At 37.3% G+C, this 115,339-nt stretch overlaps 3 protein-coding genes and 1 pseudogene across 10 annotated transcripts; 1 reads left to right on the forward strand and 3 right to left on the reverse strand.

Annotated features, from left to right (window-relative positions):
- Nucleotides 1–1,300: 1,300 nt before the first annotated feature.
- On the reverse strand, nucleotides 1,301–30,569 carry INTS13 (integrator complex subunit 13). 4 transcript variants are annotated; one of them, XM_055318892.1, is made up of 17 exons: nucleotides 30,067–30,569; nucleotides 28,854–29,089; nucleotides 26,824–26,898; nucleotides 22,127–22,329; nucleotides 21,679–21,759; nucleotides 19,937–20,027; nucleotides 18,465–18,593; nucleotides 16,866–16,950; nucleotides 13,916–14,005; nucleotides 13,614–13,703; nucleotides 11,641–11,819; nucleotides 10,416–10,586; nucleotides 10,013–10,167; nucleotides 9,413–9,643; nucleotides 7,401–7,540; nucleotides 2,408–2,543; nucleotides 1,301–1,649 (listed from the first exon to the last, which is right to left on the reverse strand). In XM_055318892.1, exons 2-17 carry the CDS (start codon nucleotides 29,076–29,078, stop codon nucleotides 1,610–1,612), a joined length of 2,121 nt encoding a protein of 706 aa, XP_055174867.1. In that variant the 5' UTR covers nucleotides 29,079–29,089; nucleotides 30,067–30,569; the 3' UTR covers nucleotides 1,301–1,609. The 4 variants fall into 4 exon arrangements, with proteins under 4 accessions (XP_055174867.1, XP_055174869.1, XP_055174870.1 ...); XM_055318894.1 differs by having other exon boundaries at nucleotides 30,478–30,563; XM_055318895.1 differs by lacking the exon at nucleotides 13,614–13,703.
- A 168-nt stretch (nucleotides 30,570–30,737) lies between these two features.
- FGFR1OP2 (FGFR1 oncogene partner 2) lies at nucleotides 30,738–65,200 on the forward strand. 4 transcript variants are annotated; one of them, XM_055318844.1, is made up of 8 exons: nucleotides 30,738–31,025; nucleotides 49,227–49,375; nucleotides 51,169–51,286; nucleotides 53,420–53,562; nucleotides 55,868–55,981; nucleotides 58,983–59,096; nucleotides 61,124–61,268; nucleotides 63,274–65,200. In XM_055318844.1, exons 2-7 carry the CDS (start codon nucleotides 49,241–49,243, stop codon nucleotides 61,259–61,261), a joined length of 762 nt encoding a protein of 253 aa, XP_055174819.1. In that variant the 5' UTR covers nucleotides 30,738–31,025; nucleotides 49,227–49,240; the 3' UTR covers nucleotides 61,262–61,268; nucleotides 63,274–65,200. The 4 variants fall into 4 exon arrangements, with proteins under 4 accessions (XP_055174819.1, XP_055174817.1, XP_055174820.1 ...); XM_055318842.1 differs by lacking the exon at nucleotides 63,274–65,200 and having other exon boundaries at nucleotides 61,124–63,152; XM_055318845.1 differs by lacking the exon at nucleotides 63,274–65,200 and having other exon boundaries at nucleotides 30,738–30,951; nucleotides 61,124–63,152.
- Nucleotides 65,201–66,473: 1,273 nt separating this feature from the next.
- On the reverse strand, nucleotides 66,474–70,906 carry LOC129505494 (ribonuclease P protein subunit p38-like; annotated as a pseudogene).
- Nucleotides 70,907–72,263: 1,357 nt separating this feature from the next.
- TM7SF3 (transmembrane 7 superfamily member 3) lies at nucleotides 72,264–108,410 on the reverse strand. 2 transcript variants are annotated; one of them, XM_055318723.1, is made up of 12 exons: nucleotides 108,214–108,410; nucleotides 97,383–97,531; nucleotides 93,496–93,646; nucleotides 90,840–90,960; nucleotides 89,919–90,090; nucleotides 85,579–85,756; nucleotides 81,669–81,755; nucleotides 79,503–79,583; nucleotides 78,733–78,885; nucleotides 75,343–75,440; nucleotides 74,590–74,752; nucleotides 72,264–72,894 (listed from the first exon to the last, which is right to left on the reverse strand). In XM_055318723.1, the coding sequence occupies exons 1-12, from the start codon at nucleotides 108,311–108,313 to the stop codon at nucleotides 72,632–72,634; spliced, it is 1,716 nt and encodes a 571-aa protein (XP_055174698.1). In that variant the 5' UTR covers nucleotides 108,314–108,410; the 3' UTR covers nucleotides 72,264–72,631. The 2 variants fall into 2 exon arrangements, with proteins under 2 accessions (XP_055174698.1, XP_055174699.1); XM_055318724.1 differs by lacking the exon at nucleotides 108,214–108,410 and adding an exon at nucleotides 105,193–105,314.
- Nucleotides 108,411–115,339: the final 6,929 nt, after the last annotated feature.

Genomic DNA, 115,339 nt, shown 5'->3' on the forward strand with positions numbered 1-115,339 from the left:
AGAACCAGCAACTAAATCATCCTTCTATGTAGACAAGGCCAACTACAGCCTGACCCTCTGTAGGGGTAGGAGATGCTCAAAGGACATTTAGTTAAGTAGGTTAAAGGAGTCAGCTAGATAATGCTGACAACCAAGAACATGGAATAATACAGAAGGCTCCTGGCACAGTAGTTCTAAATGCAACCATATATGTATCACCCCTCCCCCTTGGTAGAGCACATTAACAACAGTACCTAAAAATGGAGATTGCGAGGTAGATAAGACAAGACTGTCAACAAGTAGCATGGCCTTAGCACACTGGAAAGGGAGAAGCACACTGGAAAGGGAGAAGCATAAGAGTACAAAAGGATCCCAATCTTTGAAGATGCATTGTGAAGGAAACATTTTTGGATGAAGAAATAAACTAGGGATTCCAAGTGGGCATGAGTTGAAAACTGGGTATCAAGAATAAGACACAAAAGATCAGAACCCAAACAGAATTAAATATAATGCAATAATTCAGGATTGGATTATAGCTCCTTAAATTTTCAGGCCTGCCCATTCTTGCGTAGGATTTACACATGGTGGTAAGGATAAAAATGGCTCTATCTTAGTGGAGAGGACAGGGCTGAGACCAACACAGGAGTTGATAAGAGAGAGCAATGTAAATTTCACTGGCTTGACAAGGGAGCCTGCCGAACCCTTGTTCAAACACCAGTGGTTTTAATAGAAAATACTGAATCTCTATGTTTAAACAAAGCTTTTGTCCTCCTCTACTAAACTCTCAAAGAAAAATGACAAGCCTAGAATTAGCATTCAACACTGAAACATGTTTCTTGTAGCATGTTATGAGCCTCTAGCTGAAGAAGCACAAGAAGTCTCATCAAACGTACACCATACAACCATGACATTTCTGAGAGGTAAGGAGATCAAGATTCTATTCTGGGCTACAAAACAACCTACTATCTTTCTTTTCTTCTAAGTCTATGAAGTAATCTTTATGTTTTCAATATGAAAAGTCAATGGACAGTACATTTTTAGCAGGAAAAAAACCTGCAACATTATTCAAATGGGTAAACATAAATTCTGCTTTTAAAAGGCCAATACATACACAAAATAATTTAAAGTAAAATATAAAATAAACAAAAACAACATTCTTATTTGGAAAAGCACTGTATATGTTGCAGACTAACAGGAAAGATTTTATACCAAATATTGCAAATATCACCTAAATCCTGATAGTTTTAATTTTTAAAAGTTGTTAGTCATTAAATGAACTATCTTTCTTCTAAAAGAATACTCCCAATATTTTGCATTTCAGAAATTTTAATAGTTTTATTTGGCAAAGAGAAGCCTAAGAATTTTTTAAAAAACATTTCGAGAGGGAACATCCTTTTACCATAAAATAAATTTGTGTGATTTGGGAGGACAAATTTCAAATGTATATTTTTTGATATATGTGCCAATTTTACAATTAATACAAAAAAGATAAAGTTAGTTGAAATATTTTAAAAATGTAAAAACCAGTCCAGGCAACGTAACTATACAATCTTGCTGTAAAAGTACTTATATCAAATTCTGCCCAAAATATGTATGCAATATAGTAAATTTTAGTTCTTCAAGTCATTCTTCACTGCCGGCTGGCTTTGCCATTTTCTGCTGTCTCCATTCTGAAAAACAGAAGGAAAAAATGAGCTGGTAAAATAAAATGTTCAGTAACTACTCATATTTTTTCTCCAACTTTCACACGAAATTAAACTTTATATATTCATAGGACAAAAGAACATCAGTCCTCTAGAAAAGGACTACAATTAGGGTCCCTCTGGTTACTCTGCCTCCCTTGTTTCGCAGATGAATGAAAACTGAAGCTCAGAGAAATAAACTAATTTTGCCAAGGTTTCATTTCAAAGGCCACTTTTTCTATGATAACTCGTCAAGCCTAAAGCAAAGGGAAAAAAACCCCTACCATTTTGCCAAAAATTTATTTCCTTTTCTGCTAAATAAACTCATTTACCAATACATTTTCAAGAGGTCTTCCAAAAAGGATATTAAAATAATCAGAACTGACACTTATTCAATTAAAATCAACACTCCTAATACTGTATTACTTGATAGAAAGGTATTTCTCCCCTATTTTTTTTTGTAAGATTCAGTATTGTACATTAAGTGTTCCCCGATTTTTCCGTCTATGATGTCTACTGAGCAATGAAATGCTCTAAGGAGTAAATACTTTCAGGGTTCCAATCAATATAATCAAGTCTTTTATAAGTACCAAGAATCAAAGAAGTTAATTTTTTCTCTTTATAGGTAACATGTATCAACTTATTATATTAGTAATAAAAATTGCTGAACACAACAGCAGTGTTTACTACTTTAATTTTTAATAAAGCAATTAGCAAAACCAGCTTCTACAATATGTAATACAGACCCATTTTCCTCTTTAAGATGTTGATATAATTCAGCTCTGTTATTAACAGAGTTCAAACGTCCAGCAAACTCCTGATGTTTTCTGGAATTGGCAGTATTGATTCTATTACTCCATAGGGATAATAAAGACACTGGCCCTGTTACATGTAAAAAGAAGAGGAAAAAGGCAGAATAATTCATTACTTCAACATTTACAAATTTAAAAAACTTACCTTTAATTCCATTGTTCATTTTATATAATTAAAGCAATATAATCCTTCCTTTATTCTAAATGTTTAGGGGTCACCAAGACCCCAAGACTACTAGTCTGGTGATTTGCTGGAAGGATTCAAGTAATTAAACATAAAGTTATAGTCTGAACTAAAAATCACTGCTGCAACAGAGTAAGAATATACAGCCAGATCAGTAAAAGCAAAAGATACACTAAGCAAAGGACAGAAGAATCCACTTGCAGGCTTTCTATGTTCTCTCCCTACAGTAGGGGTTTACACCAAGGGCACAGTCCCTCCAGCAGCAAAAATGTAGCCATGCGTGCACAAAATTTTTGCAGGGAAAGCCCGTGTAAGATTCAGAATCCTGGGTTTGTTTGTTTGTTTGTTTTTAAAATGTTTTATTTATTTATTCATGAGAGACACAAAGAGAGAGGCAGAGACATAGGCAGAGGGAGAAGCAGGCTCCATGCAGGGAGTCCGATGTGGGACTTGATTCTAGGACTCCAGGATCACGCCCTGGGCCAAAGGCAGGCACCAAACTGCTGGGCCACCCAGGGATCCCCAGAATCCTGGGTTTTTATTAAGAGCTGGACACAAGGGCATTCTCCACCAAACTACAATTACCAAAAGTCCAGACTCTCAGGTGGAAAGCAAGTGTTCAGTTCAGATGTAAGACCAAATAACATCATCATTTAGGGAATGTTTTAAGAGCCAATTTCCCAGATGCTAACCAAAGGCCAAATTTGTAACAAATTTCTCTTTCCTGTATAATATGAGAAAAAGGCAAAGCACTAGCACAGCCAAAACAATTTTGAAAAGTAGAATAAAGAAAACCCACTACCTGATTTTAAGACTCTGCTAATAGTGATCATAAAAGTATCACATTGGCAAAAGGAAAGACACATGGACCAATGGAACAGAAAACCCAGAAATAAACTCTCACATATAAAATCAACTGATACCTGATAAACATACAAAGGCAACTCAATGAAGAAAAAGTAGTCTTTTCACAAATGCTGCTGGAACAATTAGGACATTACATAAAAAAAAAAGAACATTGACTCATATCTTACACCATATGGAAAAAATAAAAAAAACTAACTCAAAATGGATCATGGCCTAAATGTAAAATCTAAAAGTACAGAACTCCTTAAAGAATATGTAGGAACAAACCCATGTGACTTTGGGCAAAGCAAAGATTTCTTATAGATAACACCAACAGCATAACCATAAAAATTTTTTTTACATACTGGACATCATCAAAATTGAAAACTGCTCTGCAAAAGTCACTGTTAGGAGAAAGACAAACCAGACTGGAAGAAAATACTGCCAAATCACATACTCAACAAAGCATTTGTATTCAGAAAAAATAAAGAATTCTCAAAATCCAACAAAAAACCCTCAGCCCAATTAAATATAACCACAACACCTGAATGATCCCTTTATTATTAAATATGTACAGATGGAAAAAAAGGAATTGGAACGAGGCTCCATCAGTCATGAGGGAAATAGGAATTCGAACCACAATGAAATACTACTATATAACCTAATAGAAGAGAAAAAAAAAAAATCCAACAACTGCTTTCGAGAATGCAGAACAACCAGAACTCTCATTAATTGCTGCTGGGAATGCACAATGATACAGCCAGTTTGGAAAAATGAGTTGGTAGATTCTAATCAAGCTAGTTATTTCAATGGGATAAAAAACCCATTGACAAACACACAATGCAGATGAATCTCAAATGCATTATGCTATGTTAAATAGGCCAACCTCAAAAGGCAGCATACTTTGTGCCTTTTTCAGAATGACATATTAATGAAATTATAAAGTATGCTGCCTTGAGAAAACATCAATGGTTATGAGGGGCTGGGGGTAAGGGGAGTATAGGATGATTTCAAAGGCGGAGTCCTGGGCAGCCTGGGTAGCTCAGCTGTTTAGCGCTGCCTTCAGCCCAGCATGATCCCAGAGACCCGGGACCAAGTCCCACGTTGGGCTCCCTGCATGGAGCCTGCTTTTCCCCCTCTGCCTGTGTCTCTACCTCTCTGTCTCTCTGTTTCTCATGAATAAATAAACAGAATCTTTTTTAAAAAATAAAACAAAACAAAACCCAAAGGTGCAGTACTAGAGGATCTTTTGGGTGATGGAACTGTTTTTTTATACCCTGATTGTGATGTGGGTTGTCCTGCAACTGTATACACTGCCTAAACGCACAGAATTGCACACCAAAAAAGAGGTTAAATGATTGCATATACATTTTCCAAAACTGTATTAACAAAAGTCTTTTCTTTTTCTTATTATAAAACTAATACAGGTTCATTAGATAAAATTTAGAAAACAACATATAAAAGAGGAAATAAAATCATCCATAATACCACTGCTCTAACAACTTTAAATATTCCAGTCATTCTTCAAGGCCAATCTATATCAAGAAAATTACATTTTGGTTTTCCGGTTATTGCATCATACAAAGAGAGCTGAAGAGATTTTCACCAAATCTAGAGGGCTTGTTTGGAATAGCCCATGTAGAGTATACATCAGGCACAAAATTCATTTTGGAGAGTCCTGGGAAGTCATTTTCCAAAACAAATGAAACTCAAGTATATAATAAAAGGCCCATAAAATTTGCTGATAAGAAGAGACATGTGACTTAGGTTTTAAAACAGAATGGAAGAAAAAACAAATTTCAAGTACTAGCCTTGAAAGGAAAGTTACAAGGTTTGAAAACAGCAATTTGCACCCAAGTTGCTTCTCATTCGGGCCACTCTATACAGTGCCTCCTGTGTGAAGCATTAGCAATCTATTTAATTTAATTTAAAGTGACAAAGAAATAAAGTGAAAAGCGGTTTAAGTGTGTATTCAAACTTCTTTTTAAAAATAAAATGGAGATCATGGTATAAATGGCTTTGTAGCCTGCTTTTTTTTCCCTTTACCTTCTATTTTCATTCATTTACTCATTCAACAAATAATAGCTGAACTTTTACTATGGGCCAGGAAATTGAGTGGTAGTAATAGAACAGTAAATTTTAAAAAGCCCCAGCATTTTGGGCACCTGGCTGACTCAGTTCATAGAGCATGAGACTCTTGGTCTGGGGGCCGTGAGTTCAAGCCCCACATTGGGCATAGATCCTACTTAAAAAATAAAAAGCCCAATCTTTTAAAATGTTTCAAAGTAGTAGTAGAGGCAAGATGTCAAGCAATGTCAGTGCAGGACTCTAAGTGCTACCCCTGTGTAATCCTGGGATGCAATCGAAGCACCTAACTTAATTATGAATGGAGGTTAGGGAAGTCTTTCCTGAAAAATGACTTAAGTTGAAATCTGAATGATATACATTAGCAAGAAGAACAATAATCATTATTCTTGAGCTATACAAATTCCACCCTATGGACACTGTTACTTAGTTATTTTCTTACTAATAGTGTTTTGGTTGCTTGTAACTCTTTGCCACTAATAAATAATTTTTACAATTCTATTTTCCAAGGAACATCGAAGCATTGTTTAAATTAAACCTAAATTTGTCATCCTAATCAACTGGTATATTTTGGCCTGTAAGAAATAGAATAATTTATCAAGACATTTATTTATTTTCTAGGCACCCTGGCAAATGCCTGAAAGGCAAATACAAGATTGCTCTTGAAGAGACATGTGACTTAGGACATGTGACTGATTTCAAAGAAAACAGTTAATGGAGAGTATTTACATGCATCACATTATATATACAGGAAGAATATACAAAAAATAAACAAGACATATATATAGGCAAAAAATAAACAAGGCATTATATATACAGGAGGAGTATACAAAAAATAAGGCTTTTCCTCCTAGGGAAAAAAAATCAAAAATCATATGCCAAAAATCGTATGTCCAGATCCCAGGTGTTCTTGCCTTAAGAGAGGCATGGTGGCAAAAAACAAGACAATTTTTTGTTACACCATTTGCCATTTATCCTAAAAAAGACTAAATCTAATTTATCTTCAAGACAACTAAAGTCTACAATGTCAGGAGCCCCCAAACCCAATTCGTATCTCTGATACCCAGAATTCCTTCAAGAAGAAATTAAGCATTTGAGTTGATAAATAAGAGAAAAAATGAAATGAAAATATTGTGGCTTTTTTCACAATGAAAACATTACTTATAATACCTTTACTGAAACTCACTCAGTGACACCACACTGTAGTCAGGTAATATTAGATATTTCCTTAAGTTCAGAAGGAGTTTAAGGAAAAGAGTTTGTCTTCAACAAACCTAGCATACTTAGTATCGAGTCAGAACATAAATGAATTCAAGTTTACATAATTAAAATTTCCTAAAATACAGACTTTACAGAAGTGCTTATTTTCCAACGGCTTCTTTAATGAAGGTATGACACTACCTTTCCTTTAATGCCAACAAATAGATTTTTCTGCCTGTATTTTCCAAGGCTGTAAAGAGAATCTCCCAAACAGCATCCAGGAATAGTTTAGTAGTTCTTCCTCATATATACAACAATATTAAATGACACTGCAGAAAACAAACTAAATTGGAAAACTTTTTACAAACACAGTTACTACCATAGTTCTACTCTTTTTTTTCTTTTTTTAAAAATTATTTTATTTATTCATGAGAGACTCAGAGAGAGAGAGAGAGAGAGAGAGAGAGAGAAGCAGAAAATACACGCCAGAGAGAGAAGCAGGCTCCCCATAGGGAGCTCAAGGCAGGACTCAATCCCAGGACCCCAGGATCACGACCTGAGCCAAAGGCAGATGCTCAACCACTGAACCACCCAGGTGCCCCTCTAGCCTACCTTTTGATTTTTCTACTGGTGGAGTTTCATCCATGTCGACAAGGGGCTTTTTGTTTGGAGGTTCTGGGGAATCAGGCGAATCTTTTATAATTTCAGCTTCAGCCAATTCTTCTTTTCCACGTTCCAGGATTCCTTTTAATCTTTTTGAGGGACAAACAATAAAATTTAAAGTTTAAATTTTAAAAAATCTGACTGGTTCAATAATTAAACTAGACTTTGCAAATTAGTTTTTAAAAAAGATAAGCTGTCAGAGGAAACCTAGAAACTAATCAAAAGATAAACCTCAACTTAAAATCAGGTAAGAGAACTTAATGAATTAAATACAAAGTTTCCCTTTTCCTTCATCATAATAATGTAATGATTCAGTAATATAGTTCTCTGTAAAATAAAACATGGGCGGAAAATTTAAGTTAAAATTAAAGTTGACAGAAATGTCATCTTTGGAAGAAATGTTAAAATCCTATTTCAACTTACAAATAAGATTAAGAAATCTACTACCATTTGTGCTCTAGTTGATGTGCTGTGGGAATGTATTCACATTTCACAAATTAAGAACTAAACTCCATGCTCATTTTGAGTTTCATCGGAAAACAGAAACTTTCAGGATACATAAAAGATCAGTGGTGTCTAAACAAGAATACTTCCCCCTGCCCCCTTTTTAAAGTGAGCTAATTCTGTTTCAGAAGTTCAGCAGCCCTAAGAAAGAAATGAATTTCTATGGTCAAAGAGAATAAAATGTTCTACTTATTTTTGGATGAAATGATATGATTTCTAGAATTAGTTCAAAATATTCCCATGTGGGTGGAGTGATGGTGGGAGTGGTGAGGTGAGTGGTTGTGGAATATATGAAATAAGATCTGCCATGAATTGTTAAAAATAAATGAGTAACTATTTGTTCTATTGTTGTATATGTTTGAAATTTTCCATAGTAAGTTCCGTTTTGTTTTTAAGGGACTTACTAATATTGCCATCATAGTATTTACCTGATTCTTTGCCTGATTTCTGGCAAGGAGATGTAAGACAAAACCAGCTGAAAAGTTATGATATTTTTATTTAGAAGCCTTTATTACTTTTAATGTCTTTTAAAATTTAACCTTGACATTACCATATAAATCACAAACTAAGGAAAAAGAGTATATTACTGAGGAAGGTTTTCAGAAGTAAAACTATGCTCTTCCTCTATGTTTTCAAGGACATCCTGTGTCTATTTTTATAACAGCACCTTCCACACTTTGCTATACTCAATGACTTACATTTCTATCTCTACCATAAGACCGTACATTCTTCCAGGGCAATAATCTTACACTAAATGCCTGACTGGGGGGAATCCCTGGGTGGCTCAGCAGTTTGGCGCCTGCCTTCCGCCCAGGGTGTGATCCTGGAGTCCTGGGTTTGAGTCACACATCGGGCTCCCTGCATGGGGCCTGCTTCTCCCTCTGCCCTGTATCACTGCCCCCCTCTCTCTGTCTCATATGAATAAATTAAAAATCTTAAAAAAAAATAAAATAAATGCCTCATTGGCATTTAGTATTTATTGAACAAAGAAATAAAAACATGTCTGTGATATTCATAACACATAAAGTGAATAGATACCAAATATGGTATATTATGATTTTCAGAAGTTCATTAAGAAAAAATTAAACACTACCTTTGCCCCAACAGTAAAAAAGAATTACAACTCTTTTTTTTTTTTTTTTTGCGAGAGTGCCTGCCCACAGGGGTAGGGTGGGAGGAGTAGAGGGAGAGGGAGGCTGGATGTGGAGCCTGACAAGGGGGCTCCACCTCACAACCCTGAGACCATGACCTGACCTGAAACCAAGAGTCAGATGCTTAACCAAATGAGCCACCTACGTGTCCCTACAACTCTTAACCCCATGACATTTTAGATTTTAAAAATGATAAAATCATAGTTAAAACAAAATAAACATATATTTAATGAATGGTTTGAATGTGTTATACATAGCATGTGACATGCCAAAAGACACCATGGTACTATATTATCAACAAGTCACCTCTCTGAATCTTGCCAAGATTTTTCCTGTTCATAATCTTTCACTGCTTTCTCTGATTTGTCCTCTTTGTCCTCCCTCTTTCTTCCTCGTTTCTTTCGTTCTTCTTCTTCTGGGGGTTTGCTCCTACATGCCATCAGACATTCCAAGACTCTCTGATGTTTCTCCGAGTTGTTGATATGAGCTCTGACAAGAGTTTCTAATTCATTCCACATGATACGGTATTGTTCATCTCTGAAGTAAAGATTTAAAATAAGGTTCTGAGAAATACTCTTTAAACAATATTGAAGTGGCACTTGCTACTGGTAAAATAAACTAAAAAGAATCATTAAACATGGACTTTTTCTTCTTAAGACAGTTCAGGATGTGATTCTAAGTTATAAAATCCAATTCTGCTATTCTAGATTTTATACCATCTCACCTCAATCATATGTGTGTGTGTGTGTGTGTATACACACACACACACACACACACACACACATATATATATATACATATACACACACATCCAACCATATAATTTACACATGGAATAATTTAGGTTAAAAAACAGTATATATCAAATAAATGGGATATATCAAGAATGTAAGAAAAAAGAATTACCTTTTAGGGCCTTTTCCTCTTGTACCAACTGTGGAAATAGGTAGAGGATCATTTTTCCTTTCCATATCAACTAAGTTGTATATTGTTTTTTGACAGTTCAACACATCTTCTTCTGTCAAAGATTCTTTTACAATAACACTGGCTAATGGAACTACCTGTTGGAATTTTTTTAAGAAATAAAAAGAAAATCTGTCTTGAAAAACAAATATCAAAGCATCTAGGTAGAACGTCAACTGATTTTAAACATCACCATGGTGAGATAACCTATAACCATCATTTCAATTTTCTAATTCTTTTAACTGTAGCAGACTCACATATTCCATTCTTTGCTCAAGAAATGGCATCTGTAAAGAACATATAACTAATCTAGAAAAAAGGCTTTTGAAAACTATTTAATACTTACCGCTTGCATGTTAAAAATGGTGGTTTGTGAAATGATCATAGGCCAGTAACGGGTGTGTTTTTCTAACTGATCTTTTGCTCGTTCCAAAGGGATCTCAAGACTTCCATCGATTTTATATCTGGGGTCTAGAAAAGGAGTTAATCTGTTTTCCCTCATAAATTCACCAAAATCCTAATGATAACCAAATAAAATAAAATTAGAAACTATTTCCTAATGTCTCAGTGTGGATTACATGTAATAGTCTGTTCCCCTGATGTCTTCTGCCCTGTGACATGCAATAGTTTTTCCTCTAACAGCCCCCTTAGTAATCTTTTTCCCTTCTTCTGAACATGAAGCCTATCAGCCTTTATTATGGTAGAGATGAAGAAAGCCTCAAGTACAAAAGCATTTATAGTTTTCTACTTTTTAAAAGCCCAGAAACGCTCATTTTTCTTCACTTTTATAGTTTTACTCTTTTATATCATATACAAAGGAAAAGGTTAAGCATAACATCAAAATGTTAACAGTGGTTATCTTTGGATGATGGAATTATAGGTAATTTATAGCCTTTGTTTTTAAAAGACATCTGTTATATTCCCTAAATCTTCTACAACAAATACTTATTAGTTTTCTTATTAAAAAAAATATAAAAATAATAAAGAAAAGCCTAATCAAAAATCATTACCTACAGCATACACTTTTGTGACTTACAAAGTATGTTCCTATACATTAATCACATTTAATTTTCACAACTCCCTCAAAGTAAATAACCATGAAATACCAAATATAAAAGAGGGGAGGGGGACTGAAAAATTAAAATCAGAACAGAATTTCCACCCCAAATAGACACAACTTCCTCGTATATACCGTTAAGTGACCAAAATTTAATGTTATTTCAAAGTAGCAGCAACCAAATACTGAAATGTTTTTATTTGCCATTAAGTTACTAGAAAATAAACTTCCATCTGAAATATCAGTCAAATCAATTTCCATCCTTTCTTATAATTCCAGGTATCAAGGCTATCTGTATACTTCTAGATATACACTGAATATAAAAGAAAGACTACACAGTGATAAGTAGTTCTTTTAAATATTAAAGAAAGATCACCTAATTAAAATAATAAATCAGCAACTTCTCCAAACCCCATTTTGTCACAGATCTTAGCATGTTAATAGGCATTCAATAAGTACTTGCTGAATGGTGATAAGAGTCAAAACACAAAATTTATCAATATTAGAATCTTACTGTGATCCGGTAGTCTGTAACTCTGCCTCCACATCCTTCACTAATTGAAGGTGGATCTTCTAGAATGGATCGAGAACTGCTAAGGACATGCAAAAAAATCTCTCCTCCGTGGCTACTAAGCATATGACTAATGACTTTGGAACCTGACTTTCGTGGCTGTTCCAATAAAACAGAACGACCTGTCAAAAGCAAGATTACTCTATCAGTGATGAAGTTCAAATAGGCTTTAATTTTTTCCCTTAATAATTATGTCTAGATTTTTCATTTCATTAAACCTCACATTTTAAGCAACATTGCTAATTCAGTATATCTGCATTTCAAGTCCTAAAAGTCTAAATTCTAGCCTTAGCTTTCTCTCTTGGTCACTCCAAGCTTACATAATTACATAGTTTTCCAAAGTAAGTATAGTAGTCTCTGGCTACTTTTTTTTTTTTTTAATTCTGACACTTTTTATTTTTTTACTTTATTTAGCCATTATTTCTTTTAAAAAACAAGCACATGCATCACTTCTTGCACAAAGGGTACTATCTGCAAATTGGTGGGTTTTTTGGGGGTTTTGTTGCTGGTGGTGTTTTTTACTTAGAGAATGTCCCAGGGGTCACTCTTAACAGTACAGAGATTTTCCTCATTTCATTTTGCAAAAGGATCCATTTCTGGGTGGAACATGACTTAATCTGTCCCCCACAGCTGGACATTTAGAAAAATTTTGTTACCAAGTTTTCTATTAGAACAGGAAGACTCCCTTTCTTCTGTAATCCCAGAATGGTTACATTCTTCACACATTATAAGTATATAAATTTTTTTCTCCTGGACATCAAGAAGAAAAGTGAGACAACTGCTGGATAACTCTCCAATTACCAAAGCTACACAATATTTGGGGGAGAAAGCAGTCTCCATTCAATTCCACAATACCTCCTATATACCAACATGGTTATCATAACTACTTTCTATTTCACATGACCGAAGGTTATTTATTTTTAAGATTTTATTTATTTTAGAGAGAGAGAGCACAGAGGGAGAATGAGAGGGAGAAGCAGGCTCCCTGTTGAGCAGAGAGTCCAATGCAGGACTTGATCCTAGGACCACAAGATCACGACCTGAGCCGAAGGCAGACACCTAACCAACTGAGCAACCCAGGTGCCCCTACCGATGGTTATTTAATCTGAACTTCATACAATCTGATAATGAAATTTTGCTTAATTTTGATCTGTTATATCAGTGGTTTCAAAGTTAGTTCATAACAATAATCACTGGGAAAGCTATTAAGAATTTAAATCTAGTAAATGGACTCTAATAATTTTTAATTTTCACACAAGGAAACTACAGATTTAAAGTCCTATATGAAAGAATCATATGGCATAATACTAAAAATCTGTTTATTTAGATTAAGGTAAACTGTGCAAAAAGAAGACCATATATACTATGCAATTCAAAATTCAGTAGGCCAAAATAAATAGTCTGTATTATTCTACCCAAAAAACCAACTTAGACTCTAACAACCAAATTTTTAAATTAAATATATCAAGTAACACTTTTTTATATACAACAATCTGAAAGACATAAAGTCATCTTATTTTTAATTTTTATTTATTTATGATAGTCACACACACACACACAGAGAGAGAGAGAGAGATAGAGAGAGAGGGGCAGAGACACAGGCAGAGGGAGAAGCAGGCTCCATGCACCGGGAACCCGATGTGGGATTCGATCCCGGGTCTCCAGGATCGCGCCCTGGGCCAAAGGCAGGCGCCAAACCGCTGCGCCACCCAGGGATCCCCAAGTCATCTTATTTTTAAACATTAGTAAAACTGCTAAAAGGGTACTCACAATTATGTAACTTTAGAAGAGTTTTGGGAGGTAAAATATGTTTAGACTATCTTAAAAGAGCTTTCTAGAGTTCAGATTTTCACATCTCTTACTAATAATTTCACTTGTATTATTCTCAGACAAAACAATTAAATATTGAAAATTACCATTTAGAAGAAAATTAGTAAGGCAGGAGGAAGGTCTACTATTTACGTCTACAGGTGAAATTCGGTAAGCGCCAGTACAATAGTGTAATTCTGAAATGGAAAAAAATACTGATTTCAGAGAATATACAGGAATACTTCCACAATTAAAAGAGGATAAAGAATGTTCATTGAGCCCCTAAAACAATGAAAACCAAAAATTCAAAAAGAAACAGACTAATGAACCACACACACACACACACATACACACACTTTAAGAACTTTTGGTTTATTCTTTTCTCTTTCAATTTCTTTATAATACCTACCAATGTTATTTGTCCTGGGTGTGCACCACTTTAATGTTATTGTTTCCTTAAATGAACCTTCTCTACTGCTGCCACCTATGTGGGTATCACCTTTAAGAATAAACCAGAAAAACATTACTAAATAGGTCACAATCTGCAAATTGTTTACCCCAGACTTTCAAAAACAGTTTAAACTCTAGAAAAGAAAATACTTTTGGGAGAACATTTTTATACAGTCTTCTAGAAAAATACCATATGGAATTTGGATACTAGCTCTGATTAAAATAAATATTCAATTTTCCTCCAAAATTTCTCAATAATTAATTTTATCATTTCAGTCACTGCACTGGAAATCAACAGCAAAAATTTCAAAAAAAATTTTAAGAATCTACAACTGCTCTCCTCTAACACCATTAAATAAGATAACATGGTTATTAAATACTGAAAGAAAGCTTCAGGAATCTAAAATACATGACTGATCATACTGAATCCTAATGAATTCATGAAAGGAAACATAAAATGAAGGGTCTAGAAAGTAAATATATAGAAAGATGTAACAGTGAGCATGTTTTGCCTTAACAGAGTTTACAGCAAAATAGAGTGAACAGGTGTTAATAAAATAATAATGAACAAATGCAAACTATAAAGTTGACAAAGCTTTGAAGAAGATGTACACAGTACCATGAGCATCTGCACAGATATGTGATCTAATTTAAGACATCAGGGAAGCTTTCTTTGAGAAGTGAAAACTAGTTTCAGTCTAAAAGGATAACAGAAAATAACTAAAGAAATGAAGGAAAGAGTATTTGAGCAAGATGCCAAGATACTGTAACAGGAGGGAGCATGAAGAATTTCAAATTTCAGGTCTGCATGGCTGAAACAGAGGAGAGGAGTACACTGCAAGGAGAAAAGAGGACAGACCAGGCGATGCAGGGCCTACTAAGAAATTTAAATAGCTGGGTCTTTATCCTAAGGCTAATGGAAAAGCAATAAAGGATTGTAAACTAAGGGGAACATGGTCAGGATTAGTATTATGAAAGCTATTCTAGCTAGACAAGAGTAGAGAGACCATTTAGGGGTGACTATGGGATACTAGGTAAGAAATTAATAGGTTGGATCAGAGAGATGGTAATGATAGTAGAGATATAGTTGTATGGATGTATTTGAGAGACACTTAGTAGACAAAATCCAGAAAATGTGATGATGGACTACATATGAAGAATGACAGATGTCTCAAAGATGACTGAGGTTTCTGCCTTAAATAGCTAGACACACAACAGGGTCATTCACTGATAGGGAACATTAGAAGACCAAGGGGGTGGCTCAGCTGGTTAAGCATCTGCTTTCAGCTCAGCTCATAATCACAGGGTCCTGGGATTGAGCTCAGCAGAGTCTGCTTCTCCCTCCTCTCCCTCAGTTCCTCCCCCCCGCTCATGGTCTCTCCCTCTCATTCACTCTAAATCAATAAATAAAATTTTACAAAAAAAAAAAAAAAAGACCAGTTCAGGGGCAGAGCTTGTTAGTTGTTTTGGGAATGTTGTATTTTAGGTGCCTGAGAGACATCTAATAGATGTAATTAGGCAGTAGAATATGTAGATTTAGAGCTTAGATAAGATATGAGGGCTAAAGTGTAGGTCTACCCAGCTCTAATGTCATCTCTGTAAAGCTTGCCTAACTCATGGAGGCATAATCACAGGCAAACTCTGTGTTTCCACAGCACCCTGTTCCTATTGCCACTATAGCATTTTACACATGGTGCCCATGTGTCATACATACAACAATGGGTGAATCAATAACCATCTTAGAGAAATATTTTGTGTCACAAAGAACACTCTTAACATTATTTATTATTTTTTTATTTTATGATAGTCACACAGAGAGAGAGAGAGAGAGAGAGAGAGAGAGAGGCAGAGACATAGGCAGAGGGAGAAGCAGGCTCCATGCACCGGGAGCCCGACGTGGGATTCGATCCGGGGTCTCCAGAATCGCGCCCTGGGCCAAAGGCAGGCGCCAAACCGCTGTGCCACCCAGGGATCCCAACATTATTTGTTTTAAAAATAAATATTTTAAAAGTTGATATTATCTCACAGGTTCTCAGTAATTTCCACATACTATATTTTCAAAAACAAGTTCTTTACATTCCTTTGTTAAACACTAATACATCCATTTATCTTAATAGTTTTTCTCATGTTAGAAATCTGTATTAGATTAATTTCAAGATTCCTTATGTATGTAACAAATGTTATGATTGGTTGAAGGTATTAACTTCAGAAAAGATGCATACAACATGGTCAGAGTCAACCATATAGCATCAACTTACACAGAAAACATTCCAAAGGATTTAACCAAATGCCAAAACTTAAAGGCAATGCCACTGAATTTTAGGAATGGATGGAATATTACAGTTCATCTAATAAGTATCTTAATTTATTAAAATGTGCAGACTGAAGTCTAGAAACAGGGATGTTGCTAGCTGATGGCAAAGTGTTAGCTAAAATTCTTATCTGCTATCTCCAGTTTTCTCCTTCAAACCATGCTGATACAGTTGCAGAAATATATGATTTCAGTAATAAGATCACTGACTCAAATAATTTTTAGGGGAAAGAAAATGAATTTAAATTTAAATTTCAAGACTGAAATTTTTCATGCAGGCAAGCTGGAAGTCTATCACTCTTTTAAGTCAGTTCTTGTTTTTGCTTTCCCAAACTGGTTTGCTTGCAAAAGAAAAACTATGACATGACTATCATGGCTATCTTTCTCAGTATTGGTTCCAGTAGCTAGAGTTCCTAGGTCACTAATTGGTAATACTATAGACACTAGTTCCAAGGTCATTAATAGATAATATTGAAGAACAAGTTTGGAGAAATGTACTATTGTCCATCAGGTTTGCTTACTGACAAACTTCTCAAAGTTGTTAGTATGCTTTCATATGTTAGATTTTATAAAATAGTTTCCACCATCCTTTACTTACCACTTTTCAGGAAATCCACATGTGCATCTTTGTGATGAAGTAGCTCCACATCATAATTGGCAGATGTGTTAGCATGTTGTTCTTCCTTAAAGCAAAATTTAAAATAACTTGGTTTTATTTTCAAAATAAAGTTATTAATTATTCATTTTGCTTTTTGCTCAAAGTGAAGTAAAATATACCCAGCATTAATTAGCTATAATGGGACAGCTTGCTCAGTAATTAATCTATTTAAAGATGCAATAGTTTCCAAGGCAATGAACTCTACTTAAAAACTACTAGCTATATATGTAATAAAGTATTTAATGATTTTTCTTACATCAGAATTAACATAAATGACTCTTCCAGAACTTTAGAGATTTCTTTTATGCCAAATGCGTTGTCTTGCTAATACATTTTATACATAATTATTATTAACTGAAATAATTTACACAAGTTAAAAGTGAAATAGTTGTTTAAAGGAGGAAATAGCATCTTTAAATACCTTTAGGAAATTAGCAAACATCAATTATATAAATTAGCAAATACATACTAATAAACAAGTTTAGTTACTTGTTTTTACTAATTACTAAGAACTTCAGTATTATCTATTTACAAGAAAAAGACAAAGATTGAAGAGAGTCACACTAGTTGCACACAAATATGATCAAATTTAAAAAGTAAGGTATCTGTCACTCTCAGAGTATTTTTCTTGTAACTCAAGAAATTACATATATTAAAATACATTATACCATTTTACTTGATAATTGCTATTGTATCAAACCATTCTATTGGATAAGGCTACAATTTCTATTAAAGAGCCAGCCATTGGTATAAGGAGGAAATTAATAAAGAACAGATAATATTTCTCATGAAATTTAGTGTTCATCATATGGTGGCAAAACAATGAAACCGGACTTAAAGCCAATTTGAATTTTTAGGTATGATGACTACTTCATATTTGCAAACATAACCAATAAAATTAAATTCAACTCCACTCAGTAAAAATTCATGTGAAGCTTATTATGGGCCAGGCATTGTCCTGGTCCTAGGCAACTTAATGATAAAATAATGGAAATGAACAGATACCAATAGATTCCTAATAAAATCCATGAATAAAATCATAAGACTTACATCTTCGGTTTTTCAGCTAGAATATAATAAACTTTTTTAAACTATAAGCTATTTTTCCCTGTGAGATCTACTAGTTACAAACATTTTCACACTAGATGAACAAGAACAAAAATATAGGAAATAGAAGATCCACTAGAATGCACAAAGTAAAATCTAGTAACATAATCGTCTGGAAAAGAATCACAGAAAAAGTGATCATTTAAGATACAGATTATATTTTAATGACAACATATTTAACATATATTTAAAAGCTAATATATAGTGCTCTCACTAGAAAGAAAAATAGAGAATTTTGTTCTGTGATCCTTTCTTTGTTGCTTTTCACTATGTACTGACCTGGTCAAAGACACTGAATGTGGGCTAGGCAAAATAGAAAATATGATATAGGGAGAAAAAATTAAGGTTCAATTAAAATAAATAATACGTGTCAAACAAATACTTACAAAGCAAAGCAGAGCTTTCAACATAGCAAGAAAAAGAGCTGCCTACCTTCATTGGAATATTTGTAATAGTAGTTGAAGCCAAGTCAAAATGTTGCTGTACTAAAATATTTAATTTGGTAGCAAGGTGCCGTCCAGCACGAACACTATGAACTTCACTGGTTAAAACTGGAGATAACTATAAAGAAAGTATTAAGAAAAAACCCCATAAAACATTAATATAGTGTGACCTAGTGTCAAATACTTTACTTCAATCTATAAAAATTATTTTTACTTTTAGAATCTAGAAAAAATAAAAAGGCCCATAAATTAACTATGATCATTATTTTAGCAAAACATTTTCATACACTCACTCAACAGATAAGCACTAAGCAGAACTTACTATGTTATGTCCCAAAACTAGGCGAGTTGTTAAAGAATACAGCAGTAAATGGGCAGTCTTTGACCTCTTGAAACTCAGAGTGAAAGTCTTTAAGTATTTATTTTAATTTTTAATTTTTACTTCTATTTATCTATATGCAAAATGGATATGAAATGGCCCACAGAAATACTGTAGAAAAGTAATTAATTTTGTGGAGAGGAAAACCCATGTAAATAAAACTACTTATTATAATAAAGAATGTGGAAATTGTCACGAACATCATATTTCATTACCAATAAACGCGATTAGGCAGATTAGGCAGCCAAAAGTTAATTACAACAAGGTAACAAACCTTCACTCAGTTCAGGGTATAAGATTTAATGTAAATAAGTTTTTAGTTAACACAAAGTAAAGCCAACTTACCACATTATCAAAAGAGGCAAAAGGAAGTTAACCAAAAAAAGGCTTATGCTGGAAACTACCCAAAAACACAAGGATAAAGCTAATGATCCTAAAATACCACCTAACCATAAAAAACTCAGACTAAGGTAATACTTCACGTTTATATGAACTAGGCTAAATGAAAAACCAGAATATGAACATACACATTTAATATAATTATATAAATACATAAATCTATATTTCTAAACATACCAAATATGGAGAATATTTTATGATGCAAATCCATTTAAAAATCACCACACTCATCTTTTCCTTTAAAATTGTTCAAATTTATTTAAAAAGTAAACCAAGATTAGAAATTAGTTTCAGCCTTCTGTCCTCTGGCTATGTAAATTATCTTATTAGAGTCTATTTTTGTTAAAAAGTGTATTGCCTTTCTAAAGATGAAAAGAACTTTCATACAATAAAAAGTCATTAAAGCAAATGAAATCCATTAAAGTGACTGAAATTTTAGGAACAATACTATGTATGGTTTTGCAACACATTTAAACTTCAACAGGCAAGCAAAACAGAAAACATTTTAACATCTAAACTATAACATAAAGAATCAGCGTAGGTGTTTTTCCAGAGACTGCTTTGAAAACTCCAAATATCTGCTTGGCAGAAAATGTTGGCAATGTGATCAGTTTTATGCTAACCCTTCCCAGTGTTTGTTAATAAATAACAGTGATTTTTCCTTCCATTACTTCTGCACTTACCTCCTTTTTAGGACGATCAGATACAAGGCTGTCTTCACCAACTGCGTAAGTATGGATCAAGACCAGTTCACACTTCTGAATCTGCATGAGACTTAAAGAGAAACTTTTTACTTAGAATAAGAATACATAGTATGTAAAGAATCCAAGTAGGTAAACTATTATAAGTTCAATATACCAAAAAGTATATCTCTATACTCAGATATTACTGTTAACATAAAAGCTAAATATTTATTTATTTAATTTATTTATTCATGGGAGACACAGAGAGAGAGAGAGAAGCAGAGACACAGGCAGAGGGAGAAGCAGGCTCCACACAGGGAGCCTGACGTGGGACTCGATCCCAGGACTCCAGGATCAGGCCCTGGGCTGAAGGCGGTGCTAAACCACTGAGCCACTCAGGCCGCCCCTAAGCTAAATATTTAGAAAAACTGTGTAATTGTTATATTTGTATAGCAATGACCATTTAATGAATATATGAATTTAATTCTAATGCAAAAAATGATACTTTGTGTTTGAAAAATAAAGGAAAATGTCTTATAATCAGAAATAATTTTCGATAACTGCCACTAGAGAAACTGAATATATTGTATATTGGTTTCCCTTTTACTATTATTTTTAAGGACAAATCAGACAATAATAACTGAAAATAATCCTCCTCATTAACAATAATACTAGTACTCCGCTTAAGAAAATTAATGCTAGCTTGGAGCACCTGGGTGGCTTGGTCAGTTAAGCATCTGCCTTTGGCTCAGATCATGATCCCAGGGTTCTGGGACCTAGCCCCACAGTGGGCTCTCTACTCAGCAGGCAATCTGTTTCTCCTTCTGCTTGTGCTCCCAATTGCTCTCTCTGTGTCAAATAAATAAATAAAATCTTTAAAAAAAAAAAAAAAAAAGAAAGAAAAGAAGAAGAAGGACGCCTAGGTGGCTCAGCATTTGAGGGTCTGCCTTTGGCTCAGGGCAAGATCCCAGAGTTCTGGGATGGAGTCCTGCATTGGGCTCCCTGCAGGGAGCCTGCTTCTCCCTCTGCCTATGTCTCTGCCTTCTCTCTGTCTCTCTCATGTATAAATAAAATCTTTTAAAAAAAAAAAACCTCAATCTAATATAAACTCCATATTTCAACTGTCCTATACTTGTCTTTAATAGCTTTACTTTTTTTTCTTTTGAGAGTGGAGTTGGGGGAGCATGGAGGAAAGAGACAGAGAGACAGAGAGACAGAGAGAGCGAGAACCCCGAACCTGAAACAGGTTTCATGCTCAGTGCTGAGCCTGACACAATCTTGATTTCACAACTTTGAGATCGTGCCCTGGGCCAAAATCAAGAATCAGACACTCAAACCAACTGAGTCACCCAGGTGCCCCAGCTTTTTTTTTTTTTTTTTTTAATTATAATGCAATTAGCTGTTACGTTTTGATTTGGTACATATTAAAAAATGCCACCAACAATCTGTTCATTTTACAAATTTGTAACGCCAAGTATAAGAGCAAGCCATCAAACCAATATGTTTTACAAATGTACTATCTTATCCTTCTGATCACTTTTCCTCTCAAAAAGAAGTAAAATTTTAAAGTGAAAAAGAAAATGGAAAAATTTTCTTATCAAACATACATTTTCCGGCTAACTTGTAGAACTAGTAGAAAATTCAAGGGAATGCCACCAATTACAATTACAATCATTGGAATAATTATGATGAGACACAGGACTATAAAATGAAATACTGATTTGACTTATGATTATACTCACTGATCTGAATTTGCAGCAAGCTTGTTATGCTCATGAATTGTTTCCTGGACACAGTCTTCAAGCATTCGCACATGACTATCACTACAGCATAAAAAAACAAACTTGAATAAACAGAGAAAAAAACATACTATTCAGCTGTAGTACCTTGTAATAGAGACTAAAAATTACTTCAATAAGGACTGTCTTTAACATGTTTGTTCACTCACAATATCAAAGAAGCAGCTGAAAAACTAATGAAGAAAAAAGTCAAATTAACCTATATGATGACAATCTAAACAGCTTTCAACTGAAATGAGTTATATTAGAACTGGATAAATATGGCTTTAATATTAGAAAAGCTACTTGAGATACGCTTAAATGCTAACATGCTATTCCTGTTTTTTTTTTTAAACTGTAATAAGACATTAAAATTCTCTTAGTGAAAGGATTATTCTGATTAATGTCTTACCTTTTTGCATTAGTAATACAAATTATTCGTCCTCTATTTCCAACACGTTCTGCATTTTCCATTAGTAGAGTACGAGCCTCATGTTGGTATTCTGTAATTTTACACAGAGTTTCCACTGCTGCAACCAGACCATGCAGAATGCTGCAGCATTCTGGGTCTGCTCGTGGATTAGGAGGCCCAACAGCAGCTAATGCTGCCATTAGCTAAAGTAAAAGAGAAAATAATTATGTTGGCAAGAGTATGTACAAGTCAGACACCACAAGAAAAATATAAACCAATGTATCTTACAAATATGGACACGAAAATCCTCAACAAGATAGTAGCAAACAGAATCCAGCAACACATAAAAAGAATTATACACCACGACAAAGTGAGACTTATACTCCAGGAATGCGAAGTTGATTTAACATCTGAAAGTCAATTCATGTAAATATCAATAGGATTTTTCAAAAATCACATGATCATTGCATAAACACAGAAAAAGCATTTTACAAAATCCAGGACCTTTCATGATTTAAAAAAAACTTAGCAAACTAGATATAGAAGGGAACTTTTTCAAGCAGAAAATGGCACCTATGTACCCTACGGCCCAGCAATAGCACTACTGGGTATTTACCCCAGAGATACGGATGTAGTGAAACATTGGGACACCTGCACCCCAATGTTATAGCAGCAATGTCCACCACAGTCAAACTGTAGGAGCCACAAGGTCCTTTGACAGATGAATGGATAAAGAAGATGTGGTATATATAAACAATGGAATATTACTCAGCCATCAGAAAGGATGAATACCCACCATTTGCTTCAATGTGGATAGAACTGGAGGGTATTATGCTGAGTGAAATAAGTCAATCAAAGGACACTCATACATGGAACATAAGAAATAGCGAAGGGGATTATAAGGGACAGGAAGGGAACTGAGTGGGAAAAATTAGAGAGGGAGACAAACCATGAGAGACTCCTAACTCTGGGAAATAAAGGGTTGCAGAAAGGGAGGTGGCCAGGGGGTTGGAGGTAACTGGGTGATGGGCACTGAGGAGGGCACTTGATGGGATGAGCACTGGGTGTTATACTATATGTTGGCAAATCAAGCTTAAATAAAACCAAATGTAAAAAAAAAAGAAAGAAAGAAAATGGCACCTATGAAAAACCTACAGATGACATCAGGCTTAACAGTGAAGACTTGGATGTGTTCCCTCTAAGATCAGGAACAGAAGGATGTCTTCTCTCATTACTTCTATTCCACACTGTACTGGAGGTCCTAGCCAGAGCAATTAAGAAAAAGAAATAAAAGGAATCCAGATTGGAAAAGAAGTAAAATTATCCCTATGTTGCATATGACATGACCTTGTATGTAGAAAATCATAAGGAATTTACTAAAGACAATTAGAAATGAAAAGCAAGTTCAGTAAATTGCAGGATAATCAATACACAAAAACAAATTGTACTGCTACACACTTGCAATGAACCATCTGAAAATGAAGAAAACAATTCCTTTTTTTTTTTAAGATTTGTTTATTTATTTATTCATGAGAAACACAGAGAGAGAGAGAAAGAGGCAGAGACACAGGCAGAGGGAGAAGCAGGCTCCATGCAAGGAGCCCGATGTGGGATTTGATCCCCAGTCTCCCGAACCACATCCTGGGCTGCAGGCGGCGCTAAACCGCTCCGCCACCAGAGCTGCCCCGAAGAAAACAATTCCATTTGTAATAGTACCAAAAAGAATAAAATCTTTGGAATCAAATCAACAAAGGAAATGTGAATTTTATATTCTGAGAGCTACAAAGCACTGTTAAAAGAAATTAAAGATCTAAATGAATGTAAAATATCCCATGTTTATGGGCTGGAAGACTTAATATTGTTAAAACCGCAACACTACTCCACTGAACTACAGATTAAACTTAATCCATGTCAGAATTCCAGTTGACTTTTTTGTAGAAACTGACAAGGTGATTCTAAAATTCATATGGAATTGCAAGGGTTGGAGAACAGCCAAAACAATTTTGAAAGAGAACAAAGTGGAAGAACTTTGCTTTTATGTGCATAAAGTTACTCTGGAATAAACCATAGAAAACTAATAGTGGTGGAGATAAACAGTGATTTGCTGGTAAATCAGTTCTCCAACGTCAGGGGTAGGAGGTAAGCCCTAATTAGTAGTGTTTGCCAATATCTATGATTAAATAAAATACTCCCATAATGGCAGATTTCATGCTTCACTAAACACAAAGCTCGTAGGAGTTGAACATACTCACCTCGTGGGCGAGCATAAGTGGGATCTAGTACCACTAATTGGGTCAGGGGACTAATTGGAAAGTTTTCAAGGCTTAACTTTTACTACACATGCACATATGTATAAGTGTACATATGTCCCTGTGTATGTATATATGTAAACTTAATTTCTAAACTATATAGGTATTATGTATTCATAAAAAGTAATCAAAAAAGAAAGAAAGAAGACTGTGTAAATGACTATACAAAGTCCCTGATACATAGGAGAAACTCAGGAAAAAGTAGCTTTTTAGGGATGTTGTGTTCCAGGGGAAAGTAGCAGAAAGCAAGCTTAAGTTTTGTACTCAGACAGAAATGGCCTGAAATTCTGGCTCTGCCTTTTATTACTGAGTCAATCTCTCCTAACTTGAAAGTGAAAATAATAATATAAACTGTTCCACATTAGCATAATACTTTCAAACTTTATTTAATCAAGTCTACAAAAACTAGACCCAAACTCCTCAACTCTGACAATTTTTGGTGGTAAAATTTAAGATATATAGGATAGAATTATGTCCTGTAGCAAAAAGAGCCCTGGACCCATGTACAGAAGTCAAACAACCTTTGGCCCCTGTGGGCCTCTGTTCTTTCACCTGCACAACGAAGGAGTTGAAGCAAAGGATGTTTACAATCAATCCTTCTAGCCCAAAAATCTGTCTTCCATCTACTTCACTTGTTACTCATGATTCTAAATGATTTTTATTTTTAATTATTTATTTATTTATTCATGAGAAACAGAGAGAGGCAGAGACACAGGCAGAGGAAGAACTCATGATTCTAGGGAAAGGTGTGACACTGATAACCAAAGTTAAACATTAAATGTGTTAACACAGACAAGATTATACATAATTTATACAAAATGTCAATTATTTTACATAATGCAACACCATAGTGATCTGCTATGTAGTTGCCTTCCTAACTGGAGTTTCTCCTTCTGTTCACAATTTAAAAGCAATCAGTGATACTATGTGCCTTCACATTCAGAAAGCAGAGGGACGTAGCAATTCTCTTAAAATATATACACCATTATCAAATGCACAACTTTTACTGCACTGCAGAGGTGAAGCAAGGAAAACCTATACAAATTTGTGATTTTTATTTATACACAGCTAGAGAGGCTTCAAGCTTCCTTCAAAGAACCTCTTAAAAGAAGTGAAGCAAAATACATGCCCTTTCAAAAAGACAAGGCAGAGACAATGTACTGAATCCTTAATATTATTTTTTAAAGTAAAGAAAGAATAAAGAACACTGTGGAGTAATATTAATGCAGAGCTAAACCAATTAAAGCCTACTGCTTGAGTTACCTCAAAAGAATAAAATATTAGGTATGTTTACATACTATAACACTAATCAGTGTTATAGTATCAGGGGTGGCAGCCTGGGTGGCTCAGCGGTTTAGTGCCGCCTTCAGCCCAGGGCCTGATCCTGGAGACCTGGGACTGAGTCCCATGTCAGGCTCCTTGCATAGAGCCTGCTTCTCCGTCTGCCTCTCTCTCTCATGAATAAATAAATAAAAATCTTAAGACTTAAAATCTTAAAACTGAAGTCTTCCATCCAACTGAACAGCAAAGAACATAATCTATCACAAATCTCAGTATTCTTAAACAAATAATGTTTAAAAAGCACTAGGCCTAGAAAGCAGCCAGTTCAAGCAAAAGACTGTGCTCTAAGAAGTTTTTCAAGAAAAAAAAAGAAACAGTCTGCTAAATTTCTCATACATTTATGATAAAAATATTGACAAGTTTTGTAGAGAATAAGGAAAAGCAGCAACAGATACATATAAAATTAAGCAAATTACAAAAAAAGAAATGATAAATTGAAAGAATAAACAAAAAGTTACACAAGAAAGGAAAGAATATGTAAGTCAAATCATTGTGTTTTACACCTTAAACTTATATCGTGCTGTATGTCAATATCTCAATAAAACCTTTAAAAAAAGGAAAATAACCACATATACTAGTTTAACAGTGAATAACACATTATATAGGTATCATAATGCAAATATGCAATTTGAAATAAAAATTCTAATAACACTGAGAAAATGGGGGAAAGGAAGAGGGTGGGCATAAGGGCATGGGTGACAGGAAAGATAAAAGTTAAATCTTCATTAACAACAGTAAAAAAATAAAGTTTTAATTGAGAACCTATCAATAGTAGTAAAACTATTAGTTTACTACTAGTTACTACTAATAGCAGTAAACTATCATTTAGAAATATGGAAGTAAATACTAGATGAGCTAGATTTGAAAGTTTGCTTCTAAGAAGTGGGAAAAGACTGGAAGGAAGATAGCTGTTTTTCATTCAGTATTAGTTTTTTAAAACATGTGCAGATACTATATTGATAAAAAATCTTTTAAATCACTTTCCAAAAAGTATTACCACGTTCAGATAATTTTCAAAAATGGCCACAGCTCAAAACCTAACCATACCTCCTGCAAATTTTGGTCTTCTTGAGTCCAAGAATTTAAAACATGTGCTCCAGAGTCACTCACAATGAAATTCACCTGATAGATTTCAAAGACATAATTAGTATTCACATCCAATTCCACTCAATCACATCATATTTAAAATAGTATGCAGTCTCTAGCACTGGCTTGCTGATTCATTCATTCGCTTTATAGTTATAGAATACCTAGTATATGCCAGGTACTATCCTTGGCACTGGGGATTTGGGAATACAGCGATGAATAAAAGTTGTATTGCTCACAATATGGGGAAAGTCAGGGGCTGGGGGCGGGGTGGTAAGTCGGGGGCTGGGGGGAGGAATACAAACAAATAAATGCACAAGATAATTTCAGTGAAATTGGTTAGCTGCTTTAGGTTGGGTGGTCAGAGAAGGGCTCTCTGTGGAAGTGGCAATTGACCCAAAATCAAATGACCAAAAGGAACCAGACATAAATAGAGCTGGGGATAGAGAATTCCTGGTACAGCAAACAGCAAATGCAAAGGCCTCTAAATCCTATGTGTACACTCAAAAGGGTGTAAGGGTCAGAGCTGGCAAAGGAGTAGGATATAAGCTCAGAGAAATAGGTAGTAGCCATAACCCAAAAGGCACTGAAAGTCAAAATAGTGCATTTGGACTTTATAATAAAGTAAAATGCAAACAAAAAATACTATCAAGAAAGAAGATAATGCTAGTAAGGACATATTAGAAAATATATAAAATGATGATTGCTCCCTTCAGAAGGAGCGTGAGATTATTTCTTTCCCCCAGATTATATGATTTTATCCATGCTCTTTTTTTCTACCATCCATGAAGTGAGTTTTACATCCCTAATAAATGTGATAAGTAGCCTTCTCTTGTAAGGCTTATCTGACAGGGATATATTCTACTAGCCGCTTTAGTTATACTATCTCATTGAAATCTTACATCATAGTAAGAGGTATTAGGCTTACATGGGAGGAAACTGAGGCTTGGAGAAATTAAGCAATATGATCAAGGTCACACTGTGACACACTAGCTAATGATACCAGAATTTGAATCAAAGTCTGCACCCTAAATTACTACTTATCCTCCCTATCATGTTCTTTTACCCTACATAATGCATAATTTGCAGAGGGACTAAAAACACCTTACGTTTTAATTTGGAACATATCTGAAGGTATTAGATTCTCTACGCTCAGCCTTACTGTTACTGCCCTGCCTGTCCTAGTCTAAGAACTGGCGAGGTCCCATCTAGGCTGCTCCAAATGAGACAAAGCAAATCACCCACTTGTGGCTAACCAAATGACTCCCAAAATAAAACAGCTGAGATGATGAAACCTAAAGATAATTTTCATATTTGGAATCTATCAATCTTCAATCTCTCTTCTTGTGGAAAAAAACAATTCCCAGTTAGCATTCTTAAGAGCAATTTCTTTCCAATATGGCCAAATCCTACAGCAGTTTTGTGTGCATTTGCTGAAACTGTAAGCAGCCAGCCTGCTTAGGTTCAAATTCTGGTTCTGCCTCTAAAGGGCTGTGTGACTAGGAAAAGTTTTTGCTCTTTACCTCGATTTATATATCTCCAACATGGCAATAACAAACAAAGCTGATATTCAGATGGTACATACCAACACAATGTGACACTGCTTACACCCAACATCCCTTTTGCTTAGCCCCGCAACAGTTCTCAACGGTCAGTGCCTATTTTATTCTGATTATTATATACTTTGAAAAATTTCCCAGTAATTATAGTGGCTACCTTATAGGACTGTTCTGAGACTTAAAAAAGTTAGTGAATATGAAGCACTTTGGAAATGACTGGTACGTGTAAATGCTCCAAAACTGTTAGCTGTTATCATTGCTGTTAGCCCCAGTTAGATGCACACAGCATAATAATTCCAAGGAAGAGTTCTACATACATACATTTTTTAAAGTAGCAAACAGTTTTAAGTCAATCTATAGTACATTCTTACATAAAAAATGCAACAAGCCCATCCCCCCAAATCATGATTTTTGCTTGTATTTCACACTCACCAGCTTTTTGAAAGGAAATATATCATACATTATTCTACAATATTCCATGGAAGATTCTACTGAGCAAGTCCACAATGATTTAGATATGGGGGCCAAAGGGATGATTCCTTGGGTCCTATTCTTCACCAGCATATCAAACTCAACATGCTGTCTGCATGATTCTGCCATATAAGGGCAGTGATCTACAACAAACACTGTTTTATGAGATTCAGAAAAAATCTTCATTTTGTTTTAACCTGTAAGGGATAAAACATATTAGCCGAACGTCTTATACAGGACACTTAATATCCTTAAATTGTTCCTAATTAATGTCTTTCCCTCAAAAAAGGTTTGGTAGGGAACATGAATAATCAGTATTCAAGGAAATTTATCCAACAAAGGACAAGATTTAATGAGCTCATGACCAGAAAGTAACTATCAATTAGAGGGATAAGCCACACCATATTAAGCTGTCACTCTATCAGTCACAGGCAAAACTACAGTCCATATATATGCTTTGCTTTTTGAATGAACTTAAAATTGGAAGGAAAAAAAAAACTGTTCACAAATAATTGTACTTGATTCCCTTCCGTAATACCAGACATAATAAACGACAAATACTCTGAAATACACTTCTGATGTTTCCTGCTACCTGACATCAATCACATATAAACCCCCAAGCACAAGTCAACAGTTTGGACTTCCTTCGAAAGTCTCGAGACTTCTGAAAAAAGGTTGAGGTGGGCCAGAAGGAACAGGAAAGAGGAGTGACAGCAAAAGGAAAGCCCGAATTGTAATAAACCTCTCCTAAAACAACGGCATCTCGGGTCTTCGCATTTAGGATAAGGACCCCCAAATGCAAACTCTCCCCCTTAGCTTTCGTTAACACCACGGTAATTTACCATGAAGACCAGAAAAACTTAGTGGCTACCCGTCGCATTGCTGGGGAGGAGAAACTTTTGAACTTACAAAAACTCCCTCGCTTCGCTAATAAAACCTTACACCGAATAGACAATTCACATTCAAAAAGCACATGGTAAGCAGAGCAGAAGTGTTCATCAAAACGAACGGACTTTTTACGACCTAGCTATTTTTCTTCTGCTTTCAAACGCATTTCCCCTTCATGCAAACTCTTCTTTGAGAAACCTAAACACACTCTACTGGAGGGTGGGGGGGGGGGTGGAAAGTACAAGGTGAGTGGATAGGGAAGACCTCGGGATCGAGGTTCGCTTACTTTCGTGCCTGGTCCTGCAGTGAAAACGAACAGAGGCTATGGACCACAGCCTCTCTGCAAAAGGCTGCTGGCTGGGTGGGGAGGGTCAGCGCACAGTCAGGAGTGCCTGGTACCAAAGACGGGGGACTATGCTTTCCCCGCTCATCTCCAAGCACACCGGTCCTTCCCAGGCTTCCTAAATGCAGGAGCGCGCGCGCGTGCGCGTGAACACACTCACACACTCGGACTCGCGCGTGCGCAGAGCCCTCCTCCTCAGCCCCGCCAAGCGGCCCTTCCCCCGTGGTGGGCCAGACGCCCAGCTCGCAGAACAGGAAGAGGGCGGAGCCAAAAAAAAAAAAATGCCTCCGACCCTCAAGATTTTCTACCCGCTAATTTTCCCAGTAACCCATTGGGAAGATTGATCCAGGCGACCTCAGAGCCTCTCCACCAGCGAAGTACCAACCACAGCACCGGCTAAACCAGCCACGGCCGCTTAAGCGCAAAGGCCCTCCCACCCGGCCTCCCCTTCTTGGTCTCTCCACCCAGGTCGGCTTCCCTTGGCAAAACTCGCGACACTTTGCGAGAAACCAAGCTAAAGCCTAAGTAGATCGATGGGGCGGGGCCTAGAAAGGACCCGCCCCCACCTCTCGCGCAAGTCTGCGAGAAGCCGCAAGTAACATCTCTCGGCTCTGCACGCCCGCGGTAACGGGAGGCCGGAAGTCTCGCGAGGTTGGAGCGCTCTGCGCGCTCCGGTCGGAGGCTCTCCGCGCAGGTTCGCCGCGGGCCAGGGATGGGGCTGAGCTCCGCGGTCCCTTGCAGTTCCCCGTGCGCTGACTGTGCCTGCTGGCTTCTGTGTCTGCTCGCTGAAGAAGCTGAACAGGCGAGAGGAGTCTTCTCTTCCCTTGGGTGCGTAGGTCCCTGTTGGCAGAGGCTTTGAGTCCTAACGCTACAGCTGGCGGCTGCGAGGGATTGAGACCAGAGTAAGTGGAATACACCGAGGGACCAGAGCGGGAGTAGGGAATCGGAAGTTTCCTTCCCTGGGTCGCTCTGGGGCTCTGCCCCCCTCGCGCTGCTGGCCCCTCGCCTGGCCTCACCCCTTTCCCTGCGCCGGTTACCTGCTCCGTGGAGCGGTGCTCCCCTTTCCCGGCCCCAGCTGTGAGCTCCTCTTTCCGGGTCTGAGATGCGGAAAGTTTCCTGCAGCCTTGGTCCCTAACCTTGTCCTGGGCGCATCCTCCGTTTCCCTTTTCTTCCTGCCTGAGCCCACCTGGGAGCTTGCTTACCCATGAGAGGAGGGGAGAGGGACCTTTCGGGTTTCAGTTTACAGCTTTGCAGCATATTACATGGATGGAACTATTACTGTCTTTCTTGAAACAGCCCTCGAAGGAATACTCCTGGTTTTCTTCCTGCCTTTCTTCGGTGTCCCATCTCCGATAATGGTACCAGTGTTCGTCCTCCTGTCCCACCTGGAAACCTTCCTCCTTGATTCTTCATTTGCACTCGCACTGCTCGATTACTCCTCCTTTTACCTGAATTTTTGCAGTTGCCCAGCACCTTCCCCCCGCCTCCCCCCCACATTAGTTTCTCCACCATCATCTTTCCATAGAATTATCATCCTAAAATTTGTTTATGTCACTCCTTTCCTTCCACTTTCCCAGTAACCCTATTCCTAATGGAATGAAGTCTTAATTTTTAAGCCTGAATGATGATTCAGGACCTCTCACTGTTCCACCCTGTTTTATATTTTAGTCTCCTCTTGCTTTTCCTCCAGATACCTTAATATCCAGCCATACCAGACCTGGCTGCCCAAACAGGTCATGCACTTTCACAACTCTGTGTCTCTGTGTGTGCTGTACCATCATCTGTCTAGAATGCTTTCTCTCTCTCTCTCTCCCTCTCTCCTGCCCACTCCCCACCTATCAAGACCCAATTCACAGATTCTTGTCTTCTCAGACTCCCCCAGGTGACAGTCATAATAACCATTGTGCTCCCAGAACACTTGGAATCGTTCTTCTGCAATATTTATTAGGTTGTATTATTTGTTCATGTATCTGTCTCTGTGTCCATTTGAGATTAAGTCTGGAATCCTGGCTTGTCCATCTTTGTAACAAAAGCTAATTCAGTGTCTGGGGGGCATAGCGGGCATTATTTGTGTGTGTATGTGTATATATATATATATACATATTTGTAAATATGTCTACATATTTATAATGTGATAGTTCTAAAGATTCATAAAAGGAGTCCTTAGTGCTCTTAAAATCACAGGATTTTAGAGCCAGAAGGAAACTTGTATGTTAGCTAAAGGCTCCTGACCTGTTTTGAATATGAAAAACTCTGTACCCCCAGCACAAAAGTAATTGTACTTTTAGTATTTGTTGATTGAGATTATGCGTAATGGAAAAAACTATGCTTTTAAATGATTTTATTGTATGCTAGTATCTGTCTATATTTGAAAAATAGAGAAAAAGTCATATGCGTGAGAAAAAAATATTTTAGACTGAGGATCATACTTGGTGTTTGTACATCCATGTAACTCTTCCAATGAGTCCTTGGCCCTTAGGTTATAAATAACTGGTTTAGATTAGGTTAGTTCCTTGACTTGTCATACCTTTTTTTTTTTTTTAAATTTTTATTTATTTATGATAGTCACACAGAGAGAGAGGCAGAGACATAGGCAGAGGGAGAAGCAGGCTCCATGCACCGGGAGCCCGACGTGGGATTCGATCCCGGGTCTCCAGGATCGCGCCCTGGGCCAAAGGCAGGCGCCAAACCTCTGCACCACCCAGGGATCCCTGTCATACCTTTTTGAACCTATACGTAAATGAAACTTATATTTAGCTACAATTCTAAGGTTAAAAAAAAAAAATCCTGTACCTTCCAACTTTAAAAATTTATCTTCCTCATAAAGCTGCTTCTTAAAGCAAACGTGTTTATTCCATCATTTTCAAAGATGATGAAAATTTTCTGTGCTTTCAAATATAGTAATATATTGTATAAGATGCTTATCTATGTATGTAATTTGCATACATTTTTTCTTATTTCTTTAGATGAAAGTTTTGTAAGAAAGCTATAACTGTCTTTTTATTTTTTCTGTTTCTATATGTATCTTAATATTATCTACTAATTAATATTTGCAGCACCTGCCTGAACAGTCCAATAAATTTTTTAACTGAACTAGTTTGTTAATATTTTAAGACAGATTTATGGTGTATGTTTAGTCACAGTATTTCTGTGTATGTCCAGCTATATGGGATAGTGGATTTGTGGATAAAAAAGAAAAGAGAGTGACTTGAATTTCTTTAAATTTTTCTTGACCAAAATGTAAAACTAAACAGCTGGCAGTTGCTATCTTGAGTGGGTGATAGTTTCTCTTTTATGAGCAGCAGAATGTTCTGAGCCCTCTGCCAGAAGTCTGCCAATATCTTGGGTGGCAAAGTGGGTGAGAATGCAGGCAGGGGAAAACCTGCTATAGAAAAATTTCACCTATAATTTGGGCCTATGTCTAGAAAATAATGTAAGTGCACTGTGACCAGTTACGACAGGCACTATAAAAATGTGCAGATAAATGGAAAACAGTCCCTTTTTTACTGGAGTCTATTTTCAAATATTTAAAACTTGTTAGAGAGTTTGGAAAACAGTCTTCTGCCCACTCCACTTACCAGCCATTAAAGGGGAAAAAGTACAATGACTTTCAAAAAAGGTGGCAAAGTATTATGCATGTTATAAAATATTTTAAGCTATTCTGTTATTTCACATACAGGAAATGAACACGCAGATTCTTAGAAACTCTGTGTCACTATTTTTCTGAAGCATTAACTAAATTATGCTTTCAATTACCTGATGGCTATAATTCCTTTTCCTGAATAGGTGTATTTTTATAGTTACAAAACAAATTTTAACTATAGTTCATTTTGACAGTATTTCATTATGCAATCTAGAGAAGTTTTTTAAAAGTGGATGTTAATTGTACTTTCAAAAACCCTGTCAGTAAACATTAATTGGTTTTATAATGAACTGTGATGCCTAATTAAAGTGGATGGTAGGCTTTTATTTTAAGGGGAGATATTTGGAATTTTTGTTTGTTTTTTTTTAATCTTCTTTTACACCTCCATTTATTTTCTATTGCTGGCTTCATATGCAGTTTTTCCAATATCTTGGAAATTCCATTGGTGAAGCAGGTTTAGAGAATTTGCTTTGTTTATTCACTCAGAGAGACAGATGGTTTTTACATAGCTAAAAGTAAACAGGGTCCTGAGGATCCACCTTGGTTTCTGAGTAGAGCACTAGAGACTGAGGATCAGAAATTCTATTTCTGGAACTAGCTTGGCTTCTTCCTTACTGCATGGTACTGTCATTCAGCTCCTTACATATGCGATGCCTGAGTCTTATTTCCTCATTGATTAAATGGGAATAACACTTGTGCTGTTGACCAAAAGGATATGAGGTGGTATATAAGAAATCTGCCAACAGTTTAAATTAATTAATGCCTAGGAGTTTGATCTAGAGTGCCCTGAAGGTCTAGATATTTTTTGTTTGTTTTTTATTTTTTAAAGGGGGGAAGGACAGGGTAAAGGAGAGAGAGAATCCTAAGCAGGGCTGATGGAGCTTGATGCAGGGCTTTATCTCGCAACCCTGAGATCATGACCTGAGCCAAAATCCCGAGTCACCAGTCAGGTGCCCCTGGAGGGAAATCAAGAGCCTGATGTTTGACTGAGCCACCCACGTGTTCCTCAGGGTCCATTTGGAATGAATTAGGGTGAAGAGAAAATTAAGAATAAGTAAAGAATTTTGAAGGAGAAAAGGGTGACTTGCTATGTCAGATAGTAAAAGTATATTTTATAAGTACAACAGTTGACACAGCCTAGTATTGTTGTGGAGATAAAAAGACCCAGAGGTAGAATAGAGAGCTCAAAAACATTCCCATACATTTATTGAAAAAACAGGTGTGGCATTAAAATGAGTGGGAGTATTCCAACCATAAGAGAGAAAGAATGTGACATGATAAAGATGTTAATTCTTATTACAATGGCAATTATATTACAGTACATAAATACCAAATCAATATGTTGTACACCTTATATAATAGTATATGTCAAATATATCTCAGGAAAAAATTCAGTGCTGGAAAAATGCACTGTACAATAAATGAAGACGGGGGCAACTAGTTGTCACCATAAGACAAAGGAAATATAAGTAGATAGCTTCCTTACACTAAAATGCAAATAAACACCAGATGAGTTCATGACAAAGGCAAAACCTTCGGGACAGGAAGTATATTGTAGTTTTGTCTTTTAGACAGTGCCAAGTAAAAGGAAACTATGTAACCTTTTGAAACTCTCTTCTTTCACTCAGCATAATGCCCTTGAGATTCATCTCAACTGTTGTCTGTATCAGTACCTCATTCTATTTTATTGCTCTACTACAGTTTACTCATTTCTCTGCAGTAAATACAGGAAGTAGTATTGCTACTACTGTAGTAGTACTGCTACATTGTTATATGGTAACTAGATGTTTAACTTGGTCAGAAGCTGCCAAACCATTTTCTGAAATAGCCATACCATTTTGCATTCTCACCAGCACTGTATGACAGTTCCAGTCACACTGTATCCTTGCAATACTTGGAATGTCAGTAGTTTTTATTTTCGGCATCTTAATAGGGGTATAGTGGATCTCTCTCTCTCTCTTTTTTTTTTAAGATTTTATTTATTTATTCATGAGTGACACACAGAGAAAGGCAGAGACATAAGCAGAGGGAGGACCAGGCTCACTGCGGGGAGCCTGATGTGGGACTCCAGGATCACGACTGGAGCCAAAGGCAGATGCTCAACCGCTGAGCCACCCAGGCGCCCCTGAATCTCATTGTTTTAATTGGATTTCTCTCATAGCTAGTGATGTTGAACATAGTTTCATGTGCTTATTTGCCATCTATATATCTTATTTGTTAAGTGTTAAAGTCTTTTGCTTGTTTTAAAAATTGGATGATTTTCTTGTTAATTCTGAGAGGTTTTATGTATTCTAAGAGATAAAGTCCTTTGTCAGATATGTGGTTTGCAAATTTTACCTCCTAGTCTGCAGCTTGTCTTTTCAGATTGTCTTAACAGTGCCTTTCCCAGAGCAAAAGTTTCTAGTTTTGATGAAATCTAGTTTCTTAAATCTTTTTTTTTTTTTTAATCAGTGAGGCTTCTAATATCATGTCTAAAAAAATCTTTGCCTAACACCAGGTCACAAAGATTTTCTCCACTTGCCATTTTACATTTAGATCTATGGTCCACTTAGAGTTAATTTTTGCATAATGTGTAAGAACTATGTTGGGGTTCATTTTTGGCACATAACCATTTGTTGACAAGACTATCTTTTCCCCTCTGAAGTGTCTGCACCTTTTTAAAAAAACAGTTGACCATGTTTCTGTGTGCTTATGTCTGAATATTCTGTTCTGTCTCTGCCAACACCATGTCATCTTGATTGCTGTAACTTTTTATGTCCTAAATTCTCCAACTTTGTTGACAACATTCTTTTAGCTGTTCTAGTTTCTTTGCATTTTCATAGATATCTTAGAATTAGGTTATCAATTTCTACAACAAGGCCAGCTGTGATTTTGATCAGAGGTTGCATTAAGTCAATAGATTAGTTGTGGAAGATTGACAAGCCTGCTATGTTGACAGCCTGCATGCCTACTATGTTGAGTCTTCTAATTTATGAACGTGGTATGTCTCCATTTATTTAGGGCCTCTTTGGTTTCCTTCATTAGCATTTTATAGTTATCAGTGTGCAGATCCTATATATGTTTTGTTAGATTTATACACCAAAATTTCATTTTATGAACTATTACAAATGTGTTTTTAAAATTTCGGTTTCTACGTGTTCAGTGCTGAAAGAAAAATTTGATTTTTTTTTCACGTTTATCTTGTATCTTGTGACTGCAGAAGTCACATATTAGTAACAGGAGTTCTTTTTTTGGATTCTTTGGGATTTTTTACATGGGATTTTTTTAATAACGATAGTTTTATTCTTTCCCAATCTATATGCCTTTTATTGCACCAGTATGATACTGAATAGAAGTGGTGATTGAGGACATTCTTGTGTTGGTCCTGATTTTAAAGAGGAAATAGTCTTTCACTTAATTATAATGTTGTCTATAGTGAAGATGCCCTTTCTCAATTTGAGCCAATCCCATTCTATTTGCAGAGAATTTTTATTATGAAAGGATGTTTTTTTTCTTCAAATGCACCAATTAGTATGGTGAAGTTTTGTTTCGTTTTTTTATGGTGGATTGCATTGATTGATACTTAAATATAGAAATAGCCTTGAGTTCTGGGATAAATCCTACTTGGTCATGGTGTATTATTCATTCAATATGTTGCTGAATTTGGGTTGCTGATATTTTCTTGAGGATTTTATTGGATTGTGGTTCTCTGTCTCTCTTTCGGGAATGTGTCGGGAATTTTGGTTTCAGAGTAATGCTGGCATCATTTTATGAGTTTGGAAGTACTTCTTCTATTTTCTCAAAGAGGTTGTAGAAGATTGGCATTATTTCTTCTTTATATGTTCGGTAGAATTTGCCATTGAAATCATCCAAATAGAGATTTTTTTGCAGACTTTTAACTACAAATGTAATTTAATAGTTACAGGACTATTATGGAATAGTTATAGGATTTTAGTAGTTATAACTATAATTACTATACCTAATAGTTACAGGGCTATATTAATAGTTACCTATTTTCCTCTTGTGTGACTGCAGTTTGTAGTTTTTAGGGAATTAGTCCATTTTATCCAAATTATCCAATTCATGTGTATGGAATTTATTATTGTATTCACTTATCCTTTTAAAGAAGTAGGAGTCTGAAGTGTTACCCCTTCTTTCATTTCCAACATCAGTAATTTATATCTTCTCTCTCTTTTTCCCCCCTTTTATCAGTTTTGCTGGAGGTTTATCCACTCTACTTCCTTTTTTTTTTATTATTTATTTATCATAGTCACAGAGAGAGAAAGAGAGGCAGAGACACAGGCAGAGGGAGAAGCAGGCTCCATGCACCGGGAGCCCGACGTGGGATTCGATCCCGGGTCTCCAGGATTGCGCCCTGGGCCAAAGGCAGGCGCCAAACCACTGCGCCACCCAGGGATCCCTCTACTTCCTTTTTCAGAAAATTAGGTTTGGTTTCATTGCTTTTTCTCTGTTGCTTTTCTGTTCCCAGTTTCATTGATTCCTGCTCTTTTATTATTTCCTTCTTTCTATTTACTGTGGAGTTTATTTTGCTCTTTTTCCTGGTTTCATAAGTTTGAGGCTTAGTTAATTGATTTGAGATCTTTTTAATTTTCTTTTTTTTTCTTTTTAATTTTCTAATAAAAGAATTTAATGCTACAAATTTTCTTCAAAGTACTGCTATATATGCATGACAAAATTTTGATATCGTGTATTTTCATGTATATTTAGATGAAAATATTCTCTGATTTCCAAAAAGACTTCTTTTTTGACTTCTGGATTATTTATGTGTTGTTTAATTTCCAAGTGTTTGGAAATTTTCTTATGTCTCTGTTACTTAGTTTAATTTCATTGTGGTTACAGAACATAATTTGTATGATTACAATTCTTTTAAATTTGTTAAGGTTTGTTTTGTTATCTAGGATAAAATCTATCCTAGTGAATGTCCTGTCTGTGCTTAAAAATAGTGTGTATGCTGTTGTTGATACTAATTCAACCCACCTCATTGATGGTGTATGTCCATGCTTTCTGTATCCTTGTTGATTTTCTGTGTACAAATTCAATCAATTACTGAGAAAGAAATTCTCTACATTCTAGCCAATTTGTATTATATCTGTCTTATTTATTTATTTTTTTAAATTTTTTTTTAATTTTTATTTATTTACGATAGTCACAGAGAGACAGAGAGAGAGAGAGAGGCAGAGACAGAGATGGAGAAGCAGGCTCCATGCACCGGGAGCCCGACGTGGGATTCGATCCTGGGTCTCCAGGATCGCGCCCTGGGCCAAAGGCAGGCGCTAAACCGCTGTGCCACCCAGGGATCCCTGTCTTCTTTATTATAGCCATCCTAGTGGGTGTGAAGCATTTCATTGTGGTTTTGGTTTGCATTTCCCTGATAAGTCATGTTAAACATCTTTTCCTGTGCTTGTTAACACTATTTTGATTAGTGTTTGTATAGTATATCTTTTTCCATCCTGTTACTTTTAACCTACTTATGTCATATTTGAAGTGAGTTTCATATAGATTATATATTGGTGGATCCTGTCTTTTTTTTTTTTTTTAATTTCTATTCCAGGCTTTTTCTTTTCCCTTTTTCTTCTTTTTATTGAATTATAATTAACTTGCAATGTTATTTGTTTCAGGTGTAGAGCATATTGATTCAGCAATTTCATACATTACTCATTGCTTACCATGAGTGTAGTTATCTGTTGCTATATATTATTACATTATTGACTGTATTCTCTATGCTGTACCTTTCAGCTCCATGACTTATTTACTTTATAACTGGAAGCTTGTACCTCTTAATCACCTTTATCTATTTTACCCATCCCCCACCCCTCTGACAACCACCATTGTTCTCTGTATTTAAAGTCTGGTATTTTGTTTTGTTTTGCTTTGCTTGTTTGTTTCTTTTGGTTTTGTTTTTTTTTTTTTTTTTTTTGGATTCCACCATCTTAAATTTCTTTCATTGCTGTTTTACAGTTTAGAGAATTTGGGTCTTTCACCTCCTTGGTTAATTTTATTCCTAGGTATTTTATTATTTTTAGAACAATTGTAAGAGGATTGTTTTCTTAATTTCTCTTTTTGCTACCTCATTATCAGTGTATAGTAATGTAACAGATTTCTATATATTAATTTTTGTATCCTGAAGCTTTTACTGAATTCATTTATTCTAATAGTTTTTTGAAGATTTTTATTTATTTGAGAAAGACAACGCACAGGGGCAGAGGGAATGGGAGAAGCAGACTCCCCACTGAGCAGGGAGCCCAATGTGAGGCTTGATCCCAGGACCCCAGGAACCATGACCTGAGCCAAAAAAGGCAGACTCTTAACTGACTGAGCCACCCAGGCACCCCTAGTCTAGTAGTTGTTTTGGTGGAGTAATTAGGGTTTTCTATGTATAGTATCATGTCATCTGTGTTTAGTGGCAGTTTTACTTCTTCCTTACTAATTTGGATGCCTTTTATTTCTTTTTCTCATCTGATTGTTGCATCTAGAGCTTGTACTGCATTGAATAAGATTGGTGAGAGTGGTCATCCTTTTCTTGTTCCTGATCTTGGAGGAAAAGCTCTACAGTTTTTCATCATGGAGTATGATATTAGCTGTGGGTTTTTCATATATGGCCTTTATTCTGCTGAGGCATGTTCTCTCTAAAATTACTTTGTTGACTTTTTTTTTTATCATGCATAGATACTGTATTTTGTCAGATGCTTTTTCTACATTTATTGAGATTGATTATATGTTTTTTATCCTCTCTTGTTAATGTGATATATCATATTGATTTGCAAGTATCAAACCACCCTCGTGTCCTTGGCATAAATTCTAGTTGATTGTGTTGAATGATTTTTTTTAATGTATTGTTGAATGTGGTTTGCTAATATATTTTTTTAAGATTTTATTTATTCATTCATGAGAGACAGAGAGAGAGAGAGAGAGAGAGAGGAGAAGAGAGAGAGAGAGGCAGAGACTCCGGCAGAGGGAAAAGCAGGCTCCATGCAGGGAGCCCAATGTGGGACCTGATCCCAGGTCTCTAGGATCAGGCCCTGGACTGAAGGTGGCACTAAACCACTGAGCCACCGGGGCTGCCCTGGTTTGCTAATATTTTATTTAGGGTTTTTGCATCTGTGTTCAATGGAAATATTGACCTGTAGCTTCTTTTTTGTGGTGTCTTTGGTTTTGATATCAGGGTAATGCTGACCTCGTAGAATAAATTTGGAAGTTTTCCTTCCTCTTCTATGTTTTTTGAATAGTTTAGGAACAGGTATTAACTTCTCTGGTAGAATGTTTGGTAGAATTCACCTGTGGAACCTTCTGTTTCTGGACTTCTGTTTTTGGGAATTTTTTGATTACTGATTGAATTTCATTACTAATGCTCTGTTCAAATTTTCTATTTCTTTCTGGTTCAGTTTTGGACAAACCTTCTATGTTGTCAGAAATTTATCCATTTCTTATAGGTTGTCCAATGTGTCGGCATATGCTTTTTCCTGATTTTCTCTTTTAATCCTTTGTATTTCTGTGGTGGTGGTTGTTGGTTCTCCTTCATTTCTGATTTTATTTGAGTCTTCCTTTTTTCTTGATGAATCTGGTTAAAGGTTTATCAGTTTTATTGATCTTTTCAAGGAACCAGTTCCTGGTTTCCTTGATCTTCTCTATTTATTTTTTTATAGTTTTTTTTTTCATTTATTTCTGATCTGATCTTTATTATTTCCTTCCTCCTGCTGGCATTGGGCTGTTTTTGTTCTTTTTCTAACTCTTTTAGGTATGAAATTAGGTTGTTTGAGATTTTTCTTGTTTCTTAAGATAGGCTTGTATCACTATAAATTTCCCTCTGAGAGCTACTTTTGCTTCATCCCAAATATTTTGTACCATTGTGTTTTCATTTTTATTTGTCTCCATGTATTTTTTAATTTTTTCTTTGATTTCTTGGTTGACCCATTCATTAGTAGTATATTGTTTAACCTCCATGTATTTGTGTTCTTTCCAGAGTTTTTGTAGTTTCATACACTGCTGTGCTTGGAAAAGATGCTCGGTATGATTTCAGTCTTCTTAAATTTATTGGAACTTGTTTTATCGCTTAATATGTGATCTATACTGGAGGATGTTGCATGTGCGTTGAAGTGAATGTGTATTCTGTTTTGAGATGCAGTGTTCTGCGTATATCTATTAGGTTCATCTGATCTAATACATCGTGCAAAGCCATTGTTTCCTTGTTGATTTTCTGTCTAAATGATCTTTCTATTGATGTAAATGGAGTGTTAAAGTCCCATACTATTATTGTATTACTGTTCACTTCTCCCTTTATGTCTATTAATAATTGTTTTACATATTTGGGTGCTGCTGTTTGGATGCATAGATATTTACAATTGACATATCCTCTTGATGGATTGGTTACTGTTATGGAATGCTTTTCTTTGTCTCTTGCTATTAAATTTGTGATTTAATGTCTGTTTCATCTGGGGCACCTGGCTGGCTCAGTTGGTAGAGCATGAGACTCTTGATCTTGGGGTTGTAAGTTCAAGCTCCATGTCTAAAGATTTCTTAAAAATCTTTAAAAATAGTAATAATAAAGTCTATTTTATCTGAAAAATTGGCATGATGTATGTTTTTCCATTTTCCAGCCTTTCAGTCTGTACATGTCATTAGGTTTGAAGTGAATCTCTTGGGTCCCCAGGATCAGGCCCCGGGCTGCAGGTGGTGCCAAACCGCTGCGCCACCGGGGCTGCCCTGGGTCTTGTTTTTTTATCCATTGAGTTACTCTGTGTTTTTTATTGGAGCAGTTAGTTTATTTATATTTAAAGTAGTTATTAGGGGCAGCCCCGGTGGGTCAGCCTTTGGCCCAGGGTGGGATCCTGGGGACCTGGGATCGAGTCCCACATCGGGCTCCCTGCGTGGAGTCTGCTTCTCCCTCTGCCTGTGTCTCTGCCTCTCTCTCTATGTCTCTCGTGAATAAATAAATAAAATCTTAAAAAAATAAAGTAGTTATTGATAGGTATTTGCTTATTGCCATTTGTTCATTGTTTTGTAGTTATTTTTGTAGTTCTTCTCTGTTCCTTTCTTCATCTCTTGCTCACATCCCTTGTGGTTTGATGGCTTTCTTTAGTATTATGCTTGGATTCCTTTATTTATTGATTTTTTGCATATTAATAGGTTTTTGGTTATCATTAGGTTCATATATAGTAACTTATATGTATGGTAGTCTGTATTAAGTTGATGGTTGCTTAAGTTTAAACACATTCTAAAAGCCTAAATTGGTATTTCCTCCTGCACATTTTATGTATATGATGTCATATTTTAAATCTTTTTATTTTGTGTATGCCCCAATTTTTGTAGCCTTATTTTATTATTGTTGAGTTTTAATCTTCATATTTTATAAGTGATTTATCTCCTACCTTTATTAAGATTTGTTTTTACCTGTGAAGTTTTTTCCTTTTATAATTTTCTTATTTCTACTTAGGGTCTTTTCTTATCACAAATAATTCTCTGTAGCATACCTTGTAAGGCTGATGTAGAGTTGATGGATTCCTTGAACTTTTGGGGAAATTTTACCTCTCTTTCTTTTCTTTCTTTTTGTATATTTTTTTATTGGAGTTCGATTTGCCAACATATACTATAACACCCAGTGCTCATCCTGTCAAGTGTCCCCCTCAGTGCCCATCACCCAGTCACCCCAACCCCTGCCCACCTCCCTTTCCACTACCACTACTTGTTTGTTTCCCAGAGTTAGGAGTCTCTCATGTTCTGTCACCCTCTATGATATTTTCCACTCATTTTCTCTCCTTTCCCCTTTAATCCCTTTCACTATTTTTTATATTCCCCATGTGAATGAAACCATATAATGTTTGTCCTTCTCTGATTGACTTCACTCACCATGATACCCTCCAGTTCTATCCACATTGAAGCAAATGGTGGATATTCGTCATTTCTAATGGCTGAGTAGTACTCCATTGTATATTTATACCACATCTTTATCCATTCATCTTTTGATGGACACCGAGGCTCCTTCCACAGTTTGGCTATTGCGGATGTTGCTGCTATAAACATTGGGGTGCAGGTGTCTCGGTCTTTCACTGCTTCTGTGTCTTTGGGGTAAATCCCCAGTAGTGCAATTGCTGGGTCATAGGGTAGCTCTATTTTTAACTCTTTAAGGAACCTCCACACAGTTTTCCAGAGTGGCTGCACCAGTTCACATTCCCACCAACTGTGCAAAGGGTTCCCCTTTCTCCACATCCTCTCCAACATTTGTTGTTTGTCTTGTTAATTTTCACCATTCTCACTGGTGTGATTTACCTCTCTTTCTATTCTCAATGCTAACTTTGCTAGGTAGAGTATTTTTGTTTGCAAGTTTTTCCCCTTTTAGCATTTTGAATATATCATGCCACTTTCTTCTGGCCTGCAAAGTTTCTGCTGAAAAATCAGCTTATAGACTTTCCATTGTTTATTATTGCTTTCATTTCTCTTGCTGCTTTTAAAATTCTCTGTCATTACTTTTAGCCATTTTAATCATTATGTGTTTTCGTGTATACCTCCTTGAGCTAATCTTGTTGGGGCCTCTTGGTGCTTCCTAGATCCTGGAGGATCCCCATGTCTGTTTCCTTTCCCAGGTTAGGGAAGTGTTCAGCTATTAGTTCTTCAAATAGATTTTCTCTCCCTTTTTCTTTTCTCCTTCTGGGATCTCTGTTGGAGAGGTTATTATGCTTGATGTTGCTGAATTCTCTTACTCTAATCTCATCTTCAGTTCTTTTTTCTTTTTAATGTTCAGCTTGGTTGCTTTCTGTTACCCCATCTTCAGATTGCTGACCCTTCTTCTGCCTCCCCTAATCTGTTAATTCCTTCTAGTGTGGTTTTTGTTTCAGTTGTTGAGTTCTTCATTTCTTGCTGGTTCTATTTTATATTTTCTCTTTGTTGAAGTTCTCATGAGTTCATTCAGTCTTTTCTCAAGTTCACTGAGTATCTTCATGACCATTACTTTGAATTCTTTATCAGGCATATATTGCCTTAGTTTCATTTAGCTCTTTTGCTGGGATTTTTGTCCTGTTCTTTTATCTGAGACATATTTCTCCATCTCTTCATTTTGTCTAATTCTCTGTGATTGTTTTTGTGTATTATGACAGTCAGCCACAACTCCTTGTCTTGAATATAGTAACTTTATAGAGAAGAGCTCCTGTGGTGCCCTATAGCACAATGTCCTCTGGTCACCAGAATCAGATATTACAGCAGTATCCCCTGTGTGGGCTATATGTGCCCTCCTGTCGTGGCTGAGCCATGTTTTCTCATGGCTGTTAGCGTAGTTGGCTGCAGTAACCTGCTTTGCCTATTGTGGGAGCACTGGGCAGGGTTTAGTCCCTGAGTTGTTGAGAGCCAGGGTGAGAATGCAGTTGGCCGAGAGGTGGGCAGGGTCAGCAGTCACGCTGTCTGTCTGCAATTAGCCTCTCTATTGGTAGCCTCTGGCTGCAGCTGCACCATATGGCAAAGCATTCTTCCTGTACAGTCTGCTAAAAGACTTGGCTCCTGAAACTGTGGGCAAGCTGGTATGTAGGATTATCCACCCCCTTCCCAGGGCAGGAGTTTCTGGAATGGCACCATTGTCTGCCAGCGCTGCTTGCAGGAGCCTCTTCAGAGGGATGCCTACCAAGGTGGGTGGGTTGGAACAAGCAGATGGCAGGGGAGTGTGGGGGCAGGGCATGCAGTACCAGCAAAGGTGGAGAGTATTAGCACTAGTGCCTACAGGTGTCTGGCTTTCTAGGCTAGGGGAGGGGAAGAGAAATGGCCCCCACTGTCACTTTTTTCTTGGAGAAATCTCCCGAATATCCCTGCTCCTCCAGCATATGTTCTGAAATTAGAAAATATATCTCCTGCCTATATACCCCAGGCACTTTTCAAATTGCTGCTTCTTTGCCCAAATTATTGGTTATGCTGGTCAGGCCACATTTTGGGTGTCCATGATGGAATCTTTGAACTTCTCTGTAGATCTGTTATGATTTTATTGTTTTATATGAGGCCCTTTCATTAGGACTTGGAGTCAAATCTGTTTATAGTATAAGATGGTTACATAATTATATACTAGTACATACATAGCATACTAGCTCATATGTTTTTTTTTATTGTATGTCTGTTATTTTAGGTAGCCTCAAACCATCAAATAGTTAATGTACTCATTGTTTATTAAGGGATATCTGAGGAACTTCTTTTCCTTTGCAGTATTTCAAAAAAGTGAATCATTCCAAAAATGATCCAGCTATTAGTATAAACTTACTTTTTTTTTTTTAAAGCAAGTTATTCTGTCATAGACAGCTCCACTTAAGTCATTTGATCAATTTGGCTTCCAATAAGAAATTGAATTTTATAAGAGTGACTGAAGTATTTACTGTATGTCAAGCCTGGTATTGTCACTTTTTGTGTTTAATATAAAACCTATTAATAAGCAGTAAAGTCAAGATTAGGTCCTAGAGAATTCAGTTTTGTTTTGAGCTTGGACACCTCATGATTTATGGAAACACAATCATGAAATTTTCTTTCTGTAGGTTGGTGTTGGAGTAAGTGTGTCACTAGTGGATAGTAATATGAAAAGGAGAAAGTAACAGCATTTCATAATAATTCGACTAGTAGAAAATATGGAGTGGTTGCAACATGACATCAGGTTTAAAGACCTAGTACAAGTTTGGAAGGTGCTTTGACCAATGTAGTTGAGGCCTATAATTGCTCTGAGGGAAAAAGGATGTCTTAGCTATTCAATTAAGGCATAGGATTTAATAGGCAATGGTGCTTTGGTACCATGTTATGAAATAATATCCCCAGAACACAGTATAACTTTTTCATATTTTAAAAAGAAACATTTATGATTCCCTAGGAAGAGTCCATCTAGATTCCTAGGACTCTTCCAGTTAATCTGTCAGTCTCTGTGGATTCTTTTATCCAGAGGAATCTAGGAGCTTAGTTGTTTTTTTGTTTTGTTTTGTTGTTTTTCTTTTCCCCTTGTGGGGGTGGGGGGTGGTTGAGAGGGAGGCAATTTACTGAATTTTACACCATATAGTTTTTTTTTCATGTGTATATCACCTATCATCTAATTGTATGTAGGAGCCTTAGTACATTCTCTTTGAAAAAAAAATAATGTTTATTATATTTGTAGATGTTGTATTACACAGCATAAAGAAGTATTCTTTAGATAGAGGTCCCAATAATATTAATTACAGGTTAGGACCTAGGATTGTTAGAAGTTCTTAGTACTTGAGTTGTTCTTATTAAGCCGAGATAAACTGTCTCTAAAGTCTTTTCCAGTTTTCTCTAGGCTTTTTCTAAAATTTGTTTTTTTATTTTATTATTTCCTTTGACCATCTGTTAGAACCCATCTTCTTTACTGTAAGACAAATAGTCTTTTTTTTTTTCTCACTCATTACAAGTCAATTTGCTCCCTCCTCTCTCTCCCAGTTTTGTTTCTTTGATTTTGTTTCTTTTTGGTGAGGGGGTGTAAATAACTTCAGAATTTTACTCTGAAAGATCTCATGTTTCATAGTAGTGGGGTTGGTTAATGGGAGATATGGTGGCTCCCATATGAATAAGAAATCTGTATTATTATCCATGTATAAGTTTAGGTAATTCTCCTTGGAAGTTTAGAGAAAGGACAGGGCATTGTTGGATGCTAATGTCTTCCTTGGAGCAGCATCTTGGACAGATACTGGATAGTTGTCCTTTGTGTTTTAGCCAGTATGAGACAGTTGTAACTTTTTTTTTTTTTGACATCTGTAACTTTAATGACCCTTTTGCTTTTTGTTTTTTCAAGTACCTTTTTCTAAATCTCTCAGATCTTAGGAGATCAATCTTTTGATTATTTTATCTGGAGAGCCAAAAATTATATTAATTTCCAGCTTATTTAATTTTTAAAGCTCCCTGGAAATGTCATATTGAATATTTTTCTGAATTGGCAGTTTTACATTGTAATTTATTCTGATTAAATCCTCTTATTCAGGTTTGAACTAATACAGTAGAATTTAACAGTCTTGCATTCTGTAACAAATTTCTGTCTTCCTAAAGTTGATGAAATTCTTAATTATAGCCCTTAGCTTGGTTCCATACCAGAGTTTTAATTTAACTTCTATAGACCTGGCTTCTGGCCTAGTAAATTTACAGTGTGATTTTACTTTTAGAGAAAACCCTGAAGAAAGGATGGCTCATATAAAAGGTAAGGTAAAACTTACCTTACAATGAGAAAAATCCAAAGATTAATTTTCAGAAGATTAAAGTCTTTGAAAGAGATTATTTTAAAATTAAGATTTTGTTTTGAGGTCTCAGTACTAAATGAAGAAGCTAACTGTTGAGTGTTTCGTATTTTGTCTCCTAATTTTTTGAGCTCTTCTTAAACACATTATTTATTGATTTTTAACATATCAATTTACCGTATGGCTGGTGTTCTAAGTCATATATATTTTTAACCACTTAATAAGGAAAGCACAAGATTTAGGATTATAATACTTCATATATGAAGTATTTCCTCCAGCGATGCCTGGGTGGCTCAGTGGTTGAGCAAGCCTGCCTTTGGCTCAGGGCATGATCCTGGAGTCCCATGCGGGCGGGCTCCCTGCATGGAGCCTGCTTCTCCCTCTGCCTGTGTCTCTGCCTCTCTCTCTCTGTGTCTCTCATGAATAAATAAATAAATAAAATATTTATTTATTTATTTTTACTTTTTGGTAAAATCTTTAAAAAAAAAAAAGTATTTCCTCCAGTCAGGATGCCTGACTGGCTCAGTCAGTTAAACATCTGCCTTCTGCTCAGGTCATGACTCCTGGGTCCTGGGATGGAATTCTGTATGGGTTTCCCTGCTCAGCAGGGAGTCTGTTTCTCCCTCTGCCCCCCCCCCCCCCGCTGCTTATGTTCTTACGCATGTGTTTTTTCTCCCTCTTTCCCTTTTTCAAATAAGTGAAATCTTAAAAACATTTTTTTTTTAAAGTAGTTCCTTCAAAAGAAGGACACTCTGACATAGTATGACACATAGAGAGGACTTTAGCTGGTCAATAAGTGTGAGTTGTGAATGGTTGGTGTCTCAGGTCACTTAACCAAGCAAAGGCTAGAAAGGATCTCATAGCTAGCGACTGACAATCATGGACCACAGAGTATGGACTAATAAAGTGATCTTTTTCACAAATATCAGGAGAAGGGAATGATCTCATGAAGAACACAATTTCTATATAATATAAAATGTATTTACTTGATTTGTACTTTTTTCCCCCACTATAAATTCAGTGTTTTAAATACACGCACATTACGTCTGCAAATCATTTATATATGCTCTAATTTTTTAATATTATAAATTTACTTTTAAGCTTGTGCCCTCCGAACAGAAGCAAAACCACAAGTGTTCTTACATGTTTTCTCTCCCCAGTGAACAGTCCTGTAATAAATGTAGTTTAAGAAGCATATCGATGTTAACATGAAACTAAAATAATAAGATGATAAGCTGGCTTTGTTTTGAGTTTTGATTTTAATTTTATAGGTATTCCTTTAGAAATGAGTTGCACAATTGAGAAGGCACTTGCTGATGCTAAAGCTCTTGTTGAAAGATTGAGAGATCATGACGATGCAGCAGAATCTCTGATTGAGCAAACCACAGCTCTCAATAAGCGAGTAGAAGCGATGAAGCAGGTTTGATTTCTTTTCTTTCTTGTTGATTCCACTTTGAAAAAAGCAGTCAGATATTTATGTATTGCTTGAATCATAAATTTCTGCTTAATACTGTTTTTTTAATGTTTTATAAAATTTAAAAGTAGCTTGATTTGTATATTTTAATTTTATTTTAGATTATCATATAATTTTGTCATGTCCAGGTGATACAGATATATATATATATCTGTATATTCTAAAAACCATATATTTGATTACTTGTTTTTCTGGCAGAGTTGCACATTGGAGTTTAGAAAATATATTAGGTTCTGATATATTATAGACCAATAATATCTTTCACTAATAGTGATATATCTTGCTCTCTTATTTTTATAATGTAGAAATGTTTATATTTTTCTTTGTAAAAGTACTTAGGTGATGTTATTTAACAACAGAATTTTCGAAAATGGCATAAGGCGATATCTGGTTTATATATTATGCAGTTGTTGAATTTGTACTTCCTACCTTAATTTCCATTTAGTGCTACCAATTAAAGAAAAATTGAAAAGGGTTTCAGTTATTATCCTTATAACGTATATAGGAAGTTTCTTATATAAGAATTGTATATAAGAATTTTCCAGTGGTCCACGGGGTTAAGGTACCATTTTAAGCCTACTTATGATAAAAATTTTCAACTTTAAGATAATTATACAGTCTCTCCTTATGATGGAAATCATTTAGGGGGAAATGGATATTCATAGCCTACTTTTGTGAAACTCATCCATTTTGTAAAAGGAAGCAACCCTGGAATACCGCTTTTAACAAAGCTATTGGAAGTAATAGAGCAAATTTACTTGTTTTGTTGCCTTAAACAGATTACATATCTCCCTAACTGTCCAGCTTGACTCATGCATTCCAAGGAACTAATATCTGGTACTGAGTCATAAAAACAAAGGAGTTTGACAACTAAAGAACCAGAAATGTTATAATGAATACATTACTAAGCAGCACATCAAAATGCCTTGAAAATGAAGGAGTACAATTTTAAAGTTAGATTCACATTTATTTCTAGGTTTTTTATTTCTTTTTTACATGTTCTTTTGCTATTGTTATTGAGATATAATTCACAATACCCATAAAGTTTACCCTCCTAAAGGGCATAGTTCATTGGATTTTAGTACATTCATAGGTTGCGCAACCATAATCACTATCTAATTCCAGAACATTCTCCTCACCCCAGAAGCTTACCTCCATTAGCAAGCTAGGTATTCCCTAGCTCTCCCTTCCCTCAGCCCCTGGCAACTAATCTTTCTATCTCTATAGATTTGTCTCTTTGGGATATTTCATGTGAATGGAATCATACAATATGTGGCTTTTTGTAACTTTTTTAAATGTAATGTTCTTGAGGTTCATCCATATTATAGCATGTTTTAAGTTTTTTATTCCTTTTTATTGCTGAATAATATTCCATCATAAGGATATAGTGCGTTGTGTCTATCCATTCATCAGTTGATGGGACATTTGGATTATTTCTATTTGGGGGCTGTTATGAATAATACTGCTGTGAATATTTGTGTACAAATTTCTGTGTAGACCTATATTTTCAGTTATCTTGGGTATATACGTGGGGGTAGAATTACAGTCATCCTGCTATACATTAGATTCCCCAGAACTTACTCATCGTTTGCCCATTTTTAATACATCATTAAATTATTATTATTATTGAGAGTTGTAAGAATTCTTTATATATTCTGGATTAGGCCCATATATATATATTGAGATATATATTTTCAAATATTTTCTTCCAACATGTTCTTTTTTGATCCTTTCATTAGTATCAGGAGGAAATTCAAGAACTTAATGAAGTTGCAAGGCATCGGCCACGGTCCACATTAGTTATGGGAATCCAGCAAGAAAACAGACAAATCAGAGAACTGCAACAAGAGAACAAAGGTGGGATCCTGAGGTGGCTCAGTCGGTTAAGCAGCTGCCTTTGGCTTAGGTCTCAGGGTCCTGGGATGGAGCCCCACATTGGGCTCTCTGCTCATTGGGGAGCCTGCTTCTCCCTCTCTCTCTGCCTGCCACTCCCCTTCTCTCTCTCTCTCTTTAATAAATAAATAAAATCTTTAAAAAATAAAAGAGAATAAAGGTAAGATATCTAATTTTAAGATTATTAAGAACATATAATTATAAAAAACAAAGGAGTTTGACAAATAAAGCTAAAAACCAGTAATGTTATAATGAATTATGTTACTAAGTGACTCAGCAAAATGCCTTGAGAATAAAAGAGTAGGCTTTAAAGTTAGATTCACATTTATTTAAAAAATTTTTTCATTTCTTTTGCACATACTCTTTTATTACTATTGAGATATAATTCACATACCATAAAATATACTCTTTGGGAAGGCATAGTTCATTGGATTTTAGTTAAAATTAAACTTGGTTGACCATTTGCTTCAACGTGGATAGAACTGGAGGGTATTATGCTGAGTGAAGTAAGTCAGTCAGAGAAGGACAAACATTATATGGTCTCATTCATTTGGGGAATATAAAAATAGTGAAAGGGAATAAAGGGGAAAGGAGAGAAAATGAGTCGGAAATATCAGAGAGGGAGACAGAACATGAGAGACTTCTAACTCTGGAAAACAAAGGGTAGTGGAAAGGAAGGTAGGCAGGGGGGGAAGGGGTGACTGGATGATGGGCACTGAGGGGAGCACTTGATGGGATGAGCCTGGGTGTTATACTGTATGCTGGCAAATCAAACTCCAATAAAAATATATACAAAAAAAGGGAAAAAATTAAACTTGGTTGAAAGAGCTATAATATACAGTTGGACTCTTGGGATCAATTAATATTTTTAAAAACAGGGAAATGGGCAACTAAATTTCCTTTTTGATATTCTCATTTCTGGTCCAAATGCCCAAATCATATGTAGTAGTCTTTATCCTTTCCTACATATGAATGTCTACCTTACTTGGAGTCATCTTAGATTCCCACTCTCAATATCCAGTTTATGCCGTTATTACCTATGAAGTAACTCACTTTGTTCTCTACAGAACAACTGCTTTAGTCCCTTGCTTAGATGTTCATGGTCTGTTGCCAGAACTACCCTAATTGGCCTCAGTGATTCCAGTTTCTTTTCCCCCTCTAGTCTGTCTCCCAACACAGGCATCCGATTCATTTTTCAAAGATCTCTCTGATCATGTTATTCTTTTGCTTTAGAACCTTCATTGTATACTTATTTCCATATCCAGAAGCTTTCAAAATCAACTCCAAGCCTTCTGTCTCCTTCTCATCCTTCTCTTCTCCATGAAACCTTCTTGCTGTCCTGAACCAGTTCTGAACCCACCATCTGCTTTCATGCCTCCCTGTGTAGAACGCCTTTTCCTTTTTCAACTCAAGGAATGCAAGTTCATCTCAATAATGTGAAACTTTCACCAATTTCTCCTCACTGATTACATATATATATATATATATATATATATATATATATATATATATATATCAGAGTTCTGATCTGGACTTTACACGTTGTATTAGAATTATATGTATTTGCTTTCTCTTCTAGACTGAGCTCCATGGCCTTTTGGGTATTCCTAAGGTAGAGCGTTATCTCATACTTAATTGCTATTCAGTAAATGTTTGTTGAAATAATTCTTTAAAAATGAGCTTTAAATGGTCATTTAAAAAGCTAATAAAGGGGGATCCCTGGGTGGCGCAGCGGTTTGGCGCCTGCCTTTGGCCCGGGGCGCGATCCTGGAGACCCGGGATCGAGTCCCACGTCGGGCTCCTGGTGCATGGAGCCTGCTTCTGCCTGTGTCTCTGCCTCTCTCTCTGTGTGACTATCATAAATAAATAAAAAATAAAAAACCTAATTGAGAGCCCTTTTAAAAAAAAAAAAAGCTAATAAAGGACTCTATTTGGTGTGCTTTATTTCTTTATGGCAAGGTTCTTAGATGTTTTCTATTCAAAACACCCTCTTTTATGTTGTTTTTCTGGTAAATATAGTGGGGAAGAGAATATTTTGTAGATCTTTAACTCAAGTTTGAGTAAAATAGACTATTTTTTCTTGTTAATTCCTGATAGAATTGCGTACATCCCTGGAAGAACATCAGTCTGCCTTGGAACTGATAATGAGCAAGTATCGAGAACAAATGTTTAGACTTCTAATGGCTAGCAAAAAAGACGATCCGGGTATAATAACGAAGTTAAAAGAGCAGCACTCCAAGGTAGTTCATTTTATAAATATAATTTGAAATGAAAAAGAATCATAGTTGATTAACTTGTGTTGAGACTTTTTTTTTAAATCACAGGTATCTAACATGATATTGAATATTCATCTTTCTGACGTTTTCTGCCTTTCCTTATTTTTGTCATTTCTTGCTACATATTTTGTTTGATTTACTCTCCTAACTCCTGTTGTTCCCTAGTTCTTTAACATATTTTCAAAAGTAAATTTTATTTGGGAAGTACAGGTAAGTGTATTCAATTCAAAATTATTTTATAAGGTAATCTGCTTTGAAGAAATATTCTAATTTGTGTGTTGCCGTTTGTTGCAAAAACAAAAACTGCAATGCTGAAAACATTTTCAGAAATTTGAAACCAGCTCAAGGTAGATTTGTTTTCCTTAAGACTGTTTTCTGAATGAAGCTAATTAATCCAGACTGTGAACAATACTGATTATGATGGAAAAAACATGGGTGGGGCCAGTGGGGAGGAAAAGAACTAACATATTAAGATTTTGGACCCCTCCTCCCCCAGTCATGTATCACTTAACATCATTTTTAGAGACAGAGCTGAACTGGTTAGAAATTAGTGTTTTTCCCTTTGTTCATTTACTTATTGACATCCCTGTGTCTGTTTCCTTTGTGTATGTCTCTGTGTTCATTAGAAACTGCTATGAAGACAAGTAGAATAATCCTTTTCTATTTACATTTTAAGCTGAATTTTAACTGCTGGTGTGAAATAAAAATATTAGTATATTGTGATTTCTAACTATTACCTGTATTGGATAATGGTGAGCTAACTATTATAACTAATATTATTTAAGAAATCATTGTTTTAAGACTTGTTTTAGCTTTCTCAATTATTGAAACACATTTTAGAGTCTTTAATTCTTCCATCGTGGTGCTTATAGGTACTTTTAAATTATTAATTATTTCTATTAAAATTAAATACCTAGTAAATAGATCTTTGTGTTACAACTTTGCATATTAAGAAAGTTAGTAATAGATACCTTTTGTATCAGTTGAATAATTAATAACTAACGGTTTAATGTTATCTAATTATACTATTCATCTTCTAACCAAAAGGAATAACGTTGGATGTTTAAGTGGCAATCTTTTGAATACAAATTTATCTATTGTTAATGAGATCATTATAAAAACATAAATTTAAATGTATAGTGTTTCTTTTAAAGATACAAAGATGAATTGACTTAAATTATTGGTTAAATAAATACAATCTTGAGAAAATCCAAAAAGCCCTTCTGTTTAAAAAAGAAACAAATTTCTTGAGATCTAAAGAGATTTCTCTACCAAAAAATGTTTAGTATAAGATACTGCAGGTTGCTAGTTCCATCTGGTAGTAGCTATGCCAGAAGCAAATATTTTCTAGAACACGATAGATTTTACCAGTCATTAGAGCAGTTTTATTATTAGCAAAGTTAAACATTTCTTAAGATAGCTGTAAACCATCCTTTATTATATAGATTGACTTCATCTAAGTGCTGATCCTTCCATAAAATGACTGTTCAATTCTTGTTAATTCCAACTAATACATATTAATGTTTGTGATTTTGATTTTTCCCAAAAAGGAGACACTTCAACTCAAACATTATTAACATTTGCACTGGCTTAGTTATTATTAATAATAAGATGAAATAAATAAGTTCCATTAGTCTGCCATAGTAATTTACAGTGTAAAGGGAGATAGATACAAACATAATATATAAGGTAGGATGAATCCTAAAATAGAGATATGATTTAATATGGGAATACTAATGGAAGTAAGGTTAGGTCTCTTGAGAATCTGGGAAGGTGTCAAGAAAGAAAAATCTATCTAAATCTAGCCTTGAATTAATTACTGGGAGAGGAAGGTCAACAAGCAGAAGTGGATGAGCAGAGAAACTTGTATTATAAAGGTGTAAAAATATGAGATTCCAGCATGTGTTTAGGTATTGATGCTCTGATGACCCTAAACACACAAAAAATTTTATAACACATTTAAGAGTAACAAGCAGGGTTACACATAACAGCATTTTGGCATAAGAGATCCTCTGAGACCACTGTAGTACAGAATTTCACCCTCACTTAGAAGTTTTGAGCACAGATTCAAAAATCAACATAAAGTTTGAGAAGAATTCATTTTTGTCCAAATACTCATTTTTACATTATTTTTGAACAGCTGCCTTTTTGGAAATCTTAAAAAAACAAACATTTCAAACAGTTGGCTAACACGCATGAACTAACACTCATTCAGTTTTTAAATTACGGATAATATCCGTATTAACATTATAATGACTCTATACTACAGATTGACATGGTACATCGTAACAGCTCCGAAGGATTCTTCCTTGATGCATCTCGACACATCTTTGAAGCATCTCAACATGGACTGGAGAGGAGGCACTTGGAAGCAAATCAGAATGTACACTAAATAAAACAGTCAATTTTTGGGGTGTGGATGGAAGGGGGGAGGTCCATTTAAAACCTTCTTTGACATTGAATTTTCCTGCCAGTTTAAATCAGCAAATAAATGAAATTGCTTTTAAAAATACTGTGCTTTTGATAGCCATGCAAAAATATTCAGCATTGAAACTTTAATCTGTCATTAATTCTGTGTATTATATCATATACAGCCTGTTAGATAATTGCAAGCTTTAAAGATTGGTTAAGCCAGCTTTTCATTTTGTTGCTGCAAAATTTTATAAACAGTTTTCCTCTTTGTGGACGTCAGAGGTGTTTTCTTGGAAGTCATTTTAATCTGATTTCATAAAAATTTTGTTTGAACTATTAAAGGAACAATTTTAATTCAGTTTTTGATCGTTTGTAGTCCTTTAGTTTGAGTTCACAATAACCTAAAAATGCCTTTGTTTAGGTGTTACATGTATGTGTTAGTAGTATATGCTATATTGTCTTTTTGTGTGTATATGTGTGTGTGTGGCAGATCACTATTGAGCAAGTTGAAATAACCCTAAACAAAAGTTACAAATGAAAGGCATTTCAAGAAAGTTCAAGAATTATATTACTGATAGTCCAAAGAATATGTTACTGACACTTCTTGCCTTTCAGACAGTTTTGAAAGCATAGGTCTTGGCCTCTTATGTTCATTAAAAGACCTATGAGATTTCCCTAAGGATTTTATTGTAATAAATGAACCATTGAACTGGGCCTATAAAAATACTTTTTTTTTTTTTAATTTTTTATTTATTTATGATAGTCACACAGAATGAGAGAGAGAGAGGGGCAGAGACATAGGCAGAGGGAAAAGCAGGCTCCATGCACCGGGAGCCCGACGTGGGATTCGATCCCGGGTCTCCAGGATCGCGCCCTGAGCCAAAGGCAGGCGCCAAACCGCTGCGCCACCCAGGGATCCCAAAATACTATTAAAAAAATGAGTAGAATGTCATTTTCTTCCATTTTAAAAGCAAAGAATGATTTGCTTCCTGTACAGTCTTTTACCCTAAAAAGATACTAAAATGATAAGCTAAAGAAAGTGTTGGTATTCAGAATTTTTTCTCATACCCTTAATCTGCTGCTGCAGTTACCGGTACTTAACTTGCTTTTAAACATTCTGCTCCCGGGAATCCCTGGGTGGCTCAGCGGTTTAGCGCCTGCTTTCAGCCCAGGGCATGATCCTGGAGACCTGGGATCGAGTCCCATGTCAGGCTCCCTGCGTGGAGCCTGCTTCTCCCTCTGCCTGTGTCTCTGCCTCTCTCTCTCTCTCTCTCTCTCTCTCTCTCTCTTTCATGAATAAATAAATAAAATCTGAAAAAAAAAATTCTGCTCCCTTCCCAGAGGGAGAGATTTTAATCATTTTTAAAAAACTATTTCGGATTATGACAGATGGATGTTTGTCTTGATACTATTCTTACTACCATAATCTAATCCAGAACTGCCTAATAGCACTCTCTGAAATGATAGATATGTTCTTCATATGTGCTATTCATCATGGAAGCCATGATGCCCCATGAAGCCGTTGAGCACATGGAAGTGTCGCTAGTACAACTCAGGAACTGAAATTTTAATTTTTTAAAAGATGTTTAATTTTAACTAATATTTATATAGCATCATGTTGGATAGTGTAGATTAGTCCTTTTATTTTGCCTTCTTTTTGCATATACATTAGCATTGTATAGGTGTCCCCATCAAAATAATATGACCTGCATTTTTGTTGGTTAGAAAGTACTAAATGTGCGGTAAGCCAAAGATACTGTTTGTTCTCCATATTTCTTCCACAGTTCACTAGTTTTGTAGGTTTTGCAGGTTCTCTTCAAATCCTTTTTACAAATAGGATATATACAATTATTTAAGAGACAAGGTTATTAGGGAAGTTTTTAGCTTTTACATTTAAATTTTGACCTCAATATAATAAAGTCACCCTCAACTTCCAGTGAACAATGGTCTAGAGAAACTGTTCATTGAAAAAAATGATTATTCTCAAATTTCTGTTGATTCTTAAACTTCGTGTCTTTCACTTGACTCTAAAAGCTCCTTGAAATCAGGGAATGTGTCTTGATAGGTTTCATATTCCTATTGCCTAGCATAGTGCCTGGAATATCCTAGGTGTGGAAAAAAATAATGGCATGAGATTGGAAGAAATTTATGCTCCCTGCTGCACCAATACATGTGGCTATTTTATACTTAAATATTTTGAACAGTTTGTAAAGGCCATTTAATATTTAAATGCTCAGGGGATCCCTGGGTGGCTCGGCGGTTTAGCGCCACCTTGAGCCCCAGGGCATAATCCTGGAGACCCAGGATCCAGTCCCACATCCAAGCTCCCTGCATGGAACCTGCTTCTCCCTCTGCCTGTGTCTCTGCCTCTCTCTCTCCCTCTCTCTGTGTCTCTCATTAATAAATAAAATCTTCTTTAAAAAAATATTTTAATGTTCAAAAGCAGACTTCTGTTCATTTTATTCAATGTTTATTATACATTATACACCAGACACAGGCAAATATAAACAAGATACAGTTCCTACTCTCAAGAAGGATTATAATCTGGAAAAATGTCTAGGTTGGATTGAGATTAATTTTTAGACATGGATAATATAGAAAAGATTTGTAAATCATGAGGACATTAGGGGTAAAGAGACTGTCAATTTTGTCTTTCCCGTTACTTTGTAGTATATGTAGGTATTAAAAAAACTGTTGATCATTTGTGGTGAAAAGAATGTGAAAAATAGAGCTAGTGGGTTTATATTGTGCTGCTTATCTTTACTTGTAGCCCTAGCAGAAATCTGATTTCAAAAGCACATTGATGGTCAGTGAACTTTCTTGTAAATATGTTTGATATAGTACCTTCACGTTAAATGGCAATGTAAGAATATTACATTCATATTAAGTGGCAATGCAAATTTTTTTTTTTAAGGAGAGAATCCAAAAATAAAGTATTTCACTGATTTGCAACTCCTATCTCTTTTTTTCAGGAATTACAAGCACATGTTGATCAAATAACAGAAATGGCAGCAGTAATGAGGAAAGCCATTGAAATTGATGAGCAACAGGGTTGCAAGGAACAGGAACGAATATTTCAACTGGAAGTAAGTTTTAAATTGCAAATGTGGGTAAAAACTGTCCATACAAAGATTGATAGCAGAAAATATACCTCATTTAAAAATATATGTATATGCTTCTCTGGAAAACTGGTAATGTTCTCTTTCTTAACCTGGATACTGGTTATATGGGTATGTAATGCAAGACCATTTACATAGTGTAATACAAAAGTTCAGAATGTGGGATCCCTGGGTGGCGCAGCAGTTTGGCGCCTGCCTTTGGCCCAGGGCGCGATCCTGGAGACCCGGGATCAAATCCCACGTCAGGCTCCCGGTGCATGGAGCCTGCTTCTCCCTCTGCCTATGTCTCTGCCTCTCTCTCTCTCTCTCTGTATGACTATCATAAATAATAATAAAAAAAAAGAACAAAAAAAAAAAGTTCAGAATGAGTAGTAACTTAGAGCAATATTCGAGAAAATTGATGTTTTGATCTTATGCTGCTCCTGTTACTGGGCAAATATAATTTTTAATTTAGTAATTTTAAAAATTTCTTCATTCTGTTGGAGATCATTATGATGCAGGGAAAATTTTTTTAAGTCCACAAATATTCTCTGGGCACTTGTATTTTTCTGGGGAATGTATAAAAACCTTCTTGTCCTTTATTTTGTGATAGCAAAAGCATAAATCATTGTTGAACAATTTAAATTAGTGGAATAAACTTTCATACTTTAAAAGCTTCATTTTGAAGTCATGGTGGAGATATTGGTTATAAGGGCCAAAATAAATTTCTGTTTCTAAGCATTCTTTAAGGGTAAGCAAACTTTTTCAGTAAAGGACCAGATAGAAAATATTTTAGGCTTTGCAAGCCAGTCATTCCCTGTTGCAACTACTCACCTATGCCACTGTAATACAAAAGCAGCCATACACACAAAAAAGATTGAGCTTACCTATGTTCCTGTAAAGTTTAATTTACAAACAACAGGTCTCAAGCCAGGCTGAATGTAGTTTGCTGATTCCCTATTTTGTACCATTGAAACAGAAAGTAAGCCTGAAGACAAAGTGGTTAAGAATTATAAAAGTTATTTTTAAATACCTGCTAATTGGGATCTTGGGTGGCGCAGCGGTTTGGTGCCTGCCTTTGGCCCAGGGCGCGATCCTGGAAACCCGGGATCAAATCCTACGTCGGGCTCCCGGTGCATGGAGCCTGGTTCTCCCTCTGCCTGTGTCTCTGCCTCTCTCTCTCTCTGCCTCTCTCTCTCTCTCTCTCTCTCTCTCTCTCTGACTATCATAAATAAATATTTAAAAATAAATAAATAAATACCTGCTAATTTTGGGATGCCTGGGTAGCTCAGTGGTTAAGCAATGTACCTTCAGGTGAAGTCATGATCCTGGGATCCCAGGATTTTGAGTCCCACATCAGGCTCACCACAGGGAGCCTGCTTCTCCCTCTGCCTCTTTCTCTGTGTCTCAAATGAATGAATGAATAGAATCTTAAAAAAAAATAAGTCTGCTAATTTCTTATAGTAACTAATCTAGAAAAGAGTTATCAAAAAAAAAAAAAAAGTTATCAGTGCTAGATCGGGTCACTCTCTTGAAAAACATCATGATCACTCAGCCAGCCCTGCTACTTTCAAATTCCAGTTGGGAAAACAAACCAAACCAGATGGCTTGTCCTACATTCCATGCTCTCATGGAAAGGAGTAAAAGTACTAAAGTACTAAGAGGTTCTAGTCCCAGGGTATTATTCACAGGCTTTGTTGGGTTTATATAAATATAAATCTAGATGTTATTTCTTCATTTATACTGTGAGTGTAAAATAAGGCAGTTTTTGAGATTCTATCCACAGTTAGAGCTGCATAAATAAGGCTTTGTACTGGTGGAAAACGCTGAGCACAATTCCTACTTCTTTATAAAAAGTATTCTCTAGATTCAAGTTGTCAACTTCAACTGTATATATCATTTAATATATGTCTGCCAATTATAGAACTTTGTCACACTTTTAGGTTTGGTTTAAGATATGTTTGTATTCTTGTGGCTGTCTTGGTAATTATGTCTTTCTTTTTGTCCTCTTTTAGCAAGAAAACAAAGGCTTGAGAGAGATTCTTCAAATAACTCGAGAATCATTTCTGAATCTTAGGAAGGATGATATGTCTGAAAGTTCATCTTTGTCAGCATTAGTGACCAATAGTGACCTGAGTCTGAGAAAGAGCTGAAGAGCCTGTAAGTCCATGAGTTTCTTACAAGGCTCCAAATAGTCACTGGGACTGGCCTACTAAAGTCAATGAATTAACAGAAAAATCTGTCTCAAGCTACCCTTGCTTTATTTTTTTTTTATAGTATGTACAGTGCACTGGCAATGACATTCTTGAGATAGCAACCAAAAAAAAAAAAATGCATAGTTAATGGTCATAGACTTTATTCCAAAATAAAATTTAAAACAAACTCTTGTTAACTGATGAACAAACTAAAGATTTTCTGAGTGACTGCTGAACTGTCCAGAGCTTTCAGCAGTATAGGTGGCACTCTGGATGATACTTGGATAAGCATGAATATTCCCAATAAAGGTATGGGAATTCATAAAATTATTCAAATTTTAAAATACATAGTTTTGCCTCAGTTTTGTGAATGGAAGATCGTCATACTAAATTTTATTTCACCTCCCTGTTTGGTGTCAGAGTTAACAAATAAGCTTATGTACCATGAGACTTCAGCTTTAATGACTGTGTGGTCTACCTTCCCATAAATTTAAATTTTTGTCAAAGAAAATTTAGTTAGGAAGGCTGTAGGAATGTTTCATATGCACCATAAACAAGAGGTAATTTAATTTTAGTTAATTTACCAAATTAAAGTAGCTAACAGTTGTCCATAAGTTGCTTACATACATGAAATATCATTTCAGGAATGAAAGAGAAAGAATATTACTTTCTAAGAAAGAAGATCTTATAAGAGACATATTAGTAGGTTAAACTACTCCTTTGAAAGATTAAGTTTTGGTTCTAAATAATGGAGATTTTTCTCTTCTCTGGTTGATCTTTAATGGTATTATGTAGCTCTTTTAGCTAACAGAGTTGAAATGTTTGATATAGCAAGCTACGTGTGGTAATTTCAAAGTAAATTGGGAATTCCTCTGCCTCATTGAACCCTTTCCTTAAAAGTATTCTTAAGAGATACAGAAAGTAAATTAAATTTTTTTTAAAATTTTGTTTTTTGGATCTATTCTTAAGCTCTGTCTGGTCCTCATAACCTGTAAGATTTTTCTTACAATCTCTCAAGTCAAAAGGGCTGGGGGGTAGCGGGGGTGGAAATCTATGGATTTATAAGTATTTGTTTGATTTTTTTACAAAATATATATCCAGTATGTAAATTTTTAAAAGCCACTAGACATAGAAATGTACTTTAACCAATTGAAATCTAAATTTTTCTTATTTTGTGATTATAGAATAAAATAGGATAAAAGAAAAATGTCATGTGTGATTAAATGCACTCATTTATATTAAAATTAGCACAATAGAAAATTCTACTTTTTGGGTATGTAATTTGTTAAATAAATATTCACATGGTAATTTTGTGTATAATTTCATATGTTGGTAAAATTCAAAACTACTTTTCACTTTGGAATTTTTCTACCTTAAGTTTGGGGTAAGTGGGGCTGACTAACAAGGGCTTATGGCCCAAACACTGAAAAGATTTCTTTTCTCAGAGCCTTAATTGATATTTTATAAATGAAGTTTTTTTTTTTTTAACTTTTCTATTGGTTTTGGGGAAAGTGTCTGTTAATTTGGTGGCACATTCATTCATATAGTTTTTATCCCAAATTAGAATTAAAGACAATAAGCTACACAGTCGAGATTAAATCTGAGGCAATTCATTGAGGCAGCTCTATTACAAAATGTTACTTGATAATTATTTTTATAACAAGTTAATTTATTATTGGTCTTATTTGGATATAATTTTAAGATCTTGGTGTTTAAAGACATTTACTTTGTTATATAGCAAGATTTCCATCCATACTTTTTTTTTTTTATAGCAGAACCTTAAATTTATGTCTGAGAGTGTACTGCATAGGAGCCTATTTTATCAATAAAGATGAGTGGTTGAAATTGATATGGTCTCCAAGTTAATTTGAGAACAATGCTTACATTCTTACATATAGTCTATTTTTATGGCATCTTATCTCTTACCATAAAACTAGTACTTAGCAACAACTTCTATCTGTATTTCTTAGGAATTGGCCAACAACTTATTCCTGATCCTGCAAGCCTTTTTATTATATGCGGTGGGTTTAAGCGTTTCCCCGCAAAGGTATGTCCAGGTTCTAACCTCCTGTACCTGTGAATGTGATCACATTTTAAGTCTTGACAGGGGTAAGGACCTTTGGATGAGATCATCCTGGATTTAGGATGGGCCCTATATCCAATGACTAGTGTCGTTACAGGAGAGAAGGAATTTTGAAACAGAGGCACAAGGAGAAAGCCCTGTGAAGACAGAAGCAGAGAGTTAATGCAAGCCTCAGGACCCTGAGGTGCCACCAGAAACTAGAAGGGTATGAAATGTTACCCCTCAGAGCCTCCAGAAGGGGCCAACCCTGCTTGATTTCCCCCTCCTTGTGCTTTCTGGCTCTCTCCCCTCCCCCCATCCCGCTCTGTCAAATAAAATTTTTAAGCCTGCCTTCTTGACTTTTTTAGAACTGTGAGAGAATAAATTTCTGCTAAGCCACCCAGCCTGTGGTAACTTGTTATGGCAGCCCTAGAAAACGGATATTTATCATCTGTCCTCTATATTTTTTATTTGTTTTTTATTTTTTATACTTTTTTTTGCATAGGAAATACAATTCTAAAAAACTGATTATATACAACCCCACAGATAAAGTATTTTCTTCTCAAATTGATATAAAAATTTCCAAGTCACCTTTAAAGAGTATTTCTAAACTGCCTTAATGATTAGAAGATTGTAGATCCATTACCTCAAATTTTTGACGGTCAGAGTAAAATAGGAGTTAATTTTTCAGTGAAAAACATCAATGAAAAATAATTTCTCATTTGAATTTGAAGGGGCTCTCTTTTTACTTCAGTGGCTGCTTTTGTTCTTTTTTCTGACTTAAAATTAGGGAGCCCTCGGGCTCAGTCCTTACTCCTACTCCCATCCTTGGTGATCTCATCCAGTCTCATGACTTTAAATACCACCTGTAATGCAAAAGACTCCCAAATTTACAGCTCTCATTAAAACCTCTCCTTAACCCCGGACTCTTTCAACTGTCACTATCAAAGAGAAATCTCAGACTCCACATGCTCAAAGCAATTTACTTTCCAGCCTCCATATTCCTCCCCATCTCATCTGATGACAACTCCATCTTTTCGGCCACAAAGGCCAAAAGATGGTAGCATCTTTGACTTCACTTCCTCTTTTATCATACACCCAATTCACCAGCAAATTCTACTGACCTTCCCTTCTAAATATATCAGAATCTACCATTTCTCACCATCTACACTGCTTCCCCTGGTTAAAGCCACATTATGACAGGTACTACAGTGATCCAATTATATTCAACCTAAATATCATACAATAGGGAAATAGTTTATGTCTAGATTATTAATTTACTATCAATATCTGCGTAGTGCATATGGCTTAAAGACTCTAGCAATGGGGACAAAAAATGTACCTAAATCTGTATAATAAAAACCTTAATACTGAATTGCACATATAATTACAACTATGTAAAAATCAAATGCATAGGGGGGAAATGTCCAGAAGCAAATAATATCTGTATACTTCCAACTAATTCTGTTGTTTTACATAAACTAGCCAGTAAGTCACAAAAAATTGTGGCTTGCTGGCAACAGAAACTTTGTTTATATAGATATATCATAACTTATTCAACTTTTTCTCCTGATATTCAGACTGCAATTTTTATTATTAAAAAAAATGCTTCCTTAAACATCTGTGTACATATCTTATGTAGTGTACCTATCTCTGGTGTATAAATCGTCAGAAATTTGTTAGCTTATGTTCCTTTTTGTTATAATTTATCTTCTACATAAAGGAAAAAATAAATGTATGCCATAAAAATCCAACATACAGAAAATATTACAGTTCAAAGTCCGTCTGTCTCTTCCTACAACCTATGTCTTCCCAGAGGTAATTACAAGTTTCTCGTGAATCAGAAAAACTTAATCTATAAACTTTTTTCCTATAAATGTTTTTTAAACATACACACACATTTGGAATCTCAGATACACCTTGTGGTATCCTTTCCATATGAGGAAAAAAGGAATAAATCTACATAAAGGAAAGAACATAAACCTACTGCTTTGGAATAACTAAAGCCTTCAGGGGTACCTGGGTGGCTGTTAGTTGAACGTCTGTCTGCCTTCAGCTCGGGTCATGATCCCAGCGTCCCGGGATAGAGCTCCATATTGGGCTCCGAGCTCAACAGGGAGTGTGCTTCTCCCTCTCCCTCTACTGTCCCCCCCCACTCCCCTGCTTGTGCTTTCTGGCTTTCTCCCCTCCCCCCCATCCCTGCTCTGTCAAATAAAATTTTTTAAAAACCTTCAGAAAATTCACTATATTGATATTAGCTAAAAACATTCTAATCTTGAAACACAGGATGTATGTGTGTATACACACACACCTACTTCTTGAGTATTAGATACTGCTTAGGAAGGCTACATTTGGGCTTTCTGTAAAACTAAAAAAGAAGAAAGCTGGTTAGAATCTGTTTCAAGAACTTGTCCCTGTCACGGTCCATAATCCAAAACCTCAGCACATTGCTTAGGTCTATATATACAATTTAAGATGAATTCGGCTAGTCCTTGGCTACTTGAAAATGCCAAGGATTTACCAGGGACATCTCAAATTTCAGCACCACTCAGTGGTCCGGTCGGTCACTCAGTGCTATTAAATCAAAGTTGATGTGAGATCAAGTGAATGAATTCCTCAAATGTTAAACTTCTAGAATATGTTCATTTTAAGACCTATCTCTAACTGGAATTTAAATTAAAACTTTGTAAGGGGGCAGCCCTGGTAGCTCAGCGGTTTAGCACAGCCTCCAGCCCAGGGCACGATCCTGGAGACCCAGGATCGAGTCCCATGTCGGGCTCCCTGCATGGAGCCTGCTTCTCCCTCTGCCTGTGTCTCTGCCTCTCTCTCTCTCTGTGTCTCTCATGAATAAATAAATAAAATCTTAAAAAAAAAAAAACAAACTTTGTAAGGATTTTATTCCTAGTCATGCAGACTATAGACCTATAGAATACAAGACGTTAAAAACATCATTCAGTAAAATATTCAGTAGAGAATCCCTGGTATGTATCGTTGAAGGAATTCAAGGAGAGAGCTGGTTTGGAAGAAAAGTAGCTCTACTTTTCTTTTTTTTTATGTAAAAATAACACATTTTATTTGTTTTAAGGCTTCTTTACAGAGTGTCTTTTTACAGCTGTAGGAAACTACAAGTTTATAGGAGATTCCTTTGCAATAGGTTTTTTACTTTTGGGTGGTTTCCTTATCTTACTGGGGTTTGGAATCACTTTATTTTCAGGGGTTGTAACACTACAGCCTGCTGACCTTCCACAAACTTCTTTTTATGTTTAGAGAGGTTTTCAAAAGAAGTCTCTAAAATCTCCTTGTCCCGCTTTCCGGAGATACAGTGTCTACGTTTTCCCAGGCCTCTTCAGGCTGCCCATGTAGCCATGGTATATGTAAACTGGGTACTCGGGGAATTATGGCTTTTACCTCCTCAACAAAAGCCGTGGTGTCCTTTCTGAACCCCAAGGCCAGGACACATTTTAAGCCAATGACCGGTGTGAGTGTCTCGCTGAGACGGGGAACCTGACAGGCAGGCACTGATCTGCTCGAGCTCAACTGAATCAGATGTGAGGTGATGATGGCAGGCTTGGCCGACTTACACACGAGGACCAGCAGCAGCCCATTTCTTTCCAGAGCTCTGGTCACTTTACACCGATGGCAAGCTGCCTCCTGACAAGCACAGGAGTCCACCCTGACCCTCGCTTGTATCAACTTCTGTGCTACATTTGTCTGGGCTTTTTTTTTTTTTAAACTGCTTTTTCTTTTTCTTCTTATCCTCAATCTTCTGAAGCCCAAGAGACTTAAATGTGTCTTAAAATGTCTGTAATATGAAGTGCGTGTCTTCTCTCTCTAGAGTAGTCCAGCAGATAGTATATGGGTACAAAAATGGAAGACTGTCTTCTGTTGAAAAACCTTCAGGCGTGAAAATGTCAATTTTACCCAGGGCAATTTACATGTTTAATACAATCCCTATCAAAATACCATGGACTTTCTTCAGAGACTTAGAACAAGTTATTTTAAGATTTGTGTAGAATCAGAAAAGACCCCGAACAGCCAGGGGAATTTTAAAAAAGAAAACCATATCTGGGGGCATCACAATGCCAGATTTCAGGTTGTACTACAAAGCTGCGGTCATCAAGACAGTGTGGTACTGGCACAAAAACAGACACATAGATCAATGGAACAGAATAGAGAACCCAGAAGTGGACCCTGAACTTTATGGTCAACTAATATTCGATAAAGGAGGAAAGACTATCCATTGGAAGAAAGACGTTCTCTTCAATAAATGGTGCTGGGAAAATTGGGACATCCACATGCAGAAGAATGAAACTAGACCACTCTCTTGCACCATACACAAAGATAAACTCAAAATAGATGAAAGATCTAAATGTGAGACAAGATTCCATCAAAATCCCAGAGGAGAACTCAGGCAACACCCTTTTTGAACTTGGCCACAGTAACCGGAGAAGGACAGTGTATGTTCTCATTCATTTGGGGAATATGAATAATAGTGAAAGGGAATATAAGGGAAGGGAGAAGAAATGTGTGAGAAATATCAGAAAGGGAGACAAAACATAAAGACTTCTAACTCTGGGAAATGAACTAGGGGTGGTGGAGGGGGAGGAGGGCGGGGGGTGGGGGTGAATGGGTGACGGGCACTGAGGGGGACACTTGACGGGATGAGCACTGGGTGTTACTCTGTATGTTGGTAAATTGAACACCAATAAAAATTAATTTATATATAAAAAAAAAACCTTCAGGCATTAATAAGCAAGAGGAGAGATTTTTTTGCAGAGAAAAGCCTTTAATTCTGTCCATGGAAGTAGTCCTCTAGAACCCTAGGCCCAGCCCTAGCAATACATATATTGCAGTTTTAAGCAACTTTGATATATGGATGGTCTCCTGCTCCAAATGAGGCAGGTATTTTTAAAAAGGTGTTGGGGCACCTGGGCAGCTCAGTCAGTTAAGTTTCTGACTCTTTATTTCAGCTCAAGTCATGATCTCAGGGTCGTGAGATTGAATTCCACGTTATGCTTAGCGCTCAATGGGGAGTCAGCTTGGGATCTTCCTCTGCCCCTCACCTTGCTCACACTCTCTAAAATAAATAAAATCTTTGAAAAAGAAAAAAAAGGTGTTGTGGTTCAGTTCAATTGCTGAAAATGCTGGAGAACTGGGAAGCAAAGGCTAACACTTAATATGTCTCAACTACTCCGTCCATCTGCATCATTTTTGATCTTCTACTGCCTTCCTTAAAGCTCCCATGCCCTGCCCAATGTGCCCACCACAAGTTCAGGCAGGCCAGAGAACATGCATGCCAATCTGGACAATAGAGAATGCATTAGCAGGAGGAGCCATGAGCCTCAGGTGAATAAGCCTTTTCTAGTCCTTAAGAACTTCAAAATAAAAAGGTAATTGTAGCCATCCTTTAACCTCCTTCCAAAGGAGGGAATTCACCCTGGGGGCAGTGAAGGCAGGTATGCTCCTATAGAGGTATACTGATAGGATTCTGGAACAGAAGGAAAAGAATTTGAGGACCATAGCTTGTGGATCACTCAAGAGTTCTGACTCACCTGCCAGGGAACAACTGCTAAATTCTAGGGGCTGGGGAGGAAATGAAAAAGAAAGGTAAATAAAAAGGCAAAGTATGCTCTGTGCAGTTTTGTTGTTTAGATAAAATTTAACGAGGAAAGATGGACAATAAAAATAGAACTACCATATACTCCAGCAATCCCAGTTCTGGGTATATATCCAAAGGAAATGAAAAGATCTTTTGAAAAAAATGGCTAATTCCCATGTTTACTGCAGCATTATTCACAATAGCCAAGACAGGGAAACATCCTAAGTGTCCATCAGTGGATGAACAGATAAAGATGTGGTGCATATTTTATATAGTTATATAGTTAGTTATATATATAGTATTTATAGTTATATATATAGTTATAGTTATATAGTTGTATATATAGTTGAATACATTGGTATATATACCATTTATATAACAGTATTATTGAGCCGTGAAAAAGAAAGAAATCCTGCCATCTTCCAACCACATGGATGGACCTTGAGGGCATTATGGCAAGTGAGGGAAGTCAGAAAAAAGCAAACACTGGATGATACCACTTAATATGTGGAACCTAAAAAAGCCTGATTCCTAGTAACAGAAAGTAGAATGGCTGATTATAGTCAATACTGGAGTAGATCTCATTTTCACAAAGAGAATGATAATTATGTGACATGACAGAGGCAGTAGCTAACTCTATGGTGGTAATCATTTTGTAATATATAAAAGAATCCAATCAAGACCGGACATCTTAAACTAACATAGTATTGTATGTCAATTATAACTTAATTAAAAAAAAATGACATCCTTTCTGGGTCAAAATGGGAAAAGCTGAGAACGGGAGCGCTGACCCCACCAAGCACCAAAGTGAAGGGCTGCAAGGACTGGCAGGGCACACAGGTGAGAAGAGACTCCACTGAGGGCTCTTCATAGAGCAGGGAAGGCCTCAAAGCTTTTCTTTATGCTTTTAACCCCACTACGTGGAATGCAGTCAGTCTCCTTGTGGTTTGGTTACTCCTACTCCTCTTCCGTGTCAGCTGAAATGTCATTTCAAGGAATTCTTCCCTGACATCCCAGATTTTACCCCCTAGTCCATTTTTTTGTTGTTGTTGTTTTTGTTTTTTGTTTTTCCCTAGTCCATTTTAAATTCCACTGCATATTGTATGTCCTGTGTGTGAACTACTCTAGTATCTCTTCTCACACTCTACACCCTGAAGCAGTATATTTTGCCATCTTCCTACTACCAAGGCAAGGCCTGGCACTCAGGAATTTTACACATATTTATGTAATGAGTAAAGGTGAGATCCAAGTAAAAACTATTATCATTGTAGGTGGGGTTTTCTGTTCTTGGGTTTTTGTTTTTGTTTTGTTTTTTTTTCCTCATGCCAATATAGCCTGATCTAGACCTGCGAACCTGCCCAGTGTAATGATGATATGATAGTCCCTGGGTTGGCCCAACTTACCACTAGCTTGAGCCCCTCATTTTATAGCGGGGCCAGAATGCCCAGCGGTCTTTCAGTCAACAATCAGATTAAAATGACTTATAAAGGGTATTAGTTTGCTAGGGCTGCCATAAAATACCACACATAGGGTGGCTTAAACAACAGAAATTTATTTTCTCACATTCTGGAAGCTGGAAGTCCAAGATCAAGGTTGGTTTCCACTGAGGCCTCTTCTCTGCTTGCAGAAGGCTGCCTTCTCACTGTATTGTCACCAATTCACCAGCAGAAGAAAATTGAAAATAATCCATGATTTACATTTTCATTATGATACAGTGTAAAGCAGTTTGGATGGGAAGTCAGTTATCCCAAATTTTGATCTGGGCACTATTATTGATAATAGTGGCTTCATATAATTGATTCCTTGGTCAAGAATTTCCTGATAGAAAATAAGGGGTCAGATAACATGATCTCTAAGGTCTGTACGTGGCCTAATAGTCTAGTAATTTCCTTGGAAGAATCAATTTTCTATCCCAACCTTCTACAGAACTCAACTGGTCCATAGCACTAGTTAGCTGGTGTGGTTTGGCAATCTGGTAGCTAACCTATAACAAGTTAATCAAAACTAAAGCATTTAAGGAATAGTATAACTAAGTTTCTGGGAATACTACTACTTCCTTCAGTTGGACAAACCTAAAGTGCTAAGGACACCAACACAAATTAATCCTCAAAAGACATCAGCTTTCCTTCCAACAAGGGATATTTTTTAACACTGCCTCAGATTTCCTTCATTTCCTATTCTTTATTTAGGCTTAAACTGAATGTTTAAAATAAAGATTTAATTCTCCATATTAAGTAATTTTATACCTATGAAACTTCTATCATGTTTTTGTTGCTGTGGTACAAATACAGTTGGTAAAAAAGTTTCATAAAAATTTAATAGATTTTTTTAGCATTTTTTTCAAAATAGGTATTTATTATTAAAAAATTATACAAACTGACTTTTTATTACTCAAATCATGAAAAATTTTAAACAATTTGTCTCAAGCCTCCAAAAAAGTAAGCTCTGTCTTTACATTCTTCAGTAGCAGTCTGTTTTGATGGTATAGAAAATAACAAACATTTCATGTAACTTTGTTAGAATATACAAAGATTTGGCAGAGGCCAGAATCCCTACAAGGATTTAATTTTTTTCAAGTTTAAGCATTACTAAAGTCATATAAACAGGATTACAGAACAGTAAACACCTGTATGTGATTTTCCAAAGCAACAATGATTTAGTCTTGTGTGTTTGCACTTTGTTTCAGCCTTTCCAAAACACTTTTAAATGCAAAAGCTGAAAATTTTTCAGTTACCTGAAACTTCAAAAATTTGTATTTTGAAAAAAGAAACCTCTTAAAAGCAGCATCATTTAAATAGTGGTCAACTCATAAATGTAAATGCAACCACCACAACTCATCTCACTATGACTCAGGCATGTCAGAATCACCAGCTTACAATCCAGAGGCAGAACCAGAGGCAATGTCTCTTACAATGAAGAGAAAAGTCCAAGAGGAGTCGGTATGTAGCCCAGGGCATCCAGGTGCTTGCTTGTGGGGAGAAAGGGTCAAAACTGAAGGGCCTCTTCGTACAGAATCCAAGTTCCCAATTCAAAGCAGTTCCTTTAAATACCTAATTCCTTTTTGACTCCCTCCTCGACACTAAAACACAGATGGTACAAAGTCTTTATATACAAAAGAGAAAATTTTTGAATCTGTGTTTTACATCAATGCTAATAACAACCAATTTAGCAGAACTATGAAATTCGAATTTCAAAAGGAGCCAACTGGTTTCCTAAGAAACAATTCTAATGCACTTTAAATTAGAAATCAGATGTCAACACTATTTTAAAAGGCCTTTAAAGGAAAAAAAATGAGGCCATTATGTCCATATCAAAGTTTTATTATCTATATAAGTTGACCTATTTTCAAATAACTGACATAATTTAATATTTAAATTAGCATTTTATGCAATAAAAGGCAAAAACAAAGTGCCTAATGAACTATACACTTTGATTCATACAGTAAATGTGCATTTTACCACAATTAAAAATAAACAAAAGAAGGGTACCTTCTGATAATATATCAATAAGGACACCACAATATTGTGCAAAGCACAGATAGATAAATAAGCCTGTTTTCTTCTCAGACTTGAACCGCAGATGGATGAAGCAGACTGGTCATACACACCAAAGCTGAGGTGATGCTTGAGTTGTACTTCAAGATTACACTGACTAAGCCCTTTGGCATCTACAGAAGCAGGGGTGTTCTCTCTCCAGCTGGCTGTTCCTTCTGGAAGAGTTCTTTGATCTGGGTTAGTCGGCCATACAGCCTCTCTCTCAATGGAGGGATGTGGTAGCTAGGGTCCAGAATGTTCGTTACCCTGCGCTCCCTCTCTCGCTTCCATAACTTGTATGGGTGAGGAGGAAAAAACGGTCGCCCTCTTTCTCTTCGAATCTGTAATGTAATTCCACTTACAGCAAGCATCCCCCATACTGCCAGGATAATAAAGTCTAAAAAAAAAAAACAAAACAGCAGAAAAGCAGTTTGAACTCTTGTAATTTAAAACCTAACATAGCTCGAATACAGCCTTCCAGAGTTTAAATCTGTCATTCTTTCTTGGCAATATTAGACTTTCTGGTGAGTTCTTCACTTACAAACCAAGAAACTTGAATAAGGAAGCTACAGTCTTAAATTTTAAAATAGGAATTTTCTATGATAGCCCTTTGAAAATCCAGAGAGGCTGTAAAGGAATCAGTTGTTTGGATCCTTGGAATCCCAAAATTCTATGAGCAGTGCCTGTAGGAGTAGTTGTTTGTTGTGTTTTTTTGGGAGGTGGGGTGGGGAGAAAGCAGTCCTCTAGATATACCTCACAAACACATATTGGAACATTAAATGCCACCTTGCTCTCTTCCCATTCCACTCAATATGGGGTGCCACGCCCTGTCACTCAGAGTGGATACAGAAATGCATGAAAAGATTCAACAAACTGCAACTGAGCTTCTATTAAAGGCTTGACAAAATACTTGTGTTGTATGTAAAACTTCCAAAATACATGGATTTCAAGGTCTCTACCATCAACCTCATCCAACAAGGGCAGGCTCAGGATGGTAGAGGGAAAGATTTGTCCTTAAATATTCACAGCAATCATGACTGTGCTTATATATCCTCAATTCCAAGGAATGCTTTTCCATCTGCCATATTTTAACATTTCTGAAACCAATACATCCTACACTTGTGAACATTCCGTCACTTTTTTTTTCTTCAAAAGTTAACGGTGGGGGGCAGAGGGGGGGGCAGCCCAGGTGGCTCAGGGGTTTAGCGCCGCCTTCAGCCCAGGGTGTGATCCTGGAGTCCCAGGATTGAGTCCTGCATCAGGCTCCTTGCATAGAGCCTGCTTCTCCCTCTGTCTGTCTGTCTCTCTCTCTCTCTACCTCCTGTGTATTCTCATGAATAAATAAATAAAATATTTAAAGAAAAAAAAAAGTTAATGGAGAACCTTTAATGGGTAGAATCTTAAAATTACAGAATAACACTGATCGAAAATCACTTTTTCACTTTCAAGTAGCAAATTATATGCTTCTTTAAAGGAGGGAAACAAGGCAATAACTTTAAAAAATCAGGCTGTCATTCTCATCCTTCATCCCGCCCCAACCAAGCAGCTTTGTTCCCAGGATTTTTCTCGCCACTGGGAATTGACCAGGTAACCTAAGTAAATCTGGTTGAGAAATTTCTTTTTTTTTTTTTTAATTTTTATTTATTTATGATAGTCACACAGGGAGAGAGAAAGAGAGGCAGAGACATAGGCAGAGGGAGAAGCAGGCTCCATGCACCGGGAGCCTGACGTGGGATTCGATCCCGGGTCTCCAGGATCGCGCCCTGGGCCAAAGGCAGGCGCCAAACCGCTGCGCCACCCAGGGATCCCCTGGTTGAGAAATTTCTTAACAACAACAAAACAAAACAAAACAAAATTTCTTAACAAAGTTCATTTAGCAGATTTTTAGAAGTATGAACTTGAACCACCTTACAAATTTAAATTCTTTGTTCCTATGATCATAAGCTATCATTAACAGAAGGTTCTAACAGCATCTGTTTAGACTGAGTTTCCTCCTTTTGTCCAATTAACCTTTCAATCTAGTTACCAAGTGCTCTTGTTAGCACAGGTAGTGCTACTTGAGTATCATTCTAGTTCTTGGATTTAGTCTTACCATTGGTTTGAAAAGGCACATTTGTGAAAGCTCCGTGGAAATCCACGTTGAGTGCTCTCTTGAGTACATTCAAAGTGATGTAAGAAAGGCTTGTGTACAAGTAACTGTCAAAGGCCAAGACCACGGAGTAGGAGCCAATGAATCCACAAGTCAGTATGTTTAGCTGTGGAAGAGTACAAGCATTTAGACATTGCCATTGGTAGAACAAGGAATAGTTTCTAACCCTCCTCATTGGCCTCAATCACAGGGAATCACTTCTGCTCCCTCAGTACCCATGAAATGGAACAAGTGTCAGAGCTGAATAAAGGCTACCTAGAAAGTTAAACGAAAACCACCTTCCAGACCCATAGGGAATTCTTAAAACACAGTTTACCCTAGTCATAGGAAATGTCTTCCCTATGAAAGAACTTCAGTAATAAAGTCTAATTAGATGAAGAACACGTCCTCTGGAGAGACCGCTGAAACTAATGACCCATCAGGTTGTGCATTTACAGTGAGCCCAACCTCTGCTCCCACACTTCAAAGCACACTGTTAGTGGTGACTTGCCCCACTTGATGAAAAAAAAAAACACTGTAATTGTAATCACAACTTCTCTTGCTTTCACGGAAACAAGGCTACTTAAAATTAATCATCTCCTAAAGATTATCCCATAGTTCTCCCTGGTAAATAAAACATGCACAATGAGGCAGTAAGTGAAGAACTGAGGACCTGGGACAACAGAATGAATAAATCTCATTCGATGAAACACTTACTATTCTTAGGCAGCCCATGAAAACTACTGGAATGAGAACAGCTATACAAGAGAAGGTCACCCAGAACACACCATCGTCATGAAAAACCTTTAGGTTTCCTGAAAAAGCAAAAAGCAAGCAAGAGTCAGTAACGGTAAGTTTACCAAGGTCAATTTTATTTTCTCAACATCTGAACACAGACATACAGTGAAGGTTTATTATAACAACCAGGGAATAGGCTGGCAATTAGAAATGAATTCTGACTTTTTTCATTTACCTGCCAATAAAATCCCCTTTAAAGGATGTGTCTTAGAAGGGTTAGGGGTGGGAGGTAAAACAAGCAGGTAAATGCTCTGCATTTATTCCCAGGAAAACTTAGAAGACGCTAAAATAGTCCAAGCTCTTCTCTTCACTAGCTGTGATGCTGTGCCTCAGTTTCCTAACCCATAAAATGAGAAGACTGAACTACTTGATGTCAAAGCTCCAAATCATCCTTTCTTGCTCTATGTTTCTATCACTCTGATTTTATACTGCAAAGTAAAAAGTGCAGGTAAATGGCATTCAGAGCTAACTATATGAACTCCTACCCAGTATGAGCAGCAATATCCATTTACTAAACTTTTACCATCAATGCATTTCCTGCCCAGCCACTGCATCCTGGAAGAGGGGATTCCTCATGCATCAGAAAAGACAGGAGCTAATCACTCACCTGCACTTCTACTAAACTCTTCTCCAAAATGTGGCATACCTGCGGGTAACCTGGGACGACTATATTAAAACTCCTATTTATAAATTTAAATAGCAAGAATATAAGCCTGATAATTAATACTAGTACTGGCACCATCATTCAATCCACTTGGAGGTGGCCCTCTATCTTAAGACCCATAAATCCCTAAAATCCCTAAAGAGGGGGGAGTTCCATAGTAAGAAGAGGTGACCTTGGGACCCCACATTCTCAGAAAGTGAACTGCAACATGTTGCAGTGAGGTAAATTTATGGATTAGATTATATTCTGTAGTTTAACTGTATTAACCCTCACAAGATACACATGTAGCTTAAAAAAAAAGAAAAGAAAAGAAAACGGAAAGGAATTCAGGGATTAAAAATAGTTGCTGTGGGGGTGCCTAGGTGGCTCAATCAGTTAAGCATCTACTTTTGGCTCAGGTCATGATCCTGGGGTTTTGGGATCAAGCTCTGAGTCAGGTTCCCTGCTAGGCAGGAAGCCTCTTCTGCCTCTCCCTCCTGCTTGTGCACTCCCTCGCTAGCTCTCTCTCTCAAATAAATAAATAATTTTTTTTTTTTAAAAAAGGTTGTTATGATGCAAGCATGTGAAGACTGACCCTTTCAGAATAAAGCTCTTTGCTAGTAACATCATAAGATGAAAACAGAAGGAATTTAATTAGATCTGAGAGGTGAGCAAATATTTTTCAAATTTTAATGCTTGCACCCACTGGAGACACTGTCCTTCAGGAATGAAACAATTTATAAGTGAACACATCAACTATTAAAAATTCTAACCAGGGATCCCTGGGTGGCTCAGGGGTTTAGCGCCTGCCTTCGGCCCAGGGTGTGATCCTGGAGTCCTGGGATCAAGTCCCACATCAGGCTCCCTGCATGGAGCCTGCTTCTCCCTCTGCCTCCCTCCCTCCCTCCCTCTCTTTCTCTCCCTCCCTCCCTCTCTTTCTCTCTCTCTCATGAATAAATAAATAAAATCTTAAAAAAAAAAATTCTAACCAGTCATCCCTCCATCCTCCAAACATCAACAAAAAAGGGAAGGGAACTAATTAAATAGTTGATTTAGCACTTTTAGAGTAGGGACCTGAATCTGCATTTTCAACAAACGTCCCTGTGAATCTGTCCTTTAGCCAAATCTAAACATTGCTACTTTGCATCAGACTATCTAGATAAAAAACTACCTGCAAGGGGGCCCATAAGAATGAACCTGACTTAGGTTTGGCTAACATCAGAACAAAGGGCCTTGGAATGGTCAGTAAACACACAGCTTGTCAATTCTTTGTGGTCTTGGGAAAACAAATCTTCAGAGAGCCATCTATGCTCTGTAAAAACCTTTAGGTTTCCTTTAGGTTTTGAATGCAAACCACCATCATGCATTCTCAGTGACAGCTTCAAGAGACAGCTCTTCTTACATCTAACGTTTTCATCAACTTTAATCTGATGTTGATATACATTATAGAAGAACTAAATAGGATCACAGGAAGGAAGCAGCCTAAAAGAGTACCTTAGAATATAAATACTGTGGGTTTTTTTTTTGTATTTTTGATAACAGTCAGGAAATGTAAGTTATTTTACAACCACAAAGTGAAGGGGAGCAGAATATGCCACTTCAAAATGTGTCACTTTAGCATGTGGATTATTTTGAGTTGAAGGCAGTCAAGACCTAGCAGAGTCAGGAAAAACTTTTATTGCTTCCTTAACTGCCTAAAAGAATTTACATAGGGAGGCTGGCCCAGAAAGAGAGCAATTACCAGTGATAACTATTTTATCTGAAATACTTAACTGCCTGACAGGGCAAATATCTAATTACCAAATATCTGCTCTTCTTATTTTCTTGTGAATTACCCTCCCCAAGCACCTACCCCATACCTTAGCTCAGGATGACAAAGCAGCTTCGACTGCCTGACTGCCTTTGGGTCTCATATTTTTAAGGGGTTCCTATACATACAAAATTAAATTTGTTTTGCTCTTGTTAATCTGTCTTATGTCAATTTAATTATTAGACCAGCCAAAGAATCTTAGAAGGATAAAAGGAAAATTTTGCCTCCTCTAAAAAAGAAAACTAACTTACAAGTTAACCACATTCTAAAAACTGACAGAGGGGCACCTGGGTGGCTCGTGGTTGAGTGTCTGCCTTTGGCTCAGGTCATGATCCCAGGGTCATGAGCCTGCTTCGCCCTCTGCCTATGTCTCTGCCTACGTCTCTGCCTCTCTCTCCGTCTCTCTCATGAATGAATAAGTAAAATCTTATTTATTTTATTTTTTATTTTTTTTAAAAAACAAAATAAAAACTGATAGAAATTGAATGACTTAAAAAAAATCCCCAGAACCATCCCTGCACTACCACCCTAGATGACAAGTAGGTATGTTAGAACACCCAGGATTTGGCAGACAGTGAGTGAAGGTTGGCGTATAAGACAACCAGGAACAAAGCACCGGGTTCCCAATTCAGTTGCCATCAGAGCAGTGCCAAGTTTATCTGTGGGATATACTGAGCTTCTGCTTAAGATTCACTTTGTACTGGCCCTGCCTAAAGTGCTACATCACCAATACAAATTTCCCAGACTCTACAGGCAAAGCCCCACAAGTCTCCGATGAGGCAGTATTTGTACCTAGAGAGCCCAAATAAGGTCTTTCAACCAAGACTGAACACAGAAAACATGACACCTCTCCTACCCAGTGGAGTGAAGAACGTCACTGAGGAGATGAGAAAGCCCAGCACTAATCCAACACACAGCATGCAGAACGTGAGGATTCCAAATCGCCACCACGCAGCTACCAAGAGGATCCCACCAACGCTTCCCGTGACGGCTGTCAGAATCAGACGGACTGCACAGAAGGAGAAGATGAACCTGATCAGAGGTAGCTTTTCCTCCCACATGCTTTAAACACACAGTACCATTACAAGAGCCAGCCTTAGTGTTTGTGTAGGTCAGTGCCCTGCAACCAGCATGGAGAGGCCTTCCTGTAGGAGGGGCTGGTTAGAGCTAGGGAGCTAGCAGGTCAGCTAAACCTCCCAGGCAAGGGACAGGTGTGGTTTGGCACAACCTATAAATCGGAGCTAAGGAAGAAGGGCAACAAGCATTCTGTTAGATATGACAAGGAAGAATGGATTGCGTTTGTTTTAATGTAAGGAAAATCTTGATATTTTGATTGTTATAAACCTCCTATCTTTAATATACCACATAGCTGGAAAACAGGTTTATAAAAAACACGGCCCTTCATTTCCCTAAGTATCAAGGAATTCACCATGCAAATTAAAAACCCAGAAGGAAAAAAAAAAAAAAACAGAAGGCCTAAAATTAGTCTAGAAAAGATGTCAAGTATAAGTGGCCAATTATTTACACATATAACAGGATATCTATCACACACAATACTGATCAAACTATAGAAAGAAAGGAGGATTATGAGCACCTTTCTTCCCAAACTGTATTATTTTCACTTACCATCATACTTAATAAGTGTCAGTCTTGTAATCAGTATGTAGAAGAAGAATCCCATGAAGATAAAACCTATGAAAAATAATTCTAGTAGCAAACCACCAGAAAAAAAAAATACAAGCTATGGTTAGGTATTCTTTTCACAGTGCAATTTAAATTTCTAACCTAAAAATATATGCTTAAGCTTTCAGAATTTACACATATTAGGACATGCAGAGGAAAGAAATAAATACCTGGAAGAGGAAACAGAAGTCATTGAGGGTAAATATTACTAAATGAATACAATATTTAAGTATTAACTATTAGATATACTTTCTTGCATAGAGGTCAGTTTCAATTGGTAAGTTATCTTTTAATCTCATAGCTCATTTTAACACCTTCATACTTCCCACTAAAAACAAGAACAGAATACTTTTGTCATTGTGTCTCATCTGAAACTATATGCTAAATTTCAATTTGTTACACGAGCAAAAATAAAATAAAAGGCAAAGAAAAATAAACTATTCCAAAGCAGAAAGTGACTTTTATACCTTCCTTTAATTCATCATTTCTTGTTTAGGATAAATAATTAATCACTATCTTCACCCACTAAAATACCTAGTAGTATCTTTGCGACCTTGCCTAGAGCTTAGCAATTAAATTCTTTGTTACAGAATAATTCTACAGTTTGAGGAAGTAAACATTCTTCACAATATTTTCTACTCAATCAAGAAAAAAATATAATAATGGAGGAGCTATATATTTCAATTTTTTTTTTTTAAGGAGGCTCTAGGTCTAGCGTGGAGCCCAGTGCAGGGCTTGAACTCATGACCTTGAGATTAAGACCTGAGCTAAGAACAATGGTCAGATGCTTAACCAACTAAGCCACCAAGGCACCCCACAATTCATAATTTATTAAAGCAAGTTTAAAGAGTTTGAGATCAGGACTATTTTCTTATGTTCTTATACTCCTTATTAATGAACTAAATATGGAATTTTTTTTTAGTAATTGCAAACATTGTTACATAAAAAGCAGCTCAAAAATTCATATCAATTCAGTTAGCATAATTTATGTAGTAGTCCCCACCTCCAGTTTCTTTTTTCATGGCTTAGTTACCCCATGGTCCAGAAGCAGATGATCTCCTGTGGAGATCAAGGTCAACAGTACCTTAACACTATGTCATAATTTCTACCTACATCATTCACTTCCCTTCATCTCATCATATAGGCATTTTATCATCTCACATCAGCATAGGAAGGGTAAGTGCAAGGCAATCAGATATTTTCAGAAAGAAGGACCACACTGATAGAACTTTTATGACAGCATATTGCCATAATTATTCTATTTTATTATGGTTATAAGAGTTACTGTTAATCTCTTACTGTGCCTAATTTATAAATTAAAACTTTATCATAGGCCTGTATGCACAGGAAAAAACATACTATGTAGGGTTCAAGTACTGTCCGCAGTTTCAGGCATCCACTTAGGGACTTGGAAAGTATGCCCCGCGGGTAAGGGGGATCACTGTATTCCACTCCCTGAATGAGTTTCACTGGAAAGACCATGGAGTTCCTGTTTTCAGTCTGAAACTCCCAGGGCTAAGAAGACACTTCAATCTATGTATACCATAGCCATGCAGCTTTATTTATTTGAAACCATGGTCAATTACTATCATCAAAATCCACAAATTCTTACACAGATGTCCTGATTTCCAACCTTAGTTATTTTTAGTCAGCTAGCCGACCTAGCAACTGAAGAAGTTTGCTGCTCAAACCCAATTTTGTGGGGCACCTGGGTGGCTCACTGGTTGAGCATCTGCCTTCAGCTCAGGGTGTGATCCTGGAGTCCCAGGATCAAGTCCTGGGATCGAGTCCTGCATCAGGCTCCTGCAGGGAGCCTGCTTCTCCCTCTGCCTATGTTTCTGCTTCTCTCTCTGTTGTTTCTCAGGAATAAATAAATAAAATCTTAAAATAAATCCAATTTTGTTCCCCTCTTAATAAGAGGGGTTTATATTCCAACTTTAAGAGAAAAAGTTAAAATGTGCAGCAACTAAGTAAATTGTATACTCCATGAAGATAGCTGGAGATACACAGTTGCGTCATCTCCTTAAAAGTCATAAATTCCCCAGCTGAATTTAAGCAAAAAAGAAAACAACCCACAAGGCACATAAATAGCAACTACATCAGTAATACCTGTTTTCCAGAATCTGTGTCCAAAAAAACAAATGAAGAGACCAAGCAGGGCAAAAAGGGTGAAGAACACTTTGGTTGATACTCTTCCTAAAAAGAATGAAAATTTAATGGATAATATATCCAATTTAATGCCTTGTATTTAAAGCTTCATGAATAAAGCAAAGTGAGCTGACAATAATTTATGTAGTTATTTTAATTTATAATATATATAACAAATATATACATTATAAACCTACTTTGGAAATACCCTAGGGGTGGCAAGCCCCTAACAAATTTTATGTGGGCAATGAATATCAATGCTACTGCTATAACAAAAAGGTAACCAGACGATCTATGCTTCCTAATGAGGTATGCAGCACTACTTGTGACATATTCTTAGGGTGTTGTGTGTTAGAACACACATAGTTCTGTTTCTTCACAGACTGTAAGAAAAAAGGAGGGCAATGGGAGTGAAAACTAGGGATTAAAAGAGACTTAAAAGACACATCAGCTAAATATATACAATGTATAGACTTCATCTGAAACTTGATTCAAATTAAAAAAAAAAAAACCTGAAAAACAATTGGGATGATTAGGAAAATGTAAATACTGGCTGTTAATTTGATGCTATTAAGGAATTATCTTCAATATTTTTCACTGAAACTTGTGTTGGTGAAACTGTGGCTATAGATTTTAAAAACAGCACCTATCTTTAAGACACCGACACACACACAAAAACTTTGTGAGGAAAATGATGGCCAGGGATTTGCTATTTTAAAAAAATTCAGTAACAGAGGAGGGCTGGGAGGCAGGAACCCAGGTGGGTTTAGAGCTGAAACAAAATCATGGCCATGAATCAAATCGTTAAGGCTGAAAAATTAGTTTATGAAGGTTCTTTGAAGCTCTTCATCATAAAAGATTTTAACCGAAACTCACATTAAAATAAAAAAACATGTACTACACTGCAAGTCACACATGAGCAAATTATTGCCCATCTTCCTTACATATACTGCTTCTGAAAAAAATGTAGCATTATAACTAACAATAAAGCACAATATACTTCATGATGCTAAAGAATTCCAAATCTCATGGTCCTTACTCGGCACTACCTTAAATATAAATAACATGAACTGAAAGATACAGCTAACAAAAGAGAAAAATATACTCACTAAATTCACCATCATGACTCCTTTGAGATAATCCCTGAACTAAAAAAGAAAACAAAACGCCTATACAATCTCATGTGAAAAATGTTAGAAACCTACCACAGATTAAAACACATAAAACACTTAAGAGTGCTCAGATGGAGATATCAGAAAGACCTATACCCAGATAAGAAACACAGCCAGAAGACCAGAATTTGCAGGGTATGATACATACCCACACAGCAACTTTTCTGAGAACAAAGTGCCCAAAAGAAAGATGAAACAAAAGGTAAGAGGCCACAGTCTGCTTATTTCAGACCTGTGGTTGATTGCTGTTCTATCATTTAATCTTTATACCACAAGCATAGAGATTGCTGGGATAGTTTTTTTCAAGAGAAAATCGAGTAACAGTTTCCAGCAAGTATAATCATCAGAGTTATCATGATCTTCCAACCCAATAAAAACTGACACGCACTGTTAACACAGTCCTCCATGATATTAGACAGCAGAGAGGAACTAAATGGAATCCACCATCACAGTACTGGGAAAGGACAGAAAAAAAAAATGATACAGGTAAAACCAGAGAGCAGAAGGTTTCATAAGAAGTAGACTCTAGAGACAACACAAGAGACAAAATGGGCACTTTTAGGGGGCAAACGAAGGCAACGTGGTGAATGGACTGGGAGGATAGAAGATAGCCCAAGTAGAGTGGTCTTTAATCATCACAGTCTCACTCTAGGCTATGATACACAAGCCAAGGTTTTAATTAAAAGGCAGTGTGGATACCTTCTCCCTACTTGAGCTCAGGAAAGATGTCCTCATACCCATCAAGCTTGAAAATGAAAGCAACAATAGGACCAACATCACTAGCACGGGTCAACTCTAGGCTGGAGGTATAGGATCAGAGCTACCCTTCCCCTCAGGAGTACATGTAGAGCCTGAAACCCAGAGGAGTGGGAGAGCTCTCTGATTAGGAGGGGCTCTGGTGCAGAAGAGCTCAAGGGAAGGGGAATAGAGGAACCCAGAAAAGATTAAGTCTATCAGTGAAAACTATAGAACCTTTATCTGCCTGGGTTTCCTACACTGTATCTCTCCAGGGTCCTGAGCATGGCAGTGGAAGACTGGATGGGATACAGCTCTACCAAAGGAGAAGGAATCCTAGTCCCTGAACACAATGGATAGACTTTATTCTTTAGAGTAAAACTCCTGGAAAGCGCTATTTGGACCTCTAAATACCAGAGTGCCCAGGGCTCTATCCTTAGACCTTTTCTACACCCTCACTCCACAGTAAGGTCATCTAGTCCATGGTCAAACACATGGCTTTCAAGGAAATCTCCAACTCAAACCTTTCCCCTGAATTCCAGCATACTTATAACCAACTGACAATTCAACATGTCCATCTCAATGCTTCCTAAGGTTCTCAAACTAACATGTCCAAACCTGAACTCCTGATAGGTCCTCCCAAAACTGCTTCTCCAACAATCTTTCCCACCTCAGTGAATGGCAGTTCTAGTTCTCTAGTTGCTCTGGCCAAAATGGTAGTCCTGTTTTACAACTTTCTTCAACTGCCTCATCCAACCAGCAGCTATTACTGGCTCTATTTCAAAATACACACAGCCATTCATTGGCTGAATATGAGGACAATTTAACATGAAAATAATGATAGTAATGGATTATAATCCAGAGAATTAAGAATCCATAGGTTTATGTAAATTATTTATTATCTAAATAGGGGAGAGGAGAAATCTCTTCCTTAAAATAGAATGCAAAAAAAAAAAAATAGAATGCCAACTAATAACTTTTAAAAGATGATGAAATTAGAAAATTGCCATTTGGCAATCACCTAGTAATGAAAGTTGCAACCAAGAATAAAAAGCAAATAGCACGTGTTAACATTTGAGAAATCTGAGTGAAGATTATGTGGAAATTCTTAGTATTTCTGTGTCTTATCTGAGAAACTATTTCAGAATAAAACATTAAATCCACACACAGAATGATCTTGCAAAACCTCCTGTGCCACCATCCTATTTAAACCACTGTCCTCTCACCTGAATTACTACAATAGCCTGGTCATCGATCTCCGTCTCTGATCTTGCCCCTGACTTTTCTCATAAAAGCAGCCAGAGTGACCCCATCAAAATATGAGTGAGATCATGGCACTCCTTGCTCAAACCCGCCAATGCCTCTCCCTTTTTCTCTGAATAGACGCTTTCACCCACACAGTGACCTACCAGGCTGCACAACTCTCACCCTCCTCCATGTCCGCCAGCCACTGTTCTCACTGCAGGTTTTCAAACACATCAAGAAGGCTCTGGGCTGAGGGCCTTTGTTCTCCTGCCTGCCAGTACTGCCTGGACAATGTGCATGGCTCCCTGCCTCGCCTTGGGTCTCCACCCAATGGTGAGCTTTTCCGCATGGGCTAGCGTGGCCATCCCTCTCAGAATTCTTCCCTCGTTGGCACTTGTCATCTACCTTTCCTACTTAATGTTTGCTTCTTTGCACACATCAGTTTCTCCTGTGACATACATTCTACAAATTTATTTTGTCTGTCTCAACTCCCCTGCTAAAGCATAAGCTCCGGGAGGGCAGCTATTCTGTTTGTTTTGTTCATTGCTGTATCCCTATGCCTAGAACAGAGAGTGGAACAATGTAGGGACTCAAAAAGCATATGCTGAATGAATGAAGTCTAAACAAAAGCAGTTTTTAATATTCTTAAGTTCTGTATTGGTTGACGTAGATTTGCAAAGCCAAAGAAGAAATTCCAAAGTTCAAATCCATGTACTCACCAAGGGAAGAACAATTATCCTCCTTGGCCTCAAAGCTGCAAGCATATGTGTGAGCAGGAACATAAGCAGCAGATGTATTTAGAAGTGGGTCTCGAACAATGACATTATAAATAACACCTTGTCCTCGGAGGGAGGAGAAGGAAACACTTGTCTTATCATTAGCTGTTAGGGTAACCACCTGATGCCAAAAATAACATGTGATTAGCATTTAGGTTTTTTAAAAAAGCTATTCTATTATAACCCTACCTACACGTGATATTAAATCATAGTATTATAATTCTTGTTTAAAATATACACCAACCCATTTAGCTCTGTCAAACGATTGTCCTACATAGTTTATATGTGCTAATATAAGGAAGTTCTTACACAAAATGCTTCTAAACTTTTTGTACAGCATCAAATGTTAACAATTTAAATAAAACATGATAGGGATCCCTGGGTGGCGCAGCGGTCTGGCGCCTGCCTTTGGCCCAGGGCGCGATCCTGGAGACCCAGGATCGAATCCCACATCGGGCTCCCAGTGTGTGGAGCCTGCTTCCCCCTCTGCCTGTGTCTCTGCCTCTCTCTCTCTCTCTCTCTCTGTGTGTGTGACTATCATAAATAAATAAAAATTTAAAAAAAAGGGAAAACCTTTAAAAAAATAAATAAATAAATAAAACATGATATAAAGTATAAACACTTAGGACAAAATAAAAAATTTGTCATCTGCTAGACAGTAAACAACACGATGGCAAGAACTATATTTATCCTGCTCAATAATCCTTCTTTCTTCAGTACTTAGCACAATGCTTGGCACAGAATACATGTTCAACAAATGTTAGCTATTATTACTAGCTATGGAACTGTCAACAGACAAGCATTTATTAACTTCTCACAGAGAGGACCCATTTATCTTTGTCTAACAGACCGCAATAAGAAAACATTCCACATAGTTATGTTAGGCAGTGGTCCTTCACTTCGAAACTTCCTTTTTAAGGGTTTTTAGATGGATAATATATGTTATGGAAGAAACAAAAGCCCTATTATAGTCGTAATACACTAATATGTTCCTACTTATAAAAGTTAGGACATTTAATGTTGGAGTTTCAGAAATAATTACAAACCTCTCAGAAAACTTCTACTGTTTAAAAATATTGCTTAGCCTTCAAAAATATGGGTTCTGGCAAAGGACTGGTCAAGTTCAACAAAATGTTAACATTACCTCCTACTCCCATTTTTATTACAAAACATTCAACCTTATAGAAATTTGAAAAAATACAATGAATAAACTATATACCACCACCTAGATTTAACAATTCTTAATATTTTATCCTATTTATTAATTCCTCCTTCTTTCCCTCTATTTTTTCCTGCTGAACCATTTTAAAATAAATTAGATACCGTGACATTTCACTTCTAAATACTTGTAGTGTGCACATCCTGAAACAGCGTTTCTGGATGTGCCTATAATCACTGGGAGAATGTGTTATAATTCAGATTCTATTGGTAGAGGAGGCACCTGAGGTTCCACTTTTCTAGCAATCTCCTAGGTGATGCCAATGGTACTCTCTATCTATCACACTCTGAGTAGCAAGGTATAATAAGGATATTCTCTTATATACCCATAATACCTTAACTCAGCTAAGAAAATCAATAATCTTGTATCTAATACACAGACTATATTCAGATTCTCCCACGTCTTTTTTTTTTAAGATATATTTACCTATTTGAGAGAGCATGTGCGCACACAAGTGGGGGGGAGGGGCAGAGGGAAAGGAAGAAAGAGAATCTCAAGCAGACTCCCCACTGAGTGCAGAGCCCCACAATGTAGGTTCCATCTCACAACCCATGAGATCATGACCTGAGCCGAAATCACAAGTTAGAGAGCTAACCGACTGAGCGAACTAGGTGCCCCCCCCACTTTCACACCATGTCTTTCATAGCTTTTCTCACCCTTTATCAACCATTTCATGCATGGTATTTATCTCTATATCTAGGACAGTACCTCCCATCATCACTCTCTCCCACCTACTCAATGATTTTTAAAGAGATTAAAAGCAGTTGTCTTTTTTTTTTTTTTGGATGGGAGGGGCAGAATGAGAGGGAGAGACAAATTCTTAAGCAGGTTTCCTGTACAATGCAGAGCCGAATATAGGGCTCAGTCTTATGACCCTGAAATCATGACCTGAGCTGAAATCAAGAGTTGGTTGCTTAACCTACTGATCCACCCAGGTGCCCCAAGAGCAGCTCGTAAGGGCACCTGGTTGGTTCATTTGGTAAAGCCTGTGACTCTTGATCTCACAGTTATAAGTTTGAGCCCCAGGCTGAGTACAGAAATTACTTAAAAATAAAATCTTAAGAGGTGCCTGGGTGGTGCAGTTAAGCCTCCCACTCTTGGTTTTGGCTCAGGTTGTTATTTCAGGGTTGTGAGATCAAGCCCCTTGACAAGCCTCTCCTCATGCCCCTTGTCAGGCTCCAAACTCAGTGCTGGAGTCAGCTTGAGATTCTCTCCTGCTTTTCCCTCTGCCGCTTATCCCCCACCACCTGCTTATGCTCTCTTTCTCCCTGTTTTTTTGTTTTTTCGTTTGTTTTTTGTATTTTTTTTTTTAAAAGAGCAGTTGTCTTATAGAACATTCCACAGTCTGGATTTGTCAGAGTATGCTCAAAGGTATCCAACTTTTGTTCCTTTAATGCCACATATTTCCTGTAAACATGAACTCTGATGACTAAATTCAGGTTAAACATGCTTTGCTAGAATACTTCATAGATGACAGTGGTGGTGATGATGTCAGATTGTGTCATATGAGCATATAATGCAAGCTAACCTGCTATCGGTGAAGCTCACTGACCACATGGATAAGATGTGGTCTTATCTAATGATCTACCTGTGATCTAATGACCATCAGATCATTCCACTGGAAAAGCAAGTTTTCCCTTTGCAATTAGAATTAATCTGAGCATGGTGGAAATATCCTGTTCCCCAACAGTCTTTCACCTGCTGATCCTTGCCTGAATTATTTCACTGAGGGCAGAAAATGGTGATTTTCTAATCCTATTATTCCTTCTACATTTACTGACTGGAATTCCTCTGTAAATCCTTCTCTCATCAACAAGGATGAATTACATCCTTTAAAAAAGACAATATAAATTCCTTCCCTGGATGGATTTCCAGAGTAATTTGGTATAGGAGTCTCCTCTAATAATAGCAATTTGTAAACAAGTACAATGAATTTTCTTATACCTGGCTCCTTCTTAGCATGTGATCATGACATCCTAGGTGACAGGGCAACAATATGAGATCTTGCTCTGCAACAGACTGAGGCCCTAGGCTAATCATATATGCCTGTTTCAGCCACTTCCTTCTATATAATCTGGTCACCTATCAACCTTCTGGGAAGAATCAGAGCAGTCAAGAAAAACTCTACCCATAAACCATTAGACTGAAGGATGAACTTCTATTTTAGACTGCAATCAGGTATCTTTTAAGACATAAATCCTGTCTTCCACAAAAAAGATCTATAGCATGAACCTCAGTTTTAATATGCATAGGGATCACCTGGGGACCTCAAAATGCAAATTATGATTCAGTAAGTCTGGGGTGGAGCCAAGGAATCTGCAATTCTAACAAACTCCCAGGTGATGCAAATGCCACTGGTCCATACCCTACACTTGATATTCCAAGAATTTACAGGGGTTCAAAAGGTCAGAGAAAACTTTTGCTTCAAGTTAGAGACTTCTGAGTTTGGGTTTAAATATTAATGCCAGGGGTGCCTGGGTGGCTCAGCGGGTTAAGCAGCTGACTCTTGGTTTTGGCTCAGGTCATGATCTCAGAGTAGTAAGATCGAGCCCGAGGTGGGGATTTTACACTCAGCACAGAGTCTGCTGGTTCCCTTTCCCCTCCTCCCTCTCTCCACATGCACATGCATGCTTGCTCTAAGATAAATAAAAATAGAATATTTTAAATAAATAAAATATTAATGACAATGTGTATACCCTTAAATGGTTTCTCATTGTTTTTTCCTCAGAACACTATAATTTTTATACTCGCCAAAAATTTTTATCTAATATTTACAGGAGTACATAGAAAAATCACCACCCCCTTCCATCCATAGCTCAAGATTACCAGGTCACGTATGTGACAGCAACTAAAATGTAAACATAATTTGCATGCACCTCCGCAGAACCCAACATTACCTTGGGAATTACTAGCAAGATGATAACAAAATGAAAGAGAATAAAGTGAGAACCCCAGGAATACCAAGGAAACAGTAAAGAAATAAGCTCCTGGTAGCTTCTCCCCTTCTCAAGTCTTATAAAAGTGTCAACAACCTGGCCACACAAATTATAAGAACCAGATTTACCTTGATAGCATTGGCCTTCACCTGAGGAACCTCAGCCATCCTCTGCAGATGCTCTAGCAACCCCTGTTGGGTGAGGTCATTCTCGGGCAGAAAATACTGATAGACATCATACTGCAACCTCCACCTAGAGTCCCGTCCTGTCCCAATGTCACATGGCAGAGGATCTGTGCCTCTAAAGTCAACCAACAAAACTAAACATCAGTCTCTTGCGGTGCATGTCCCAACTATAAAATGAACTAAAAGCTCAAATTTCAAACTTCTGCCATTGATTCCAGTTTTGGCATTATGAAGAAAAGTAGCATAGTGAGAGGCAGTATGGTTTAATAACCAGATGTCAATGTCAGTCAGGCCCAGAGTGACATGCCAGCTTTGCTGTTTGTTAGCTCTGCATCTGTGGGCACATCACATAATCTCAGCAACCCTTAGTGAACCACTCTGGAAAATAAGAAGCACCACCCCTTCTTCCTAAAATTGCCAGAATTAAAGAACACAGAGCATTCAGCACTATGGATGAATGACAGACAGCATTCAAATGTTTCTCAATGTCAGCTATCATTACTATTAAAGGAGAAACTAAGGCAGAGTTTTAATTAAAAAAATAAAATCCTGACAAAAATATACGAGTGCTTCATGGCTTCAAAATGCTTTCCATATTCAAAACTCTTTACCGAAACTAAATGTACTTCTAAGCTCACAATAGAGAGTCAACATCTCGCTCTTCCTAAGAATGGAGGGGGACAGTATTATTGGTAAGTGGCAGCTCAAGTATTTTGCAATGCTTTAATTCCCTCCATTCCAAAAAAGATTAAACAATCCCATTTTACTAAAGAGAACCATGGATTTTGAGAGTTCACCAAATCTACACAACAGTTAGTCATGCATGTCCTAAAAGCAGTATTAGGAGATAGGACACAGACATACCTTGCATAGCCTAGGTTTGCTGGGGCAAATTTAATAGTTGTGTCAAAGAAATTATATTCCAAGTAAATGTTGGGATCAATATCTAAATCAAACTCCAAATTACAGCCTCCAGGGACAGGATCTGGATGAAAAATAAGGAAGTTATTCAACACAGAATTTTTATATATTCAAATGGTACTCAGAAAAACAGAACTCTACTTTTATAAGAACTTTCCATATAGAAGTTAAACATAATAGAGCTTCTGGTTTTGTACTACCACCTCATGAACTGAGGTTAAAGAGGGAAAAGTTAATCGAGGTTAAGGGCTTTGCAATAGAGGTCAGCAAGACTTTTCTGTAAAGATGGTGAATGTTTTAGGCTTCATAGTCCTGATGGTTTCTCTGTGGCAACTACTCAACCCTGCCCTCAGGGCAGGAAAGCAACCATAGACAATATGTAAGCAAAGGAACATGGCAGTTTCTAATAAAACTTTAAGTACAAAACAGGCTTTGACCCATGGTCTGTGTTTGCCAATCCCTGCTCTAGAGTTGAAAAGATCTAGAGATAGATATTCTTAAGCTGGTACCAAAAACTGGCTTTGAGGATCTCATGAACATTGAAATTGTATGTCAAAGGCTGAATGTGTGAATTTCTTAAGGAGAGAGGCTTTTATTAGATTTTGGGGTCTATAATCTCATAAAAAGAGCTTAAGAACACAGGGATAGAGGGGGAAAAAACACTACCAAGGAGTAAAGGAACTCCATGAGTAGTAAAGAAAGGGGTGTTCACTTTTTACATGTTTCTTTCAACAAGAAGAAAGATGGTGTCATCCTCAGAGCTGGAAGACTCTTTGTGTACACATAAAAGAGTAAAAATAAAAAAGACCTCAAAAGAGCCCCATGACCATGCATTGGAATAACATTTGGACATTTAATTAAATACATATTTTAGGTATTTCATTTACATTAATAATGTGGCTAAAACAGCTCTTCTTATTAGGAATCCTATTCATGACCTTAAACATGACAAAACAAAAAAGTCACTTGACATGAGCTCAATTCTATGCAAACAACTGTCTACAGTGGACTCAAGTGGAAAGGCTAAAATAAGAATAGGTCCAGGTAAACCAATTTAAAAATCTACAAGGTCTCAACTTCATACACCCATCTAATCATTCCCACAGGTGGGTCCTGGTTTCTATCAACTGTTGGAATTCTGGTGGCTGACTTGCCCCAGCCAGATCTGGAACCGAGAAACTCAATGTCCATATGTTTCAATGTTGCTCCTCTTTCATACGCTCCTTTTCCTGCATTTACAGATCTTTACCACACCCGGGAAAATGATATGCATTGTAATGGAAGCTCTACTGTTCCTAATACTTCTTTGTACACTGTCCTTGATGAAAACCCAGTCTATGATTTTCTATCAGGTCATTCCCCTTTGCAACACAGAACACTGTGTAAGAGTAGTCTAAATTTCCTCACCTCACCTTGACTCCTCAATCACTGTAATCTAGTTTTTATCCCCATGTGCCACTAAAATGATTCTCACTAAAGGCCCCTGCTGACTTTTCATTGCACTATCATACAGACACCTTCAATCACTTCCTTGACCTCTGCAATGTGCTATTTACCTCTCCTTACTTAAAGCAGAATCTCGGGCTCTTCTTTTGCCTCCCTGTCTCTGTAGCGTTATGCTTATTCCTCAGCAGTTAGCATCGCCCAGAAACAGTGCCTGAAACGGGGTAGGCACTATGAAAGCATCTGCTATTATTTTTCCCCTTAAATCTCTAAGTACATGCCTGGACAATCTTACTTACTTCTATGGTTTTTACACAGAACCTTTCAGGTGGACATCTAACCTCGGGTCTCTACTCCACACCCTTAAACTCCCTCCCTACTACACATTTCCATCCAGATTTCCTATGAGCATTTCAGATTCATGGTGTCTTGAAGTCACAATCTACCCCATCCCAACTGCCTAAACTGTCCAGTACCACAACAACTCTATCTCAATCCTATTTTGCATCACTATCTCCTAGTAGCCCAAATGGGAAGCCTACGCTCCTCCCTTGTATAATCCATGATCATTGGCCATTGTGTCTCATCAGTGCTACCTCCCAAACACCTTCTCACTCTGAGCCCTTAAAGGTACACAGAGTCTTAACCTTGCTATGCCCTCTCCAAATCACTCCCCACACTGCTTCTAGAGTTAACTTTCTGACAGATGAAATGCATACCATTCCTCCGCTTAAAAACTCTTTATGCTCCTTCAGAGTAGAATGCAAACCTCAAATTATATACAAGGCCCTTCATGCTCTGGCTTCAGCCACACCCACCATTCTGCCATTCTCCAAATACTCTCCATTCTTCTTCCATGCCTTCCTTTGCCTAGAATAACCAGCTAAAAGTGTTAAGTACTGTTTCTTGCCTTTCTGTTACTGCTTCTCCAAAGGCTCCTTAAATTTTTCTTGAATTAAGGACTACATTATCCTATACCCCTACCTGGACTTTTAATCATCACACAATTCTTTGGCTCCCTCACTGCTAAAATCTTTGATTCAGTATATCATACTTGCAATAAACACTTTTAAAAGGATTATACTTTCCCCTGAATTTTCATGAATAAGTTCCACATTCTGGAGAGTCAATAGGGAGTTGAAGACAGAAAGGTTACCTCTTTCAGAGTAGGAGAGTGGAATGGCCACATTTTGGACAGGCTTAGAATCTAAAGTCTCCAAGTACCAAGTGCACATACTTTCCTCTGGTCTAAGAATGAAAACCAGTCCTTTGTCAGTGCCTGTTCCTGAAGTATTGGGAAGGAGAGTCTGCAATAAGATAGAAAAGAGTCATCATGAATAGGGAGTTGAGCAAAATATCTCAACCATTTAGTGCTGCCTTCAGCCCAGGGCGTGATCCTGGAGACCCGGGATCGAGTCCCACATCGGGCTCCCTGCGTGAAGCCTACTTCTCCCTCTGCCTATGTCTCTGCCTCTCTCTCTCTCTCTGTGTGTGTCTCTCATGAATAAATAAAATCTTTAAAAAAAAATTCCAAGCTGGATCTACTATGCATGTCCTATTCCAAACCTTCTCAAAACAAGAAGGAAGAAAAAAAGACCTTCCTTATAAAGAATTCTTTTCATCTCTACCTGCAGGGACCCATGCATACACATGGAAGAACTAGTTAAATATATGACCCTTGATAGGAATAGCAGATGCACAGTGAAATTTCAAAGTTTTTCAATTCCCCAAATTAAGATTTACTATGTCAAGAACTAAGACTGTCAAATAACAAAACAATTCAGTAAAGAATCTGGTGTCCTTTATTCAAGGAAAACAACACAAGATTAGGGGAGTACAGTACCTTATAAGCAGTGAAGAAGTACCTGAGGGATTTGAGGCAAAAAGTAAGTTTCATAGTGTAGAAGAAGCAAAACAGAAACAGGGGATGATTGGCTAGGAGGTCAGGAATTTCCTTATAAGGAAGACAGTCCTATTCTCTTAGAGCTAAGCAAGCTAGAGCAGAGTTGGAGGATGGAGGAAGGTGACTGTCATGTTAGATCTCCTTGACAGGCGTTACCCATAAGTGCAAGCTGACTCACGTGTAAATAGATCCAAGAACTGGGCCAGGCCACTGAGGCAGCCTCCATCTTGTAAGTCCAATATATAAATTAACTTTAGCACTACGGGGTCGCCTGGGTGGCTCAGTTGCTTAACCATCCGTCTTCCCCACAGGTCATAATCTCCAGGTCCTGGGATCAAGCCCAGCATCAGGCTTCCTGCTGAGCAGGAAGCAGACTTCCTGCTTCTCCCTCTCTCTCCCTCTGCCCCTCCCCACCACTCATTTCTCAAAAAATAAAATCTTTAAAATATAAATAAACTTATAAAAAATAAACTTGTAAAAAAAAAAAAGAACTTTATCACAATGAAAGCAAAAACATGATCCCTGTCCCTAAAGAATTCAGCTTCTGGAAAGGTTTTTTGTTTTTGTTTTTGTTTTTAATGAGCTATAATCAACATATAAATTACACATACAGAATATCATTTGATAAGTTTTGATATACGCAGACACTTATGAAGCCATCATCACAATCAGGATAGTAAGCAAACTTAGTCTCTTCTCACTCCTCTCTAATCCTCCCTCACACCCCTCCACTCCTTCATCCCCTAATGCCATCCATTTGGAAAACTTTTTGAATTACAAAATACTAAGTTAAGAGATAGTAGATTCAGAGTGTTTTCTTAAAGCTAAGGAAACGGGAAGAAAAAAACACCAGATGGGCTTCAATTTGACAAGCGTAAGGGAAAATGATTCAAATACTAAATGACCCAGTGCAGTGTCAACAGTTTCAAAGAACCAAGTGCTATGATGACCCAAAAAACCAAAGTGCCATGCTTCTTCCAGAAGGGTAGAAGAAACAGGAACTGCTCTCTTCACATAGACCACTCATTTCTAGATCTATGTGCAATTCTGGTCATCTTCTTCTCAGTAGTATAAATACAGTGAGAAGTAAGGGCAGCCCAAGAAAGGAACATTATTATAATTCGGGATAACTAAGATCCGCCTTGCATGAAAAGTGAGGCCCAACATGCTGTTCACTCAGGCCACTTCAGTCACAGTAGTTTTGTCAACATACCAAGCTCTGTTTCCTCCAATGTAAAAACATGCATTTTAAGTACTTTGTTGAACTGTTGTTAAGAATTAAATTAATTATATGGAAAACTAAATGCTAACTAGAAGCTCCACACGCTCAATGAGTTTCCAGAGGTCTCCATGAAATTATACAAATGTATCCATACAGTGTGATGGGTGTAGAGTTTCCAATTTTAGCAGATTCAAAGTCTATGGCCCCAGGAGAGCTTAAGAACCACTAACCTTGCAGCCCCTAGTAGGCATGCAAAAAATATAAATGCCTTTTTTCCAATCCTTTCTCTTCCTTCAAATGCTGTCTTCCCTGTGATGTTCTGAAGGTAATCATCTGTATAGCATTTTATTAGGTCTTCTATGTAAGGGCATGAATAGCAAGTTTCTTTCTAGATTTAGTGCTAGAAAAAAAGGTTGGCTTCCCTGAGAAACTAGCATGGTTTTTCCTTCTAAAAAAGATATTTAACATGCTTTGATTTCTGCTCAGGCTGCAAAGAACTCAGACAAAATCTGAGTGGGGGTCATAAACACTGTTAACTCTTGAAATTAACAAAATGCATTCCTTCCTCTTCCTTGATCAAACTCTTCCATTTCTAGTCTATTAAATTACCAAACACACAATTTCAAAATTCATGGTAGGCGCAGGAAGGCAAGAATAAAAACATGCAAAACATTTAGTTTGAAAGATAATATGACCAATGCCTATAGAATATATATGAATTGGGGGATCCCTGGATGGCTCAGTGGTTTAGCACCTGCCTTCAGCCTAGGGCGTGATTCTGGAGCCCCGGGATTGAATCCTGCATTGGGCTCCCTATGTGGAGCCTGTCTCTCCCTCTGCCTGTGTCTCTGCCTTTCTCTCTCTCTCTGTGTCTCTCATGAATAAATAAATAAAATCTTAAAAAAAAAAAAGAATATATATGAATTGGACTAAGACTAAGCAATATGAATTGCTTTGTTTAGCAAATTCCAGAGTATTAAAAGACAGGCTTATAACAAAATAGGCCGAGGACAAATAAAGAGCAGCATGACTTCATACAGAGTGAAATTCATTTATTAGTCTAAGGGGTCATATAGGCCGAATATAAATAGATTTATAAAAGGTTACTATAAATGGCAGATTCTTAATGGGTTAAGCTAATCCAGGGCATCTGAAAAACTTCCCAAAGGTGAGGTTGAGGTTGAAGGGGTTAGTGATGATCTCTAAAATAAGAATCTTGGGCAGCCCAGGTGGCTCAGCGGTTTAGAGTTGCCTTCAGCCCAGGGCGTGATCCTGGAGACCCAGGATCAAGTCACGTCAGGCTCCCTGTGTGGAGCCTGCTTCTTCCTCTGCCTGTGTCTCTGCCTCTCTCTCTCTCTCTGTCTCTCTTGAATAAATAAATAAAATCTTAAAAAAATAAAATAAAATAGAGTCTTAAACACAGGAGGCTGAGCACAGGGCTAAACGACCTGAATTTTGGGCTTCTTTTGTTTCCATGAGACTTCACAAATAAAGGTGATCCTGCAAGGGTCTTAGTAAACTTAGTAAATACTATATGGCTGAACAATGATGGAAACCCAATAAATAATATTCAGAGGTAAAAATCATTAAGGACCCAGCAGAGTAAGAAAACAAGATAAAAATCATAAGCTTAAAACTTAACTGCAGCCAGGAGAATTTGGTAGAGGCTACTTTCCCTCCAGATTCAGCACTCTCTCACCCCTTCTTTAAGTAAGAGGTCACCACACTCAAGAAAGGTCTTAGACATTTACCTCTTAGCCAGTCTAAACCACTACCTTGACAGGATCCAATCTTGACTTTTTTTCTTTTAAGGACATAATGTCAAACATAAAGACGCATCAAATTGAAAATGTTTCTACTAAATACAAGATCCCAAAACATGGAACTGGTGTTTACAGAAATAATTTTTCATACTTACGTGAGAGAAAGAAACTGTTGTATTCTGATATTGTGAGTGTATTTGGAAAATAACAAAAGAGACATTGCTTGAAATATGACGCAAAATGGCGTCCTCTGGCCTGTTGAGCTCGAAGTATCTAAACTTCCCTATGGAAAATTCAAGAACACCTGTAATGGGAGAAACATTTCACTGTAACATTTGTGCTTGTAATATCAATTTGTAGAAATCACAGACACAGCGTACGTGTGCTAATTTAATCCTCAGAAAAACCTGGGGAGATATGTATTATTACTGCCCTTACTTTACTGATGAGGACAATTAAGCTTAAGGAGGGGAAGCAGCCAGTAAATAGTGGAATAGAGCACTAAAAATGTAAGAAAAGCATTTCAAAAGATGCAAACAATACTTAAAGTGCTCAAGATGTCCAAGATGCCAGAAACATTCCCCACTGCAAGCAGCCATAACAATTCCATTCAAAACAGACCCAGGGGCAGTGCCCGGCTGGCTCAGTCAGTAAAGCATGTGACTCTTGGTCTCAGCGTCGTGAGTTCAAGTCCCAAATATGGCTTAGAGTTTACTTACAATTTTTTTTTTTATTATTAAAAAAAGACAAAACAGAAGTGCCTTGGTGGCTCAGTCAGTTGAGCATCTGCCTTCTTTCGGCTCAGGTCATGATCTCGGAGTCCTGAGACTGAGCCCCACATCTGGTTCCCCACTCAGCAGGGAGTCTGCTTCTCCTGCTCCCTCTGCCCCTCTCTCCATGGTCTCTCTCAAATAAAAAAAAAAAAATATTTAAAAGCAAACAAACGCAGGATGCCTGGGTGGCTCAGCAGTTTAGTGCCTGCCTTTGGCCCAGGGCGTGATCCTGGAGTCCTGGGATCGAGTCTCACATCGGGTTCCTGCATGGAACCTGCTTCTCCCTCTGCCTGTGTCTCTGCCTCTCTGTGTGTGTCTCTCATGAATAAATAAATAAAATCTTTTAAAAAAATAAAAACAAACAAAAAGAGAGGCCCTGAATTTCAGGATTTAACAACCCCAAGGAAGTACTAAAAATTGTGAGTACACTCTAATTAAAAACAGAACTTGATCTAGTAAATTCTGAAGTCAGCCCAGGCCATAGAGATACAGGGTGCTTCAATTTTATCCCACCAATTACTAGCTGTGCTATTTTAGGCAGGTTATTTAATTCCCTTAAAGCTCAATTTCTTCATTTGTCAAATGGGACTATCTTGCCTAGCTTGCAAAGTTAAGGTGCCATCAACACTGACAAAAATCTCTTGAGTGCCCATACTAGGTACTTTACATACAGTCATGAACCACAGGCATTCTGGAAAAAGGAGCTTTTTGTTTAAGGACCAAGTTCAGAGTCCACACTATTTTATAATTTTTTTTAAGGATTTAATTTATTTATTCATGAGAGACACACAGAGAGAGAGGCAGAGACAGAGCAGGCTCCCCGAGAGGAGCCCAATGCGGGACTCATCCCATGACCCTGGGATCACGCCCTGAGCCAAAAGCAGATGCTCACCACTGAGCTACCCAGTAGCCGAGTCCACACTAGTTTTGCAGCACCTCACGTAGGCCTTCCTCATTTGTCTTGTTGTCTTGCCTCCCCTTGTGTTTCACTCATCCACTCACTGTGTCCTTCTGCTAGCTGCACCTGGTTCTTTCTTTCATCAACCTAATTCTCAAACATTCCACTAAACAGGTTGATTTTACTTGTGTGGTCCTGGACGCCCATCCCATCCTCTACCCTATAGTCAGCATCTCTCCGCAAAAATAGCAGAGGAGCTCCCAGTCATTACATAAGCAGTCAGGAGGAGGGGTGGGTATTTCAACTCTACAAATAGAAAAAAAGACTTAAATTTAATAAAGATGAAACAGAGTTAATGAGGTAAATTATAAGTCACCAGAGTCCCATTGTGGAACTATTGTCGTTTTATTTTAGAAAGAAATTAAGAGTCAGTGGGTGGTAAAGGAAAACACTCCAAACATTAAACAATTTCAAACTCACTTTTATGTACTATTTCCCAAATAGGCTAATTTTCAATACTCTTTTTTTTTTTTAAACGCAAGTATTCCAGCTGGATGATTTAAAAAAAAAGGGGGGGGGGGACTATCAACAATGGCTAACCAAGAAAGCCAAGCAGAACATATAAATAATGCTAGCCTGAGATCAAAGGTTATTCTGTATAAATTCCCCAAACCTTGTGCTGTTATATTAGCTTCATAATTTTTTTTATAATTGATAGAAAAAAAGTTACTGGTGGCTATGGTTTATTTCTAAAACTCCAGGGAAAATTTTAATAGTGCTAACAATGACAAATGAAGATGGTATATTTCCTATTTATGTAAGCAGAAACACATTTTAAGTTTAATGTAGAACAAAACTCTAGCCAGAGTAAAATAAAAATATTAGGAAGTATTTAATAGAATCTAGATAGGGAAGTCTAGAAAATGTGAGGGAGATTTTTTTCCTACTTATAAAGGGAAACAAGAAAAACATTTTTATATTTTCCAGGCCTTCCCATCATCATGATTATTTTATTAGGAAATCAAATTATACATAAAATTAAGTGGGTCTCAGGAAATGGCACTAAAAATGTAGCACATATTATAATTTATTTTGGTCCCATCTTCTGTCTTCCAAGTCTTTTAAAAATATCCACAAATTCTAGTCTGTCAAACTAAGAGTAGTATGTTTGTTTTCCTAGGAACTATCTGGATTTCCATCCTTTTTAACTGTTCAAAGCACCCAACTAATATTTTATTTTGCTTTTTTTAAAAATTCCAATGTAGTTAACATACAGTATAATAATATTTTTTTAAAAGATTTTATTTATTTATTCATGAGAGACACAGAGAGAGGCAGAGACACAGGCAGAGGGAGAAGCAGGCTCCATGCAGGGAGCCCAATATGGGACTCGATCCCAGGACTACAAGACCACACTCTGGGCGGAAGGCAGGTGCCAAACCACTGAGCTACCCAGGGATCCCATACAATATAATATTAGCTTCAAGTAAGGCACTCAGTTCATTTACCAGCTGCCTTTTCTAGTTACATTTTCAGTCTTTCATTTTTCTTTTTTTCCCCTTCTTTCCTCCTTTTCTCTATTTGACATATATCTATGAAGTACCTGTTCTGCCTATTGGGTACTGTGATCAAAACTGGGACGGGTAAATTCATAAATGTTATCCAAGGTTTCTGTAATTCTCACTAAATTTGCCCTTAAGTATACCTTAGAAACTGTTCAGGTAATCTGTATGTTTGTCTCCCATTACACAGGCCTTAAATCATAACTGTACCCAAAAGCTTTAAAGGCTCTGAAACAGCGATACTGGGTGGCTCAGCTGTTGAGCATCTGCCTTTGTGATCCCGGAGCCCTGGGATTGAGTCCTGCATCAGGCTCCCTGCGCGGAGCCTGCTTCTTCCTCTGCCTGTGTCTCTGCCTCTCTGTATCTCTCATGAATAAATTAATTAAATCTTTAAAAAAAAAAAAAAAGGTCCTGGAAGAGATTAAAGTTATCAACTAGCAGAGTCTTGGTGTAAAGATTTTCTTAACCTTTCCTTAACCTATCACACAGGGTTGTGAAAATAAATCGCAAATCAGAAATACTTTGAGCACCAAAACGTACAGCATTTTAAAAAGACAGTAAGAGAGATCCCTGGGTGGCTCAGCGGTTTAGTGTCTGCCTTCCACTCAGGGTGTGATCCTGAAGACCTGGGATCGAGTCCCATGTCGGGCTCCCTGCCTGGAGCCTGCTTCTCCCTCTGCCTGTGTCTCTGCCTCTCTCTCATTCTCTCTCTCTCTCTCAGTATCTCTCATGAATAAATAAGATCTTTAAAAAATAAATAAAAAATAAAAAGACAGTGAGGTGGAACACCTAGGTGGCTCAGCGGTTGGGTGTCTGCCTTCTGCCCAGGGTGTGATCCTGGAGTCCCAGGATTGTGTCCCACAGATCAGGCTGCCTGCATGGAGCCTGCTTCTCCCTCTGCCTATGTCTCTGCCTCTCTCTGTGTCTCTCATGAATAAATAAATAAAATCTTAAAAAAATAAGGAGAGAATCACAAATTAAAATATATTATTAAACAACTGATAAGGTAAGTAGGGGAGTATTGAAAGCAGGTATCACTGTGAGTATAGCTTAGGGGATTTTTCTATATACATTTCACTGTTAATCAAATTTTTATAATGATGGTGAGATGTTCTTATCAGAAAGAAGATGCACATTTTGAAAAAAAAAAAAAAACTCCATTCTTAATGTCCCTAAAACACAGATTCTACTTCAAGTCTTCATCTCAAATTTATAAGAATAGCAACACACCCTAGACAAAATAACACTCTCCTAATACTTTTGTCACTTGTTTTGTTCTTCCCTTAAAATGGTACTATCTTTCCAGATAATATATAACCTTTATTACAAAAAAGAAATGTAGACAAAATTATTTCCTACAGCAAATATACTGTGCAGAAATAATCACTATTATCAGTTTGGTATACATCTTTTAGGACTTAGGCAGATACCATAATGAGTATTTCTACATACATGGAAACATGTAAATACGTTTGCTATTGCGCATTGAACAGGTCCTAGATATCTCTGCATATCAACAGAAATAATTCAAGCTTTACCATTTTAAAAATTATATAATATTCCATTCTGCAAGTAACCATAATTATTCAACAAATCCCCTACTGGGGAACATATAGGCTGTTACCATTTCAGCATAAAAAATAAGAAATAGTTGTCTTTGTGAAAGAGTCTTCTAGAAAGCATATATATTTATCAGGTGGTAAAACCTGTATGAGGTTTTTGCTGTTACAGTGTGACAGATCACTTTTGATCCTAAATGGTTAGAGTACCTAAGAAGTCTTTTTCTCATTAAGAAAATTAGAAATGAAAACAAATAGTCCATGTGAAAATATATAATGATCAGGACCAGAACATTAAGTTACAGCCTCTGCTTCTGACTTTAAGAAAAACACCTGGCTACAACTTTCCCTTATTACTTCCTGGATTTTCAGAAGCTAAGGAAAGATGACATCTCACTAACCCCCTTTCCCAATCAAATACCTGTAGTAGGAACGTGACAGATGTGAAGATAATAAAAGAGACACTGTATTCATGATTTAAAAATCTGATCACTTGACAAAGTACGTAGGGGTATTAAAAGCAGGTGACTCTGGGGGTGTACTGTTTTTAAGCTTTTATTTATTTGAGAGAAAGAGCTCCAGAGAGCATGAGCAGGGGGAGATTCCCCACTGAGCAGGGAGCCAGATGTGGGGCTCAATGCCAGGACCCTGGGATAATGACCTGAACTGAAGGCAGATGTTTAACTGACTGAGCCACCTAGGTGCCCTAGGGTGTATTTTAAATGCTTTTTTTTTTTTCACATTTCCTTATTTTTCAAATTTTCTATAGAACTTATAAGGTATTGGGATGCCTGGGTGGCTCAGCAGTTGAGCATGTCTTCTGCAGGGGGCGTGATTTCGGGTTCCTAGGACCCAGTCCCACTTCAGGCTCCCGTGCAGAGAACCTGCTTCTCCTTCTGCCTATGTCTCTGCCTCTCTCTCTGCATACGGTGTCATTATTAGAAGGAAATTCTTATACAGTGATTATCCACCTTGGCTGCACATTACAATCATCTGGAGATGCTTTTTAGAAACTATTGCTGCCTGGGTCCCTATCCAACTGGTTAAATAAAAATCCAAAGGATTAGGGTCTAAGTGTCAGCTAAAAAACATTTACTGAAATAACATTCATACAGAGAAATGCACAAAGTATACACTGTCAGGTTAAGAAAGAACATTCTACCATTTTAGAGGTTTTGTGGTCCTTTCCAATCACTAATTATTCCCTCCTGCCTAGAGACACCACAATCCTTACTTCAAACCTCAACGATGGGCTTTGCCTACTTATGAAATTTAAGTGGTATCATACAGGATGAATTCTTTTGTTTGCTTGTTTTTTTTTTTTTTGAAGATTTTATTCCTCCATTCATGAAAGACACACACACAGAGAGAGAGAAAGAGGCAGAGACACAGGCAGAGGGAGAAGCAGGCTCCATGCAGGGAGCCCAATATGGGACTCGATCCTGGGTCTCCAGGATCACACCCCGGGCCGAAGGCAGCTGCCAAACCGCTGAGCCACCCGGGCTGCCCGGATGAATTCTTTTGTATTTAGCTTTTTAAAAATCAGTATCACCCTGTGAAATTCATCCAAGCTACTATCACCATGACTTATTCATCTTTACAGCTGCATACTTCATAAAAGGAATATACCACAATTTATCTATTCTTCTGTTAATCAACATTTGGATTACTTCTAGTTTGAAGTTATTATGAATAACTCCAAATTTTTTTTTTGTACATGTCTTTTGGCGAGCATATGTACACACTTCTTTTGGACAGAAGCCAAGAGTAGAACCATCAGGTAACAGGGTATACTTACGTTCTGCTTTAGGAGATACTGCCTAACAGTTATTTATCCCCACATGGTTTTGCCAGTTTACACACCTATTAACTCATGAAAAAGTATTCCAGCTGCCCAACTATCTCACCAACACTTGGTATCATCAGTGTCTCTGTTGGGTGCATAATAGTATCTCACTGTGATTTCAATTTGCATCTCCCTAATTATTAAAGATGTTAAGAATATCTTGTTTTGTTTATTGGCTACTTGGATACTTTCCTGGTAAAAGGGTCTATGTTCAAGATTTTGGCCCACTCTAAACACAGACCGTCCTGAATTTTAGTTCTTTATACATCATGGATGTGAGCATTCTGTCCTTAAATCTTCTCCCATTCTTGTAGCTCATCTTTTCCCTCTCTCGTTACCTTTAACAGAAGTTTTCATTTTAATGTAGTCAAATTTCTTGAGTTTTTTCTTTTATGCTTAGTCCTTTTTGTGTCATTCTAACCCAATCTTTGCCAACATATTCTAAGATCATAAGAACACATTCCCCATGTTAACTTTCTAGACCTTTGTTTTACTTTAGACATTTAAGTTTAAAATCAATCTAAAGTTGGTTTTCATATAGGGTATGAGACAGGGGGTCAAGGCTCATGTTTCCATATGTATATCCAGTTGACACAGCAGCCTTTATTGAAAATACCACCATTTCCCTTCTACTCTGCAATTCCAGTTGTCACATAAGTGACCATGTGTTGGTTTGTTTCTGGAATCTTAATTGTAATCCAGTGGTATATTCATTTAACCTAACACCAATATTACATTGTCTTCATTTCTGCCCCAAATTTGTTTTCTCTTCAAGACTGTCTTGACTATTTTAGCCAGTTTTCATTTCCATATATATTTTAGAAAGCAGCTTGTCAATTTACACACACACACACACACACACACACACACACACACACAAAGCTGCCAGGAATCTGACTGGGATGGCAATGAAAGTATTATTTTAGGGAGAAATGATATCTTTATAACATAACATTTTCTAATTTATGTTATTAGTCTAATTTTCTAATTTATGACTCTGAAATAAACTTCTGCTTATTTAGCTTCTCAATTTATCTCAAGAATGTGTGTTTTTTTTCTGTAGAAATCTTTACATAGTCCATTATAATTACTCCTAAATATTCTATGTTTAGAAAATAGATTTCTCTTTTTCTCTTTTAAATTTCAATTTCTAGTTGTCTCTTCACCAACTTGCCTTTTTAAAAAGTTCTTCAGGTGATTCTAATGTTCAGTCAGGTCTGAGAATTCCTAACACAATGTTTGATGAATTAGGAAAGCATAAATATATTTTTTCCTATTCTTGGTCATCCTTAACCTAACTTCCGTGTGAAAATCCTTTGGCAATTACCTTGGCAGTCTATTAGCCACTTCACAATTTTTATAGAAGATTGCATATTCACCAAACCAGTTGTGGTTTGACTCTTGGCTATGCAGGGCTTTGTTATATTTGACACACTGGTGTCTAGTACAGTACCAGTCACACAGCTGCCACATAGAAAAGGTCTGGTGAATGATGGTTGAACTTTATGACCTCTGGGCCTCAGTCTCCTCAGGTGAAATGGAGGTCATGTACTTCATACGTCATTTGGCTGTTGAAATATAAAATAGGAAAAAAAAATTCTTAACTGTCCAATGCTACACAATAAAGTAGCATTATTAACTTCCTTTAGCTTTCCAGGACTTCAGAGACTCATCTCCTTATTAAAAAAAAGAAGTCAGGCATTCCATATGGCCCTACAGATAAACTAGAAAAAAGAAAAGGATAATACATGCCCAGTATGTCCATCATAAACATCATAACGAGAAAGAGACTTCCATGGAGCAACAAGGAAAAATATTAAAGATCAAGACTTTAACAGTATAGTCTGGCTATGTGCACTTAATTTCAACTTATAAAAACAGACACAGCAAGAGAAGACATGTATCCAAAATATATCCTGAAGAAGTTAACAGGCCATCTGGAAAGGGATTCACTTTATGAGGCATAATTAGATCTTATGACTTTGTGAGTGGGAAGGAAAAAGCACATCAAATGATATTGCAGACAAATGGCTAACATGGAGACATAGCACTGAGGCTGTGGCTTCTCCTCTACAAAACAATGGCTCTGCTTTTTCTGCCAAAGATATTTTTTGCCATCTGACCCATAGCCAGGCACTCTCAGGTATTTTTCATACCCTTCCTCCATTCCTACCCAGAGTCATTTTTCTTTCCAATAATTTCTTTCTAAAAAGAGCTGCCCAAACCTAATCTTTCCCAATCAGATCCTAAACTTGAACCTTAAAATTATCCAGCTTTATTTTGGCATTTTTGTTTTGTTTTTACTAAAATTTACCTGTTTATGCTTTGATAAACCAAATTCTAGATCTGGGAAAATTAAGTCTTCATAATTCTCTTCAGATCAACTATTAAAAACAAAAGCAGTTCAGATACTTAAGTTGGCTGGCATTCAGTTGGCCTCCTCATTTCCCATTTATATCTTATGAGTTTTCATTAACCCTAAAAGCTAAAAGGAAACAGAAATGTACACATTATCTTTCACATACTTTTAAAAGAGATCACTTACAAGGAACCACACAAATGGCCTGCTACCTTAAATTTACTACCCACAATAATACAAATACTAGAAGGCCCACATGATATTCTGCTCAACTCCAACTACTATGTAATTCCATGTAAAGTACTGAATACGAATGCACCAGAATGACATGTTAAATACAAAAGTACAGAACTAGAACAGATGTGGCTCACAGCCCTCCTGACTCAAGAGCCATGATCAACCACAAACTGAACCTTTCAAATTCATCACCAGTTTCAATGGAGATAGCAGGGTGCCTGGGAGGCTCAGTCTGCTGAGTGCCCTACTCTTGGTTTCTGCTCAGGTCATGATCTCAGTAGGGAACATGCTCGGGATTCTCTCTTCCTCTCTCCCTCTGCCCCTCCCCCTTCACGCTCACTCGCTCATGCTCTGATCTTTAAAAAATAAAATGAGAATAGCATCACCATTACCTCCCTCATAAGGCTATTTTGAGGAGTGAGAATTCACAGAATTAAGTGTAACACACCATACTAAGTAAAATATTCTTATTGGAGAGCAGCTTTAAGTGGAAGGACTATGAAAATTAAAATTGCAGCAACACACACTTGGGTTCAAATATCCTCTGTGCCCCTATTAACAGTTCACCCATGTAATGAGCATCATCTAGGGCCTCAGCTTCATCCTCTGGCAAGTGAGGAGGATAATCCTCTCCTAGAGTTGTGAGGATTAGATAACAATGCCAGGGAAAGCACCTGGCAGTTATTGCACACAGTGAAATGTCAGTGCCCTATTACTATCGAGGCTATTTTTCTGCAAATATATAACTGCCCTTTTCAGCCTTAAGTCCTGGGCAATGATTCTACGATTCAGTTTGCACAAGAGCTTTTCTCAGATGAGCAGTTAGGAACACAACCACATTATTCAGAAAATACATTGGTTCAGAACTACAACTGGACTCTTAAGCTCAAAACGAACGTGATTAACCTCATGGAAAAGCACATGATTATCATCAGCCTAGCACAATTATTGCTTCTTTACGGTTTATATTAACAAATCACGAGCTATTAGTAAAACGCATTCACCGAGCACATGACCTATACTATCCAAAGTCCCATTCTGGGTTCACTTTTCCTTTCAAACTCCGTAGAGCATTTAACCAATTTGAAAAGCATCTAGATTCTGGAGCGTAAAGAACCGCAGCAGTTTGGAGGAACATTATTAATAAAGTCCTTAGTTCTGCACCGAGCCTCACTGTTGAGTCTCAGATATACCAGTTGAGAGCAAAAGGGTGTTTTATTTTTTTTAAGATTTTATTCATTTATTCATGAGAGACACAGAGCGAGAGAGAGACAGAGCGAGAGAGAGACAGAGAGAGAGAGAGAGAGAGAGAGAGAGAGAGAGAGGCAGAGGGAGAAGCAGGCTCCATGCAGGGAGCCCGATGTGGGACTCGATCCCGGGTCTCCAGGATCACAACCTGGGCCGAAGGCAGTGCTAAACCGCTGAGCCAACCGGGCTGCCCCCAAACGGGTGTTTTAATGCATTAAATTCAACCTACAAACACATGGCTGCTACCTAAGAGAGATTAAAAACGTGCCTGCACTGGAGAGTTCCTTAACCTTTCCCAACTCCTCAGCCTAAATTAGGAGGCTGACGGAGAGGCCTCCTGAGCAATGAGAGTTTCCTACAGCAGGAAAGGACCTTGATCCAGTCCCGCCGGATCCGAACTCACCACCTGCCCCGCGAGACGCACGGCTCGCGAGGGGGCCCGCGACCTCGCCAGAAACGCAAGCCTAACGTGAGGCTGCACAGGCGCGGCGTCCCTAACCTTACCCTCGCTGGCATTCCCGACGGTCTCGGCGCCACCGGCCACGCCGGGCTCGGACGCCAGCACCGCCAGCACCGCCAGCACCAGCAGCCGAAGGAGCCCCATGGCAGCCAGCGCCCGGCCCCGCAGCCTCGCCCGCGCTAGCCCGGGGCGCTCGCGCCGGCTCCCATCCCTGGCCAGGCGCACCCGCCGCACACCTGCCCGCCCCGCAGCGCCCGCCCAGGGGTTTCCTGTTCCGGCCCGAACCCCGCAGCCCGGCTCCGCGCCTCTCCCCGCCCCCTTTACGTCACCGCCGCGGGTCCCCCCCCCCTCCCGCCCGCGCCCCCGGGGAGCACCCGGGAGCGGCTCCAGCCCGCGCGCGCCTCCTCCCGGCGGCCCCGCGGGTTCGCTGAGCGCCGCGCCGCCCGGAGTCTTCGCGGGCCCGCGCGCGTCGGTGGGGGGGGGGGGGGCGAGGGACCCCAGGAAGTTCTGTGATGTAACCTCCACTTCTCACTTTTGTACCTTTACCACTTACGAAAACCACCGTTAGAATAAAAAAATAACCTTCTGTTGCGGCCTAACGTCTGCACGCTCCTGGGGCCGCGTTTAACTGCCCTCTGCAAAAAGGAAGACTGCGAATCCTGACCTCGCAACCCACCCACAGATGCGGGGGACGGGGGGGGGTGGATTTCAGTTCTTTAGTGATGAGCTCCCCATATAAAGATGTAGTTTCATTTTCTCCTAGCAAAGATCCTCGAAGACTCCAGACCTTAACCCAACTTCCTCTCTCAAATTTTACACCTGAGGGCTGTTTAAAGGACAGTAGTCCACGTGGCGGGTGACTTGTGGGCCCATTGTGGGATTCGAGATACAGACTCAGTTATTTAGGGGAAGAGTCCTCTGTTTTCTTCTCCCTCCTCTTTTAACTTTTCATTTGGATATTTTAATGAGCAACTCTCTTGAAAATTACAAATTCAGTTATTCCACTACTAAACTAAAACCCTTATAGCAATCACCATAATTTAAACAGGCACGACTCTCTTCCTGTTTTCCCACCACCTGATCCAAAGGTTCACAGCTCTGGTACCACTGTCTATCCCATCGGTGTTTGTTCACTGTCCCACACGTCCTCATTCCTAGAACTCTCAATAGATGAAATCCCAGAATGAAGATGATAACAGCGATTACAATAAAGGTAGCGTTTGAATCAATGGATGCACTTAATAAACTGATAACTGATTCACTGCACCCCATGGGGGAGGCAGGATTAGAACTTTATCTCACCCCAGCAAAATGAAATCCCAAAGTATTCATTAAAAGCATAAGAGAGTTGGAAGAAATGCATGCTTATTTGAAGATTTATTTGTTTGAGAGAGAGAGAAAGAAAGAGCAAGTATGAGCAGGGGGAGGGGCAGAGGGAGAGGGAAAAAATCGAGCTCAGCTGGGGGTCAGAGGCAGGGCTAATCCCAAAACACCAAGATTAGGATTAGGACCTGGGCCAAAGTCAGATGCTTAACCAACTGAACCACCCAGACACCCTGAAATATATTCCTTTCACAAAAAACAAACTTGATCTCAGAATGGAAGGAATTTCTTTTAAAAAGAGTTTATTTAAGCAAAAATCTATTTGAATCTGGAAGCACCAAGCAGGAAGTGGTTAGAAGAATTCAAGAGAGGAACTTTCTAAGCAAAAAAAAAAAAAGGAGGAAATAATAAAAGATGATATTGATAGATTTGGCTACTTAAAATTTTAAATTGTATGAAAGTCGAAAAATACCAACAACGTGAGAAGTCAAGGGGCACCGTTGGGCACGTGTTGGTTTGGGCTACAGTCATAATCTCAGGGTAGTGAGATCCACTTGTCTCGGGCTTATACTCAGGAGCCAGTGTGAGATTCTCTCTCCCTCTCCCTCTGCCCCTCCTGCTCCTGCTCCTGCTCTTTCTCTCTAAAATAAAGAAGAAAGAAAAGAAAGAAAGAAATCAAGTTAATGACTGAAAAAAATAGTAATAAGAGAAGAAAACCAAATGGCCAATAAACAAATGAAAAACTTCCAAACTCACTAGTAACAAAAACAACAAAAATCAAATTAAGACACTAGGGGTGCCTGGATGACTCAGTCTATTAAGCTTTTAACCTCTTGATTTCAGATCAGGTCATGATTGGGGAGACCTCATGTGGGGCTCTGCACTCAGCATGGAGTCTCTTAGGATTCTCTCTCCCTCGCCCTCTGTCCCTACCCCCACTTGCACATGTTCTCTCTCCCTCTCTCAAAATAAGTCTTTACAAATCTTTAAATAAAAAAAATTAAGACCTAAGTTGTAAACATTTTAGAAGAATATCCAGTGTGGATGCAAGAACTGAGAAGTAGACATTCTAAGATAGGACCAGTGGGAGTATGTTAACATACTTTTTAAAGCATAATCTGCATAAAATTTTTTAAAAATATCCATACCTTTGGTGTGATAATTCCACTTTGAGATTTAAGTATGTATATATGTACAAATATTAGATATCTGTACAAATTAGTGCATAAAACTATCAAGGTATTAAAGATTTTATTTATTTGAGAGAGAGAGAGCACAAGGGTGTGAGGGGCAGAGGGGAAAGGACAAGCCAATTTTGCCCTGAGCAAAGAGCCCCATGTGGGGCCCAACCCCACAACCCTGAGATCATAACCTGAGTCAACATCAAAGGTAGGACGCTTAAACTGACTGACCCACATTGGTACCCCTTCATCAAGCTTTAGAGAGAAAAAAAAAAAAACTAATCTAAGTGTCCAACAATAAGGAATTGATTAAATAACCCATAATGCATCTATGTAAGAGAATACTGTGTAGCCCTTCAAAAATCATGTTTTTAGAAGGCAACTGTGAAGTGTTTATGAAAATGCAAGTTACAAAGCAATAAATATATGTAGTATGATCTTTATTTTGTTTTCATTTTATTCATGTTTAAACATACAAGAGTTGAAAAAAATCAAGATTTTTAAATAGTTATCTCTAGGTGATTGGATTAAGAATGATTTTTTTTTTTTTTAAAGCAGGCTCCATGCCCAGCATGGAGCCCAGTGTGGGACTTGAACTCACAACCCTGACATCAAGACCTGAGCTGAGGTCAAGAGTCAGACATTTGACTGAGCCAGCCAAATGCCCCAAGCATGATTCTCTTTCCACATTTCTGCACTTTGGAAAAATTGAACATTGAATATGAATTGCTTTTGAATTAAACATTAATTTTAAAAGATATGTATAATTTTAAAGATTTTCTTATAAAAGCATTCAGGATAGCAGTCTACCTTCCTGACTATGAGACAATGGTTTTCATGATGTAGCCTCTGTCCATCTCTCCAGGTTCATGCTGCAACTAAACAATTTCTCTGTGCTGGCTACACTGAATTAATTCCAGTTTCCTGAACTCACCCCATCGTCTACCCCCCCCCCCATATCTTTGAATTGCAGTTCCCTTTGCCTTCGGAGGACAACTGATGACAGATATGTCAGCAATCAGAAGAGGACTTTAGTACCTTGACTTTGAAATGAAATACTGTGACAGCTTGGGAAGAATATTGGCTGAGGTTCCTTGTTCATGTCCCAGTTCCACTGGAAACCTGTGAAGCAAATGGGCTCAGCAGCTTTGCAGATGAGTTTGTCATTCCTGGGAATTGAAATGCAAAAGCTGAGAAGATTCCTAAATCCAAGATATAGATAACTAGAGCCTTAACATTTGCTTAAAATTTTGAAAAGGAAGGAAGGAAGGCAAGCAACCTATCCTAGACTTTTTTATGAAACACAAGATCTTGAATAGAGATGGGAACAGGACTCCAAGGGAAAGGCAGTGATACGGGAGAGCTAGGTAATCTTGAATGGCTCCCGCGGACAACAGAGAATGAGTAAAGCGATAGTTTATTAAGCAAAGATACAGAGAAAGCTCTCAGGAGTGAGAGGGGTCCGGACAGGGCTGCCACTGAAGGCTTTTTGGCTGACCTTTTATTGAAAATCTAACCAGGGAGCCCTTGGCCTTGAGATTTCTCTGTTTTCCTGAGTGATTGACATATGGCTGTTTTGGGGTCTGGTAAGTTTCTGTGATTGCTTTATAACTATCAAAGGGGGATACTCCCTAATATTTTGAATCTAGGGAGCCAGGTTTATTTTTTATTTATTTATTTATTTTTCTGTTTTTGCTGCTTTATCTCTTGTTTTCTTGGGATTTATGGGAGTCTGACCCTAGGCCTCTCCCTTATCTTTCCCTGCATAGCCTCATCTGTCCCTAACTCAGCAGCCCTTTGTGAAACTTGACTATTTATCTTATCCCACTCTAATCTCACCTTCCCTCTGTATTTTTTTTAACTCTTTTGTTCCTGTGGGTTACATTATTTTGATGATACTTACTAAATTAAATACAATAAATGTTTACTTTGTAACTATTATATGGAAATCATTCTGCTAGGAAATGTATTCATTCGGTCCCCAAATATGCACTCATCGGCTTCTATGTGCCAGGCTAAATGCTGGGTGCTAGGTAATGGAAACACAGAGACAATTTTAATGATTCCTGACCACAAGCAGCCCATGATAGTGAGTGAATTAGTCATATATGAATAATTACATCTCAATATGCAGTGCAATAACAGAAGTATAAGGAACAATTGTGGTGAACATTGGGAGCAATGAACTTATTATAGGGTTTCAGGAAGGATTGTATTAAAAAAAGAAATGTTTAAAATAAGGTGAGTGGATAGTCAACAAAGGAACAAAGAGAGTCTGGTATAGCAAATGCTTATTTATGGTATTTTAGCCCACTGCTTGGAATGTTTTAGATCTTTAATAAATTGTGACTGAGTAGGTAATAAAGGTAGTTAAGAGTCTAGAATGCTAAGTTAAAGAATTGTTAATGATTTTTTTTCCTGAAAAAAAAAAAGTCACTACAGATCTAAAAAAATCAAAATACTTACCACAAGATGGGCTATGAGTTGATAAGTGAAGCTGGGTGATGAATACATGAGTGTCCACCTTATTATTCTATCTTTTTAAAGATTTTATTTATTTATGAGAGAGAGAGAGAGAGAGAGAAAGAGACATAGGCAGAGGGAGAAGCAGGCTCCATGCAGGGAGCCCAATGTGGGACTCAATCCTGGGACTCCAAGATCACGCCCTGGGCTGAAGGCAGCGCTAAACCGCTGAGCCACCTGGGCTGCCCTTATTCTATTTTTATATGTTTGAAACTTTTAAGAATATGAAGCTTAGGGGTGCCTCGTGGGCCTGGTCAGAAGAGCTTGTGACTCTTGATCTACCCCCACACTGGGTGTAGAAAGAACTAAAAAAAAAAAAAAAAAAAAAAAGAACTTAAAAAAATTATATGAAGTTTAAAAGAACATACTGACCAAAATTATGTGTTTTTTTTTTTTTTTTTTTAAAGATTTATTTATTCATGATACACATAGAGAGAGAGAGAGAGAGAGGGGCAGAGACACAGGAGGAGGGATAAGCAGGCCCATGCCGGGAGCCTGACGTGGGACTCGATCCCGAGACTCCAGGATCGCGCCCTGGGCCAAAGGCAGACGCGAAACCGCTGAGCCACCCAGGGATCCCAAAATTATGTGTTTAAGAGATACGTCGTACTGGGTTTCTGCTCTTCAAACCACATAATCCAGTTGGGAATGCAAGAACAGCAAATGAGAAAGCATATGAAAGAGTGTCAAAATCATAAAAGGGAAAAAGGAGAAGTCCATGTGGACTCCAGTAATTCATAAAATTTACACTGAAAGGTAAAACTGTAAAAGATAAAGAAATAGCAGCAAAGAAATTACTTGGATAAGGGTAAAGAATGAGGAAAGAGTGATTCTCAATGTGAGTAATTTTGCCCTGCAGGAGACATTTGGGAATATCTGGAGATATTTTTTATTGTCACAAATGGAAGGGGAGTTTGCCATTGTCACTTCATGGGTAGAGGACAGTGATGATGCTAAACATTCTACAAGGCACAAGACAGCATTCCAGAACAACAAAAAATCTGACCTAAAATGCCATTAGTGCTGATGTTGAAAAATCCTGAGCTAGACATAAGAGACTGTTCTGGGAAGGTGGGTTTTTCCCTGAATTTCACAGCTTCAGGAGGTTCATAAGCCCCTTAAAAATATACACAAAATTTTAGCCTGGTCTGGGGAAAGGGTCATAGCTTACATCTGATTCTTAAAGGTGTCCATCACCAGAGGAGTCTTAAGAAACCTGAAAACCAAGGGTTTCAGGGACCAAGGATGAATAATGTGATTTCACTCAGAATATTATTGGGAAAGGCAGCTGGATCTGTTTGCTGTACATCAACCTGAGGTCTTAGTGGAGCTACTGAAAACCTGTAAGAAGGTCATGATAGGACAAAAGTTGTGTCATAACATGAGTTGTCTTGAAGTGGCTCCTCTATGCCAGGTGCCCAGGTTCTTTTCAATCAGGCTGCAAAACAGTATTCTCCTTTATGGGCTCTCTCATTCATTCCTCTATACCTAACCAGGCACCAACTCATGCTAACATTTCCTTCAAAACAAACCTTTCCTCTTCTCTTATCAGAGTCAACATCCTAGTCTAGGCCCAACCCATTCATTCTTGGGACTGCAAAGCCCTCTTCCTTTTTTTTTTTTAAGATTTTATTTATTTATTCATGAGAGACAGAGAGAGAGAAAGAGGGAGAGACATAGGCAGAGGGAGAAGCAGGGTCTCCGCGGGGACCCTGAGGCAGGACTCAGTCCCAGGACTCCAGGATCACACCCTGAGCCAAAGGCAGATGCTCAACCACTGAGCCACCCAGGTTTCCCCCAAAGCCCTCTTCCTAATGAGCCTCTGGTTTATTCAACTTTGCAAACACAGCACCTAACAAACTTCTTGGTAGTGGCAAGCATTCAGTAAGTTGTACTGCCAATTGAGGATGAGAAGAGAGTCACAAGACTACCCCAAATTAGTTAAAACAAATTAGAGCTATCTCTCATTACTCCCATTATGTGGGAGTAGGTTACTCATCTGGAGAGGTTCCTAATTAGGTCCCAGCATATAATGTGGATTGGGGATTGAGGGGAAGGAATGGTAAAGTAGAAGTAGAACTTCCCAGCTAGGACTAGGGCAAATGTGACAAATTGAGTTTTCAATGGATAATTCCCACCTTCC

This window comes from Nyctereutes procyonoides, unplaced genomic scaffold, assembly GCF_905146905.1.
Source record: "Nyctereutes procyonoides isolate TBG_1078 unplaced genomic scaffold, NYPRO_anot_genome, whole genome shotgun sequence".
Taxonomy (NCBI): Eukaryota; Metazoa; Chordata; class Mammalia; order Carnivora; family Canidae; genus Nyctereutes; species Nyctereutes procyonoides.

What these genes read in the sequence shown, in the direction of transcription:
- INTS13 (XM_055318892.1), bottom strand. Translation starts at nt 29,078, where the DNA reads ATGAAGATTTTTTCTGAATCTCATAAAACAGTGTTTGTTGTAGATCAC. An exon ending in CTGATCGTCCTAAAAAGGAG is followed by an intron (nt 18,594 to 19,936) that starts GTAAGTGCAGAA and finishes CTTTCTTTATAG; the next exon opens with TTATCTCCAGTTTTAACCAG. An exon ending in TCTTGGCAAGATTCAGAGAG is followed by an intron (nt 7,541 to 9,412) that starts GTGACTTGTTGA and finishes TCCCTCAAAAAG; the next exon opens with ATTAAAAGGAATCCTGGAAC.
- FGFR1OP2 (XM_055318844.1), top strand. Translation starts at nt 49,241, where the DNA reads ATGAGTTGCACAATTGAGAAGGCACTTGCTGATGCTAAAGCTCTTGTT. An exon ending in GAGTAGAAGCGATGAAGCAG is followed by an intron (nt 49,376 to 51,168) that starts GTTTGATTTCTT and finishes TCCTTTCATTAG; the next exon opens with TATCAGGAGGAAATTCAAGA. An exon ending in ACTGCAACAAGAGAACAAAG is followed by an intron (nt 51,287 to 53,419) that starts GTGGGATCCTGA and finishes AATTCCTGATAG; the next exon opens with AATTGCGTACATCCCTGGAA.
- TM7SF3 (XM_055318723.1), bottom strand. Translation starts at nt 108,313, where the DNA reads ATGGGGCTCCTTCGGCTGCTGGTGCTGGCGGTGCTGGCGGTGCTGGCG. An exon ending in GACACTTATTAAGTATGATG is followed by an intron (nt 78,886 to 79,502) that starts GTAAGTGAAAAT and finishes CCTTCTGTGCAG; the next exon opens with TCCGTCTGATTCTGACAGCC. An exon ending in GACGTTCTTCACTCCACTGG is followed by an intron (nt 75,441 to 78,732) that starts GTAGGAGAGGTG and finishes TTGCTTTTTCAG; the next exon opens with GAAACCTAAAGGTTTTTCAT.